Source organism: Nycticebus coucang, chromosome 3 (assembly GCF_027406575.1).
Source record: "Nycticebus coucang isolate mNycCou1 chromosome 3, mNycCou1.pri, whole genome shotgun sequence".
NCBI classification, from domain to species: domain Eukaryota; kingdom Metazoa; phylum Chordata; class Mammalia; order Primates; family Lorisidae; genus Nycticebus; species Nycticebus coucang.
In genome coordinates this window covers 71,518,077-71,658,866 of record NC_069782.1, presented here as the reverse complement: position 1 = coordinate 71,658,866, position 140,790 = coordinate 71,518,077, and the positions used below count along the sequence as shown (strand labels likewise).

Genomic DNA, 140,790 nt, shown 5'->3' with positions numbered 1-140,790 from the left:
TTGTCCAGGGGTAAGTTTAAAGTTACACTGGGAATGACATGCAGCACATTGAGCAAAAAACAACCAAGGGGACACTGAATATGACAACAAACAAAAATGCCTGGGAGTAATACACTTCTTATCCTGACAGCTAAAGCTTTTAACCATTTTCTCCACACAGTTCTGCAGACCACTGGTCAGGCTCGAGGTCACTGTGATCCAGCCAACTTGACTGCTGTAGGGCTGATGAGCAGATATCCTAGGGGCCAGTCCACTTTCTTTTGAGTTATTGGTCAGGTCCTTCCCTCCAAGTCTTAAGGAGGACTGGTCACTGGCTGGAACATATGCAGGTCTCACAAAACAATTACTCAAACAGGGGCCTCTTTTTAAGTAATGGAGAGTGAGGCATAGTGTAGCTCAGGAGGTGGCCACGCATGTCATCACAGAGATCAAAGGTCATCTGCTGGAGGCTTCTATAAAACACAGGAGAACCATCTTGAGTGAAGGGTCCAAGGCAAGTTGAGGAAGTTCCTTGGTCTGTGTGGCTTTGTTACTGGGATGTAGGACTTGAAAGATATATCTCAAAAACTAGGCCAGGGAAAAGAAGCAAACAGAGACCCAATCTGGCTTCTTCAACCCTGTGTGGACAAAGTCCGGGTTGTCCCCAGGGTAAGAGAATGAGACCATTTAGCAGTCACCTGCAAATATCCACAAGTGCTGGGTTTTGAATCTAAAGTTTGCATGATAAGAATATTAGTATTCTTACTTACAACCTTTGTCAGTTCTTAAGTAAGCTTAAGATAGATGATACCTAGCTTTAAGAGCCTCTATAGATGGACTGGGTGTGGTGGCTCATGCCTGTAATTCTAGCACTCTGGGAGGCCAAAGCAGGTGGATTGCCTGAGCTCGGGAGTTCAAGACCAGCCTGAGCAAGAGTGAGACCCCGTCTCTACAAAATAGCTGTCCATTGTGGTGAGTGCCTGTAGTCCAAGCTTACTCGGGAGGCTGAGGCAAGAGGATCACTTGAACCCAAGAGTTTAAGGTTGCTACGAGCTATGACACTACAGCACTCAACCCCAAGGCACAGAGTGAGACTCTGTCTCAAAAAAAAAAATCTGGGCAATCCAAGTGAATATTCCTGAAAATCATTTGGGTGTGGGGCCACTTGTGGGGCCCTGTTGCAGCCACACAGCTTATTGGGAAAAATTTCTATCCAGGTTTCAATTTCTCCTGAGGTATCTGTATAGACACAGCAACATTGTTGCAACATTGTTGTTTAATACTGCACAGTTCCTTCTAGTGTACCCAACAGGAAATCTAGCATGGCCTGATTAGGAGTATCTGGGCTAGTGAATTGAGTGATTTTTGATGAGCCTTGGAGCTTTTGCAATTTAGGGGCAGTGCCTGTGGCTCAAAGGAGTAGGGTGCCGGTCTCATATGCCAGAGGTGGCGGGTTCAAGCCCAGCCCTGGTCAAAAATTGCAAATAATAATAATAATATTTTAAAAAGCATAAAATTAAAAAAAGCTTTTGCAGTTTATTTGCCCTCAGTCTTACAGTCAGAGACAAATCTCTAATCATATTTCTTTTCTTTTCTTTATTTCTTTCTTTCTTTTTTTGAGACATAGTCTCATTTTGTTGCCCTGGTAGAGTGCTGTGACATCATAGCTCACAGCAACCTCAAACTCTTGGGCTCAAGTGATTACCTTGCCTCAGCCTCCCAAGCAGCTGGGAACAGGCGCCAGCCACAATGCTCAACTATTTTTTTGAGATAGTCTCACTTTGTCACCCTCAGTAGAGTCCTGTGGCATCATAGCTCATGCCATAACTCATGGCAACCTCAAACTCTTGGTCTCAAGTGATTCTCTTGCCTCAGCCTCCCAAGTAGCTGGGACTACAGGCCTCTGCCACAACCCCCGCCTATTTTTACTTTATTTTTTTTGAGACGGAGTCTCACAATGTCATCCTCAGTAGAGTGCCATGGCATCACAGTCACAGCAACCTCAAACTCTTGGGTGTAAGCAATTCTCTTGCCTCAGTCTCCCAAATAACTGGGACTGTAGGCACCCACCACAACACTTGGCTATTTTTTTTTGTTGTAGTTGTCATTGTTGTTTAGCTGGCCCAGGCCGGGTTTGAATCCACCAACCCTGGTGTATGTGGCCAGTTCCCTAGTCACTGAGCTAGGGGTGCTGAGCCTACCCAGCTATTTTTAGAGACAGGGTCTTGGTCTTGCTCAGGCTGGTCTTGAAACCATGAGCTCAAGAGATCCACTCACATCCAACTCCCAGAGTACTGGGATTACAGGCATGACCCACTGTGTGGGCCTTCCAATCACATTTCTTTTGGTATGTAGTCTGTAGATTGGGAATAGTATTACTAGCAAGCCTTTGCAATGTTACTTCTGGGTTAGTCATCCTAAAATATGTCAAAGAAATGTATTTTAGGGTAAATATTTTTAATACATTTTTTTCCAGTGCCCACTTTGACATTAAAAGATTGTATATATCAAAACCCAGTATTGGCTTGGCACCTGTAGCTCAGCCACTAGGGCACTGGCCACATACACCAGAGCTAGTGGGTTCCAACCCAGCCCCAGCCTGCCAAACAACGATAACAACTACAAAAACAAACAAACAAACAAAAAAAGCCAGACTTTGTGGCAGGCACCTGTAGTCCTAGCTACTTGGGAGGCTGAGGCAAGAGAATCACTTAAACCCAAGAGTTTGATGTTGCTATGAGCTGTGATGCCACAGCACTCTACTGAGAGGGACATAGACTGTCTCAAAAAAAAAAAGTATGTTATTTTAGGACGAAGTGATTCTCTTGCTGAGGCAAGAGACTGACCAAAGGATTCAGAATTATATACAGCAGTCAGATTTGCTCCAATATGCTTTTTTCTGCTTCTTAAAAAAGAAGTGATTCTCTTGCCTCAGCCTCCTAATAGCTGGGACTACAGTCCAGCTATTTTTTGTTGCATTTGTCGTTGTTTATTTGGTCTGGGCCAGGTTTGAACCCGCCAGCCTAGGTGTATGTGGCCACAGTAACCACTGTGCTACAGGCCCCAAGCTACTAATCTCCCATTTTATTAAAGACAGATCTCAGCTGGATCAATTTACTTACCAAAATAAACTGTATTCTCAGTATACTTGGGCTCATTATTTGCATAAAGTGCAGTAAGAATAATTATTAGCCATTGTCTCACTTTGTCACCCTCAGTAGAATGCCGTGGTGTCACAGCTCACAGCAACCTCAATCTCTTGGGCTCAAGCAATTCTCTTGCTTCAGAGCCACCCAAGTAGCTGGGACTACAGGCACCTGCCACAATGCCTGGCTATTTTTAGAGATAGGGTCTCACTCTTGCTCATGATGGTCTTCAACCTGTGAGCTCAGGCAATCCACCCATATTGGCCTTCCAGAGTGCTAGGATTACAGGGATGAGCCACTGTGCCTGGCCCAATCAGGAAATGTTATTGATGAGGTATCTGGCCAGTTTTTCCAATGGGCTTCCTATTGGCTTTTTAAAGTAAACCTTAATTCCTTACCTCAGTCTGGACACCTCTGAAACTATGTCATTCCAGTCAAAGCCTTGGTAAAATAACCAGTGTTTTTCATTGTGTCCTATTGAGAAAACAAATTATTATTGAACTTATGAAAAGAACTATATTGTCATAAATACTTACAAATAATTTTCAAATTCAAGAGATATCAAGGACAGAGAAAAATGATTCAAATTTTTCTTACAAATATATTGCTGTAAGCTACAAATAGCTCAAAAGATTTAAAGGGGTTTTCGTGACTTCTGGAAAACAGAACATAGAAACAATCAACAGCGTTTCAAATATAAATTAATTTCTATTCAGCTTGACGTTAAGTTAGCCGTACTCAACGGACATGTCAGCTTTTTAACTAAAGGCCTGGAAGTTTGCTTTTAGTCTGATGTTATATAATCTCCAAAGCTACCAGAAATTTGTATTCAAGAGAACCTGTCAGCCTTTTTGACAAATTAGGGCCTTGAAGGACAAACTTGGACTTAGCCAGTTAAGGAAACACTTTCTGAGACGAATCAAAATAAAATAATTGTCTATAAAAGACAAAGGTCCTAGAATAGCCATGGTTAAAGAGACAATTGGCAAACAAAGCCTGTCATTTTGGTGGCGTACAACAATTAAACATAATAACCATTACTCATAAAATACACTAAGATATATCAATATTCTGCAATATCAGAATACCTATTAACATGTATATACAAACATAATCCAAAGAAAATTAAACACTATTTCATATATGACAATGTTTTCAAAGTTTTAACACACCAAATAAACCTAATATGTCTCACTTTGACCTTCAGTGGTCCTAATATTTAAAAAGCTAATTTGAGGTCAAAAGACCAAATTTAGAATTTTGATTTTAGAAGGTTGTCAAATATCAAAGGCTTAAAACATTTGTTCAAGTAGGATCACAATCAAAAGATTCTAAAGGCAATATCAAAGGTTATATGGGTGTAAACCTTAACCCTTTTTTTTTCTAGTTAGCAAAACCCTAATAAAGGCAATGCCTTGATAAAGCATAAAATCTTTGCTTCTAAGGTTGTCTGCTAAACCTGCTCCTCCAAAGCCAGAGCCCAAGCCTAAAAAGGCCCCTGCAAAGAAGGGAGAGAGGTACCCAAAGGGAAAAAGGGCAAAGCTGACGCTGGCAAGGAGGGGAATAACCCTGCAGAAAACGGAGATGCCAACACAGACCAGGCACAGAAAGCTGAAGGTGCTGGAGATGCCAAGTGAAGTGTGTGCATTTTTGATAACTGTGTACTTCTGGTGACTGTACAGTTTGAAATACTATTTTTTATCAAGTTTTATAAAAATGCAGAATTTTGTTTTACTTTTTTCTTTTTTTAAGCTATGTTGTAAGCACACAGAACACTTCATTGTTTTTTGGGGAAGGGGTATATGTCACTAACAGAATGTCTCCAAAGCTAGATTGATATGAGAGAAAATGTTTTTTCCCTCTAGTTTTGAGAGACTTCCTCTTGGCTCCCAAGAGGAGGGATTCCCTGATGTTGACACACAGCTACCTTGGCACAAACGCCTTGTGCTATGGAAAAACTAATTTGTTTTTATGTCCTATTCTCCCTCTGTCTTCAGCATAGTCTTAACTCCCTTAAACCCAGTCACCTCTTGGGACCTGACCCCCAATAATTGGTTACCAGTATATCAAGAAATCTGGACTTTTTCTTTTCTTTTTTTTTTTTTGTAGAGACAGAGTCTCACTTTACCGCCCTTGGGTAGAGTGCCATGACTTCACAGCTCACAGCAACCTCTAACTCTTGGGCCTAAGCGATTCTCTTGCCTCAGCCTCCCGAGCAGCTGGGACTACAGGCGCCCGCCACAATGCCCGGCTATTTTTTTGTTGCAGTTTGGCCGGGGCTGGGTTTGAACCCGCCACCCTCGGCATATGGGGCCGGCGCCCTACTCACTGAGCCACAAGCGCCACCCGGAATCTGGACTTTTTCTTTCTTTCTTTTTTTTTTTTTATTGTTGGGGATTCATTGAGGGTACAATAAGCCAGGTTACACTGGAATCTGGACTTTTTCAATAATACCACTGAGATGGCATCCCTCAAAAGAGCAGATTTGTAGATTGTTGGATCTTCAGATAAATTCTGCCATTTTCATTTCATTTCCTGAAAGTCAGGGTCGGCTTGTGAGAAGTTGTTAAACAACATGCTAAATGTGAAATGTCAACCCTCACTCTAAACTTCCCTGTTCAGAGCATCAAATGAAGACTTCATTGGGTTTTATAGTGGCTTTCTGATTTTTGGTAGAACATTGAAGAAGGGAGTTTGAAAGTTGTTGTATACTGTCAATGATCCTCTGCCCATGTCCTGCCTGAAATACTATGATTGTTTATGAAAAGTATCTTTAATAAAGCTGGATACAGTTTGGCTTGGAAAAAAAAAAATCTTTGCTTCTTTCTTTTTTTTGAGACAGAGCCTCAAGCTGTCACCCTGGGTAGAGTGCCATGGCATCACAGCTCACAGCAACCTCCAACTCCTGGGCTCAAGCAATTCTCCTGCCTCTGCCTCCCAAGTAGCTGGGACTACAGGCATCTGCCACAATGCCTGGCTATTTTTTGGTTGCAGCCATCATTGTTGTTTGGCTGGCCAGGGCTGGATTCGAACCTGCCAGCTCAGGTGTATGTGGCTGTTGCCTTAGCCGCTTGAGCCATAGGCGCCGAGCCAATCTTTGCTTCTTTCAGGCCAGTTACTGAAAAGATTAAAAAAAAACAACCCGCAGTGAGATTTTTTTTTTCTTTTTTCTTTTTTTTGCAGTTTTTGGCTGGGGCTGGGTTTGAACCCACCACCTCTGGCATATGAGGCCAGCACCCTACCCCTTTGAGCCACAGGCGCTGCCCTGAGATTTTTTTTAATTAAAGAAAAATGGGGGCGGCGCCTGTGGCTTAGTTGGTAGGGCGCTGGCCCCATATACCGAGGGTGGCGGGTTCAAACCCGGCCCCGGCTGAACTGCAAACCAAAAAATAGCTGGGCATTGTGGTGGGCGCCTGTAGTCCCAGCTACTCGGGAGGCTGAGGCAAGAGAATTGCTTATGCCCAGGAGTTGGAGGTTGTTGTGAGCGGGTCATGAAATTTCATCAAAAGTGGATTAATATTTCAATAAAACAAAACAAATATTTCAAGAGCATTTTCTTTCTTTCTTTTTTCTTTTTGAGACAGAGTCTCAAGCTGTTTCCCTGGGCAGAGTGCCATGGCGTCATAGCTCACAGCAACCTCAAACTCTTGGGCTTAAGCGATTCTCTTGCCTCAGCTTCCCAAGTAGCTGGGACTACAGGTGCCCACTACAACACCCAGCTATTTTTTTGTTGTTGTTGTCGTTGCAGTTGTCATTGCTGTTTTAGCTAGCCTGGGCTGGGTTTGAGTCCACCAGCCTTGGTGTATGTGGCCGGAGCCCTACCCAGTGAGCTACAGGCACTGCCAAGAAACACTTTGTTGTTTTAACCAAATGTCATAAATTATAGCCAACTGGATCACATGTAAATTTCTTCATAAATTCCCTCTCATGGAGTTCTATGCAAATGGCACACACAACCTACAAACATGTTAGAAACTGCTTGTTTTGTCCTCACTTTCCCTTCTCTTAAATAACCATTTTGTTTCAGGTCAAAAGTTTACCATGCACAATCCTTCCTTATACAATTCTATTTTGCTTTCTGTTTAAGGAAAGGAAAACAGTTTCTTACCAAAAACACTTTTCAAAAACAGGATCATAAGCTTGGCACAGTGGTTACAGTGCCAGCCACATCCACCGAAAAAATAGGTGGGTGTTGTGGTGGGCAACTGTAGTCCCAGCTACTTGGGAGGCTGAGGCAAGACAATCCCTTAAGCCCAAGAGTTGGAGGTTGCTGTGAGCTGTAATGCCACGGCACTCTACCGAGGGTGACATAGTGAGACTCTGTCTCAAAAAACAAACAAAAAAAAAAACAGGATCACAGTTTACTATAAAGCTAGTCATTCACCTAGTCAAACTGATAATTACAAGTTTTTGTTGTTGTTCTTGACCAAACCACTTTAATTTGCAACTTTAATGTACAACATGAAGTCTGTAATATCTTGAAATTCTCACCTGGCTCTTGCAAAGAGTTGAATCTGCACTTTCAGTCTTCATCATCAGGAAGGATACCTAATTCTTCATCTGTCCACTGGATCTGGATATGGAAAGTAACCCAACACAGCATCTGAGTCATGCCAAAAATGCCAGAGAATCGAGAACCACATGGTTGTGTTGAAGATCTCACCCAGGATCACCTGGTCAGCTGAAGAAACTGTCTATACTCAGGCTTGATCTGCACACCACCCCCTGCATGGTGGACTCCACCGCCGTCTCTAGCCGAGGGCTCGTGGCAACCTCTGAAGAGGAGGTCTCCTCAAATGAATAGTGCCAGCAGAGCCATGCACCCTCTTGCCCGTGTCTTGATGGCCCTAATTAGAAGATTTTAAAACACAAAAATCTTTTTCTTTGACAGAGAAAAAAGTTGGTTTCCCAAACAATCATAGATGCCAAAGTATTACATCTTACAAATGACTCAGACATTTTATGATTATCTTTCTTACTTAACATGACTTTAAGATTTTAAGTTATTGGCTGGCTTGGTGGCTCATGCCTGTAATCCTAGCACTCTGGGAGGCCAAGGTGGTGGATTGGCTGAGCTCAGGAGTTCAAGACCAGCCTAAGCAAGAGAGGACTCATCTCTAAAAATAGCTGGGCATGGGCAGCGCCTGTAGTTCAAATGGCAGGGCACCAGCCACATACACTGAGGGTGGTGGGTTTGAACCCGGCCCAGGCCAGCTAAAACAACGACAACTATAACAACAACAACAAAAATAGGCGTTGAGCGGCGCCTGTGGCTCAAAGGGGTAGGGCGCCAGTCCCATATGCCAGAGGTGGTGGGTTCAAACCCAGCCCAGGCCAGAAACTGCAAAAAAAAAAAAAAAAAGTAGCCGGGCATTGTGGTGGGCACCTGTAGTCCCAGCTACTTGGGAGGCTGAGGCAAGATAATCCCTTAAGCCCAGGAGTTTGAGGTTACTGTGAGCTGTGGAGCTATAGCACTCTACCCAGGGGGACAGCTTGAGACTCTGTCTCAAAAAAAAAAAAAAAAAAACTGGGCATTTTGATGTGTGCCTGTAGTCCCAGCTTACTTGGGAGGCTGAGGCAAGAGAATTGCTTGAGCCCAAGAATTAGAGGTTGCTGTGAGCAATGATGCCACGGCACTCTACAAGGGTGACAAAAGTGAGACTCTGTCTCAAAAAAAAAAAAAAAAAGATTTTAAGTTACTGAAAAGCATTTTGAAACCTCAACATGGGCACCATCCCCTAGGTCTTCCCTGGTCCTCATAAGCCTTACATGGCCACCTGTCATCAAAAATGGCTGCAAATGATGGAAACTATCTGTGTCCTTAATTCATTCACCAAATGCAAAGACAGAAAACATGATGACTAGAGAACTCAATTTCTCCTGGAATAGCCAGGGACAAAGCTGGAGCAGAAAAGAATGAGCCATGTGGGCTAGACATTGCCTTGTAACTGTTGGCCTAGGCTTTGAGAACATGTTCCTAAGCCTCACCACAGCCAATATCTAGACCTCAGAATTCAGAGACTCAAAATTAAGAACATAAGCTCATAGTCAAATCCAACAATGTTAAGAACTATTGCAGCAGTGGCAGTTTTACCATCTTTAAATATTTGAACTTTAATAAGTTTTAAAACTAGTTTTATTTATGAGATAATACCAAAGTCATGTGAACAAAAAGGCATTTGAGTTCTCTCCTTTTTTTTCTTTTCTTTTTTTTTAAGACAGAGTCCCACTATGTCACCCTTGGTAGAGTGCTGTGGCATCACAGCTTACAGCAAACTCAAACTCTTGGGCTCAATAGATTCTCTTACCTCAGTCTCCCAAGTAGCTAAGACCATAGGCACCTGCCACAACACCCAGTTATTTTTTTGATGGTAGTTGTCATTGTTGTTTGGCAGTCCCAGGCTGGATTCAAACTGCCAGCTCCAGTGCATGTGGCTGGTGCCCTAGTCGCTGAGCTATAGGCACCCTAGCCTTCTTTTTCTTTTTCTTTTCCCTTCCTTTCCTTTTTCTTTTTTTTTTGTAGTTTTTGGCCAGGGCTGGGTTTGAACCCACCACCGCCGGCATATGGGGCTGGCGCCTACTCCTCTGAGCCACAGGCGCCACCCGTCCTTTCCTTTTTCCTTTCCTTTCCTTTCTTTCGAGACAGAGTCTCACCATGTAGCCCTTGGTAGAGTGCTGTGACATCATAGCTCACAGCAACCTCAAACTCTTGGGCTTATGAGATTCTCTTGTCCCAGCCTCTCAAGTAGCTGGGACTATAGGCACCTGCCACAATGCCTGGCTATTTTATTGTTGTAGTTGTCATTGTTGTTTGGCAGGCCCCAGGCCAGGTTTGAACCTGCTAGCCCTGGTGTATGCGACTGGTGCCCTAGGTGCTGAGCTACAGACACCAACCCCATTTTTTCTGTTAATCATTTTTACACCCTGTAAATTAGACATATAACACAAACCAAGGATTAAAATATAGTTTTAACTACTGCTTTTAATGTCATAAATCCCAACAAGAAAAAACAAACTTAACTTGTTATTTTAAACAATGTAACATTATAATAATGTTATGCCCAGGAGTCTCTCAAAGACCATACCACCAGACAAGTCAAATTTAAAGAGGAGTTCTTTTATTGAAGAGCCAGCTGGCGACTGCCTCTGTGTCCCAACATGGGGTTTCTGAGAGCAGCCCTGAGTGCTTATGGGCTCGGGTTTTTAAGGCTTGGTCTGCATCCTGGTTGGCACACAGGCTGCCCAGGTGCATTCAGGTAGGTTAGCAAGCATTGTACAGAAGCAGAAGTTTGTGGTTAGTTAGTCATATATCTTTGTTTCATTACTTTTCCCACCTGGTATTTCTCAAAGGTCAGTCTGGGAATGGTTGGTACTTCCTGGTCTGTTTCTCAGGGGAGTTAGTCAATAAGTCAGTGAGTAATTTCCCATCTATCTTGGGAGTGAACCAGACTTACTCCATTTTGTTGATGGCTTGCGGCCCAGCATTTGCCAGGAGTTAACTGGTATTTTTCCACCTTGGTCTAGGCCTAATCTTCCCCACTGGTTTTAAGGTCATAAATCAAATCATTGATTCTGCCTTGAATGTGGGTTGTCAGTGGTGATGTTTTGAATTACCTGTCTATCTTTGTGGTGTGGATACATAGATTCCTTTTTTTCTCCTTTTTTCCCAAAGTTTAATGTTTAATTAAGACAAGTCCCAGGAGTTTCCTCAGGCTTCAGCTGTGGGTTGACCAGCCAGCTCCCAGTATATGGCTGGGGCAGGGCATGTTGACCGTTTTAAAAGTTACCTTCGTTTTTCACAGGGCAGTGAAGTTCTCTTTAGTTAGTTGTGAGGAATCCAGGTGAGGATTCTTTCCACCTTCGCTGCCATGTGTGTGTGTGGTCAGGATGATGGTGTAAAGTTCTTTCTACCTTGGTTGGAGGGGGACTGGGTTCTGATTCTTTTTGTTTTTGTTGTTGCCCTCGGTAGAGTTCTATGACATCACAGCTCACCGCAACCTCCAGCTCTTAGGCTTAGGCGATTCTCTTGCATCAGCCTCCTGAGTAGCTGGGACTACAGGCACCTGCCACAACACCGGCTATTTTTTTGTTGCAGTTTGCCCGGGGCTGGGTTCGAACATGTCACTCTCGGTATATGGGGCCATCGCCCTACTCACTGAGCCACAGGTGCCACCCTATTTTTTTTTCTTAGTAACTTTATATAATGGTTTGGTCAGTTTGTATGTTTCATACAGTCTTTTACAGAAATTCTCAGGGTTTTCATTTGTATTCTGCATGATCTCAGCCACCTTGCATATGCTTGTGGTTTTCTGTTTCTTTTATATTGACAGAGATGAAGTCAAGGTTGGGTTTAGTGTAAGACAATGAAACCACTTAGCAGTTATTTAGAAATATTTACAGGCAGCGCCTGTGGTTCAGTGAGTAGGGTGCCAGCCCCAGCCAAACTGCAACAATAACAACAACAAAAATAATCCAGCGTTGTGGTGGGCGCCTGTAGTCCCGGCCACTCTGAAGGCTGAGGCAGGAGAATCGCCTAAGCCCAAAAGCTGGAGGTTGCTGTGAGCTGTGATGCCATGGCACTCTACCAGGGGCAACAGAGTGAGACTCTGTCTCAAAAAAAAAGAAAGAAAGAAAGAATTACAAGTTTTTGATTTCAAGGCTATGATTTACACAATGAGAACATTAGTATTTTTATTTATAAACTTGGTATATAGTTCTTTTTTTTATTTTTTTTATTTTTCAAGACCATCCATATATTGTAATGTTCCTTAGAAAATGTAAGAATTTCAGGGCGGCGCCTGTGGCTCAGTGAGTAGGGCGCTGGCCCCATATGCTGAGGGTGGCAGGTTCAGACCCAGCCCCGGCCAAACTGCAACAGAAAAATAGCCGGGCGTTGTGGCGGGCGCCTGTAGTCCCAGCTGCTTGGGAGGCTGAGGCAAGAGAATCGCGTAAACCCAAGAGTTAGAGGTTGCTGTGAGCCATGTGACGCCATGGCACTCTACCCAAGGGCGGTACAGTGAGACTCTGTCTCTACAAAAAAAATAAATAAATAAAAAAGAAAATGTAAGAATTTCAACCAAAGGTGGCAGAATCAGGGCCAAAGTGCTGCTGCTCACAGCTCCCACAAAGGAAATCACGATGTCTAAACGAGGAATAACAATCGCTCCGGCACAAGTAATACTGACCAAGAAGGACCTCACTCCAAATTCACCAATTTGCTTCCACTTAGCATGAAATTTAGATGTCATTACAGGGATAATAATCTCTGGGGGAACATAGAACTGAATCGAATAGGTCACAAAAATCCCAAAGGAATACAGAATTTTCACTGATTGATATAACCATACGTCTTGGGGAAGATTTAAAGTTATGCTCCCTTTGATTTCATCACGGAAACACATATACCCTAAAGTAGCTAATGTTATGTACAAAGTTGTGACAATTCCCATTCCAATATTCAGGGCTTGGGGGAAGCGTTTTGATTCTTTCATTTGGTTTTCCAGTGGAAGGACCACTCCTATGCCTTCAAAAGCAAATACAGCCGTACCAAAGAAGAGCGGGTACTTCTTCAACCAGCCACAACTGGGAGGTTGTGGGGATCTGGCATGTTCCTAACAACGTAATAGTATATTATCACAAGACTGACAGCCATGGAAATGTTGGCAAGGAATGAAAGTATAAATAGATTCTTTAAATCACGAATGAAGACCAAAAGAAGTATAAAAGGAAGAAAGCACAGCATGTACATCCTGAGGTCAATGCTTCTTCTCTCACATGGATTTGATGAACTGGTATTATTCGAAATAAACTCTTTACTCTCCAGGAATCCTTCATGAACTTGTTTAACATTTTCAGCTAAGAAGACAATATAAACACTGCAGAATCCCAGCTGTGTTATCACCAGAAAAAAGTCAACCACAGTCGGTCCCCAAGCTGCTTGCTTCTGAAGACAACTTCAAGGACTTACTTCCAGAGCAAAACTCACAGTGTCACTGTAACCTAAGGCTGACTTTTTATTTTTATTTATTTTTTTATTATTAAATCATAACTGTATACATTGATATGATCATGGGGCATCATACACTCGCTTCATAAACCATTTGACACATTTTTATCACAGTGGTTAACATAGCCTTTCCGGCGTTATCTAAGGTTGACTTTTTAAACCTCTGACACAGAAAGTGACTGCAACGTACCAATATGTGCATACAGTGAATAGAAAGTATTCCTATAAACACAAGGCTGATGGGTCCAAGCACTATGCCTGCATTTTTTATTGCCAACCGAAGTCCTAAAAGGCCTGTTCCAATGTTTCCTTTAAGAAGATGCATAAGAGTTTGTACAAACGAAATACCCTCTTGGCCATCAAGCTGGTAATGCTTCTGAAGGGGAGAAGCTCTTGCTCATGTTCTTCATCTGATGTCCCATCAAAATTCTGTTCATTTATCAAGGGCCTCATCACATCCATACCTAGCTCCTCGCGCCCGGCCGCCTCAGCCGCCGGCGCCCTGCTTCCATCTCTCAGGGGTCTCCAGGACGCCGCTGCACCGGTGCTCGCGCTCCCTCCTCGGCGTGGCTGGCGACGCGCCCAGGCCAAGGCCTCTGCGGGCCCCGGGCACCCGAGCCCAGCGCTCGCCTCCGGGCCCCGCCGCGACACGGAGCATGCGCCAGTATATAGTTCTTAAGATAATGCTTAGTTTTAAGAGTCTTTATAGAACTGATGTAAAGTTCTGGACAATTTAGTGAATATTTTTGAATATCAGTTGGGTGTGGGGTTATCTATGAGGCTGTGTTACAGTCACATTATTTACTAGGAAATTTTTATTTAAGTTCTAATTTTTTTCGGAGGTATCTATGTAGACATAGCAGATAATATTTAACATTGCACAAATTTTTTTTTTTTGGTGTAGCCAACAGGAAATTTTTATCGAGCCTTAAGGTTTTAGAGCAAATATAATTACTGTATATAATTTTATGTTTTTTGGCTAGTATCTTAATCCTATTTAATAGATTAGCAAAACAGTTATGTCTCATTTTATGAGTTGACATTGCAGACAAGGCTGGAATTTAATACAGGTGGGCCACAGCCTCTTTTTTCTTTGAATTATTTTTCTCTCTCCAATTTCTCTCTTTATTAAAGATAAATTATAGCAGAACTAATTTAGTTGTTAAAATAAACTGTACCTTTTGTGTATTGGGTGTGATTATTTGCATAAAGTGCAGCAAGAATAATTATTAGCCATGTAAGGTTTTCTTTTCTTTAAAATTGGCTTTGCTGGAACTTTTTATAAGGCATCTCAGGTTAGACGTGAAAGCCTTCCATGAGCCCAGGTTTTATCTGTACCATTAGATACCTGTATGCATTGGGTAAATTTCTTTTCTCTTGAGGTCCCCAAGCACATTTTGATTCCTGGACTCATTAGAAAGCGACCTTCGTTGCTTACCACAGATCAGGAAATGTTACTGATGGGTATTTGGCCAGTTTTGTTTTTTTCAGAGGGCTCTTTTATTGGCCTTATAAAGTTAACCTCAATTCCTTAATGCAGTCTGGACACTTTTGGAAATGTTATTCCAATTAAAGCTTTGGTAAAATAATCAGTATTTTCATTATGTTCTATAGAACAAAATAGATTCTCATTGAACTTATGCAAATAACTGTATTGTTAGAAATTAAGAATACTTGCCGGGCGCGGTGGCTCACGCCTGTAATCCCAGCACTGTGGGAGGCTGAGGAGGGAGAATCGCTTGAGCTCAGGAGTTCGAGACTCGCCTGAGCGACAGTGAGACCCCGACTCGTGAAAAAAATGGAAAAACCCAGCCGGGCGCCGCGGCGAGCGCCTGTAATCCCAGCGGCTTCCGGAGGCTGAGGCAGCGGGGTGCCCGCAGCCCGAGTCTGAGGTTGTGGTGAGCTACCACGCCCACTGCACTCTGCTCAGGGGCATAGGGTGGGACCCTGTCTCAACAAAAAAAAAAAAAAAAAAAAAAAAAAGAAATTAAGAATACTTGAGTGGTGCCTGTGGCTCAGTGAGTAGGCCGCCGGCCCCGTATACCAAGGGTGGCAGGTTCGAACTTGGCCCTGGCCAAACTGCAACAAAAAAATAGCCAGGCATTGTGGTGGATGCCTGTAGTCCCAGCTACTCGGGAGGCTGAAGTAGGAGAATCGCAGAAGCCCAAGAGCTAGAGGTAGCTGTGAGCTGTGACACAACAGCACTCTACCAAGGGTGACAAAGTGAAACTGTCTCCAAAAAGAAAAAAGAAAGAAAGAAAGAAAGAAAGAAAGAAAGAAAGAAAGAAAGAAAGAAAGAAAGAAAGAAAGAAAGAAAGAAAGAAATTAAGAATACTTACAAATGGTTTTTAAACTCCAGAGAAATCAAGGAGAGAGAAAAAAAATAAATGTTTCAAATTCTGTCTGTAACATTGCTGAAAGTTACAAATAGTTCAAGAGTCAGAAAATGGTTTTCTTGACTTCTGGAAAACAGAACACAAAGAATCAGCAATGTTTCAAACAAAAAGTCATTAACAAATTAATCCAGTTTCATATAATTGATTTCTGTTTTGTTTGAAGCTAGGTTAGCAATACTTATGGAGATGTTAGTTTTTTTTTTTTTTTGTAGTGGCAGGGTCTCACTTTATGGCCCTCGGTAGAGTGCTGTGGCCTCACACAGCTCACAGCAACCTTTAACTCCTGGGCTTAAGTGATTCTCTTGCCTCAGCCTCCCAAGTAGCTGGGACTACAGGCGCCCGCCACAATGCCCGGCTATTTTTTGGTTGTAGTTAGGCCAGGGCCGGGTTTGAACCCGCCACCCTCGGTATATGGGGCCGGCACCTTACCAACTGAGCCACAGGCGCTGCCCATAGTTTGTTTTTTTTTATAAATTCTTTTTTTTTTTTAATTTCAGTTTGCTTGTTCATTCTTCTTTGTTTGAAGTACTCCTTTTTTGTTCATTTTCTTCTTCCTCTGGTGGTGCTGGCTGTTTTTGATGTTGTTAGTAGAGACAGGGTCTTACTCTGGCTCACTGCTGCTCATACTGGTCTTGAACCTCTGAGCTCAGACAATCCACCCGCCTTAGCCTCCCACAGCGCTGGGACTACAGGCTTGAGCCACCACGCCCAGCCGGAGATGTTAGTTTTTAAATTAAAGTTCTAGAAGTTTGCTTTTAGTCTGAAAGCATTTAATTTTCAAAGACATTAGAAATTTGAATTCAATCAGGTGGCACCTGTGGCTCAGTCAGTAAGGTGCCGGCCCCATATACCGAGGGTGGCGGGTTCAAACCCGGCCCCGGCTGAACTGCAACCAAAAAATAGCTGGGCGTTGTGGCGGGCACCTGTAGTCCCAGCTACTCGGGAGGCTGAGGCAAGAGAATCGCTTATGCCCAGGAGTTGGAGGTTGCTGTGAGCTGTGTGATGCCATGGCACTCTACCCGAGGGGCATAAAGTGACACTCTGTCTCTACAAAAAAAAAAAAAGAAATTTGAATTCAAGAGAATTTATCAGTCTCTCTTAATATTTCTTTAAAGGACAAACATTGGACTCAGTCAGTTACAAAAACATTTTTTTGAGATGAATTAAAATTATTATTGATAATATACACTAAAATAGACCAATATTTTATAACATTGAAATGTACATATAAATATAATTTATATAAAATTAACTACCATTTCATATTTGACAATGTTTCCTATATATTTTTAGTATACCAAATAAGCCTAATATGTCTTTTCAAAAAGACCAAATTTAGAGTTTTGATTTTGGAAGGTTTGTCAAAAAGCTTAAAATATTTCTTTGAACAAGATTACAAGTCAAAAGATTTTAAAGGCAATACATAGTTAACTGGATTACATGTAAATTCCTTTACAAATTTTCTTTTATAAGCTTTCATTTTTCTTTCTGTTTAATTTCTCTCACTCTCAAAAACCTATTTTTTACAAAACAGGATCATAGTGTACTACAAAGTTAATTATTCACTTAGACTGATAATTAGAAGTTTAAAAGGTAAGAATCTTTTTCTTTGACAAAAATTCAGTTTTTCAAATAATTTAAACAACCAAATTATTATTTCTAGGCTCAGGTGAACTCAGAAATTTAACTCCCTGTTTCTTTTACAGAATTTATGTTTAGGCACAGGTGGGCTGTGTCCTACAGGCCACACTCTCTAGATAAGCTCACAGTTGAATCTAGTAATCTTTTTTTTTTTTTTTTTGTAGAGACAGAGTTTCACTTTATGGCCCTTGGTAGAGTGCCATGGTATCATACAGCTCACAGCAACCTCCAGCTCCTGGGCTTAAGTGATTCTCTTGCCTCAGCCTCCCGAGTAGCTGGGACTACAGGCACCTGCCACAACGCCCGGCTATTTTTTGGTTGCAGTTCAGTCGGGGCCGGGTTTGAACCCGCCACCCTCAGTATATGGGGCTGGCGCCTTACCGACTGAGCCACAGGCACTGCCCTGAATCTAGTAATCTTAGAAATATCACAGAGGTGGCAGTTTTATAATTTTAAACATTTGGATTTTAATAAAAGGCTTAAAATTAATCTTATTTTAAAAGAAACCATAGTTGCCTAAACAATAAGTCTCTTGAGTTATTCCTGTTCAAAGTTCTCCATCTTTCTGGAGACCTAGTTACAGCAGTCTCCCACAGGCTCTTTTTTTTTTTTTTTTTTTGAGACAGAGCCTCAAGCTGTTGCCCTGGGTAGAGTGCTGTGACATCACAGCTCACAGCAACCTTCAACTCCTGGGCTCAAGCGTCTTCTGCCTCCACCTCCCAAGTAGCTGGAATTACAGGCGCCCACCACAACGCCCAGCTATTTTTTGGTTGCAGCTGTCATTGTTGTTTGGTAGGCCTGGGCTGGATTAGAACCTGCCAGCTCAGGTGTATGTGGCTGGCACCTTAGCCACTTGAGCCACAGGTGCCGAGCCAGCTCCTACAAGCTCTTTTTAAAAAAAAAAAAGTGTCAGTACAGTTTCCAGCAGGGTGGGCTTCCCTATGTTTTGCAGTCTCTTCCCTCAGATAAATCACAAACACATCCCAGCTGGGATAAAAACTGAGATACAGACTAGGGTCACTCAAGCCATCATTTCACCCTGCGAAGGGGGGGTGCGTGAAAGCCCACCTAATCTTGTTATCTGTTTCAGTCAGTCTCCAAGCACTCACATGTACACAATTTTAACCTTCTTCCACCCTATTTTCCAACCTGGGCAGTCTGAGTTTTCCACTCAGCCATTTGAAACTTTCTCCATTACAGCTGTTCAGAGTCAGCACTCCCTGAGTCCTCAGTCACGCAAGGCCCACATTTGCCCTCTCTCATAAAGATCACTTGTGGTAAAGGGAACATAAACAAATCCTCCTCCCCCCTGGGGCTTCACACAGTGGAAAGAGACCAGGTGTAGGTGGGGATGTAGAGAAGTCAGGCGAAGAGGTCTCTGGGGGACCATAAGAGGATCCTGCCCGTGTATGTGGGGGAGAGACCATGGGACAGACTGAAGGGCTGGAAGGATGGTAAGGTGAAGGGTTAAGGATGGGATCCTCTGCCTCCTCAGGCACTGGGAGGATAGAGTGGCACTTTGAAGGGGGTTTTGTTCCTAAAACTGTAGTTCCTAGATGGAGAGAACAGGCACAGAGCCAAACAGGGAGGTTATTCACCAACTCCATGCATCAACTCCATACATCAATTTACATAAACTGATCACAGTGGCCGGCTTTCTGGTGACAGCTTTTTTTTTTTTTTTTTTTTTTTTGTAGAGACAGAGTCTCACTTTATGGCCCTTGGTAGAGTGCCGTGGCCTCACACAGCTCACAGCAACCTCCAACTCCTGGGCTTAAGCGATTCTCTTGCCTCAGCCTCCCAAGTAGCTGGGACTACAGGCGCCCGCCACAACGCCCGGCTATTTTTTGGTTGCAGTTTGGCCGGGGCCGGGCTTGAACCCGCCACCCTCGGTATATGGGGCCGGCGCCTTACCGACTGAGCCACAGGCGCCGCCCTGGTGACAGCTTTTTAAACCTGTCAGCATAAGAAAGGATCAAAGAAAGCTGTAGGGGGCCAGCCCACACCAAAGGCTGGCCACTGAAGTTCACAAAGGGTCCTGAGGTGCCCTTTGGAGAACTTTACTCTCCAAAGGGCGCCTTTGTATTCATCACTTTTGTCTGTGGAAAAAACATTTTTGAAATGTCTAAGGAGGGCCTGGTGCCCATAGCACAGTGGTTACAGTGCCAGCCACATACACTGAGGCTGGCAGGTTTGAACCCAGGCCGGGCCAGCTAAAACAACAATGACAACTGCAACAGAAAATAGCCAGGCATCCTGTAGTCTGTGATGCCTGGGAACTCTACCGAGGAGGGCGACATAGTGGGACTCTGTCTCAAAAAAGTAAAAAAGGAAATGTCTAAGGAGATATTTAAAGGGGAGTGTGGCTTGGAAGAAAAAGAACTCATGCTGAAAAGAGCAGAAGCACGAACTATAATATATTAACTAGACAAACAACACAGAACATAAATGAACAAAACATATATAAATCTAAATTGCACATCTGGGGCTGAAGCTCTCTACCAGGTTCCTGGTGTTTCTAGTGACAGGTGTTGACACACATCTCTGGGAGCCCCCAACAGGCTGATAGCTCTGCCATCTGGGGTTCCGATTTCTGACAGGCCTATAGCCTAGTACTCCTAGGTTCCTGTCTTACAGGTTTATGGGACCAACCTCAGGTGTAACCCTTGAGGTTAGAAATCAAAGTCCCTTGTCACCTGCCTGCGCTTCTGAGTGGAGGCCCAAGCACCAATGTCTCAGTGGAAATAGGGTCCTACTGTCTCTGACAGGGCTAAGGGTCCCCACCAGTGTCCTGGTGTTTCTAGCTATGGGTCACTCTACCAACACATGCCTCTGAGAGCCTCTGACAGGCTGATAGCCCAGCAACCTGGGGTTCCTGTCCCTTTGGCCTTGCCTCAGAGGTCCCAAAGGTCCCTACACAATTCACAACAAACATATAAAACAAAGTTATATATTTCCACAACAGTTCACAACAATAAGCATAACACAAAATGAACACAATAAATAGTTACACTAAATGTCTGCAGACACTAGCCAAAAATAGATGTTTAAATGGCTTACCTCCAGAGACAGACTCACAGGTGAATTTAGGGGTGATTGTCAGCTGGTCTCCTGAGGGCTCTGGGTTCTTCAGGGGCCCTGGAATATTTTCAGGGGGTGCCTCCCCTTAGAGGGGTCACAGACCATTTCTCTCTTGGAGGCCGCCCCAGAATTGGCAGTGCCAGGGGCTGGAGGATCTCACTGGGGCCTCCAAAATGTTATGCGCAGTAATCTCTCAAAGACCATACTGCCAGACAAGTCAAATTTAAAGAGGAGTCCTTTTATTGAAGAGCCAGCTGGCAACTGCCTCTGTGTCCCAACATGGGATTTCTGAGAGCAGCCCCGCATGCTTAAGGGCTTAGGTTTTTAAGGCTTGGTCTGCATCCTGGTTGGCATGCAGGCTGCCCAGGTGCATTCAGGTAGGTTAGCAAGCATTGTACAGAAGCAGAGTTTTTTTTTTTTAGTGGAGACAGAGTCTCACTTTATTGCACTGGGTAGAGTACAGCTCACAGCAACCTCCAACTCTTGCGCTTAGGCGATTCTCCTGCCTTAGCCTTCTGAGTAGCTGGGACTACAGGCGTCTCTGCCAGAATGCCCGGCTATTGCAGTTTGGCTGGGGCAGGGTTTGAACCTGCCACCTTTGGTATATGGGGCTGGCGCCCTACTCGCTGAGCCACAGGCACCACCCAGAGAAGCCGAATTTTGTGGTTAGTCATATATCTTTGTTTCAGTACTTTTTCCACCTGGTATTTCCCAAAGGTCAGTCCAGGGATGGTTGGTACTTCCTGGTCTGTTTCTCAGGGGAGTTAGTCAAGCAAGAAAACAATGAGTACTTTCCCATCTATCTTGGGCGTGAACCAGACTTACTCCATTTGTTGAGGGCATGGAGCAGAAATTTGCCAGGAGTTAACTGGTATTTTTCCATCTTAGTCTAGGCCTAATAATAAATCAAGGATCCATTTATCAGCCATTTCTCTCCCGAATCTAGATGGTACATAGGCCAGGCTGTGTTAGAATAAAATTCCATAGCCTTTTTAGTCAGTGGTGGGTACCCATAACAATTAGACAGAATATGCTCTAAAGAGTTGTCATTTGGGATTGAGGCCTGAGTTCTCATGTTCTTTTTTTTTGAAACAGAGTCTCACTTTGTCACCCTCAGTAGAGTGCCATGGCATCATAGCTCACAGCAACCTCAAATTATTGGGCTTAAGCAATTCTCTTGCCTCAGCCTCACAAGTAGCTGGGACTACAAGTGCCTGCCACAATGCCTGGCTATTTTTAGAGATGGGGTCTTGCTCTGGCTCAGGCTGGTCTGGAACCTATGAGCTCAGGCAATCCACCCAGCCTGCCCTCCAAGAGCTGGGATCCCAGACATGAGCCACCTCACCCAGCTGAGCTCCTGTGTTTTAAATAACCACAGACAGAAATAAGGAAGTCAGAAATCTAGGGGAGAGTGAAATCTCTCAGCATGCTACCAGAATAAAGCAGGTTATTGGTTAGTGATGGTGAAGGCAGCTTCCTGACAGCAGAGCCGGAAGACTCCTAGGAGATGTATCCTCTGCAGTAAGGCTGCTAAGAGTAATCAAGCACTGTGTCCCAGGGGCCCCCTCCTTGCAATCGGTGGGCTTCCCAGAGCAGTCTAGGGGTTCCTTCGTGGTCACCAGAAATGTTACTGGATGAAGAGAGTCAAGCTGCCTGTTACTGTGAGCCAAATGCAGAGATGGGGTTTAGGTCCAACAAACTTTACTGTTAGAAGGCCAGCAGTTCTGGAGAACAGCAAGAATAGTCTCCCAAATCTGTTCTGCCCTTCCATTTCCAAACCCTCAGTTTTATTCATAAAAGTTCAAAGCAAAAAAACATTTTAATCTTTTTTTTTTTTTGCACTTTCTTTGGCTGGGGCCAAGTTTGAACCCACCACCTCTGGTTTATGGGGCCAGTGCCTTACTCCTTGAGCCACAGGCACCACCCTAATTAACTCTTATCTTAAACAACAATAATCAGCATAGCCCATGATCCATAGGAAGCAATAATCAGCATAACCCATGATCCAAAACAGCATTTCTTTTCTTTCTTTCTTTCTTTTTTTTCTTTTTGAGACAAAGCCTCAAGCTGTCGCCCTGGGTAGAGTTCTGTGGCATCACAGCTCACAGCAACCTCCAATTCCTGGGCTTAGGCGATTCTCCTGCCTCAGCCTCCCGAATAGCTGGGACTACAGGCGCCCGCCACAACGCCTGGCTATTTTTTTGGTTGCAGCCGTCATTGTTGTTTGGCAGGCCCAGGCTGGATTCCAACCCACCAGCTCAGGTGTATGTGACTGGTGCCTTAGCCGCTTGAGCCACAGGCACCGAGCCCCAAAACAGCATTTCTAATTCAAAATTTATTCTCCTAAACAATTGCCCTAAACTACTCAAGATACACACTTTTAGATGAACGCTGAATTTACAAAACAAAAATGGAAGACATGAGGTGAAGGTCACATAGGATCTAAACCGGCCAGATCAGCTATGTCATGTCAGCCCTAACCTGACCAACTCCATCAAATTTTCACTTCATGTGTTCTCAACAAAAAATGCAACTGGTCACTGGCAGCTGGGAGTTGGCCTGGGGCTCACAGCTAAGCCTTGGAGTTCTCTGGTTGAACAGAAACAATTTCCAAGATGGGCACTCAGATCAGGATGGAGCAAGACAAAAACAAGACCCTTCTGTAATCATGTCTTACCACAGATGATAACAAGAGTATTGTCCAAACCACAAAAATGGCCAAACCTCTCCCACTTCTGGCAAATGGGAGTGACTCCTTGTCCTCACTTACCACAGTGTAGCTGTGGTTAGTTTCCCTGCCTCCTAGGTAAAAAATAAATGAAAATTAATACTTAGAGAAGTATCTCCACTTGCTATTTGCATGCAATCCAAAACAAAACCCCACTTTCTTTCTTTTTTTTTTTTTCCGGGGATAGGAGGAACAGAGTCCTTGCTCTGTTGCCCCAGCTAGACTGCAGCGGCATCATAGCTCACAGCAACCTCAAACTCCTGGGCTTAAGCATTCCTTCTGCCTCAGGTGCCCACCATCAGTAGCTTGGCTAGTGTTTCTATTTTTAGTAGAGCGGAGGTCTCATTCTTGCTTAGGATGGTCTGACACTCGGAATTACAGGCGTGAGCCACTGCACCCAGCCCTGAAAATATCTTTAATTCAAAAGTTAATCTCGGCTTGGCGTCTATAGGTCAGAGGCTAGGGCGCCAACCACATATACCAGAGCTGGTGGGTTCGAATCCAGCCTGGGCCTGCCAAACAACGACAACTACACCCCCCACCCCCCAAAATAGCTGGTATTGTGGGCACCTGTAGTCCCAGCTAGTTGGCAGATTGAGGCAAACTCTTAAGTCCAAGAGTTTGAGGTTGCTGTGACCTATGATGCCATGGCACTCTACCAAGGGCAACATAATGAGACTCAGTCTCAAAAAAAAAAAAGTTAATTTTCTTGTTGGGCTCTTTTTTTTGAGACAGAGTCTTATTTTGTTGCCTTGGGAAGAGTGCCTTGGTGTCACAACTCACAGCAACCTCCAACTCTTGGGCTCAAGCGATCCTCTTGCCTTAGCCTCCCAAGTAGCTGGGACTACAGGTGGCCGCCACAATGCCTGGTATTTTTAGAGATAGGGTTTCCCTCTTGTTCACAGTGGTCTCGAATTCCTGAGCTCAAGTGAACCATCCACCTCAGCTTCCCTGTAATTCTAACACTCTGGGAGGTTGAGATGGGTGGATAGCCTGAGCTCGCAGGTAAGAGACAAGCCTGAGCCAGAGTGAGACCTCGTATCTAAAAGTAGCTGGGCATCGTGGTGGGTGCCTATAGACCCAGCTACTTGGGAGGCTGAGACAAGAGAATTGCTTGAGCCCAAGAGTTTGAGGTTGCTGTGAGCTGTGATGCCACGGCACTCTTCCAAGGGTGACAAAGTGAGACTCTGTCTCAAAAAAAAATGCTGTTTTGGGTCATGGGTTATGCTGATTGTTTATTATGGATCATGGGTTATGCCAATTATTATTGTTTAAGATAAGGGTTAATTGGCTCAGTGTCCATAGCACAGTGGTTACAGCGCCAGCCCCATATACTGAGAGTGGTGGGTTCAAACCCAGCCCCGGCCAGTCTGCAACAAAACAAATAGCTGGGTGTTGTGGCGGGCTCCTGTAGTCCCAGCTATTCGGGAGGCTGAGGCAAGGGCATCACCTAAGCCCAGGTGTTTGAGGTTGCTGTGAGCTGTGCGATTGCCATAGCATTCTTCCGTGGGTGATAAAGTGAAAACTCTGTCTCTACCAAAAAAAAAAATATATATATATATATATAACCCTTATATATATATAAGGGTTAATTATTATTTAAGATAAAGGTTAATTTTTTTTTTTTAAGAGACAGTTTCACTTTGCCGCCCTTGGTAGAGTGTCGTGGCATCACAGCTCACAGCAACCTCCAGCTCTTGGGCTTAGGTGATTCTCCTGCCTCAGCCTCCCAAGTAGCTGGGACTACAGGCACCTGCCACAGCGTCCAGCTATTTTTTTTTTTGCAGTTTGGCCAGGGCTGTGTTTGAGCCCACCACCCTCGGTATATGGGGCCGGTGCCCCACTCACCAAGCCACAGGCGCTGCCCGTTAATATGGTTTTTGCTTTGAACTTTTATGTATAAAACTGTGGTTTTGGAAATGGACAAACATAAGCTACTTTCACTGTTCTCCAAAATTGCTGGCTTACTAATAATAAAGCTTGTTGGACCTAATCCTGGTCTCGGCATTTGGCTGACAGTGACAGGTGGCCAGACCTTCTTCATACAGTATCAGTTGCTGTGAGCTAGGCTAATGTCATAGCACTCTAGCCTGAGTGACAGAGAAAGACTATGTCTCAAAAATAAATAAATAAACAAACAAACAAACCCAGCTACCTTCCTTCCCTCCCCAAAGAGAGAGACCCTGCCCTTGCCTCCCTCTGTTAGGGAATTATCTAGAGTCTACAAAGAACTTCAGAACTGCACTGTCCAATAGCTCCACATGCAATATAAAATTTCCTAGCAGCCACATTTGAAACTTTTTTTTTTGAGACAGTTTCTTACTATGTCATCATTGGTAGAATGTTATGGTGTCACAGCTCACAGCAACCTCCAACTCTTGGGTTTAAGTGATTCTCTTGCCTCAGCTCCCAAGTAGCTGGGACTACAGGTGCCCGCCGCACACACCCGGCTATTTTGTGTGTGTGTGTGTGTGTGTGCAGTTGTCATTGTTGTTTAGCTGGCCTGGGCCGGTTTTTTTTTTTTTTTTTTTTGATGCAAACAGCAAGAGGATTTTATTCCAGCATGCTGGGGCTTGACTAGCAACTCTTTTAGGAGCTGAGGAGTCAAGCCCCTGGGCCGGTTTTGAACCTGCCAGCCTCGGTGCATGTGGCTGGAGCCGTAACCACTGTGCTATGGGTGCTAAGCCTAAAATGCTTTCTTTAAAAAAAAAAAAAAAAAAGCTTGAGCAAGAGCAAGAACTCATTTATAAAAAAAATTAGTAAAAAAGTTAGCAGGGCATAGTAGGGCTTGTGGTTCTGGCTACTTGGGAGGCTGAGGCAGAAAGATCACTTGGGTCCAGGAGTTTGAGGTATAGTGAGCTATGATTGTACCACTGCACTTGAGCATTCTCCTGTGCATTTTTCACATGCCACAGCTGTTGTTCTGGACATAGCTGGTGGCTGGATCCCTTCCTTCCCCATCTGACCCTGCTGGCAAAAGTTTAATGGCTATTCCTTTAAACCAGTGTTTTCCAACATTTTGTCTCACAGCACACTTGAACCTATAGTTAAATTATGTTGATACAAAAAAGAGTAAAAAAAAAAAATACTGTACTTTGAACTTCTTTTGAAAATATTTAATTAATGATCTTTAAAATTTTTCACAGCATACTTAAGATCTTCACACAGCACACCAGTTGAAAATCACTGCTTTAAACAATCCAGAAGGTAGATGTTGAGGATTGCACATTGTCCTCCAGAAAGAGATATGGTGTCCTCCAAAAAGAGATGTGGAAGTCCTAACCCCTGGTACCTGTGACTGTGACCTTATTTGGAAATAGGCTTTTTGCAGATGAGGTCACACTCAGTTAGGATGGGCTCTAATCCAGTGACTGACTTCCTTATAAGAAGAGGGAATTTTGGACATAGGGTCATATGTCGAAGAAGACAGAGATTTGAGTGATAGAGCTGGAAGCCAGCCTGGGACAGACTCTCTATCTGAGCCTCCAGATGTAACCAGCTCTGCCAACACCTTGATTTTGAACTTCAGGCCTCCAGAACCGTGAAACAATATATTTCTGCTGTTCTTTTTCTTTTCCTTTTAATTTCTGCGGTTTTAAACTACCCAGTTTGTGGAATTATGTTACAACATCCTCAGGAATATTATATACATAGATTTTCTTCTATAGGTCTCTTAAAAAATGTACATTTTGGCCAGGTACGGTGGCTTATGCCTGTAATCCTAGCACTCTGGGAGGCTGAAGTGGATGGATTGCTTGAGCCCAAGAGTTGGAGGTTGCTATGAGCTATGATGCCACAGCACTCTATAAGGAGACAAAATGAGGCTCTGTCTCAAAAGAAAAAAAAAAAGGAATGTACATTTTCTTCATATACTTTTTTTTTTGAGACAGGGTCTCACTTTGTCACCATTGGTAGAGTTCTGTGACATCATAGCTCACAGCAACCTCAAACTCCTGGACTTAAGTGATTCTCTTGCCTTAGCCTCCCAAGTAGCTGGGACTACAGGTGCCCCCCACAACACCCAGCTATTTTTAGAAACAGGGTCTTGCCCTGCCTCAGGCTGGTCTTGAACCTGTGAGCTCAAGCAATCCACCCACCTCGGCCTCCCAAGTGCTGGGACTACGGGCATGAGCCACCGCGCCCGGCCCGTTCTTCATCTACTTAATCACAAACTCCATCTTGTAAAAATTGAATCTTAATCTTGTGTCCATAAAATGTGTCTGCTAAGGTCATTCCATCTATCAGCAAGCCCAGCCTATCAACAGTGGAAGCAAATATTGGAGTTACCTTTGCTATAATAGTCAATGTGTTCCCAGAGACACTCCAGCCTTCGCAAGAACTGTTTAACTCCACTGGAAAAACCTCTGCCCTTAAAGGAACACTGGCTCAGCTCTGTTGGGGTAAACAATACTTTTGTTTCCATTAGTGTCTATGCCTTCTACATCAATGCTTCTTATGAGGACTCAAGTTCTGCTCTGGAAATCCAACACACCAGTTAAAATTCATTGGCCATTGTTGATGTCCTCATAGCCAGTCAAGGTGGAGTTTGGCTATAAACACTTGTTGGCTCACGTCAGTATCCCAGCTCTTTGGGAGGCTGAGGCAGGAAGATCGCTTGAGCCCAGGAGTCCAAGACCATCCTGGGCAATATACTGAGACCTCATCTCTGCACGAAATAAAACAATTAGGCAGTGGTGGCACATTTCTGTAGTCCCAGCTACTTAAGAAGCTGAGGTAGGTGTCGGAAGCCATATAAGGTACAGCTTGGCCTTACTTCCTTTTTAAGTAAAAAACAGTTTTACCTTTTCCCGGTAACTTTACCTGGCAACTAGCCAACCAATCACCTTATGCCCCATCTTACTTATTCTAGCCAATCCCCAGTTAACAACTCCTCTGAACCTCCCAACAAGACCCACCCACCTTCCCCGTAATGCTTATAAGGCACAAGTTTTTTCAATAAAGTTGGAGACTTGATCAGAAAACTGTCTTGTCTCCCTTTCTCGCACCCCTTGTTTGTTTTTCTCCTTTAGGTGGTTCCTGGGGCCCCCCGTTGCTGTCCCGCGGGTCGGGAGTAGGAAGATTGCTTGAGCTCAGGAGTTCAAGGTTACAGTGAGCTATATGATTGGGCCACTGCACTCTAGTCTGTGTGATAGAGCAAAACCTACTTCTTGCTACATTACATAATACTACAGATCAAGTAGAACAGTCTCTGACGAGGTCAAAAGAAAAAGCCATCTTGGCTCGGCACCTGTGGCTCAAGCGGCTAAGGCGCCAGCCACATGCACTTGAGCTGGCAGGTTCGCATCCAGCCCAGGGACTGCCAAACAACAATGATGGCTGCAACCAAAAACTAGCCAGGTGTTGTGGCGGGCGCCTGTAGTCCCAGCTACTTGGGAGGCAGAGGCAGGAGACTTGCTTAAGCCCAGGAGTTGGAGGTTGCTGTGAGTTGTGATACTGCAGCACTCTACCCAGAGTGACAGCTTGAGGCTCTGTCTCAAAAAAAAAAAAAAAATTAATTAATTAATTAAAAAAAAAAAGAAAAAGCCATCTGGATTTCTAGAACAAACTCCCAGATGGATGTGGGGCATGTTTTTAATTGCCTGACTTTAATCATCGAGGCTCCTGAATTCAGGTCCTGTAGGGAGAAGCCTTTGAGATGATTTTTTTTTTTTTTTTTTTTTTTGAGACAGAGCCTCAAGCTGCCACCCTGGGTAGAGTGCTGTGACATCGCAGCTCACAGCAACCTCCAACTCTTGGACTTAAGCCATTCTCTTGCCTCAGCCTCCCAAGTAGCTGGGACTACAGGTGCCCACCACAACACCTGGCTATTTTTTGGTTGTAGTTGTCATTGTTGTTTGCCAGGCCCAGGCTGGATTTGAACCCGCCAGCTCTGGTGTATATGGCTGTTGCCTTAGCTGCTTGAGCTACAGGCAATGAGCCAGATTTTTTTTTTTTTTTTTTGAGACAGAGACTCACTATGCTGCGCTTGGTAAAGTGCCATGGGGTCACAGTTCACAGCAACCTCAAACTCTTGGGCTTAAGCAATTCTATTGCCTCAGCCTCCCAAGTATCTGGGACTACAGGTGCCTGCCACAATACCTGGCTATTTTTGGTTGCAGTTGTCATTGTTGTTTAGCAGGCCAGGTTTGAACCCTCCAGCCTCGGTCTGTGAATGTGGCTGGTGCTGTAACCACTGTGTACATGTGCCAAGCCTAAGATGATTCTTAATAATCCCCACCTCCTGGCATTCACACTGGTGTAATCCCTTCTCTCTGAATGTGGGCTGAACTTACTGACTCTGTTCTAATGAATATCATGGAACAAAACCATGAGACATCGCTTCTGAGATTAGCTGGAAAAAACAGTGATTTCCTATTCCCTAGCTTCCTAGCCACCTCTGCAGGTAAGGGGGAGTCGTAACAGGAAGTATGCTTTAGGGATTTCTACAAATAATTTTTCTATCCTGATAGAAGGGAAATGCAGCTGGCTTCCCCCCTTCCCCTTTTCTTTCTGCCTTGAATGTGATGTTTGGTGCTGCATCAGCCATTTTGCAACCAGAAGGCAACAAGTATGAAGAGAAAGGGAACACAGTAGAGATGGTGGAGCCAAAAAAAAAAAGTCTTTGGCATTGTAAGGCAAGTGAAGAGGGGACACTAGCAGACGCCTAGTTCTGAATTTCTTGTTCATGTTAAATAAGTAAGCAAGAAGTCATTACCCCTGGGACTGTCTCTGATGAGTTCCTACCTAAGAAACTGTGACCCAACTTAGTAAACAAATGGAACCCTAACTGAGGGTTCCAGACACCCAAGTTTCACCCAATCACAAACGACTGGGTGTCAGCCAATCTTAAACGGCTCAACGGCAGCCACCGGCAGGCAGCCAACTGACCAGACCACATCCACCAACTATAGCCCATCAGATGTTCTCTTGGCTTTGCTTCTGTGTTTAGTCTATAAAAGCTTGCTGTTGGCCTAGCCTGGCAGCTCCCACCTGTAATCCTAGCACTCCTGGAGGCCAAGGCAGGAGGACTGCTTGAGCTCAGGAGTTCAGACCAGCCTGAGCAAAAGCAAGACCCTGTCTCTACTAAAAACAGAAAAATTAGCAGGGCAGGTGTGGTGGTGGACGGCTGTGGTCCCAGCTACTCGGGAGGTGGGAGGATCCCTTGAATCCCGGAGTTGCAGTGAGCTTTGACAGAGTTAAGAGTTGAGATTCTGTCTCAAGAAAAAAAAATAATTCTTTGTGCAAATAAACTATGTTAAATTTGATTTGTCTGAAGTTTTTCTTTTAACATTATGTAAAAAAGAAAAACCGTCCATGTGTTTAAAGCAAAAAGAAAAAAAAAGGCTGTAGCCTCTCTCTTAGATCACTCACACTGGTGGAAGCCCAGTGGAGAAGCCCCTGTGAATAAGCATGGAAGTGTGCCGGGTCCTCCGGCAGTGGCAGTTGAGGGGAGATCGGGGCCAGCCCGATCTCGTCCCAGGAGCTGAGCAGGACGGTGAGTGTCGGTGGCTTGAACAGGAACACACGGAGCCGGAGTCTGTCGAAGCAGGATCTCAACTTTATTGCGTCAAGGAGCCGCTTATATAGGGCGTGGGGAAGGGGCGGGGAAAGGAGGTGGGGGATGAGGTACGTGAAATGGTGTGATGGGTGGTAAAACAGGGTTGGGCCAATGGCTTGGTACTACTTAGCTGTATCTAGGTAGAGGCAGTTTCAGGCTGGTCCTTGCTGAGTCATTGCTACGCGGAAGTAGCTCGATGGATCTACTTCTAGTCAAGCTCGGGAAGTTGCACTAGGCCTCAGGCACATGGCAGGGCCCAACAGAGGTGGATCTGGACCCCAGTGTAGCCTTGAGATAACCACAGCCCCGGCCAAAGCCTTCCTGGTAGGTAGACTCATGAGGTTCCTTGAACTAAAAGTACCCAGCTAAGCAACTCCCATATTCCTGACTCACAGAAACCTGCAAGATTTAAATGTCTGTTGTTTTAAGCGGCTCAATTTCAGAGTCATTTGTTTTTTTTTTTTTTGTAGAGACAGAGTCTCACTGTACCACCCTCAGGTAGAGTGCCGTGGCATCACACGGCTCACAGCAACCTCTAACTCTTGGGCTTACGCGATTCTCTTGCCTCAGCCTCCAGAGCAGCTGGGACTACAGGCGCCCGCCACAGCGCCCGGCTATTTTTTTTGTTGTTGCAGTTTGGCCGGGGCTGGGTTTGAACCCGCCGGCGCCCTACTCACTGAGCCACAGGTGCTGCCCTCAGAGTCATTTGTTACACAGCAGTAGATAACTTGATGCAGGTCTTACCAGAAAGACTCACAGAGGGTTTGCTTCTGGGAGTTGCCTGTGTTGCATTTGGCCAATGTATCCTTCCCCAGAGTCTTAAATTCCACTGAAGAGCCAGTTTTCTCATCAGAGGATCCAACAACTACGTATAAATAGCTGGAGCAAACAACTTCTTTGTTCAACTACGACAGTGTTCTTTGGAACGCCCTCCTAATTGATATTATCTTAGCAATAGGAAGGAACTTGAAGGTATGGACTAAACCTTCACAGCCTGACTTCATTTGTCCTTGGCAAAAGAAGGTGGCTGAAAAAAAACAAAAACAAATTTTTGGGCTAGGATTACAGGCATGAGCCACTGTGCCTGGTCGATATGTTCTGAGAAATGCATCATTAGGCAACTTCATCATTGTATGCACATGATACAGCGCGCTTACACAGACCTGGACGGGACAGCCTGCTACATGGTATAGCCTATTGCTCTGAGGATACCATCCTGCAGAGCATGCTACTCTACTGAATAGTGGAGACAGTTCTAACACAGTGGAGGGTTGGTCTGATCTAGCAGCACAATTATTAACTAATTTCACCAAACTTCTAACAAGGCCACTCAGACTGTGATGGAGCAAGACAGAAACAAGAACCCTGAAATCTCAGTAAGGTCCGTAGTCTAGTGAATTGCATCGTGCCAGTACTGAAGTTATATAAGATGTTGCTATTGGAAGAAGCTGGGTGAAGAGTACGTGGACCTCTCTGTACTAATTTTGCAACTTCTTTTGAGTCTGTAATTGTTATGAAAAATGAAAAGCTCAACCCCTCCATAATTGTGTTTGAGCGCACAATGTAAAAATGGCTGAATATCCCCTCCCCAGGCTACCAGGAGTGATTGTAGTTTCTCACAATTGCAGGCTTATCCTCTCTTCATTCTTCCTGTCTCTTAGATAAAAATTAAGATGCCCAAACAGAGAAAGACCCATTCAAAATCTCATTTCCTGGATCTGTTGATACCTTGCTAAAAAAAAATAAAAAATAATTCTTTATTTTTTGAGACAGAGTCTCACTATGTCACCCTCAGTAGAATGTCATGGCATCACAGCTCACAGCAACCTCCAACTCTTGGGCTTAAGGGATTCTCTTGCCTCAGCCTCTCAGGTAGCTGGGACCTGCCACAATGCCCGGCTATTTTTTGGTTGCAGTTGTTTAGCTGGCCCAGGCCGGGTTCAAACCCACAACCCTCGCTGTTTGTGACTGGTACCATAACCACTGTGCTACGAGTGCTGAGCCAAAAAAAAATAATTTTTAAAACTCCTCGTTTCCTTGAACCCCAGAATCCTTTTTTTGAGACAGAGTTTCACTTTGTTGCCCTGCGTAGAGTGCCATAACGTCATAACTCACCACAACCTCAAAGTCCTGGGCTCAAGCGATTCACATGCCTCAGCCTCCGAGTAGCTGGGACTACAGGCACCTGCCACAACGCTCAGCTATTTTTTAGAGATGGTGTCTCACTCTTGCTCAGGCTGGTATTGAACTCGTGAGCTCAAGCAATCCACCTGCCTTGGCCTCCCAGAGGGCTAGGATTACAGGCATGAGCCACTGTGCCTGGTCGATATGTTCTGAGAAATGCATCATTAGACAACTTCATCATTGTATGCACATGATACAGCGCACTTACACAGACCTGGATGGGACAGCCTGCTACGTGGTATAGCCTATTGCTCTGAGGATACCATCCTGCAGAGCATGCTACTCTACTGAATAGTGGAGACAGTTCTAACACAGTGGAAGTATTTGTGTATCTAAATACATTTAAACATAGAAAAGGTACAGTAAAAATACAGCATGAAAGATAAAAAATGACACACCTGCATGGGGCACTTAGTATGGATAGAATTTACAAGACTGGAGGTATGGGTGAGTCAGTGAGAGTGATCTGTGAAAGCTTAGAACATTACTGCACTACTGTAGGCCTTATAAACACGGCACACTTACGCTACACTAAAATTCTTCCCTCAATAACAAATACTGTACAATGGGCGGAGTGACTCATGTCTGTAATCCTAGCACGCCAGGAGCCTGAGGTAGGTGAATTGCTTGAGCTCACAAGTTCAAGACCAGCCTGAGCAAGAGCAAGACTCTATCTCTACCAAAAATAGAAAACCTAGCTGGATGTTGAGGCAGGCACCTGTAATACCAGCTACTTGGGAGGCCAAGAAGAGAGGATCACTTGAGCCCTACAGTTTGAAATTGCTATGAGCTATGACGCCACAGTACTCAACCCCAGGGCAACTCTGTCTCAAAAAACAAAACAAAACAAAACAAACTGTAACTTTTTTTTTTTTTGAGACAGAGTCTCACTATGTCATCCTTGGTGGAGTGCCATGGCGTCACAGCTCACAGCAACCTCAAACTCTTGGGCTTATGCGATTCTCTGCCTCAGCCTCCTGAGTAGCTGGGACTACAGGTGCCCACCACAACTCCCGGCTAAATTTTTTTCTTATTGTAGTTGTCATTGTCATTTAGCAGGCCAAACCTGCCAGCCCCAGGGTATGTGGCTGGCGCCATAATCACTGAGCTATAGACGCCAAGCCAACACTGTAACATTTTTACTTTAAAACTTAAAAAAAATTTTAAACTTTTTGACTCTTGTAACAAGATTTAGCTTAAAATACTAACACATTATACAGATGTACAAAATATTTTCTTTCTTTACATCCTTATTCTATAAGTTTTTTTTTTTTTTTTTGGCTGGGGCTAGGTTTGAACCCACCACCTCCGGCATATGGGACCGGCGCCCTACTCCTTGAGCCACAGGCGCCACCCAAGTTTTTTATATTTAAAAAGGTTTCTTTACTTTGAAAATGTTTTTTGTTAAAAATTAAGACACACACACACATATTAGCCTAGGCCTACACGGGGTTGGGATCATCAATAACACTGTCTTCCACCGCCACGTCTCATCCCGGTGGAAGGGCTTCAGGGGCAATAACATACACGGAGCTGTCATCTCCTATAACAATGCCTTCTTCTGGAAATATTTCTTGCAGGACTAAGACTATTCTAGTATTAATTTTTTCCTTATAAGTAGGAGAAATGTACTCTAAATAACAATAAAGGCCAGGAAGGTTGGCTCACGCCTGTAATCCTAACACTCCGGGAGGCCGAGGCACGTGGATTGCTTGAGCAAAAGCTGGTCTCTACTAAAAATAGAAAAAAAATAAGAAAAATGAGGCAAGAGGATCTCTTGAGCCCAAGAGTTGAAGGTTGCCGTGAGCTATGATGCCATGAAACTCTACCCAGGGGGACAACATGAGACTCTGTCTCAAATAAATACATAAATAAATAAATAAAATAACAATAACAATAAAAAGTATAATACAGTAAATACAAAAACCAGTAACTATGTTATTTGTTATCATTATCAAGAATTGTTTGGGCGGCGCCCGTGGCTCAGTCAGTAGGGCGCCGGCCCCATATACCGAGGGTGGCAGGTTCAAACCCGGCCCTGGCCAAACTGCAACCAAAAAATAGCCGGGCATTGTGGCGGGCGCCTGTAGTCCCAGCTACTCGGGAGGCTGAGGCAAGAGAATCGCTTAAGCCCAGGAGTTGGAGGTTGCTGTGAGCTGTGTGAGGCCATGGCACTCTACCGAGGGCCGTAAAGTGAGACTCTGTCTCTACAAAAAAAAAAAAAGAATTGTTCAGGCTTGGCGCCTGTGGCTCAAGCGGCTAGGGCGCCAGCCACATACACCTGAGCTGGCGGGTTCAAATCCAGCCCGGGCCCGCTGAACAACAATGACGGCTACAACCAAAAAATAGCTGGACATTGTGGCAGGTGCCTGTAGTCCCAGCTACTTTGGAGGTGGAGGCAAGAGAATCACTTGAGCCCAGGAGTTGGAGGTTGCTGTGATCTGTGATGCCACAGCACTCTACCCAGGCGACAGCTTGAGGCTCTGTGTCAAAAAAAAAAAAAAAAAAAAGAATTGTGCAGCCAGGCAGAGTGACTCATGCCTGTAATCCTAGCACCCTGGGAGGCTCAATTGGTTGGATTGATTAAGCTCAGGAGTTTGAGACCAGCCTGAGCAAGAGCAAGACCCCCACTCTCCTAAAAATAGAAAAAACTGGCTGGGCATTGTAGTGGGCACCTGTAGTCCCAGCTATTCAGAAGGCTCAGGCAAGAGGTTTGCTTGAACCCAAGAGTTAGAGGTTGCTGTGAGCTATGATGCCAAGGCACTCTAGCCAGGGTGACAGTGAGACTGTCTCAAAAATAAAAAATTGTGAACTGTATATAATTGTGTATCCAATACTTTTAATATTTTGAGGACTCTCCATACATATTGTTTTCCATATAAATCTTTTCTCTCCTTTTTTTGTTTTGAGACAGAGTTTTGCTTTGTCCTCCAGGCTAGAGTGCGATGGCATCATCATAGCTCACTGAAGGCTCAAATTCCTGAGCTCAAGCGATTCTCCTGCCTCAGCCTCCTGAGTAGCTGGGACTACAGTCATGCACCAGCACACTTGGTACCCAGCTATTTTTAGAGACAAGGTCTCGCCCTGGCTCAGGCTGGTCTCAAACCCGTGAGCTCAGGCAATTCACCCACCCTGGACTTCCAGAGTGCTAAGATTATAGGTGTGAGCCTATGTGCCTGGCCTCTGTTTTTTTTTTTTTTCTTTTTGAGACAGAGTCTTACTCTGTCATCCTGGGTAGAGTGTGGCATCATAGCTCACAGCAAGTTCAAACTCTTGGGTTTACACGATTCTCTTGCCTCAGCCTCCCAAGTAGCTGTGGCTACAGGCACCTGCCATGGTGCCCAGCTATTTTTTTTTTTTTTTGGTAGAAACAGAGTCTCACTGTACCGCCCTCGGGTAGAGTGCCGTGGAGTCACACAGCTCACAGCAACCTCTAACTCTTGGGCTTACGCAATTCTCTTGCCTCAGCCTCCCGAGCAGCTGGGACTACAGGCGCCCGCCAAAATGCCCGGCTATTTTTTTGTTGCAGTTTGGCCGGGGCTGGGTTTGAACCCACCACCCTCGGCATATGGGGCCAGCGCCCTACTCACTGAGCCACAGGCGCCGCCCAGCCCAGCTATTTTTTGGTTGTAGTTGGCCCAGGCTGGATTTGAACCCACCAGCTCCAGTGTATGTGGCTGGTGCCCTAGCTGCTGAGCTACAGGCACCAAGCCTTTACCAGAGATTCTTGTTTTGGGTTTTTTGTTTGTTTGTTTGTTTTGTTTTGGTGACAGAGTCTCACTTTGTCACCCTCAATAGAGTGCTGTGCCATCACAGCTTACAGCAACTTCAAACTGTTGGCCTCAAGTGATTCTCTTGTCTCAGCCTCCCAAGTAGTTGGGACTACAGGTGCCCACCCCAACGCCCAGCTATTTTTAGAGACAAGGTCTTTCTCTGGCTCAGGCTGGTCTCAAACTCATGAGCTCAGGCAGTCTACCCACCTCACCTTCACAGAATGCTGGAATGACAGACGTGAGCCACCATGCCCCATCTAGGATGGAGATTCTTACTTTGTGACTACATATTGTGAGCTGTCCACCTACTCTGGCTACAGGACACCCCCAATCCACTTCCCAACCCCACACCCCTGCCAGGAGTCTCAGATTTGGAGACAAGCCCACTGGTCCAGCCTTCCAGAGCCTGGGGCATGCCCTCTCTCCTTCTCCACCCCTTCCGTGAGCTACAACCTCACTGAAGGGCATGGAGCACCTGTAGGCATCTTGTCTCAAAAACAAATGTTTGATGAAGGATTTAATCCAACAAACACTCTGTGCTTTCGTGCAAAATGACAGGGCCACGGTGGGCTGGGGCAGGAACTGGGCGTTAAGGTGTGACCAAACCTCTCAAGGACACAAAGCCTCTGTTTGCTTTCTGGAACTGACCCTTCTCCCCAATAGACTCCCTGCAGCAATCTGTGGACTCCCTGTAGCCCTTATTCACTTTGGGTGTGTTTTCACTTCACTCTGATAGCCACTGACCTGGTACCTCTTTCCTTATATCAAATATGAGCCTCCACCAACAACAGGGGCTGGGGTCCCCTGGAACCTGAAGTTACTCTGGCAGTGCCTCTGTCTCAGAGCTGGGTATTTTACTGGGCCCAGAACCATCCACTTCCTCCAACCATGCAGCCAATTTTTTTTTTTTTTTTTTTTTTTTTTTGAGACAGAGTCTCAAGCTGTTGCCCTGGGTAGAGTGCCTTGGCGTGGGATCACAGCTCACAGTAACCTCAAACTCTTGGGCTTAAACAATTCTCTTGCCTCAGCCTCCCAAGTATCTGGGACTACAGACACCTACCACAATGCCCGGCTATTTTTTTGTTGTTGTTGCAGTTGTCATTGTTGTTTAGCTGGCCTGGGCCGAGTTTGAAGCTGCCAGCCTCAGTGTATGTGGCCAGCACCCTACCTATTGAGCTATGGGTGCCAGCCATACAACCATTTTTATAGATCAAAAAAGTATAGTGGTTTTTTTTTTGTTTTTTTTTTTGGAGACAGAGTCTCTGTCACTCTCAGTAGAGTGCCATGGTGTCATAGGCTGAGACAGATGGATTGCCTGAGCTCATGGGTTTGAGATCAGCCTGAGCCAGAGCAAGACCTCATCTCTAAAAATAGCTGGGCATTGTGGTGGCACCTATAGTCCCAGCTACTTGGGAGGCTGAGGTAAGAGGATCACTTGATCCAAAGAGTTTGAGGTTACTGTGAGTTATGATGCCATGGCGCTCTACCAAAGGTGACAAAGTGAGACTCTGTCTCAAAAAAAAAAAAAAAAAAGTGGTGACTGAACTGCCCAGCTGATAAGCAGCAAAGTCAAGATTAGAACCCTGGCTGGGCATGGTGGTTCACGCCTGTAATCCTAACATTTTGAGAGGTCAAGGCGGGGGATTGTTTGAGGCAAGGAGTTTGAGATTAGCCTGGATACCACAGTAAGATCCTGTCTCAAAAAGGAAAAAGATTGAATCCCTGTTCCACCTGCCTCTAATCTACCTCTTTGGAGGTTGGGATTAGGAGATGTAGGGAATCAGAGTTGGGTTTCATGTCACCAGGTGAACTTTGTTCTGAGGGCAATAGAAAGCCATGGAGAGTATCTGAGTTGGGACAGGGGGTAGTGTTAGATCCCTCAGGAGTAGGGCTGAGGTGTCAGGGAAGAGACTAGAGCACTGGGAGGAAAGACTGAACAATTGATTCAGAGTCTGGATGAGTAGGATCTAAGAACCGGTGGGTGCTGGTGCTGGGAATGGGTGAGAGGGAGGCTTGTCTAGATGTTTAGTCCAAGGCAAACATCTTCATTCTCTAAGGCCTTTGTGTGCACACCAATCCCTCAGCACATCTGTGTATTATGATTTATTATAAAATTTGGTCTTTTATCCAGTTCCTGATGCAAAGGACTTACAGCCTTTATAATTTCCTGAGTGATAGGAGCATCTAACACAGAGCTCCTAAATTCCTTGGAATTTTCCAGATGATAAAGCATCTTGTTCTAATGAGGTGACACTTGGTGGACTCCAGATGGGGGCTGGTCATCAAGAAGATCAAGCCATGATTAGAAGCTTGGAGCTTTCATCTCCACTCCCCAATCTCTGGGAAGGGGAGAGAGGGGCTGCAGATTAAGTTAATAAACAATCATGGCTGTCTAAGGGAGCCTCCACAAAAATCCCTGGGGTTCAAAGAGCTTCTGGATTAGTAAGCACATTTGTATGCCAGGAAGGTGGCGCACCCTATTCCATGAAAAAAGAAAGCTTCTATGCTTAGGACCCTTTCAGACCTCGTCTTATGGACCCTTTCATCTTGCTGTCATCTGTATCCTTCATTAAATACTTGCTAATAAACCGGAAAACATAAGCAAAGTGTTTTCCTGAGTTTTTGAACTACTCCAAGAGATTAATTAAACCCAGGGCAGGGGTCATGGGAACTCCAATTCATAGCCAGTTGGTCAAAAGTATGGGTACAAGTGACTACTTGCAATTGGTGTCTGAAGTTGAGATGGGGGCAGTTGTGTGGGCCTGAGCCCTCAGCATGTGGGATCTGACACTGTCTTTGGATGGATAGTGTCAGAATTGAATTGAATTAGAGGACACCCCAACTGGTGTCCACTGGAGAATTGCTTGGTGTGGAGGAAAATCCCCACGTATCTTGTATCAGAAACGTGTGATGTGTGAGTACAAGAGAAAGTTTGTGTTTTCCTCTTATATTTGGTGTCAGAAGTGGGATTTGTACTAGGTGTGGGTCTCAGTGTAATGATACACCATACTGATCATGTTATGATACTATCAGAAACTAAACAGCAGGCTAGGACTGAGTTGAATGTAGTGGTGATCCACGTGACCAACCAAGGCTGGTTAATAAAACCCAGCAATGATCCAAGGGTCTCCTTAGATGGTGAAATTCTTAGGTATAACCTGGGCAAGAGCCACCCCAGGATAGCCCACAAGTTAACTAAAAATAAACTTCTGTCACTACCTACCTCTAGGACAAAACAGGAAGCCCAGCATTTTGTTGGTTTACTTATTTTGTTTTGAGACAGAATTGCATTCTGTTGCCAAGGCTAGAGTGCCATATCATCAGCCTAACTCACAGTAACCTCAAACTCCTGTACTTCAAAGATCCTCCTGCCTCAGCCTCCTGACTAGCTGAGACTAAAGATGCCCACTAGAACACCTGACTAATTTTTCTATTTTTAGAAGAGACAGGGTCTCACTCTTACTCAGACTGGTCTCAAACTCCTGAGCTCAAGTGATCCTCTGGCTTAGTCTCCCAGAGTGCTAGGATGACAGGCATGAGTTACCACACCCAGCCTGGTTGGTTTATTTGAATTTGGAGAAGGCACACTTAACATCTGGCAATATCCCTAAGAAAGGATACCCAAGAAGAGTGAGGTCTAGGAGAACAGGTCTTCTCAAGGAGACCACAGGATACACCTGCAGGGTCCTCTCTGTGGTGGCTCAGCTCTTGGGAATTTGTAGACTTAACTTCCTGGAACTTGGAAATTTCTAAGTTCTGTGAAATCCTGTAGTTCTGTAGGGGCTGGAATAGCATCTCCCGCTTGATTCAAACTGGCCAATGAGAAGGGTACCTGTGGGGTGCAACTTTTTGACTGTTGGTAAAAAGGGAAAGCCCAAGCAAGTCCGGGAGTGCAGTGTTTTGGAATTCTTCTATGCCGTAAGCTCCCGGCTGGTGAATAAAGCCCTTTCTCTTATAAACGTGGTGTTTGGGTGCTCTTTCTCTCTGTTGGGCCTCATCTTCCTGCAACATTGCTAGCTCTTACCAGTAAAATTACCAAAAGCCTTGTTTGAGTGGGAAAGTGAAAAAAAGCGGGCAGTGTCTAAATTACAAAGGGCGATTCTCTCAACACCTTTGGGCCACATGATCCCCACTCAGATATGATTTTGGAAGTGTCTTGCTAATTGTAGTTTTGTAGTCTGGAGCTGTGATGAAAGCCTGTGAGCAGCCGGGCTCAGTATCTCATGTCTATAATTTCAGCACTTTGGGAGGCCCAGGGAGGAGGATTGCTTGAGGCCAGGAGTTCAAGACCAGCCTGAACAACATATTGAGACCTTTATCTCTACAAATAACATAAAAATAAATGTAAAAAACTAGCCTGGCATAGTGGTGTGTGTTAGTATTCCTGGTTACTTACGAGATTAAAGCAGGAGAATAATTTCAGTCCAGGAGTTTAAGGTTGCAGTGAACTGTGATCACACTAGTCTGGGCTGTGGAGAGCAGGCTGTGGGGCAGCAGGGCACCCCACAGCCTGGGGAACATTCAGGGAATGAACCCCCAACTGCTTCTCCTTTCCCCAGAATAACCATATTCCTTTCTTCATGCTCCCTCTGCCAGAAGTCACATAGCTCTTTCTTTGTTTAGTTAATTTTTAAGAACTATGCAGAGATCCTTGTGATCTTTCTCTTCTCACTCCTTGTCATACGTTAACGAAGTTGAGTAGAAACCACTAAGTCACATAGTTCTTCTTTTGTTTTTGTTAACTATGCAGAGATCCTTGTGACCTCTCCTTTCTTACTTCTTGTCATATGTTAACGAAGTTGAGTAGAAACCATTAACAAGATGATTTGTCCTTATTCAAGTCATTTGCAGTTTCCAATCATTTTGCAAGACCAAAAATATGTCTTTTGTTTATGCTACTTCCCTGTAGATAACAGATAACAGAGTTATCTGTTAATTACTATAAAATAAAGCTGATTCTGTGCTTTGGTGCTGGCTGCAGCCATCAGCTCAGTCAGTTCTCCAGATCCCATCTTTTGTCCCTATGTCTTCTCTTGTGCTTGTATTTTCCTCATTCCCCACCAATTCCACTCTGGTTCCCTCCCCTTCACAATGCTGGTACCTGACGCTGGGCAACAGAGTGAGACCTTGTAAAACAAAAATCCTGTGAGCTCCTCCAGTCACAACTCTTGGTATTTTGTTTTATTTTTTCTTCCTTCCTTCCTTCCTTCCTTTGCTCCCTCCCTTCATCTTCCCTCCTCTCTCTCTCATTCTTTCCTTTTTTTTTTTTTAGATGCAGTGTCTCAAGCTGTTACCCTGGGTGGAGTGCTCTGGAGTCATAGCTCACAGCAACCTCCAACTCAGGCTCAAGAGATCCTCTTGTTGCAGGAAGACAATCCCCAACGGAGAGAAAGAGCACCCAAACACCACGTTTATAAGAGGAAGGGCTTTATTCACCAGCCGGAGCTTACGGCGTAGAATTCCAAATGGCCACACTCCCCGACTGCCTTGGTCTTTCCCTTTTTATTGACAGTCAAAAAGTTCCATCCCACAGGTACCCTTCTCATTGGCTAGTTTGAATCAAGCGGGAGATGCTATTCCCGCCCCTACAGAACTATAGGATTTCACAGAACTTGGAAATTTCCAAGTTTCAGGAAGTTAAGTTTACAAATTCCCAAGAGCTAAGTCACCATGGAGAGGACCCTGCAGGTGTATCCTTGTGGTCTCCTTGAGAAGACCTGTTCTTCTAGATCTCACCCTTCTTGGGTATCCTCTCTCACTCTTGCCTCCGTTTTTCTATTTTTAGTACAGATGAGGTCTAAATTTTGCTTAGGCTGGTCTCAAACTCCTGAGCTCAAGCAATCCACCACCTCAGCCTCCCAGAGGATTACAGGTGTGAGCCACTATGCCCCGTCTTTCTTTCTTTCTTTCTTCCTTTCTTTCTTTCTTTCTTTCTTCCTTCCTTCCTTCCTTCCTTCCTTCCTTCCTTCCTTCCTTCCTTCCTTCCTTCCTTCCTTTCTCCCTCCCTCCCTCCCTTCTTCCCTCCTTCCTTCCTTTCTCTCTTTCTCCTCCTTCCTTCCTTCTTTCTCTCTTTCTTTCTTTTCTCTCTCTCTCTCTCTCTCTTTCTCTCCTCCCCCTCCCTCCCCTGTCTACCCATCCACCCTCCCTCCTTCCCTCCTCCTTCCTTCCTTCAGACTGAGTCTCACTCTGTTGCCCCAGGCTGGAGTGCTGTGGTGTCCATATCTTACAGCAACCTCAAACTCCTGGGCTCAAGTGATCCTCTTGCCTCAGCCTCCTGAGTAGCTGGGACTGCAAGTGCCCACCACAACGCCCAGCTATTTTTTTTTTTTGTAGAGACAGGGTTTTACTTTATTGCCCTCGGTAGAGTGCCGTGGCGTCACACAGCTCACAGCAACCTCCAACTCCTTGGCTTAGGTGATTCTCCTGCCTCAGCCTCCCGAGTAGCTGGGACTACAGGTGCCTGCCACAATGCCCGGCTATTTTTTTGTTGCAGTTTGGCTGGGGCTGGGTTTGAACCCGCCACCCTCGGTATATGGGGCCGGCACCCTGCTCACTGAGCCACAGGCGCTGCCCAATGCCCAGCTATTTTTAAAGATGGAGTCTCACTTTGCTCAGGTTGGTCTTAAATGCCTGAACTCAGGTGATCCACCCGCCTTGGCCTCCCAGAGTGCTGTGATTACAGGCTTGAGCCACCAGTCCTGGCCTAATTTTTCTATTTTTAGTAGAGATGGGAGTCTCATTCTTGCTCAGGCTGTCTCAAACTCATGAGCTCAGGTGATCCAACCTCCTTGGCCTCCCAGAGTGCTGTGATTACAGGCTTGAGCCACCAGTCCTGGCCTAATTTTTCTATTTTTAGTAGAGATGGGGGTCTCATTCTTGCTCAGGCTGTCTCAAACTCATGAGCTCAGGTGATCCAACCTCCTTGGCCTCCCAGAGTGCTGTGATTACAGGCTTGAGCCACCAGTCCTGGCCTAATTTTTCTATTTTTAGTAGAGATGGGGGGTCTCATTCTTGCTCAGGCTGTCTCAAACTCATGAGCTCAGGTGATCCAACCTCCTTGGCCTCCCAGAATGCTAGGATTACAGGCATGAGCCACTGTGCCTGGCCACAACTGTTGGTGTTTTGGAAAATTTCCAGAAGCTGCCACCTAGTATACACCATTTGAGAGAGAATTACTGCTCTGCTATTGGGCATTGAACCTGCTTCAGTGACTAAAGGACATAAAATAATCACAAAAGCTGACACCCCCCCACCCCCACAATATCTTGGGTGATGTCAGAAAGATACTCTAATAAAAAAAAAAAAGGGCGGCGCCTGTGGCTCAAGGAGTAGGGCGCCCGTCCCATATGCCAGAGGTGGCAGGCTCAAACCCAGCCCCGGCCAAAAACCAAAAAAAAAAAAAAAAAGTAGTGGCCAGAAGAGTCCCATGATAAAGTGGAAATGGCAGCACCTGTGGCTCAAGGAGGAGGGCGCCAGCCCATATACCAGAGGTGGCAGGTTCAAACCTGGCCCCGGCCAAAACCTGCAACAACAACAACAAAATAAAATAAAGGGTGGTGCCTGTGGCTCAATGGAGTAGGGCACCAGCCCCATATGCCAGAGGTGGTGGGTTCAAACCCAGCCCTGGCCAAAAACTGTAAAAGAAATAAAAAGTAAAAAATAAAATAAAAATGGAAATGGTTTATACTTGAACATGCTGCTCAGGAAATGCAAAGAGACATCCTCCGTATCTACGATCAGGCAGCCACTTGTCCTGTAGGACCGACTTTGGAACTCTCTAAGGAGCTGCTGAAACCTATCATCGCATGCACAGTGCTCTAAGAACAGCTCTCAATTGACCAACAAAGAGCTGCTTGGTTAACCAACGGCAGTTCCAAGATGAATGGACAACATTCTGTTTGGAAAACTGCCATGTTAAACCTCTGGATGAAAGGCTGTCATTGAAACAGATAAGAATAAACCAGTTCAATGGTTTGAATTGCATGCTGTTTCCCTAGCAATGATGGAAGCACTGAACAATGGTAAAAGCTCTTATGTTTGGGTTTTACCAACTCATAGGCATTAGCCAATGGCCTGGCCATATGGGCAGGAAGATGGGCAGTGAAGAATTGGACCTTTAAAGGGAAGCCTGTGTGGGGCACAGCCTGTGGAAGTCACTCTGGGAATTTAAGGGGCTCATTAAAGTAGGACACATTAGGGCCGGATGCAGTGTGGCTTATGCCTATAATTTCAGCACTCTGGGAGGCTGAGGCAGGAGGATCACTTGAGACCAGGAATTTGAGACTATCCTGAGCAAGAGTGAGACCCCATCTCTGTCTAAAAATAGGAAAATTAGCCAGATGTGGTTGAAGGGACCTGTAGTCCCAGCTACTTGGGAGGCTGGGGCAGGAGGATCATTTGAACCCAGGAGCTACAGTGAGCTATGCTGATGCCACTGCACTCTAGCCAGGGTCACACACACTCACAAAAAATAATAATGATAATGATAAGAAAATAGGTTATGTCAATGCCTGTGAGAAGAACACCTTTCTAGGTTGGAAGGTGATTGGAAGAAACACCACGTGGACTTTATTTTTTTGAGACAGGAGTCTCACTATGTCACCCTTGGTAGAGTGCCATGGCATCACAGCTCACAGAAACCTCAAATTCTTGGGTTTAAGCGATTTTCTCACCTCAGCCTCCCAAGTAGCTGGGACTACAGGTGCCCACCACAACGCCCGGCTATTTTTTGGTGGCAGTTGCCCTTAAGTCACCTTACCCTATCTAAATGGGTGTGGACCAGACAGGAGGCACTTGTTACACTGTTATTGCTGCCTGAGATCTACACCAGCACAGTGGCCAAACCCAGTGAGCCTCCCAAAGGTGGAAATATTTGAGTATAAATATATATAGTAGAAAAGGAGGACGAGTAGCTGAGGGTAGAAGAATAAGAAAGGGGGTTACTTACTGAGGGAAATCCCAATATTACATTAACACCTGGAAAGCAGCTCAGAGCAAGAGATTACATTGTTTCTTAGCTTAATTATACCAGACATCTTAAGCTATCTGTGTTTGCTGAAACCACTCCTGCTTTACCTAACAAGGTTGAATGGAAGCCTGCAAATCTGAGAGGTCTCACCCTAGGAGACTATAAGTGCTGGACTGGTTATTAATGGCTGAACGGGATGGAATTCTAACAACTCACCAGTACCTTTTGACTTACATAATCATTTCATTCTATGAAGATGCTATGTCTGGGTAGATAATGTCAGAACTGAATTGAATTAGGGGACATTCCAGCTGGTGTCCACTGGAAATTGCTTAGTATGTGGAGACTCCCCATACACACACATCTGGTGGCAGAAGGGTTGTGTTGAGTGGTGTGGGACTTTTGTTTTTTCTTCTTACAAGATGTTTTGAAACAAAACTAACACTCAACTGCGATGCAACACCACTGTTGGTATTTCTCCCACGATTGTGTTGATGTTTTTCTTGATTTCATCAAACACAAGAGCCTGTAGGGGACTGCAGATTTTCATAACAAGCCTTCCAGAACAAATTAGCTCTTTAAGTTATTTTATTATTAAAAAAAAGAAAGAAAATCCAATTAAAAATAAATTAAAAGATGAATCAGATTTCTATTCATCAGGAAACATTTCTATGATTTACTATTGAAGACAAAAAGCAATTTCAGAGTAATGTGAATTATGTGATCCAATATTCACATTTTTAAAGGAAAAGGAAAATCCCTCTCAAGACTTCTTTTTTTCATATTTGAGGGCTCTGAATTGCTGGGGCAACTGTGGATTTGACCAGCTCCATAAACAATGCATTGCCAGATCAGGACATGGAGAAAGTGGTGTGGATGACCCAGAGAAGGCAGCAACCGGCTGCAGGCCACACAGCAATTTCATCAAGATTCCACACTGAGGGGGAAAGGCATGAGGTGTGCTATCTTCTAAGGAACCATTAGTCTTGGGGTAATGACCAATGCTAGCCCCAGTCTGTGACCTGGCTCTTAGAAGGACAGAATGTAGAGTGGATCCTCTGTCCTTGCACTGCTGTGCCCAGACCGTGCCAGGCGCCACCTGAACCCGAAGCTAACACAGCCTCAGGACTTTGGAAGAGGCAGGTGGAACTGTACCAGTGGAAACTTATCTGCTTCCCTCCTGTCCTTTCATCTGTCCAGCCTGGCTTCTTGACAACTTTCTTACACCAGAACGAACAGGAATTTAGCGTCTGGATCTTGGCCTAAAGTGCAGATACCAAGATCAGCAGGGGAGACAGAGACAAGCCTGTGGTCCTAGGGGGGAGGGCCCCCTCCTGGCCCTTTAGGAGAACAGTCTACAGGACTACAGATGGGGCCTAGAGGGTGAGGAGATGCAGGAGCAAAGGGCACCACTCAGGGTGTTGAGGTGGCCAGCAGGGTCGCTCAGAGTGGGAGAAGGAGGAGTTCCAGGAGGGAGACTGGGGAGGTGCGGGATTGAAGTTACCCAGTTGTGCTTATGCAAAGATTCCAGAATTCCTGGGGGAAATCGGCTCGGCTGCAGGGTACTGAAATTCCAAGAAGAGGTCAAGAGCCTTGGTGCATGCAAAAATGCTAAACAAATATTAGCAAGTTGAGTACAGCTGTGCTTTAAAAGATACCATAACAGGCGGGTTTTATTCCAAAACAGGTAAGGAAAATTCAGCCTCAGAAAGTTTCATTTATTGAATGGAAAGATGAAAAGAGAAAAATACCACACCATCATTTTACCATGCTGGAAAAACACTGGATAAGATTCAGCAACCACTTCCTATTATTTATTTATTTTTGATACTCTGTATCCCTGGGTAGAATACCATGGCATTTCATAGCTCAAAGCAACCTCATACTCTAGGACTCAAGAAATCTTCTTTAAAAAAAAGAGAGAGGCTCCATACCCATACCACTGTGGTTATGCCATCAGCCACATACACTGCAGCTGGTAGGTTCGAACCTAGTCCAGCTAAACAACAATGACAACTGCAACATAAAAATAGCTGTGTGTTGTGGCAGACGCCTGTAGTCCCAGCTACTTGGGAACCTGAGGCAAGAGAATCGCCTAAGCCCAAGTTTGAGGTTGCTGTGAGCTGTGACACTACAGCACTCTATCGAGGGTGACACGGTGAGACTGTCTCTCAAAAAAAAAAAAAAAGAAGAAGAAGAAGATATTTTCTTGCCTCAGTTTTTCTTTTTTGTTGGCCGGGGCTGGGTTTGAACCCATCACCTCTGGCATATGGGGCCGGCTCCCTACTCCTTTGAGCCACAGGCGCTGCCCCAGTTTTTCTATTTTTTTTTTTTTGTAGAGATGGAGTTTCACTTTATTGCCCTCAGTAGAGTGCCGTGGCGTCACACAGCTCACAGCAACCTCCAACTCCTGGGCTTAAGCGATTCTCCTGCCTCAGCCTCCCTAGTAGCTGGGACTACAGGCGCCCACCACAACGCCCGGCTATTTTTTTGTTGCAGTTTGGCCAGGGCTGGGTTTGAACCCGCCACCCTCAGTATATGGGGCTGGCGCCCTGCTCACTGAGCCACAGGCGCCGCCCCAGTTTTTCTATTTTTAACAGAGACAGTAGAGATGGGGTCTCACTCTTGCTCAGGCTGGTCTCGAACTCCTGAGCTCAAGTAATCCACCCACCTCAGCCTCCCAGAGTGGTAGAATTGCAGGTGTGAACCACCACACCTGGCCACTTCTTATTTTTTTAAAAAAAGTTTTTTGTAAATGTGGAATAGGAAGGAATGAGCTAGTTCGATGATAGTGACTAAAAAGGAACTACTATTGCTTCTTGGCCTTTTGGCTAAGATCAAGTGTAGAAAGGAACTGCCTGCATCATGTGGGATGGTAAAACAAGAGAGGCAAACATATTTCAGGAGAAGGAAGGGGTGGCCCAAATCTAATACTTAATGCGGTTGTGGAGACACTGGCCATTACAATAAGAAAAGGAAAAGAATTAAGACCAGATGATGTGATCATCCATAAGAAAAAAAAAAGAGGGGGTTGCTCAGCGCCTGTAGCACAGTGTTTATGGTGCCAGTCACATACACCGAGGGTGGCGGGTTCGAACCCAGCCCAGGCCCTACCAAACAACAATGACAACTACAACAAAAAAATAGCTAGGTGTTCTGGCAGGTGCCTGTAGTCCCAGGTACTTGGGAGGCTGAGGCAAGAGAATCGCTTAAGCTGAAGAGTTTGAGGTTGCTGTGAGCTGTGATGCCACAGCACTCTACCAAGGGTGACATAGTGAGACTCTGTCTCAAAAATAATAATAATAATAAATTAATGAATAAAAGAAAATAAACAAATGAATAAAATGACTAGAACTGAGGAAATGGCTAAAAGCAAGACCAATATATTAATAGATGGACTCAAGGTGTTTTTGTTTGTTTGTTTGTTTTTTTGTGGCTGGAACTGGGTATGAACCTGCCACTCCTGCATGTGGGGCTGGCGCCCTACTCTGTTGAGCCACAGGCACCACCCGGACTCAAGGTTTTTAAGGTAGTGAAACTGGTGGCGCCTGTAGCCTCAAGCAGCTAAGGCACCAGCCACATATACCAGAGGTGATGGATTCGAATCCAGCCAGGGCAAACAATGACAACTACAACCAAAAAATAGCTGGGTGTTGTGGTGGGTGCATGTAGCCTATAGCTACTTGGGAGGCTGAGGCAAGAGAATTGCTTAAACCCAGGAGTTTGAGGTTGCTGTGAGCTGTGACACCATAGCACTCTACCCAGGGTGATAGCTTAAGGCTCTGTGTCAAAAAAGAAAAAAATAATAAGGCAGTGAAACTATTCTGTATGATATTGTGATGGTAGATACATGTCATTGTGCATTTGTCAAATTCCATAGAAGGTTCAACACAAAGAGTGAACTCTAATGTAAACTGTAGGCTTTGCCTAATAACAATGTATCAATATTTATTCCTCAATTGTAGCAAATATACCACTCCAGTGAAAGATATTAATAACAGGGGAAACTGTTGCAGTGGGAGAGAATAGAGGAGTATAGGGGAGGCCTTCTGACCTTTCTGCTTAATTATACTGTACACCTAAAACTGCTCTAAAAAGTCTATTAATTGAAATATAATTAATTGCCAGGAAAGGTGGTTCATGTCTTGAATCCTCGAACTCTGGGAGGATGAGGCAGGTGGATTGCTTGAGCTCAGGAGTTCAAGACCAGCCTGAGTAAGAGCAAGGCCCCATCTCTACTAAAAAAAAGAAGAAAAAAAAAAAAAGCCAGGAATTGTGGCAGGTGCCTGTTGTCCCAGTTACTTGGGAGGTGGAGGTAAGAAGATCTCTTGAGCCCAAAAGTTTGAGGTTGCTGTGAGCTACGATGATGCCACAGCACTCAACCCAGAGTGACGGAGTAAGACTCTGTCCTAAAAAAATTAAGAAAAGAAAAGCCCATAGCTCACATCATATACAATAGTGAAAGAATGAAAACATTTCTTCTAGCATCAGGAACATGACAAGGAATCTTACTTTTGCCACTTCTATTCACCATAATATTGGAAGTTCTATCCAAAGTAGTTAAACATGAAAAAGAAATAAATACATCCAAATTGGTGGAAAGGAAGGAATAAAATTACCTGTTTGCTTGGGCGGCGCCTGTGGCTCAGTCATTAAGGTGCCGGCCCCATATACCGAGGGTAGCGGGTTCAAGCCCAGCCCCGGCCAAACTGCAACCAAAAAATAGCCGGGCGTTGTGGCGGGCGTCTGTAGTCCCAGCTACTCGGGAGGCTGAGGCAAGAGAATTGCTTAAGCCCAGGAGTTGGAGGTTGCTTGAGCTGTGTGAGGCCATGGCACTCTACCGAGGGCCATAAAGTGAGACTCTGTCTCTACACAAAAAAAAAAAAAAAAAAAATTACCTGTTTGCAGATGACATGCTCTTATATACATATGTAAAAAAAAAAAAAACCAAAATTACAAACACACAGACACACACATATATAATGAAGTAAGCAAATTAAGGACATCAGCAGGATACGAAATTAATGCACAAAAATTAATTATGGGGCCTCAGCAGCTAGGGCTCCAGCCACATACACACCAGAGCTGGTGGGTTCAAATCCAGCCCAGGCCTGCCAAACAACAATGACAGCTACAACCAAAAAATAGCCAGGCATTGTGGCGGGCACCTGTAGTCTCAGCAACTTGGGAGGCTGAGGCAAGAGAATCGCTTAAGTCAGGAGTTGGAGGTTGCTGTGAGTTGTGATGTCATAGCACTTTACCCAGGGCAACAGCTTGAGGCTCTGTCTCAAAAAAAAAAAAAAAAAATTAATTATGTTTCTATACATGAAAAGTGAATAATCTAAAAAAGGAAATTAAGAAAACAATTATATTTAGAAGTAGTGTCAAAAAGAATACAATAGTTAGGGGTAAGCTTAGCCAAGGTAGTTTAGGTTGTACAATGAAAACTACAAAACATTGCTGAAAGAAATTACGGACATCCCGGGCGGCGCCTGTGGCTCAGTCGGTAAGGCGCCGGCCCCATATACCGAGGGCGGCGGGTTCAAACCCGGCCCCGGCCAAACTGCAAAAAAAACAAAAAATAGCCGGGCGTTGTGGCGGGCGCCTGTAGTCCCAGCTACTTGGGAGGCTGAGGCAAGAGAATCGCTTAAGCCCAGGAGTTGGAGGTTGCTGTGAGCTGTGTGAGGCCACGGCACTCTACCGAGGGCCATAAAGTGAGACTCTGTCTCTACAAAAAAAAAAAAAAAAAAAAAAGAAATTACGGACATCCCATGTTCATGGATTGGAAGACAACATTGTTAAAATGAGTAGATTATCCAGAGAGATTTGCAGATTCAATTAATCCCTATCTAAATCTCAATGATTTTTTTTTCTGAAACAGCAACATCCATCCTTAAATTCACATAGAATCTCAAATAACCATAAGCCAAAACAATGTAGGGAGATCTATATATCAACAGAATGGAGTAGAAAGCCCATAAATAAACCCTCTCTATATGTTGATATGATTTTTGACAAGGATACTAAGACCATTCAATAAGAAAGGACAATCTTTTCAGCAAATTGTGCTAGGAAAATTGGATATCCACAAGTAAAAGAATGAAGTTGGAAACTTACACTAAACACAAAAATTATCCAAAATGAAACCATAAAATTCTTAGAAGAGAAACTTCATGTCCTCGGATTTGGTAATGATTTCCTAGATATAACATCCCAAACACAGGAAACAGTAGAAAAATATAGGCTGGACACAGAGGCTCACATCTGTAATCCTAGCACTTTGGGAGGCTGAGGCAGGAGGATTGCTTAAGGAGTTCTAGACTAGCTCAAGCAAGAGTGAGACCCCATCCTTACAAAAAATTAAAAAATGACCTGGATATGGTGGAGCATGCCTTAGTCCCAGCTACTCGGGAGGCTGAGGCAGGAGGATTGTTGAGCCCAGGAGTTTGAGGCTGCAGTGAGCTATGATGATGTCACTGCACTCTAGCTGGGATGACAGTGTGAGAGTCTTTCTAAAAAACAAAAATAGAAAGAAAAAAGAAAAGAAAAACTAGATAAATAATACTTTATGAAAATTAAAGAATTTTTGTGGCTTGAAAGACACTACTTAGTGACTAAAAAAAGGAGAAAATACCTGTAATTCCTATGTCTGATAAGGGATTAATATACAGAATATATTATTATTATATATATTTTTTTTTAAGATTCGTTCTCACTGCCTGACGCAGTGGCTCACACCTGTAATCCTAACAGTCTGGAGGCCGAGGCTGGTGGATTGCTTGAACTCATGAGTTTAAGACCAGCTTGAGCAAAAGCTAAAAATAGAAAAACGGGGGCAAGAGGATTGCTTGAGCCCAAGTTTGAGGTTGCTGTGAGCTATGACACTAAGGCACTATACCCAGGGCGACAGCTTGAGACTCTGTCTCAAAAAAAAAAAGATACAATTTCACCCTCTACTACAAGCTGGAATGCAGTGGCCCTATCATAGCTCACAACAATCTCAATCTCCTGGGCTCAAGTGATCCTCCTACCTCAGCTTCCTGAGTAGCTGGGACTACAGGCACCCTCTGCCATACCTGGCTAATTTTTTGTATTTTTAGTAGAGATGGAGTCTCACTCTTGCTCAGGCTGGTCTTGAACTCCTGGCCTCAAGTGATCCTCCCACCTCAATCTCCCAGAGTGCTAAGATTATAAGTCTGAGCCACTGCCCTGGGCAAACTTTTTTCTTTTCTGACAGTCTTATTCTGTTACTCCCGGTAAAATGCAGTAGCATCATCATGGCTCACAGCAACAACAAACTCCTTGGCCAAGCATGGTGGCTCAGGTACCCAGGAGCTTGAGGTTGCAGTGAGCCATGATGATGTGAGTGCGCTTCTGTTGAAAAACAAAAACAAAAAGAAAAACTCATGGGCTCAGGTGATTCTCCTGCCTCAGCCACCCGAGTAGCTGGGAGTACAGCTTCCCATTACCACTGGGACCAATTTAGTAGAGATGGGGTCTCACTGTTACTGGTGTTGGTCTCAAACTCCTGACCTCAAGTCATCCTCCCACCCTCCTGCCCTGACCTCAAAGAGTGATAGAATTACAGGTATAAGGCAATGGGCCTGGCCTATTATTTTTTAAATTACTGAACAAGAAGTACTGGCAAAGATGTTGAGAAATTGGAATCCTGAGCTCTACTGGTAGGAATGTAAAATGGTGTAATTGCTGTGGCAAGAGTATGGTAGTTCATAAAAAAAATTATCACATGATTTAGCAATTCCACTTCTGAGTATTTACTCAAAAGGTATTTGTACCCCCATGTTCATAGCAGCAATAGTCAAAAAGGGTGGAAATACCCCAACGTCCATCGATGGGAGAATGGATAAACAGAATGTGATCCATCCGTGCTATGACATATTACTCAGCTGTGAAGAGGAATAAAATACTCATACACGCTACAAAGTGGTTGATCACTTGCAAATGAATATGTTGACTGAACTAAGCCAGTTACGAAAGGATAAATACTGTATGATTCCACTCACGAAAGATCCCTAGATTAAATTCATAGAGACAGAAAATAGAATGGTGGGTGCCAAGAACTGGGGATAGGGAGATGAGGGGTTGGGAGTTAGTTTTTCATGGGGACAGAATTTCAGTTTGGAGAGATGAGATGGTTCTGGAGAAGAATTGTGATAATGGCTGCATGACGATGTGAATCTACCTCCAAGTAGCTGGGACTACAGGCACTCAACATAACACCCGGCTATTTTTGTTGTCGTTATAGTTGTCATTGTTGTTTAGCAAGCCCAGGCCTGGTTTGAACCTGCCAGGCCTGGTGTATGTGGCTGGCACCCTAACCACTGAACTACGGGTGCCAAGCCACAATAATAATAATTTTTGATAAATCAAAGCTATAAATTTTGCTCTTCCAAAGAAATCTTAGGAGCCAGGTGTGGTAGCTGGTGTCTGTCACATCAGTAACCGGGGATGCTAAGGCAGGTGGATCCTGGATGACAGAGCAAGACCCTATGTCTAAAAATTAAAATGAGGTGTGGTGGCTCACACCTGTAATCCTAGCACTCTGGGAGGCCGAGGCGGGTGGATTGCTCTGAGCTCACAGGTTCGAGACCAGCCTGAACAAGAGTGAGACTCCATCTCTAAAAACACCTAGGTGTTGTGCTAGAAAATTTAGCTGGGCACTGTGGCAGGTGCCTATAGTTCCAGCTACTCAAGGGGCTGAGGCAGGAGGATGGCTTGAACCCAGGAGTTTGAGGTTGTTGTGGGTTGGGCTGACACCACTGCATTCTAGCCTGGGTGACAGAATAAGATTTTGTCTCAAAAGCAAAAAACAATCACAAAACAAAATGTAAAAAGAATTCTTACAATAGTAAGAGGGTAAATAGCCCAAGTTAAAAATGAAGAAAAGTTTTGAACAGACACTTCACAAAAGAAGAGATATGAATGGGTGGAAAACATGCAAAACATCATTAGTCACTAGAGAAATGCAGATCCAGACCACATGCAAGAGCACCTCACACCCATCACAATGGCCAAAATTACAAAAAAAACAAAACTGATCCTATGAAGTTCTGAAGAGAATATGGAGCAGTTGAAATCCTCATAAGGTGCTGATGACAACTTCAAGTGGTACAACCAATTTGGAAAAGCTTGACAGTTTCTTTTTTTTGTTTGTTTGTTTTTTGGCTGGGGCTGGGTTTGAACCCACCACCTCCGGCATATGGGACCGGCGCCCTACCCCTTGAGCCACAGGCGCCACCGAATAGTTTCTTAAAGTTAACCATACACCTGCTATTACATCCTGACATTTCACTGCTAGCTATTTGCTCCAAGATAAATGAAAGTCCAGGGCGGCGCCTGTGGCTCAAAGGAGTAGGGCGCCTGCTCTATACACGAGAGGTGGTGGCAGCTCTGGCCCAAAACTGCAAAAAAAAAAAAAAAGAAAAAAAGAAATGAAATGAAAGTACAAACAGTCCCTGATTTAACTATGGTTCAACTTAACTAGTTTATGACCTTACAATGGTGAGAAAGCAGTACGCATTGAATAGAAACCGTATTACGGCACCAGCCACATGCACCAAGCTGGTGGGTTCGAACCTGGCTTAGGCCAGCTAAACAGTGACAACTGCAACAAAAAATAGCCGAGCATTGTCATGGGCACCTGTAGTCCCAACTACTTGGAAGGCTGAGGCAAGAGACTCGCTTAAGCCCAAGAGTTTGAGGTTGCTGTGAGTTGTGATTCTACGGCACTCTACCCAGGGGACAAAGTGAGACTCTGTCTCAAAAAAAAAAAAAAAAAAGAAAGAAAGAAACCATACTTCAGTATGGTATCCAATAAATATCATACTGAGGTCAGGAGTTTGGTATGGTATTATAGCAGTGACCTCATGACCAATACTTTATTTTAAAGTAAGCTTTGTTTTAGATTATTTTGCCCATCCCAAATGCTAATGTTCTGAGCACATTTTTTTTGTTTTGTTTTGTTTTTGAGACAGCATCTCAGTCTGTCCACCAAGCTGGAGTACAAAGGCAAAATCATAGTTCACTATAGCCTTGGCTGTAGCTATCCTCCAACCTCAGCTTCTCAGGTAGCTGGGACTACCGGTGCAGACCAGCACATCCAGCTAGTTTTTGCTATATTATTGGTAGAGACAGGGTCTGAGTGTTCCCCAGGATGGTCTTAAACTCCTGGACTTACATGTTCCTCCCAAAAGTACTGGGATTATAGGTGTGAGCCACTGCGCCCAGCCCTCTGAGCATGTTTAAAATAGGCTAGGCTGGGCGTTGCCTGTGGCTCAAGGAGTAGGGCGCCGGTCCCTTATGCCAGAGGTGGTGGGTTCAAACCCAGCCCCGGCCAAAAAAGAAAAAAAAAAAAAAAATAGGCTAGGCTAAGCTATGATGTTTGATAGGTTGGCTGTGTTAAATGCATTTGTGATTTATGGTATTTTCAATTTACAATGGGTTTATTCAGGGGTAACCTCATTGTTAAGTCGAAGAGCACCTGCATACATTAGCTCAAAGTCTTGTACATGGACGTTCATAATAACTTTATTTGTAATAGTCAAAAGCTGGAAACAACCCAAATGTCCATCAACCAGTGTGATGTAGGACAACTGTGGGTCCACCCCACAGTTCTACTGGAATTCTACTCAGGTGGATAAAAAGGAATGAACTATTGGTACAAGGAACAGCCTGAATGAACCTCTGAAAGGCAGTGAGACCAGCTTGTTCTGCCCACTCATGGGAACCATAGCCTGTCCCTATGCCCCATTCCTCTTTTCACCCCAGATTTGAGCTCTATTCTGAGTGAAGACAACTAACAGATGGGAAATCTTGTTACTCAGTCATTGATTTGAAAGTTGTAATGGTCAATTTCAAGTCCAAATCTAAAGGTGTCCAGTCCAAACAGCTTGCATAGAGGGCTAGGTCTCTGAGGGGCGGAAAGAGGTAGGGTCATGAGGTCACTGCTATAACAAATTTCCACAGGCTGGCTGGCATAAAACAAGAAATTTTTATTCTCTGTCAGTTTTGGAGGCTGGAAGTCTGGAATCAATATGTCTGTAGGGCCACGCTCCCACTGAAGGATCTAAGAAAGAATTGGTCCCATGCCTATCTCCTGGCTTCTGGTGGCCACTGGCAATCCTTGGTGTTCTCGTGGCTTGTAGGCGCCCATCACTCTAGCCTCTTCCTCTGTCTTTATATGGCCTTCTACCCATGTATGTGTCTATTTCTCTTTTCCACTTCTTATAAGGACCCAGTCCTTAGATTCAGGGCCCATCCCACTCCAGTATGATCTCATCTTAATTTAACTAATTACATTTGCAAAGACCCTATTTCCAAGTAAACTCACATTCTGTGGTTCCAGGTGGACATGAATTTGGGGTTCAAACCAGTATAGGAGCTTCCACTGTCAGGTGAGCAGGCCAAAAGTCCCACAGGGTCTGACAGGGAGAAAAATGGAGGAGTGAAGGGCAGAGAGCTAGTGTTGGAATTGCTGTGTGATCTTGACTAAGTTGCTGCCGCTCTCTAGGCCTCAGTTTCTCTGCCTGTGAAATGGGGCATAGGAGATTGGTCCTGAAAACCTCCAAAATCCTTGCTAAAGTTAAACATGTTTCAGGGAAGAGCTGGAATCTTTCTGAGTCCCTGAGGCCAGATCTGGAGTTTCCTGCGTTGTCCTGAGGAGATGCTAACATCTTTCATTGTAGATAGAGAAAAATCCAACTTTGTTTGAGGGGGAGGTAGGACTGCAGATCTAAGGCTAGAAGCAGGTGGCTGGATAAAATGGTCTGCAGGCAAATGAGCAGTCCCTAGCTCATCTGCATACAAGGTAGTCCATTCAATCAGAGCCCAAAGCCATTGGCCCATGGCCTGCCTGGGAGTAGCCCATTTGGGAGGTTCCATCCCAGAGGGTCAGTCATGGGCTGACACTGCCCTCAGAGGTTTGTCTCCTGTGTGTCGTTACCATCACATCCACTGTGGGGGGTCCAAGAACTGACCCCCGCCAGCTCCTTTTGCCCCAGGAAGACCACATGGTCCTCATCAGTGGACAGAAATCCAGGGGGCTTCTTAGTTCCAGGGGGGAGTTCTTCAGGACCCTGGGGTGAAGAGAAAAGACAGACCCCATCAGAGACCCTCTCCTCATCTGCCAGCTCATGTCCCAGACAGGAACACCGAGGACCTGGCAAGACAGTCTGCACAGTCACATAACACCCCCTGGTCCAGTGCATCAGCCAGTTCTGTCCCCTCTGCCTTGAAACCTCCATCCATACATTGCCTACAGTCCAAGCCACCAACACTTGCTTGGATGTCTGCTCTAGCTGCCTCCTTCCTTTCTTTGACTGATCCCCTTCAAAAAATAAATACTTCCCCCATGGCAGCTGGAGGGAGCTTTAAAATCATTCGGCCAAACTCCTTCCCTCCCAACCTCCCAGTCAAGCCTGTTCCTGCCCCAGGGTTTTCCCACCTGCTCTGCAATCCCTCCCAGATCTCTATATGTGCCCCCCCCCCCGCCCCAGATCTCCCTATGGCTGGCTCCTTCTTGCTCAGAGTCTATGGAGGCACCTCTTCCAAGAGACAGCGCCCAACTTTCCTCATAACATTGCTCCCCATCAAACATCCCATTTTATTATGTACTTCACCCTCTTCACCTTATGAGATTCTACTTGTTTCTCTTTTCAGCTTTCATCTGCCCCTGTTAGGCAGTGGGCTTGGACCTCAGCCCAGAGCAAAACTGGGTACATGGCAGGAATCCAAAGCAGGGGTAGGCCTGGGATCAGTCCCCCAGGGACATCATTTTCCAAACTCTAGGAATTCACACAAGCAACCAAAACTTGGAGTTTTGGCTGAAGTGAGTCTACCTTCTGCTATGTTTCTTATGTAAGATTTTCTCTAAGTTGAGTCACTTTTAAATTAAGTAATTTTATTTTCAGAAGAGACTTGACATCAATATTCTAATGGCAAACCAGTTTCACCTGCCACAGATTGGCAGTAACTAAAAACAGAGATACCACAAATGTGAATAGCTCTGTCTTTGTGAAAGAGGATAATAAAAACTGATTGAAGATGAATCAGCTCCCCAGGAGCCTTTCCACTGAAGGTTATGAGAGGCTGGAGAAAAATGATACATCATGTCCTTCCTGAGTTATGGCCATGCCCCCAAAGCCACCTTGCTGCCTCTTGGCCTGAGACTGACCTTTACTAAGCTGTCATCCAGGACTGCCACTTCCTCCTTAGGGGCCACTGATGCCCTCTGCCATGCAAGGTCCCACCACAACAACCCAGGGCCCAAGTCACTGCGCTTGGTGGGGTCTGAAAAGCGGGAAAAAAGGGGGACATTTAGTGAAAGGGTCATATGGGTTAGACACTTGGCCCTGGGAGGAGAAAGGAGAGCCCTGGGCTGGGAGTTTGATGGTTCCAATCCCACCTCCAATAGCAACCCACTGGGGACAGTGAGGAATTGTAGTAAAACATCAGTGATGGCCCTAGCCGGTGTGTGGTTTCATTCACTACTACCCTGTTTCCCCGAAAATAAGACAGTGTCTTATTTTAAGGTGTGCTCCCAAAGATGCACTAGGTCTTATTTTCAGGGGACGTCTTATCTTTCCTGTAAGTAGGTCTTATTTTCGGAGGATGTCTTATTTTCGGGAAAACAGGGTATGTACCCTAATAGCACCTGGCCTGGAGGAGGTCTCAATAAAGATTTGTTGAGCCCCAAATCTGAGACTCAAGAAGGTCTCGTTATAATGAATTATCTTTGTCTCTTTCCACCTTTCCATAGGATTCAGAATTCCTGGAGGACCATGGAGTTGCCATATACCTGAGAAGATATTTCAGCACCAGGGATATTGCCTCACTGCTACACCCCACATCCTCTAGTGAGGACTCAATTTTCTAGGGAAGAGGAGTGGAGGGGCTGTGCTCAGTTTCTGCTTCAGCAAAATAGGGCAAGCTCTGTGAGGTGAAGGGTTGTTGCAAAGGGGACAATGCTTAAAGGGTGCAAATGTGTTAATTCAAGTTGTTAATATGTTGTTTAGGATATTGCATCCTTATTTATAATTTATAATTATATTTATAATTATAATTTATAATTCCTCACTGTCCCCAGTGGGTTTCTATTGGAGGTGGGATTGGAACCATCAAACTCCCCAGCCCACGGCTCTCCTTTCTCCTCCCAGGGCCAAGTGTCCAACCCATATGTTTTTTTATAAGTGACATATGTTTGTAATTTCCCCTTTGTAATAATATATTTTCTCCAATTTTAATATTAGGTGTACCCAGATCAAGTAGAATGATTTTGAAGTATTTCTTCTTTTCTATTCTATATTCAAATATTCTATATTCTATTCTATATTCTTCTCTATTCTATTCAAATCTATAAGATTTGGCATGATCTGTTTTTCGAAATTATCTTTACTTTTATTTATAAATATTAGTTGTCTGTTTTTTGAGACTTAAAAAAATAAGAAGAAGTTAACTGATGATACCATACTGAATGTCAGAGTCAAAGCAGTCTATAATAGACATACTCTTATTTGACAATGTGAATGTTAACTTTCTTTGCATCATTATTATTATTATTGCTTAATATTTCAATGTAGCAATTGTCTGATTCCTTTTCTGGATGTATTTATGTTTGTTCGTTCTCTACGAGGTTTTTGTTTCTAGTCCTTATTTTAAACATTGTTATTGGTATTAAAATTTAAGCCTTTTTAATTTTGTGAGGGCAAAAAAATGGAAACCTAATAAACACATGTATATGTAAAAATAAAAATTGAAAAACGGGTGCAAATGTGTCTGACATACAGTTGCCACTTGGCTGATGGGAGTGTCCTTCCTCCCCTCTGCGTGGCGGCTCCTTGAGGCAGAGGTGGATTGGGTAGCCTCTGAAGAAGCCATGCGCTCTGCTTACCTGTCAGGCAGCTGACAAGGGCACCACACAGCATGGTAGTCAGAGTGCCTAGGGCACCATAATAGAGATAGGATATCGCATAGAAGCTCTCAGCTAAGGCAGGTTGGCTGAGATCCATTCTTGAGCTGGGGATGAGGGAGGGGTCATGAGATAGACTTTCTCCTTAACCCCCTGTCTATGTTCAAAAGCCACTCTCATCATGGCCTAGCCCAGCCCCCAATTATTGCATACCCCAACATAGGCAGTAGCCAGTTCTCCTTTCCTCCTCCTATTTTACCTACTAGCCCCAGGCATTCTCCAAACACAGCCAGAGAAGGTATTATTAAAATGTAACTCAGATCACTTCTGGCCACTGCCTATCACCTTCTGTGACTCCCTATTGCCCTCAGAATCAAACCAAATTAAACTCCCAGAAGAAAACATAAGTGTAAAATAAATTGTCACCTAGGGTGGTGCCTGTGGCTCAGTGGGTAGGGCACCGGCCCCATATACCAAGGGTGGCGAGTTCAAACCCAGCCCTGGCCAAAATGCAACAAAAAATAGCCAGGCATTCTGGCGGGGGCCTGTAGTCCCAGCTACTCGGGAGGCTGAGGCAAGAGAATCGCCTAAGTCCAAGAGCTGGAGGTTGCTGTGAGCTGTGATGCCACAGCACTCTACCAAGTGTGATAAAGTGAGACTCTGTCTCTAAAATAAATAAATAAATAAATTATCACTTAATTCATTACCATGGATTAGGGAATAGTTTCTTAGATATGACACCAAATGCGCAAGTACCAAAAAAAAAAAAAAGCATACAAATTGGACTTCAAAACTAAAAACTTTTGTGCATCAAAGGACATTATCTAGAGAATGAAAAGACAACCCATGAAATGGGAAAAAATATCTGTAAGTCATACAGTTGAAAGGGGTCTGATCTCCAGAATATAGAGAAATATAAAAATATGTAAATGAGTACTCAACAATAAAAAGATAAATGACCCATTCCTTTTTTTTTTTTTTTTTGTAGAGACAGAGTCTCACTTTATGGCCCTCGGTAGAGTGCCATGGCCTCACACAGCTCACAGCAACCTCCAACTCCTGGGCTTAAGTGATTCTCTTGCCTCAGCCTCCCAAGTAGCTGGGACTACAGGCGCCCGCCACAACGCCCAGCTATTTTTTGGTTGCAGTTCAGCCGGGGCCGGGTTTGAACCTGCCACCCTTGGTATATGGGGCCGGCGCCTTACCGACTGAGCCACAGGCGCCGCCCCGACCCATTCCTATCTATACCTATATTGGTGAAAGAAAAAAAGTAAAAATCAAATAAAAAAAAAAAACCCTCAAATGACCCAATTAAAAAATGGGCAAAAGGGTTGGAATAGACATTTCTTAAAAAAAGACATGAAAATGGCAAATAATCACATGATATTTTTGATGACATTAGTCATCAGGGAAACGAAAATCAGTACAATGAGATACCGCTTCACACCCACTAGCATGGAGGTATGGAGAAGTTGGAACCCTTATACATGGTGGAAATGTGAAACGATGCAGCCACTGTGGAAAACAGGCTGGTGGTTTCTCAAAACATTAAACATAGAATTATCACATGACTTAGCCATTCCACTTCCCTAGGTATATACCAAATGAAATTAAACATGTCCACACCAAAACCTGTACTCAAAATGTTTACAACAGCACTATTCACAACAGCCCCAAACTGAAAATAACTCAAATGTGTATCAGCTGATGAATGGACACACAAAATGCATTCCATCCATACAAGGGAACAAAATTCAGCCGTAAGAAGGAATGAAGCACTCATATTTGCTACAACATGGATCATAATCCTTGAAGGCATTATGCCGAGACAAAAAAAAAAAAAAGCTGCATATTACATGATTCCATTTAAAAGAAATGCCCAGAGGCAAATCCATAGGGACAGAAAGCGGATTTAGTAGTTACCAGGAGCTGGGGAGAGGGAGGAAATGAGGAATGAGTGCCAGTGGGATGGGGCTTTTCAGATTGATAAAAAGGTTTAGTAATAGTGGTTGGTGATGGTTGTATAAATCTTGTGATTATGCTAAAAGCCACTTTTATATATTTTATTTTCTTTTTTGAGACAGTTTCACTCTGGGGCCCAGGCTGGAGTGCAGTGGTATCATCATAGCTCACGGCAGCCTCCAACTCCCTGGCTCAAGTGATCCTCATGTTCGAGTAGCTTGAGACTACAGGTGCCTGCCACCATGCCCAGCTAATTTTTTTTTGTTTTTTGTAGAGACAAGGTCTTGCTATTTGTCCAGGCTGGTCCTGAATCCCGGCCTCAAGCATCCTCCCTCCTTGGCTTCCCAAAGTGCTGGGATTACAGGCATGAGCCATTGAGTCCAGCCTAAAAGTCTTCTTTAAATGGTTAATTCTGGTATGCAAATTCTCTTTTAAAAAATCTAAATACTTCTCGTTTCTTCATGTCTCCTTCCCCTCTCAGCCCCAACCTCAGAGTAGCTGGACCATTCTAAACTGACCTTTGCAATGACCTATCCTTTCCTCAGCAGAGAATGTTCCTTACTACATAGCTAGGCTCCTACTGATTCAGAGCTCAGGGTAAGGTTCCCGCCCTGACCACACCCTTTCAGGGCACGCCTCTCCCCCACCAGCCTGCTCACCTATCGGAGGCGTTGGCAGCAAGGAGGAGCGGGTCCAGGAGGCCAGAGGCATTGGCAGAGGGGGCCATGCAGCGGGCAGCCGATGACGGCAAGACCCCCATAGTCTGTGCGCTGGGCGGGTACAGCGTGGCGCCCAAGGCCACCCACAGTGAGAGCGCCACACCCGCGCCCAGCCCAGAGAGGACACCCTGAGGACCGCACCTAGGTCAGGGGAGGGGGCCGATTAGGGCCGCCCACCCCGCTCCCCACCCTGCCCGCCCAGCTCACCGGTGTGTTGCAGGCAGGCATGAACATTCCCAGGACGAAGGCGCCGAGGAGGGGGCCGCTGATGACTCCCATGACCGTGAAGGAGCCCTGGGAGAGTGGTGGGAGTGGGGCTGAGGGCAGTTTACCCGCTGGGAAAGCAAGAACTGAAGAATTGCACTACAGGCCTTGAATACGCCGGAAGGAAGGGGAGAGAACTCCCTGTTCCTGCCTCTGTCCCCTGGATGGGAGGTAAAGACGCTGATTCTCTCTCCTGACAGTTGTGGTCCCACCCCTAAGCCCAGAGGCACTTTCTGCCCCTAGGCGGCCGCCTACACCTCCCCGTCTGCTGTCCCAGGCCTGCTGGCTGCAGGAAATACCCAGCCTCAGGAATCAGAGAGAAGCCAGTTCCGCCATTGACATGCGTGATCCTCTCTGAGGCTTAGTTCAGTGAAAATCCGCCTCCTGGGGACACACAGGCAGAGGGGGGCTGGAGGCTCACCTGGAGGACACCACCTCCCAGCAAAGAAGACAAAGCCGCCACCGTGAGACAGGCCGATCCATAGATGATTGCTGCAGCAGATGGAGGTGGCAAGGTCAACAGGGACAGGTTGCCCTGGGCCCCCACCCGGGTCTCCCCTCAACTCACAAAGCCCCTTGGAGATAATCACAAGTTTCCTAGGCGCCAGATTTGGCAGCCGTGGCTTGATGAGGTCTTCTACAGTGACCGCAGCCATGGCGTTGATGCTAGTGGATGCTGTGCTGGGGGGGGGGAGAACCAGGGGGAGGGTCTTCAGGGTCACTGCTACATCCCTTCTAGGGCCCACCTGCTGGGCAGGCCCCCAGCTGCCCACATCATTGGGCCTGCAGGGATCCCACCCCAGGGCAGAAGTAGTGGTCATCAAATCCCCAAGGAGTGGAGAAGATGTCCACCCCCTCCCTGCCCGGCAGACCTGAGACACCCCACTAGACTAAGGACACCTGTGATCAAGGACAGCCAAGACAGGCAAGTTCTGGATAAAGACGGACGAGCTGCATGGGACCTCAGTCATAGCAAGAGACTTGCACAGGGGAGAGGACATGTGGCCAGAAGTCCCAGAAGACTTGAAACCCCCGCAGAGCAGTAGTGGACCACTTGGTCAGGGCTGTGCCCCAGGATTTAGGACACTTTGTGCCCCATGTAAGGACAGCCTTACCTGCCACATGGTAGATGCTCAATAAACATTTGTTTTAGGGAAGAAGAGAAGAGAGTCGGGTGTAGTTGTGCCAGGTAAAAACTCCATAGCTGGTGTCCCTATGCCCAGGGTGTGCTTTCTGCTAGAGCCCACACAAAGTGCCTGCTAGGAACTGAGCAGGGACTGTGAATGAGGGACATTCCAGTACTCGAGGGGATGGCCAGTAGGGACTGAGAAAGCCCTGAGGAGTTCTGACAAGGCTAGGTGAGTGAGTAAGATGCTTACCTGAGAGTACCACTGTAGGCACAGGCCAGGAAAAGCCCAGGGACTCCAGGCAGGTCATCAAAAATGTCCAGCACCAGCAGGGGCATGTACTGGGGGAAGGTGGAGGTCAGCTTCCAAGACAGTAGCTCCCTGAAGGCAGGGGCTTCTGCTTGTGCTACTCCTGAATGTCCCCAGGGCCCAGCACAGACAGGGCTCACACTGGACACTGAATGTGCATTTGTTGAGCCACTGCATGGACCTGAGGATTGTCACAGAGCCTCAGGATCCAGTGAAGGAGGACTCCATATCATCCCTACCTTTCAAATGAGAACTGTGAGGTGGGGAGGTAATAGTCAAGCAGTTCCAGATCTGACCCCAGTGAAAGACAGCAGGTGGGATGGCCTCGAAACCTTTGCTGACTCTGAACCCCGTGGTCAGAACACCAGCTGGGACTCACTCGACCTGAGTGAGCACTCAGTGAAAGTCAGCACTGCCCATGACTTTCCTGCTGATCTCAGGCAGCTGCTTCTCCCTTAAGCTTCAGTTTCCTCATTTGTAAAGTGGGAACCATGACAGTGTTGGCTTAAGTGCACTTGGAGGATTCAATGGGAGAACTCACTGCTTGTGAAGGGAACAGCATGAGGCACAGAGAAGGCTCTTGTGACATGGATCTATTTTTTTTTTTGTAGAGACAGAGTCTCACTTTACTGCCCTCGGTAGAGTGCCATGATGTCACAGGACTCACAGCAACCTCCAGCTCTTGGGCTTCCGCAATTCTCCTGCTTCAGCCTTCCGAGCAGCTGGAACTACAGGCCCGCCACAACGCCCGGCTATTTTTTGGTTGCATTTCAGCAGGGGCTGGGTTTGAACCTGCCACCCTTGGTATATGGGGCCGGCGCCCTACTCACTGAGCCACAGGCACCACCCCATTGTGACATGGATCTTTACCATAATTATCAACAGCATCATTTCTTATTGGACCATGGTTCCATTTCCTCTCTGATATCCCCCAGGGGATCTCCATGACTCTAGTTCTGAACATGCCCTTCTGCTCACACTCACCTATGGCTCCCTATTGCCTCCAGACTCATCTTCCCCCACTCCTCCCAGATCCTCCTCTGGACTCTTTCCTGCCTCTGGACCTTTGCACAGACTGATCCCTCTTCTAGGAATGCTCTGCTCCCATCCTCTGAGGTTAGGGTGTGGGTACAGAACCCACCAAAAGCCTAGGTGGGACTCACCTCATCTGGGGCGGAGATGCGCCCTGTGAGGAGAGGGTCACAGTCACTGTAGAACACGAACATGACAATGCCGCAAACAGCAGCGCTGGACACGATCAGGAACAGGCCCATCTGATTGATGAGAAGGGCCCTGGGGGGAGGGGTGGCCTCAGGCTTGGGGGACAGCTTCAGAATGGGGTGGGGCAACATGTCCCAGAAGCCCATACCTTGCCTCCAAAACACTCACAGCTTGGCCTGCCCCTCTGTGCGGCAGGCCACATAGCGCTGCACCTGTGCTTGGTTCACACCATACATTGAGAGCCACACCAAAGTTCCGCCTACCACAAATGTCCAGAATGTATAGCGTCTCCGTGGGTCAGGGTCAAAGCTGGGTGGAAATAGGGCAAGTCAGCCATTTGGAGATGTTACTTTGACTGCATTCTCCCCAGGGCCCCAGATAGCCATTCTATACCATATGGGCCTTAAGGGGACATTTGGAGTGGGTTTTGAAGTATGTATAGGAGTTTACCACATTGAAAATTCACTTATGTTTTCATTGAGTCATTTATGTTTGAATTCAAAAGTTATTCTTTCTTTTTCCCAGCTAGGACCTCAGAGAGACTTCAGTCCCCAGTCTGTGATGAGGGTCAGACTTGGGCCAGATGGAGGGATGGTGACTAGGGAGTCTAAGGGAAGTGCAGAGAAAGGAAGCCAGGAGAAGTTGGGAAGAGGAGCAGGAGGCATTGACTGGCTTCTCCAGGGCACAAAGGGAGGCCTGCTCCATTCTTTTGCAGTATCTCCTCTACACTTTTACTCACTCCATCAGGTTGATCCGGGAGTGGTTCTGGGCAAACTGGAGCACATGCTGGGGCCCACCCACGAGCGTGGCACCACGGCCCAGGATAACCCAGAAGCCAGACAGCATCACTATGACCTGGAACACATCAGTCCAAACCACGGCCTTCATGCCACCCTGAAAGATGGGATAGAGGTTAAGTGGGGGAGTCGAATGGAGGACCTGGCTGTGACTAACCCAGCCTGGCCTCAGGCTGTGGCTGAGACCAACACCCTTCTCTGCCTTGGTTTCCTCTTCTGTAAAATGGGGTTAATAATCATACCTTCTTGTGGTGGTGGTGTGAGAATTAAATAATTTAATAAGTGAAAAAGATTTGGAACAGCACCTGGCACATACAGATGCTCAGTGAGTGATTACTACCATCACTACCTATATTATTATCACTACGACTACTATCATCAGTTGTTGTTAGCCACCCGGCCTCCTCGTCTTTGCCTTCCCATGACAGCCCCTAGATATTTCTTTGGAAAAATCCCTTATTCTCTCTCACACCATTCAGGCGAGACTGACTACACTGGTAGTCACTCCAGAAATATCCAAACAAAGCATCTCAGCCCTTAAGATGCTGTGAACCTTAGCCAGCAAAATGGACACTCCCTCCCCACAGAACTTCAGTGAGGCTAATATGGAAAGGGAAGCCCTGAAACAGGGGCCGGGAGCCAGAAGAGGTGGAAGCCTATAAAGATGAGGAAACTGAGTCTCACCTGGGACAGGGGCTTACTCAGGGGAAAGTAGAGAGTGAAGTGGCTGGCCCAGAATTCCTTCACAAGAGACCCAGTGGGCATGCAGCCCCTACGTGAAGTGGGTCCTGAGCCCACTCACCACAGCCGTGTAGAAGGTGCAAATAATTCCAGTGGATAGGAGCGACGCCCAGATATCCAGTCCCGTCACTGTGCAAAATGACGCCCCCATTAGAACTCTGGGATGGACGCAAACTTAGTCTCCATTGTCTTTTAGACCCTCCTCCCTCTCCCCTTCTCCTCCAGTTCAGTTTCTGCCTCCTCCCGGCCACCTCCCCTGGTTTCCTAGGGTCAAACCTTGGTTCAGGATAAGTGCGGGGGCATAGATCACGATGCCAGTGTACAGCGTCTGCAGGCAGAGGGCGGGGGACGGGTGAGGCAGGACCGGGTGGGGATCGCCGAAGGGCTAGAGAAGGGTGGTCCCGGCAGGTGGGTGGGGCATATAGGCTCAGTCTTGCATTGGGGGACGGGGTCAGGTCGGGAAGGTGTGGGAGGGAGGAGACGGAGCCAGAACACTCGCGGGAGCTGGACCTGGGCAGGTTCGCCTTGGATGGAGGGAGGGGGGCTGAAGGATGGAGGCGGGCACGTGGGCGAGGCCAAAGAAGGCTAGGCATGTGACCGCAGGGCAGAGGCCACTCACTGTGGCCACTAGGTACTGCACCGTCCCGCACAGCCTCACAGCGCGGCTGAAGCGCAGCTCGAGGTACTGCAACAAGGAGCCGAGGGCTTGTGGTCACCGAGACAGGCCCTACCCTGGGACCGAGGCCTCTGGGGTCCCTTGCTCGCTCCCTTAGCTGCTGTTCTCCAGCCTGCACTCGCTGCACTCTTGCATTTGGGGACCCTGCCAAGCGCACACACCTGTGCACAGTAAGATCCCGTCTGGTGACCACACATGGGTGCGCAAGCCTGGGCATGTGGGGAAGCAGGGGTGGGACTGTCCTCTCGTGAGTACCCACCCCACACGCTTCCACCGGAGAACCAGGACACTGGCGTCTCTCTTCCTCCTTCCTGCCCCACTGCCTGGGGCCTCTTCCCAGAACCTTCCCCACCTGTTTGCCTGGGAGCTCCCCGATTAAGGCACTAAGGAGCTGTCTGTTCCCCCTTGTGGCAGCCGTTCAAAGCCCCAGGGCCTCCCACATCAGGTCACACAGCAGGTCAGACAGGCCCTGCCCCCCGTACCTCGTAGGTGCTGGTGAGGCCCAGGCGGTAGAAGACTGGCAGGAAGATCGTGGCAGTTAGCAAGGAATTGAGCGCCTGGCCCAGGCACATCCAGAGGAACTTAAGGCCATAACGGTAGGCCTCGGCCGGCACGCCCAGCACCTGCACCGCCGACATGAAGCTGGCGGCCAGCGAGAGGCCCACTGGCAGGGCCGTCAGGCGCCGGCCCCCGGTGAAGAAGTCCTCGGCGCTGCGCTGCCCTCCGCGAGCCAACCCGACCCACAGCCCGATGCCAGTGGACACTAGCAGCATGAGCGCAAAGACCGCGTAGTCCCAGGCTCCGAATGTGGCCCGTGCACCTGCCTCCACGGCCTCCATCAACACAGGTGCTGTGGCCCAGCGCGTCCTTGCGTCCTGGCGCCCCATGTGCCCAGGCGAGAGGACCTGACAGAGACAGAGGAGGCGGGACAGCGAGGGCAGTGGGAGGGTGCTTGGCCACTACAGGGAGGATACCGCCTCTCCCCCTTGGTCTGGGATGGGAGGTAGTGAGAGTGGCCAGGACTCCCTGAACAAGGGATCTGTGAGTCCTTACTGTCACTGTCTCCCGGTCCCTCCTCTGTCTCTGCGTCCTCTGCCTATCTGTAGGTTCACCTCCCCTCTCACTTAGGGTCCAATGCCTGTGGTACCCCGGTAGTCTGTCCCTAGCCCTGGGAGCTGTAGCTAAGCACTGACAACTGGAGGTGGCAGTGGGGCTTAAAGGTGCAGCTTGTGGGTGTGGGCTGCAGATTTATTGGGCTAGGGGTCACAGTGGCTCCGCCCCTAGATGGGGGGGGCGGGCAGGAGCAGCACCCTTTCTTTTCTGGACTGGGATGGGCAGTGCAGGCCACAAGGTGGCTGCAGAGGGGTGGGAGGCCTCCCAAATGCTCTCCACCACACACCTGTGTGCTTCCTGTGGCACTTTCCCTTGAGCAAGGCTGTCACTATCAGCTACTGACAGATGGGAAAACTGAAGCTCAGAGAAGAGCATGCATGCCACTCCTCCAAGGCCACACAGCCTGCTTCAGCATTCAAAGCTCTACTGTGCTTGAATACCCTGAGTTTTGGGGAGCTCACGCCACCACAGGACTGGAGTTTGCTTTGGGGGTTTTGAGGGTCCCATAGGAAAACTTGCCCAGCTTTAGCCCCTCTCACAAGGGCATCTGGACCTACTTCATTTCTCTCCCTTAGGGGGTGGGCATCACCAAACACTGCCCTTGTGCTAAGCTCAGTGGGAGACATCTAGGGTTCAAGTCCTGAGCAAATATTTACTTAAGGAAGGCTTTGCTTCTATATAGGCCTGAGTTTCCCTCAGTTTTAAATGGGGATAAAATAGCCCCTGCCGGCAGTGCCTGTGGCTCAGCGGGTAGGGCCCCGGCCCCATATGCCGAGGGTGGCAGGTTCAAACCCAGCCCCGGCCAAACTGCAACAACAACAACAAAAAAATAGCCGGGTATTGTGGCGGGCACCTGTAGTCCCAGCTACTTGGGAGGCTGAGGCAGGAGAATCGCCTAAGCCCAGGAATTGGAGGTTGCTGTGAGCTGTGTGACGCCACGGCACTCTACCGAGGGCCATAAAGTGAAACTCTGTCTCTACAAAAAAAAAAAAAAAAAAAATAGCCCCTGCCTTGGCTTAGCACTGCAGCTCAGTGGCTACGGTGCCAGCCACATACACCAGAGGTGGCAGGTTCAAATCCAGCCTGGGCCTGCCAAACAACGACAACTGCTACCCCAAAATAGCCAGGCACTGTGGTGGGTGCCTGTAGTCCCAGTTACTTGGGAGGCTGAGGCAAGAGAATCACTTAACCCCAAGAGTTTGAGGTTGCTGTGAGCTGTGACACTATGGCACTCTACCAAGGGTGACACAGTGGGACTCTTGTCTCAAAAAAAAAAAAAAAGCCCCTGCCTCAGAGGAATAAATTGAACCCGGTAATGCAAGTTTGGCAGCTCATTCATCCTTTCCTTTATTCCTTTTTCTCTTCATTTATTCATTCATTGGTTCCCTAGGAAAAAATATGCATTGAGACTTGGCTCTGAGGCTGGACACTGTAGGTCATGCCTGTAATCCTAGCACTGTGGGAGGTCAAGGTGGGTGGATCACCTGAGCTCAGGAGTTCGAGACCAGCCTGAGAAAGAATGAGGCCTCATCTCTACTAAAAATAGAAAAACTAGCTGGGCATTGTGGTGGGCAACTGTAGTTCCAGCTACTCAGGAGGCTGAGGCAAGAGGATTGCTTGAGCCCAAGAGTTTGAGATAGCTGTGAGCTCTAACTACACAGCACTCTATCCAGGGTGACAAAGTGAGACTCTGTCTCAAAAAATAAAAAATAAATTAATTAATTTTAATTAAAAAAACAGAGTTGGCTCTGTGTCAGACATAAATAGATAATAGATTATGGGGGGGGGGTCTGTTATCAGTGGCTATGAACCTGAATACATGTAGACCATTACTAGCCAGGGAGCTAGGGTACAGCGTATCCCTATTGCACAGATGTGGACACCAAGGTCAGGTACAGGGGAAGTCTGTTGCCTTTGATAATGTAACCAAGGGACCAGGAGCTGTCATCTTGGGACACTGCTCTGTTAGCCTCAGGGAGCCTTTGGCCTCTGGTCATTCTGGCCTCTGACTCTGAGTCCCAAGTAGGCCTCTAACTTGCTGGGGGATCACATATTTCCAAGCATGGTTTGCTCCTCCACAAGCCAGTGGAATCTAAGAATCTTCCAGGTTGAATGAAAAAGTTACCGTAAGAGTCCTTCTGTCCAGTTTCTGCTGCTCCCTGGTGGCCTCCTCTGTAGATATATGCAAATTGACACAAATACTTGAAAAAGGACCTGTCTTTCCAGGGAGTTTCTGAGAGGATACCCCCACCATGGAGGGTCCAGGCTGTGTGAGAGGCCTGAGAGAGGCCCATTCATTGAGCACCTACTGTGTGCAAGGATCTCTGCTAGGTGCTGGGGACACAGCGACACAGCAAGATCCAAAAGGATCTTGACTGATCCAGGAGACAAATACTCCATTCAGAAGGAATAGTAGGCTGAGGGGAGAGGGTCACTTGAGGCCAGGAGATCGTGATCAGCGTAGGCAACATAGGAAGACCACATCCCTACAAAAGAAAAAATTAGCAGGCATGGTAGTGGGCACCTACAGTCACAGTTACTCAGGAGGCTGAGGCAGGAGGATGGTAAGACATAGAGATAACTTGGGGGTAACTTTCTGTGGGGCCTCAACCTTCCTGAGTTGAGCAGAGACCTGCAGGCAGAGAATGAGCCAGGCATGGAGAGAGCTGGTAGAAGGGTGCTCTAGGCAGGGGAAACCACCAGTGCAAAGGCAGGAGTGAGTTAGAGGACCAGGCAAGAAGCCTGCGTGGCCAAAGCAGAGTGCTTGAGGGATAAGCAGAGACAAGAAAGGGTATAGGGTCTCAGTGAGGGGTGTGGATTTTATTCTGAGAGCCCTGGGAAGCCACAATAGAATCTGGAGCAAGTGAGCAGCCTGATAAAGATTTCTAGGTTCTGAAAAGCTGGCTGGGTAGAAGAAGTAAGTCCTTTTGGAGGAGGCCCAGAGTGGGGAGCCGGGGGCAGGGGGTTTCTTCTTCCCTGGGGAAGGGAAAAAGTGGGGAGACATAGGTCACACTCTCCAAGATTCTGTGATTCCTGTCATCCAAGGCAGGCAGACAGGAGCCCAGGATGTGAGTTGAGAAGGGCCCAACAGGAGCAAGGACACTGCAGCAGTGTCAGGGTGCTGCCCCACTCCACTGTGCCCTTGGCTCCCTGGAGACATGGGGTCAGGGGTGAGAGGCTTCAAGATGCTCTGACTCCAGCATGACAGCTGGGTGACCCTGTCTGGCTCTGGACACCAAATCTGCTTCTGTGAACTAGAAGTGACAATCTCCACAGCGGGATTTGGACCCAGGCCATTAGGCCTCTTCAACAAGGACATCCAGAATCTGTCTGCCAACTTGCACTCCACATTCAATAAATGCAAACCATTCTTACTTGCAGTCATTGCCTGTTAAGATTCTATAATGCTATAACTGTGGTGGGCGCCTGTAGTCCCAGCTACTTGGGAGGCTGAGGCAAGAGAATTGCTTAAGCCCAAGAGTTAGAGGTTGCTGCGAGCTGTGACACCACAGCACTCTACCTGAGGGTGACACAGTAAGACTTTTGTCTCAACAACAAAGATTCCTTAATTCTAAGGACTGAGGGTCCCAACTATGAGTCTCAGATTCCATGATTCTCGGAGTCTCCTGGTTTCAGGATGAGTCTGGCATCTCTTAGGTCCCCCACTTATCTTGTCCTACCAGCCCTGGCACCAGTAGTGGTCCTGACTCAGGACCTGAGGTGGAGGGTGGGTCAGGGAAGGAAGGAGCCGTGTCTCTCCCCCAGAGCTCTTAGCCTTGCCCAGGAACAAGACGTGGCAGGAGCTCCTGGATTCCTGCCCTCACTCATCTTTGGGCTAATTTGGTAAGCCTAGGTGGGACTGTCCCTCTCTCCGGATCTCAGCTGGTGACCCAGGACCTCCCTGGCCAGCCCCTGCCTCACCAGCACTACCCAGGACATATTTTAGAGCCCATTTGCTCTCAGCTCCAGACCTTTGCTCTGGTTGGTCCCGTGCTTCAATTACCTCTTGACAGTCAATGGCTCAGTTGAGTGGGCCTCCCTTCCAAAAGCACATCCCATTACTAGCTCTGCATGAGGCTTGTGGCTGTGTCCTCCCCAATAAGGACCAGGATCTGTTTGTCCTGTCGGACTCCTCTGCTGGAATTAACACAGGCCCTACACAAGAGAGGGAGTAGAGGATGACTGAAGCTGGAACAAAGGGATGTTAGCTGGATAGATGGATGGTTGGATGCAGTTTAAATCAATAGATGGAAGATTAGAGCATGATAAATGGGTAGACAGCTGTGATTGATGGTCGAGTAATTAGCAAGGATGGGATCAATGGATGGTACACATTCACCTAGAAGGATGGATGGGGAATTGGTGGTAGGCTGGTTAGGTGGTATTATGAAAGGTTCACAAGCGAGGTGGATGAATAGATACAGGTTAGAGAAGATACAGGTTTACTCGTCCTCCATTCAAGGGCCTCTCAGTAAAGGTATCAATCTCTATCCCTCAGCTTGTCAGGGAACAGCTCTCCCAACTGGCTCCCAGGCACAGAGAGAGGCCTGAGGTAGAAATAGGCCTTGACCTGCCCCCACCCTCCTAGTCTCCTGGCTTCTCTTGCTCTCTTACCTCATCTGATGCCACCTCACTTCATACAGAACAAAACTATGACTAAGTGGGCAGGGATTTCCCCTAGTCACAACTATGGCCTAAGTGTCTACAGCATCACACTTTCCTTCAGGCCTAGCTCAAGGTGTTACAACACCCCACAGGTGAGGTTTGACATAGCCTGGATTTCTGGAAACTACCCATGGTCTGCCACAAGCAGAAGGCAGGCCCTGGAAATCTGTGATGTCATGTGCCTCAGTTTCCCTATCTATGGCTCTCTAGAACACAAAGGCAGGTCCTGTTGCTGCCCCCAGTTATCTACATGGCAGTCCTTTCCTAAGTATTGCTGCTTGAGTAAACATGGTAGTCTGATCTTCACACAAGACACCAAAGTGCCAAAGGTCATACACTAGGGAGAAGAGGCCCCCAAAGCCTTAACTCTTGGCTGTTTCAACTCCATCAACTCTAGTTCTAGGGCAGCCACCCCAGGGTTAGATTAGTTGCCTGCCTGGAATTTTCCAGGCCCAAAGCAGTTTCCTGGAGACAGGAACCCATGCCAATAAGCTGACGTCCTCAGGCAAGATTAGGGTAGCATCAAAGAGGCCCAAAACCACAAAAAGGCAACAGAACCCCACTGTAGGCAGCCTCTTGGGTGCCCCCCTTTTGTCTGCTCTGAGAATCTCAGGCATCACAGTCCCAGGTTCCAAGTCAAAAGGGTCAAGGCCCAGTAGGAAAGAGACAGGGAGGTAATCTCAACCCCACCATCTTGGGAGAATCTCTCCAAAGAACCACCTGAGGTTAGTGACTAACAAGATGGCCAGGAAAGACTTAGGGGCCCTCAGGCCAACAGTGCAGCCTGCAGCTGTGGTTGCCTGATAGCCCTCCACTAGACCTGGAGCCTCAACCTCTTTTTAAGGATCTCGAGGATTTGTTTACACTGAAGACTCTCCAGGACACAAGAGAACCAACTAGGTGAGTGACCCGGGCTGGCCTTTCACACAGCCTTGGAGCTCTGTAAAGTGAGCGAACAAGCAAAACAAGCATTGAGCACCTGGGCATGAATTTATTTGGGAAGAGATGGGTGAGAGGGCCCTGCACCTAGAAGAAGGTGTTGGGCCTCTTGGTGGTGAAGCGTGGCTTGTGCTGCCGACGTAGGACCCGATGGGGCAGTGGGAACTTAATCTTGGAGTCCTGTGAAGAGAGATGAGGGGGTTGGAGGACTCTTAACCTTATCCTTCCAGGGTCACTGAGGCATAGCTCCCTCCCCTCTCCCGGGTTCCTGCGTCAGAATAGGAGCCTCCTCCGTGGGAGCCCTCTTGGGCCCAGACCACCCAATGGAACCACAGGACACTCACGTGGAACTGCTTGACTGCTGGCCGCCGGCACTTGCTGGCTGCAATCTCCTCCACCTTCATGATCTGGATTGAATGGGCCCGGGCACGGTGCCGGGCACCCATGTCCCGATCTGCAGAAAGGGGGAGGGGACAGGGTGACAGAGTATGCTGGCAAACCTACAGAGTACCTGCCCAATGACCCAGCATATCCTGTCAGACACAGCAATTGCTTGGGGACCCCAACTTGAGGCTGGCTGGGGGCTAGGTGGCTGCAGCTTCTGGTCCCACCAGATGCTGGCTACAGGAGATGTAGAACCTCCACATTCACTTTGAAGGGCACAGTGACAGCCCTCCAAAGGCGACGAGATCCACTTGCTATCTGCACCTCTGTTTAAATCACTGCTATATTAACAGTGATTCTTGGGTTTAGGTGCAAAGGCCTCAGGGCCCTAGTATGCGAACTACCTGGGGATACTTGGTGCCAGCTTCCAGTATTAGATAATGGTTAAAGTGGGTTCTATGTAGGTCCCTGAAAACAGAGCTGTGACAGGAGTCCAGTATACACAAAGAGCAGACCCAAAAGGAAGGAAGTGAACAACAGCTGAGCCTGGTTGGGTTCCCCAGAGTCCAAAAAAGCACACCTGGGACCCAGGGCGCTCTCTGTTCTTTCTGCCATCTAAGCAAAAGCCTCCCCTGTCCTGGAAGCCTCTTGCATTTGCCCTACCTCAATCTGAGGGAGTTAGGGTAAGTCTAAAGGCGGGGCGGGGGGCAGGGAGGGGGGAGGGCAAGCAGCTTACAGCACTGGGTGACAGCGCCTGCGGTTGTCAGGTCTCGGTATTCCCGGTACATGTTATGGGTTCCGCTGCGGGAGTCATAGCGAAGCCAGATGCCAAAGTTCTTCACCCGCAGGGGGGATTTCTCAAACACCTGCCAGGGAGAGAACACAGAATGTGATGAGAAAGCCAGTAGGTATTACCCTAGCTTACCTTTGCTGAACCCACACCTCTGCCTCCTCTGAGGCCAGACTCTCGTGCCTCAGTCCTCCCAGACTCCCTACCTTCAGGAAGCTGCAATTCCCTTCAGTTTCTCCCATGCAGACCAAAAAAGCTCGAGACTCCTCCCCAAACATGAGTCTCCTGGGACTTGCCTGGGCCAACTTAGTTGCCACCCGTGTCTCCCCGCTCCTTACAGATGCATCCCAGGGATGACCTTAATCAAGGTACAAATCCAGTCTTGTGGCCTAAACATTAACATGGCCTAGGGCTATGATGTCTGGTACTTCTGTAGGGAGGCACGAATCCACTCTAAACTCTACCTTGTTTTGGGCATCTCATACCTGCCCACAGTAGACAATTTCCCCTGAAGACTTCTTCATCTTCTTTAGCTGAGATACAAAGTACCAAAAGCGGGACTTGGCCACAACATGGTTAGGTGCAAAGATCCGCATACGGTAGAGAGGCGGCGTGTGGCACTTAGGGGTAGGCAGGCAACGCCCCACCACCTTGTACTCTCGAAGCTGAAAGGAAATAGGGGTGAGGTAGGGCCAGCACACAGAACCACCAGTGACAACTGGGGAGATTACCCACTCCCTTTCACAAGCCTGATGATGACAAGATTCAAGAAACTGAGGAAGCAGTGAAGTCCCAGAGCCTCCAAATGGAATCGTGGTGACTGTGGGTCATAAGGACCTGAGCTTTATCCAAAAACACGAAGTGAGGACAGAGGTAGAGTCCCTGAAGTATTAACTGAGATGCCTACCTGTCCTTTTCCCTGGCTAACAGCTTCAGACCAGGTAAGCTAAGGCCTAAACCCACTACTGCAATCTTAAATTACTTTGCAGTCCCTGTTAAACAGCCACTCTGCAGCTCATAACATCCAACCACTATTCTATTTCACTGAGGGCTCAGAGAGTGAGCAGGCTGGGTTCTTACAGCCCACTCCAGGCAGAACCAGGACAAAACTCCAGATCTTTCCCCAGCCTTGGGCTGCCTGCACTGTTGCCATGCAATCTCCATCTGCCTGTATGCCCAGCTGCAGGCTAAGGTTTGGACCAGAGAAAGTTCCCTGTAAAAGGTTAAGAATGTTCTGCCAAATCTCAGCCCCATAACACGGCAAAAGCAACCACTTCCGTAAACGAAGCTTCTTACTAATATCAATGAAAAATAGCCCAAACAAAACACAGACTTGGCTCCTAATTTCTGCTCTCAATCTGACCCCCCAGTCTTGAGACTGTACATTCAGGAAGGGGACAATGGGCCCTGCATCTTTTTCAGCGAGGAAACTGAGGCTGGAAATCTGTATACAGACTTATTCGCCTACTTTTCCTTACTGCGCCGCAGCATTGTCTAATTTTTCCTAATGTATATCATAGCGATAGCCCCACGCTCCTCGCTTCAGCTCACAGTTCATAATATTCATCTGCTTTTCACAGCCATGACAGGGGGAAAAGAAATACACTGTTTCCCCCCCAAGTCCACTTTGCAGATGAGGAAACTAAGGGTTGGTGATTCAACGTATTGCTGTGGGCATGGGCCTCCACGCTACGCTACTTATCCACCCACTGGAAAGAAGACCCCACATCTTCAGGCCTCTGCGATCTGAGATTGCTCTAGGCCATACACCGGCCTCCCCACGCGGCGCCTGCAATGGCCGCCATATTGGCTGCAAAGGGGGCGGCAGTGCATGGCCAAAAGAGACTCAGTCTGGAGCGCGCAGCACCGACTCGGCCCACGCCACCTCCCCACGTCCCCGATGCGGTCCGCGCCGCGTTCTCCAACCCCTAGTCCCATTGCTTCTGCCGTACCGTGCCAGAGGCCTTCATAGCGATCCCTCCACACTCGCCACTACCGGCAAAAGGAAGTGCTTTTCTTGGCGAAGCCGCTCACCATTACTTCGTTGCAGGAAGTCCCTCCTCCTCCCTCTCTAATCCACGTACTCATTGGCTTCTTGTCCCCGCACTCAAGAAGATCAGCTTCTTCATTGGCTCTGGATCCTACCGCTCACAGACCTGCCTCTTTTCACGTGAGACTACATGTCCCAGAAGGCAGCGAGGCCAGCCCTACGTTTCCACGTGGACGTAATGGAGCGTCGGCGCGCGCTGCACGACGGGAGTTGTAGGCACATCCTGATCTAGTTGGCAGGTTCAAGCGTTGCTCTTCCTCAGGATGCCGAACTGGGGTGGCTCCGGTGTTTATGGTGACATATCAGCGCTTTGTTTCTCTTGGGGTCTCTTCTCCCCGGGAGCTTTGTTACGAGGATTTTGAGCCATGCACCTGAGAATTCTCATCTGTAAAATGGGAATAAAAATAATATTTTCTCTTAGAGATGTTATAGCAAGAATATTGATGAGCCCCTAGTCCCATTGCTCCTGCCGTACCGTGCCAGAGGTATAGCGATCCCTCCCACCCCCAGGGTGTTTCGTAGTGCCTTGGGATTCAAACTCCATCTGCTTGGCTCCAGTTCATACAGATCCTGGGGAAACGGGGTGGGAGGGAGAGCGGGCGGGATGGAGTTGATGGAGTTGATCAGGATCCAGCCGCCACCTTTGAAGGGCTGCAGGCTTAGCAGTTTGCTCAGGCAGAAAAGAGGCTCTCCAGGGAATGCGGGAGAGATGTGGGTGAGGGGGTGAGACTAAAGATGGAAGAGGAAACAACTGCAAACGACTCACTTATAACAGGCTGTAAAGTTAAACAGAAAAGAAATAGAATACACAGAGGAATTTATTTTGAAGGGAGGAATGCTTGGGGTTGGTGAGAGCTGAGCCTGATTGGCATTTTTCTTTCTTTCTTTTTTTTTTTTATTAAAATTGATAACAGGCCCTCCGCGGTGGCTAACGCCTATAATCCTAGCATTCTGGGAGGCTGAGGCGAGTGGATTGCTTTACTTCAGTCGTTTAAGACCAGCCTGAGCAAGAGTGAGATTAAAAAAAAAAAAAGCCAGGCGTTGTGGCGGGCGCCTGTTGTCCCAGCTACTCAGGAGGCTGAGGCAAGAGGATCACTTGAGCCCAAGAGTTTGAGGTTGCTGTGAGCTATGACGCCATAGCACTCTCCCCAGGGTGACAAAGTGAGTCTCTGTAAAAAAAAGACACAGGGTCTAACTCTGTTGCTTCTCACGGAGTGTGGTGGCATGATCAGAGTTCCCTAAAGCCTCAAATGGCTGGGCTCACGTGATCCTCCTTTTTTCTTTTTACTATTGAGTTATAAGAATTCTTTATATATTTTATAGATACCAGCTCCTTATCAGATACATGATTTGTAAAGTTTTCCTATTTTGTGTGTTTTTTGCTTCCTTGCTGAAGCCCTCTGAAGAACAAAGTTTTTTAATTTTGATGGAGTCCAATATATCTTCTATTGTGTTGCTTGTGCATTTGGTGTCTTAAGAAACAATCGCCTAGTCCAAAGTTAAGATGTTAATGTGTATGTTTTCATCTGAGAAGTTTGTAGTTTTAGGTCTTACATTGGGATGGTGGCTTAGAGGGCCAAGGGCTCAGCTCCCTATTCCCCTTCCCCAGACAACAGGGATGGGAGGGGAGGCTGAGTAAGGGACACACAAGATAAGGCCCTGCTGACTTCATGGAACACACATAGGCAGGATAAGGTCATTCTGACCCCATTGATGTTAAAAATGTTTTTGTGTCTAACCATCATTTTGCTTAACCAAGTAACCACAAGTGCCATGCTGGATGTGCTGGCTGTAAAGTCCAGTGGCTTGCTTGCTGTGTCATCCAACCTATAAAAGCTGTGCATTGGGCGGCACCTGTGGCTCAGTCGGTAAGGCGCCGGCCCCATATACCGAGGGTGGCAGGTTCAAACCCTGCCCCGGAAGAACTGCAACCAAAAAAAAAAATAGCCGGGTGTTGTGGCGGGCGCCTGTAGTCCCATCTACTCGGGAGGCTGAGGCAAGAGAATCGCTTAAGCCCAGGAGTTGGAGGTTGCTGTGAGCTGTGTGAGGCCACAGCACTCTACCGAGGGCCATAAAGTGAGACCCTGTCTCTACAAAAAAAAAAAAAAAATAGTTGTGCATCAACCCTGGTCGCCTCACTTAAGAGGGCAGCAGGCCTCGGTCTAAATAAAGGCTCCTTATTGGCATTTTGAAGATTATTTGTCTGGTGGTCTTTTCTCACACCATAACATTTAGCTCTATGATTAATTTGGAGTTTCTTTGTGTATACGGCATGAGGTAAGGGTTCAGCTTCATTGTTTTGCATGTGGAGATCCGGTTGTCCCAGCATCATTCGTTGGAAAGACTATTATTTCCCTTCTTAAATCGTTTTATCAAAAAGAAATGTTCAACTTGTCGCTCGTAGCACAGTGGTTATGGTGCCAGCCACATTCACCGGGACTGGTGGGTTCCAACCCAGCCCAGGCCAGCTAAACAACAACGACAGCTGCAATTTAAAAAAATATCTGGGTATTATGGCTGGTGCCAGTAGTCCCAGCTACTTGGGAGGCTGAGGCAATAGAATCGCTTAAGCCCAAGAGTTTGAGGTTGCTGTGAGTTGTGATGCCACAGCACTCTACTGAGGGTGACATAGTGAGACGCTGTCTCAAAAAAAAAACAAGAAAGAAAGAAAAGAAACTCACCAAGTAGGTCAGAATCATTGGCAAAAATAGTACCTTCTATGGTGCCTCCTTAGGGAAAATGATGAAGAAAACTGAAATCAGCCAGTACTCCAAGTACGCTTGTTCCCTCTGTGGCACAACCAAAATGAAGAGACAAGCTGTGGGGATCTGGCATTGTGAATCTTACACTAAAACAGTAGCTAGTGGTGGCTAGACCTACAACTCTACTTCTGAATTCAGTCCAGGTAAAAGTCAGCCATCTGAAGATTGAAGGAATTGAAAGACCGGAGAAACATCACCTTTTTAGACATCACTAGCCTATCAGTTAATTTATGTAGCAACAAAAAAATGACATGTTGGAATAGCTGGGCGTTGTGGTGGGCGCCTGTAGTCCCAGCTACTCGGGAGGCTGAGGCAAGAGAATCGCTGAAGCCCAGGAGTTGGAGGTTGCTGTGAGCTGTGTGATGCCATGGCACTCTACCAAGGGCGATAAAGTAAGACTCTGTCTCTACAAAAAAAAAAAAAGACATGTTGGATTGTGGATTCCTAATCATAGCTTTTTATGTCTTTGTTTTTGTTTGAGAGAGGGTCTCGCTCTGTCACCCAGGCTGGAGTGCACTGGTATAATCATAAACTCACTGTAAACTGCAACTCCTGGGCTTAAGTGATCCTCTGGCTTCAATCTCCCAAGTAGCTGGGACTACAGTGTGATACACCATGCTTGGCTAATTTTTAAAAATTTTTTGGGCTCAGCGCCTATAGCTCAAGTATCTAGGGCGCCAGCCACATTCACCAGAACTGGTGGGTCTGAATCCAGCCTGGGCCTGCCAGACAACAATGATTATAACCACACACACCCCCTACCAAAAAAAAAAAAACAGCTGGGTGTTGTGGTGGGCACCTGTAGTCCCAGCTACTTGGGAGGATGAAGCAAGAGAATCACTTAAGCCCAAGAGTTGGAAGTTGCTGTGAGCTGTAACACCATGGCACTCTACCCAGGGCAACAGCTTGAGACTTTGTCTCAAAAAAAAAAAAATTTTTTTTTTGTAGAGATAGGGTCTCACTATGTTCCCAGGCTGTTCTCAAATGATCATCCATTATATTATATTAATTTATTTTATTATAAAATAATTTTATTATTTAATAAATTATTAATTAATGATACTCTAATTATATTAATTTTAATATATTAATTGTATTAATATTAATTTTATTATTTTGCATTTGTGGTTCTCTTAATTGCATTTTCTGAATTAAAGTTATCAGCTGGTGCCCAGTGCATTGGCTCATGCCTGTAATCCTAGTAATTTCCTAAAAATAGAAAAACTAGCCAGGCCTTGTGGCGGGCACCTATAGCCCCAACTACTTGGAAGGCTGGGGCAAGAGGATGGCTTGAGCCCAAGATTTCATTTCATTTCATTTCATTCCATTCCCTTCCCTTCCCTTTCCTTTCCTTCTTATTGAGGCAGAGTCTCACTTTGTTGTCCTCTGTAGAGTGCTGTAGTGTCATACCTCACAGCAACCTCAAACTCTTGGGCTCAAGTGATTCTCTTGCCTGAGCCTCCCCAGTAGCTGGGACTACAAGTGCCTGCCACAATGCCTGGCCATTTGTTGTTGTTGTTTAGTTGCCCCAGGCTAGGTTTGAACCCACCGTTTCTGGTGCATGTGGCCCACGCCCTAACCACTGAGCTACAGGCCCCCAGCCAAGCCCAAGATTTTGAGGTTGCTGTGAGGTATGATGCCATGGCACTCTATCCAGGCCACAGAGCGAGACTTTGTTTCAAAAACAAATAAATAAATAAATAAATAAATAAATAAATAAAGTTACCAGCTGTATTATTTCCTTATTCAAATTCAGCTTGGCTGCTCCCACTATTGTGCTGCTGTTATTGTCAAATATATTACAGTTCTATATGTTACAGGGTCCCAAATATCGTTAATATATGCTTTTATACAATTGTCTTTTAGATCTGTTGAGGACAAAAGGAGAAAGAATATGCCTTTATGCTATCTTTTATAATTACATTAATTACCTTTTTATGTGGTCTTTGGGTTTTTGTGTGGATTCTAATAAACATCTGGGCCACTTATTTTCAGACTAAAGAATTTCCTTTAGTATTTTTTCTTTAGTATTTCAATTAACTTTTTGCACGAAAATAGTGCCTTGCTTGATATTTTATGATATAGGAAACAAACAAAAATAAATTAAAAAAATTAAGTCTTTACCCCAACACAACACTCGTGGGAGGGGGTTAGTTAGACAGTGCCTTCCTGGTGTACACTTAGGTTGTGAATATTCGGAAAATTTGCAGGAGAGGAGCATGATGGGTAGGGGTGAGTTCAGGGGACCAGGTCAGTCATTCTCTGTCTGGGATCCCCTCCTCTAGCAGGACGTCAAGTGAGAGGCGACTCTATCTGAATGGCGCTGCCGCAAGATTCCACCAGGTGGCAGCAGAACCCTTGTCTGACTGGCGGGATCCCGAAGTGATTTGCAACAGAGTTCACAGTTTACGCGTTGTTCCCTGGTGCCACCATGGGATTCAGTTTCCTCATCTGCAAGATGGGGAAGGTAATGATCCCCAACCTATAGAGTTGATATGAGATTGAAATGACATATGACTGTTTGGACCGGGGAGATCAAATCCCCTGTGCTTGAACTCACCACTTTGGATCTCAGTTTACCCTAGCTGCAGAGAGGGGACTAGCGGGTAGAAAGAGATCCTAAAAGAGGAGCCCAGCATCTGTAGGGCAAATTGGATCTTGGCAGGACAGGGGAGGATGAAGAAGGGGAGAGAAAGGGCTGAGACTGGTACCAATCCGTAGGGCCTGACTCTTGTTTCCAAAGCCTGGATTGGGGAGCCTCCTGCATCTGAGCAGAAAGGAGGGGCTGTGAAGGGCCAGGAAGGGTGTGTAGTGATGTTCTGCATAACATTTGTTTCAACGCTTTGCTGATTGATTGATTGACAGAGTCAGTCTCTGTCCTGTGGGCTACAGTGCAGTGGTATCATCATAGTTCACTGCAGCCTCAAACTCTTTGGCTGAACCTCCTGCCTCAGCCACCTGAGTAGCTGGGACTACAGGCCTGTGCTACCATGCCCAACAAATTTTTCTACTTTTGGTAGAGACAGGTCTCGCTCTTGCTCAGGCTGGTCTCAAACTCCTGAGCTCAAGATCCTCTTGTTTTGGCCTCCCATAGTGAGTCACTGCTTATTTATTTTATATTTTGGCTGCATCTGAGTGATTCCAAGACCTCCTCCCCTGCCCAGTGACACACTCCTGCCTGGGTGACAGAGTCTCCAATTAAAAAAAATTAAAACACAGGCTCAGTGCTTGTAGCTCAGCAGCTAGGGTGCTAGCCACATACACTGAGGCTGACAGGTTCAAACCTGGCCTGGGCCTGCCAAACAACAATAACAACTACAATAAAAAAAATAGCAGGGTGTTGTGGTGGGCCCTTGTAGTCCCGGCTACTTGGGAGGCTAAGGCAAGAGAATCTCTTATGCCTAAGAGTTTGAGGTTGCTGTGAGCTGTGATGCCATAGCACTCTACCGAGGAAAATAAAATGAGACTCTGTCTCTAAACACACACACATACACACACACACACACAAAGAGGGCTACAAAAATTAAACAACATTGTATTCAGCATCATTTTAGGGGACTCAATTTCTTTTTTTTTGTGTTTTTTAGCCTGGGCTGGGTTTGAACCCACCACCTCCAGTATATGGGGCCAGCGTCCTACCCCTTTGAGCCATAGGAGCAGAGCTGAGTCCCAGAGCCTCTTGCTCCTGGGCTAACAATTCATGCAGCATGTTAGTGTACTAAATACTTTAGGCAACTATAACACAATGGTATTTGTGTATCTAAACATACCCAAACATGGAAAAGAAAGATACAGCAAACATACAGTATAAAGGATAAGAAATGGTACACCTGTACAGGACTCTAAGCGTGAATGGGGTTTGTAGACCTGGAAGTTGCTCTGGGTGAGTCAGTGAGGGAGTGGTGAGTGGATGTGAAGCCCTAGGACTTTCCTGTGCACTACTGTAGACTTTATAAACACCATACACTTAGGCTGCACTGAAATTATCTCTAAAAATTAAGTAATTGATCTATGACAGCTACCATGTGGCTAGGCAAGAGAAATCTTTCAACGTTACTATATTTATTTATTTATGTATATATTTGAGACAGAGTTTTACTATGTTGCTCTCAGTACAATGCTGTGGCATCACAGCTCACAGCAACCTCAAACTCTTGGGCTCAAGCGATTCTCTTGTCTCAGCTTCCAAAGTAGCTGGGACTACAGGCGCCTACCACAACGCCCAGCTATTTTTTTGTTGTTGTTGCAGTTGTCATTGTTGGTTAGCTGGCCTGAGCCAGGTTCGAACCCACCAACTTTGGTGTATGTGGCTGGCGCTGTAACCACTGTGCTATGGGCGCCGAGCCTTAACGTCACTATAATCTTAAAGGACCATTGTCACATATGTGATCTGTCCTTGATCAGAACGTCTTTAAGCGGCACATGATTGTAGTAAATGCACATATTTAAAATGCACAACTTACACTGTTTTTTAACAAATGTGTAAACCTATGAAATCATGAGTGTATCCATTACCCCCAAGAGCTTAATGCAACCTTTGTGGAACCTTTCTTTCACCTTCATTCTCAGGCAACTCTGGTTTCTTTTCTGTCATTACAGATTAGTCTGCATGTTCCAGAATTTTCTTCATAAGTTTTGTCTTTGGCTTCTTTCACTTAGCATAATGATTCTGTTATTCCATGCAAAGCATGTACCTACAGTTCATTCCCTTTTTTGCTGAAGAGTATTCCATGTCATGGCTGGACCACAATTTGTTCATCTATCCACCTGTGGATGAATAGTTGGTTCATTTTCAGTTTAGGACTATTATGAATAAAGATGTTACGAACATTTTCATTTATGAATCCCTGTATAGATGTATGTTTTATTTTTTATTATTGTTATTTTTATCCTTTTATAGAGATGGGGGCTTGCTCTGTCACCCAGCCTGAAGTGCAGTCACATGATCATAATAGCTCTTGGACTTAAGCAATCCTCCTGCCTCAGCATCCTGAGTAACTGGGGCAACAGGCATAAACCACCACATCTGGATAATTATACTTTTCATTTTTTTCCTTTTTAGAGACATAGGTGCCGTGGGGAGTGTCTCAATATGTTTCCTAGACTGGTCTTGAACTTCTGGCCTCAAGTGATCCTCCCACCTCAGCCTCCTGAGTCTCTCAGATTACAGAAATGAACCACTACACTCAGCCTGGATATATGTTTTAATTTTTCTAAATGCCTGGGAGTGGGCTTGGTGCCTGTAGCTCAGTGGTTAGGGTGCTGGCCACATGCACTGGGACTGGTGGGTTTGAACCTGGCCTGGGGCCAGCTAAACAATGACAACAACAACAACAACAAAATAGCTGGAAATTGTGGTGGGTGGAGGCCTGTAGTCCCAGCTACTTGGGAGGCTGAGGCAAGAGAATCACTTAAGCCCAAGAGTTTGAGGTTGCTGTGAGCTGTGATGCCACAGCACTCTACCAAGGGTGATGACATAGTGAGACTCTGTCTCATACATAAATAAATAAACAAACACCTGGGAATGAACTGACTGAGTCATATAATAATTCAATGTTTATTTTATTTTATTTTTTGAGACAGAGTCTCACTATGTCACCCTCAGTAGAGTGCCATGGCATCACAGCTCACAGAAACCTCCAACTCCTGGGCTTAGGTGACTCTCTTGCCTCAGCCTCCAAAGTAGCTAGGACTACAGGCACCTGCCACAATGCCTGGCTATTTTTTGTTTGCAGTTTGGCCAGGGCCGGGTTTGAACCCACCACCCTCGGTATGCGGGGCCGGCGCCCTACTCATTGAGCCAGAGGCACCACCCTCTATGTTTAATTTAATTTAATTTCTTTATTTATTGAGACAGAGTCCACTCTGGCCTGAGTTAGAGTGTAGTTGTGTCATCATAGCTCCCTGAAACCTCAAACAACTGGGCTCAAGCAATCTTCCTGCTTCAGTCTCCTGAGAGGCTGGGACTATAGGTGTCAGATACTGTGCCTAGCTAGTTTTTGTTTTTGTTGTTGTTGCTTTGGTTTTTGGTTGTTGTTTTTTGTTTTGTTTTGTTTGTAGAGACAAGGTCTCACTGTCACTCAGGCTAGTCTCAAATTCCTGGTCTAAAGGTTTGTCTACAAGGGCACTAATCCTGCTGATGAGGGCCTCACCCTCATGATCTAACCACCTTCCAAAATGTCCCATTTCATCTTTCACATTAGGATTTCAACATATGAATTTTTGAGGGACACAAAAATACAGACCATAGCAGTATTTTATCTTTTTGGATGCTGCTACAAGTGAAATTAAACATTTTTTTATTTTCCAATTGTTTGCTGCTATTATATAAAAATTCAATTGAATTTTGTATTGAATTCAATTGACTTTTAAACCTGTGATCATGGCTTGGCGCCTGTGGCTCAAGCGGCTAAGGTGCCAGCTGAGCTGATGGGTTCAAATCCAGCCTGGGCTTGCCAAACAAAAAATAGCCAGGCATTATGGTGGGTGCCTAGAGGCAGAAGAATGGCTTGAGCCTAGGAGTTGGAGGTTGCTGTGAACTGTGATGCCACAGCACTCTACCCAGGGTGACAGCTTGAGGCTCTGTCTCACAATAATAATAATAATAATAATAATAAACCTGTGACCGTGCTATTTACTTAATTAGTTCTGGTAATTGTCTTATAAATTCCCTTAGGTGTTTGACATAAATAACCATGTCATCTGCATATAGTGACAGTTTTACTTATTGTTTTGTTTAATTTAAGACAAGGTCTCACTATGTCACCTAGGCTGGGCTTGAACTGCTGAACTCAACTAATCCTCTCTCTCAGCCTACTAAATAACTGGGACTACAGGTGCATGCCACTAAAACTGGCAGCACCAGGCCAGGCAAGGTGGCTCACACTTGTAATCCTAGTACTCTAGGAGCTTATGAGTTTGAGACCAGACTGAGCAAGAGGAAGACCCCAGCTCTAAAAATAGCTGGGCATTGTGTCAGGCACCTATAGTCCCAGCTACTGGGGAGGCTGATCCAAGAGAATTGCTTGGAGTTTGAAGTTGCTGTGAGCTATGACACCAGAACACTCTACCGAGGGTGATAAAGTGAGACTCTGTCTCAAAAAAACAAAACAAACAAACAAACAAAAAAACTGGCAGCACCCACCTTATTTATTTTTCTTGTCATATTATAATAGCTAGGATCTCCAGAACGATGTTGAATAGAAGTGGTGAAAAGGGACACCCTTGTCTTGTTCCCAGTCTCAAAAGGAAACAATTCAGTTTTTCACTATCAAGTATAATATTACCTGTAATTTTTTTTTTTTTTTTTTTGTAAATGGTCTTTACCAGTTTGAGGACATTCCCATTTACACTTAGGTTGCTCAGGGTTTTTTTATTTTTATTTTTTACTTTATTTTTTGCAGTTTTTGGCCGGGGCTGGGTCTGAACCCACCACCTCCGGCATATAGGGCCAGTACCCTACCCCTTTGAGCTACAGGCGCCACGCTGCTCAGTGTTTTTTTTTTTAAATCATGAATTTTTTTTAAAGTGAAAGGTGAGGTATAAATGCAGAACACGCAAATGGGTTTTGAATTTTCTCAAATCTTTCGTCATTGAAACAATCGTAGGCTTTCACTCTACTTTAAATGTTCATTTCATGAGTAAGGCCAATTACTTTTTTTCTGGATTTAAAAGCCATTTGCACTTTATGTTCTGTGATTTCTGGATTCATGTCCTAGTAATTTGTTGGCATTTGCTTACTTCTTTCTAGATGTTGTTTATATAGGAGGATTTTTTTTTATTCATGAATTCAACTTTATTTCTAGTTTCACTGATTCATTCTTTGTGTTTATTGGCTTTTTGCCAGCAGAACAAATGGAATATTTGTCTCTGGTACCACCCTTGTCCTCACCACATTCTTGTCTTGCTCATTCTCAAAGTATTGTAGAAGCCAGCAGACTGGAGTTGTTAGAAACTCACCCCACTTCTAAGAGGGCAGAAGCCTTAATCTCAGCGCCAGGAGCAGGAACATACATTTGTATTCCTCTCTGCAGAAGCCACCCAGGAAGTGAAAGAAAAATACTACAGCTAAGTTCCAACCTGGCACTTCCTGCCACAAGTCTGCTGTAGCTCTACTGAGCAGAGGACAATCTATACATTTTTCTCTCAACCTCTGAAGCCTTACCCATGCCTCCAAATCAGTCTTAGCCCACTGGGTCCCTGCCATCTCACCCTTCTTGGGAACATGGTGAGGTCATCCAGTCTTTGCCTGAGCTGTTCCCTCTGCCAGAACTCCTCACACCCTCACCTTCTTAGGATGCTTTCTGGCTATTCTCACTCGTCCTTGATTTTCATTCACCTCCTCCAGGAAACCTTCCCAGATCCAATCATCTCTCTGAGCAACCTGGCCCCAGGAGCAACTGAAATAACTATTGGGTAATTGCCTCTCTTCTATTGCACTGTCAGCACCTCTGGGCAGGGACTAAGTCTGTCCTGTCCCCACTGCCCTGCACACAGTTGGTGCCCAGTAAGAATCTGTGTGTGACTGAACCATTACAGTCAACAAAATAACAAAAGCCACTTTTGTGTCAGGGCTTGTGATGGGATTATAGAGATGAAGATTTTTTTTTTTTTTTTGAGATGGGGTCTCACTTTGTCACCCAGGGAGTACAGTATTGAGGTAACATCTCACTGTACCCTCGAAATCCTGGGCTCAAGCAATCCTCCCACCTCAGCCTCCCAAGTAGGTGGGACCGTACCTGGATAATTTTTCTTATTTTTTGTAGATATGGGGTCTCACAGTGTTCCCCAGGCTGCTGTTGAACTCCTGGATTCAAGAGGTCCCTTTGCCTTGGCCTCCCAAAGTGCTGGGATTATAGGCATTAGCCACCATGCCCAGCTGGAGAAGGCCTCTTTAATCTATGACTGAAACTCTTCTTCCTGGGTTTGGATCCTACTAAGAATGCTGTCCCAGGTCTCATCTCACTTACGTGTTGCCCAACATTTTGTCTGTTCTGTTCATGACAGCCTCTCTGCCCCATTATGTCTTCAATGTTAAATCATATCCTAGCAGCCCCCCTCTTCAAAACTTTCTATGGCTTCAGGTTACTCTTTTTTTTTTTTTTTTTTTTTTTTGTAGAGACAGAGTCTCACTTTATGGCCCTCGGTAGAGTGCCGTGGCCTCACACAGCTCACAGCAACCTCCAACTCCTGGGCTTAAGCGATTCTCTTGCCTCAGCCTCCCGAGTAGCTGGGACTACAGGCGCCCGCCACAACGCCCGGCTTTTTTTTTTTTTTTTTGGTTGCAATTTGGCCGGGGCCGGGTTTGAACCCGCCACCCTCGGTATATGGGGCTGGCGCCCTATGGACTGAGCCACAGGCGCCGCCCGGCTTCAGGTTACTCTTAAGACAAAACCCACCCTCCTCCCAAGGACTCTGAGGTACCTCCATGGTCTGGCCCCCTGCTGACTGTCTTCCCATTCCCTTCCTGCTCATCTGATCCTTGCACATGACCTCCTAACTGCTCTTCATACTACTGAGCTCACTCCGGCCATCAGTTCCTGCACTTGGCTCTGAGCCAGCTCTTTGTCCTGCTCCAGGTCTGACCTTCCTTTGTGCCTGTTCCATCACCCTGGTTTTCTTTGTTACCCTTGATGATTTGGATTGTTCTTTTGTTAATTGTCTCCTGACCTGGGTCACTTGGTTTACTAGGGCTGGGCTTAGGGCATCACACAGAAAAAGTGGGTCATTATCTCTTCCCATGTTTTACAGGAGAAATAACCTCAACTTTGTCTAGTTTCCCTGCCTCCTTCTGTGGCAAATCTAGGCCTGCTCCCTCCTCTGCATATGAAATTAGTTCCACTGGGTGCCCAACTCATCATACATGCTACAGATGAGTAAAGTGAGGCAACAGGGGCTGGGCCCTGATGAGACCTCCGCGTGACCCGGGTCCTCCTCCGTGCTATCTTTTCCTTGGTCCCTACATTCGGCACTATCACTTGGGTCTTGGGTCTTCAGAAGCCTGTCAGAGCAGGGCCGCTGCTGCAGGGGCTTCCGGAACTTCCTGCCCCTCCCTGGCGGAGCCCTTACGTCTCCCCGCCCCCGTCTCCCACGGGGCCCTGACTTTCGGTAAATGACAGTGGTTCAGGAAACCAAGGGGCCCACACAGGAAGGAGCAGAGTGGGACTTTCCTCTTGCTGCCTCCCTGCTTTACCCTCCTGTCGTCGGCCCAGGGTCCCCACCTGCCAGGTAAGAGCTGGCGGTGCCACACAGGGCTCTGGCCAGGCACTGGGGGTGGACACCAGTGGCCAGGGATGGCAGAGCTGGTGGCGGGTACTACAATGGCAAAGGCAAGTTCGCCTTGCATTCCAACGAGGAGAGCTGCAAGGCAGATGAGAGCTGGGACTCGTGTCTCGTGAATGCTACCCTATTGGGGTCTCAGCTTCCGGATGCATAAAGCGAGACCCGAAATTCCCAGACCCTGCCACCGAATGGGTCATTGCGCATGCGCAAGGAAAGCGGCTGCGGGAGACCCGGGTGAGAAAGTTCGCAGGCCCAACCTTCCTAGTCCCTGGGGCTGAAAGACAGAATGCTCAAAGCACCCGGGATAGGGGACTTAAGATGTTAAATGCCTGCGCCTTTCGACAACTAAGGCCTAGAGAAAAAAAAAATTTTTAAGGGGGCGTTTTCTGGGCCCAAACACCACCTCTGACTTTTGCCTTTTTTACTTTCAATATTTAAAGAATCGTGTTTCTTTAAGATTTATTTTAGGGCCAGACACAGTAGCTCCTGCCTGGAATCCCAACACTTTGGGAGGCCAATGTGGGAGGATAACTTGACATCAGGAGTTCGAAACCAGCTTGGGCAACATAGTGAGACACCTCCATCTCTATAAGAGGGCGGCGCCTGTGGCTCAAGGAGTAGGGCGCCGGTCCCATATGCCGGAGGTGGCAGGTTCAAACCCAGCCCCAGCCAAAAAAACACACACAAAAAAAAGAAATTAAGAAATTAGCTGAGCATTGTGGTCCCAACCTGTAGTCTCAGCTACTTGGGAGGCGGAGGTGGGAGGATCACTTGATCCCAGGAGTTGGAGGCTTCAGTGAGCTACGATGCCCCTGGGAAAAATAAAAGAGGACAGAATGTGTGATTTCATTTATAGAAAGGACAAAACCAGGCAACCTCAGCTCAGTGTTAGAATCACAACAGGGGTCACCTCTGTGTTGGGTGATTGGGGTCCCCCAGTGTTCCTGGAGGCTGGAAATATTCCAATTCTTGGTCTGGGCACTGGAGACACTTGGTGTCCCTTTGGAAACATTATCTCCTGCATGACTCCCTTCTCATGGTAATCACTACATCACTGTGCCAGGCGACCTTCCTGTCTCATTTAACAGTCATTTGTGGAGCACTCACTGGGCATGTGACAAAGATTATACCATCTAATGCAGATTAAACATGTTGAGTCTGAGCTGGGCTAGGCTCAGCAAACCACCTCACTGAAATTACTGAGGAATCAGCCCATTTCAACAGCTGGGAAAGCTGAGTCACAGGTATCCTTGTCACTGAAACCAAATGGTCCAACTATGATGAGGCTGAGATTTAAACCCAGAGTTTGGGCTCTACACCCAACCCCCTGCAGGAGGATTATATTCTAGGTGTGTTAAAGCCTCATTAATGCTATCCTCCACCCCACACTGGGGGTATTAATTTGGAACATATTTTCTCTTTTGTTGTTTTTACTTTTTCTCTTCTCTTCTCTTCTTTCTCTTCCCTCCCCTCTCCTTTTCTCCCCTCCCTCCCTCCCTCCCTCCCTCCTTCCTTCCTTCTCCTTTCTTTTTTCTTTTTTTGGCCGGGGGCTGGGTTTGAACCCGCCACCTCCGGTACATGGGCCAGGCACCCCACTACTTGAGCCACAGGCACTGCCCCCTTCTTTCTTTTTTTAAGAGACAGGGTTTCCTGGGCTGGAGTGCAGTGTTGCAATCATAGCTCATTGAAGCCTCCAATTCCTGGGCTCAAACAATCCCTCCAACTCAGCCTTCCAAGTAGCTGTGACTACAGGCATGCACCACTATGCCTAGCTAATTTTTTGTTGAGATGGCATTTTTCTCTGACTCACACCCTTCTGGATGCTCCCACATTCGCCTTCCAAAGTGCTGGGATTGCGGGATTGCAGGCCAGGAACAGTTTTTCTACCCAACATTCTCTTTGTTTGTTTTTTTTTTAGAGACAGAGTCTCACTTTGTTGCCCTTGGTAGAGTGCAGTGGTGTCACAGCTCACAGCAACCTCCGGCTCTTGGGCTTAGGCAATTCTTTTGCCTCAGCCTCCCGAGTAGCTGGGACTACAGGCGCCCACCACAATGCCCAGCTATTATTTTGCAGTTTGGTCAGGGCTGGGTTCGAACACCCCACCCTCGGTATATGGGGTTTGTGTTCTACTCACTGAACCACAGGCGCTGCCACAACATTCTCTTTGGATCTTCATTTAGAAGATCCATTGACATCTTTTTTTCCACTGAGCTTGAAGTCCCACCCCTTGCCTCACCCAGCAACGGCTCCCGAGCCCTAAGGGGCCCCATGGTGAAAGAGCTTCAGGTTGGGAGGCACAGTTGTGGGTTGGGAAGCAGGGGAGTGGTTTCCTCTTGGGCCCATCCCACGGGTAAGTTTCCTGCTGTGAGGGCCCTAGAGGGGCCTAAGGAAGATGCTGTATGGGGCAGGGCTGAATAGAGCAGTAAAGGAGGGAACAGAGAGAAAGAGATTCTTGTTAGCTCAGTCTTCAGAGTGGACCCAACCACAGGGCATGCATCACATTAGGTGCAGAACTTCCATCCCCAGTTTCAGATGGGCTTGAGGCCCCCAGGACCACAGAGTATGACAACCATTGCTATCCTAAATCCCCATGGGTACAGTCAGCACCCATTCTGCCTCCTGGTCAGGCAATCTGTGTATCTGTGATCAATTGCTCATGCCTGCCTGGGGCACCCACTAGGCTAGTCCTATAGTTAACTTTCCACAGCACACTTAAATTATGTTGATCACTGGGTGGCACCTGTGGCTCAAAGGGGTAGGGCGCCAGCCCCATATGTCGGAGGTGGTGGGTTCAAACCCAGCCCTGGCCAGAAACTGCACACAAAAAAAAGAGGGAAGAAAATAATATACTTACTGTGCTTTGAACTTCTTTTGAAAATAATTTAATTGATGATCTTTAAAAATTTTGCAGCACACCTAAGATCCTCTCACAGCACACCAGTATGCCATGGCACACCAGTTGAAAATCACTGATGTAGAGACTGCAAGTTGACTGAAGATATCTGCGTTGGGCACAACAAAGATAGTGGGTGTTAGTTCACATAAATTCAGGTGCGGAATATTCTCCAGCCCCCAACACAGCCCTTGCCTGGGGGTAGTAGCTCCCCACTCACATTGCACTACTCAGCTCCCTCTCCTGATTCTGTTTTTGTCCATCTTGGAAAGTGTTTCTGTTCTTGCCTCCCTCTTTCTCCAGCACTCTCCTCCCCCACCCCAGATGTTCTGTCCCCTCTGGCTGGGACTGAGGGAGTGCCTCTCTCTGTGCCCCAAGGCAGGTTGCACTCATGGCACCTCCAAGTGAGGAGACACCCCTGATTCCTCAGCGCTCCTGTAGCCTCTCATCCTCAGAGGCTGGTGCCCTGCATGTGCTGCTGCCTGCACGGGGCCCTGGACTGCCCCAGTGCCTATCTTTCTCCTTTGGAGACCATTTGGCTGAGGAGCTGTGCGTGCAGGCTGCGAAGGCCAGTGGTGAGTGTGTCTTTGCAGGAGTGGGCCAGAGAGAAGTATAGGGCTGTGGAGGGCCCATATTGAGAGCTGAAACAGTTGCCTACAGGAATCAACTTTGGAGCTGGGACTTTGGCAGATGAGTAGGAGTTTGGGAATAGAGAAGGGTGCATAGGGTGGGCATTTGAGGCAGAGGGAATGGCCTGTGCAAAGATTCAGAAGTGTGATGGCACATGAGCGGAACAGCTAGTCATCTCTTGAGATAAAGTGTATGGTGGCTTCTCTCCTGAGGGCAATGCAGAGCCCCAGAGTGTGTGTGAACAGGGGTAGGACACTGTCAGGGTGACCCTGGCAGCCACGTGGGGGATACTCAGGAGGTGGGGAAATTCAGGAGGGATCTGATGGAACTGTCCCTGTAGGTATCCTGCCTGTGTACCACTCCCTCTTTGCCCTGGCCACAGAGGACCTGTCTTGCTGGTTCCCTCCAAGCCACATCTTCTCCGTGGAGGATGCAGGCACCCAAGTCCTGGTCTACAGGCTTCGGTAGGAAGTGCCCCTAACCCCCCAGGGATTGTACGATGTTATCATCTCCTTGCATCTTGAGGTGCCCCCCTCCCAGAGAGGGTATAATCACTGCTCATTGGCAAATGAAGAGACCGAGAGCAGACAGGATGGGTCTCTGGCCATAAGTCACACAACAAATAAACAGCACAACCTGGGCTAAGTCTTCGGCAGAGTCTGCTGCTCAGCACTACTCTCATTCCTGCTGGGGCTGGGTTACCCCTTCACTCCAGGGTTCTCTCCTTTCTCATAGCTTTTACTTCCCCAACTGGTTTGGACTGGAGAAATGCCATCGCTTTGGACTACGCAAGGATTTGGCCAGTGCCATCCTTGACTTGCCAGTCCTGGAGCACCTCTTCGCCCAGGTGGGAGTCTCAGTGGGCCTCCACTGAGGGGGAAGGATGGGTAGTACAGCATCAGGGCTGATGGTTGGCTGGCCTTGGCTAATGCTTCCTGTGCCTGACCCCCCAGCACCGCAGTGACTTGGTGAGCGGGCATCTCCCCGTGGGCCTAAGCCTCAAGGAGCAGGGCGAATGTCTCAGCCTGGCGGTACTGGACCTGGCCCGGATGGTCCATGAACAGGCCAAGCGCCCTGCAGAGCTGCTGAAGACCATCAGGTGAGGACCTCTGTGCTGTGAGGTACGACTTCTGCCTGGGAATGAGCAAATATGGGCTCCATTGGGCTTTGACAGGGTCCAGCCATTCCCCCCAGCCGTGGGACTCCCTACAAGCAAGCCTGCAGTGAGTGCGGGTGACCCAGGGCCTCCCATGTAGCCAGCCCCCACGGAAGCTCCAGCAGGAAAGAGGTCCCACCTCTTGCCCCTGAAAATTCTGTGGTGTCCCTGTTCGACCTTTGGGTGCCAACCGCCTTCCCTCACACTGAGGTCCTGTTCCCACGCGTGCCCCTGAATGAGAGTCTGTGTGTTCCTCGTGGCCCTACTGAGACCTCATTCCAGCCCCTCGGCTAAAACCTGGCTTTGAGCTGAAAGCCAGCTCCTCCTTTCCTCAACCCTGCAGCTACAAGGCCTGCCTGCCCCCAGCCCTGCGCGAAATGATCCAGGGCCTGAGCTTCGTGACACGGAGGCGTATTCGGAGGACTGTGCGCAGGGCCCTGCGCCGCGTGGCGGCCTGCCAGGCTGACCGGCACTCACTCATGGCCAAGTACATCATGGACTTGGAGCGGCTGGATCCAGCCGGGGCCGCCGAGACCTTCCACGTGGGTCTCCCCGGGGCCTCTGGTGGCCAAGACGGTCTGGGGCTGCTCCGCGTGGCTGGTGACAGTGGCATCGCCTGGAGCCAGGGAGAAGACCAGGTACCGGCGGGCGCTGGGGTGGGGGGTGTCCAATATAGGGGGTAGGGTCTAAGGAAGGGGTCTGGAAGGGGTGGGAACAATTGAGGGGTGGGAAATGGGCGGGGCTTAAGGAGGGCGGAGCATGGGGGAATTGGAGGTGTTCCGGAGAGGCCAGCTGAGCTAGAGGATAGACTTAAATGGGCGGGGCTTAGAAGGAGGGCGTGGGCGGGAAGGCGGGGATCATGGAGGGGCGGGGTTTGGCAGAGGAGAGGAGTAGGGATGTGGTTGAGTGTGAACGAGAGGAGTGGTGCTTATAGGCGTGTATTGGTGGGATGGCTCTTTTTTGTTGTTGTTGTTGTCACACTTTATCGCCCTCGGTAGAGTGCCGTGGCGTCACACAGCTCACAGCAACCTCCAACTCTTGGGCTTAGGCAGTTCTCTTGCCTCAGCCCCCCAAGTAGCTGGGACTACAGGCACCCGCCACAACGCCCGGCTATTTGGTGGGATGGCTCTTGACCCTCTGCCTCAACTGTTCTCTTTCCTAGGTCTTCCAGCCTTTCTGCGACTTTCCAGAAATCATAGACATTAGCATCAAGCAAGCTCCGCGTGTTGGTCCAGCTGGGGAGCATCGCCTAGTCACTGTCACTAGGACAGACAATCAGATTTTGGTGGGTGCAGGTCCCCTCCCCTCCCGCCTGCCCCTGAGGTCGGGGACTCTGGACAGGCGCCCTCCGGTTGAATTGGTTGCTGAGATTGGTCCTTGCCTTACAGGAGGCCGAGTTTCCGGGGCTACCCGAGGCGCTGTCCTTCGTGGCGCTCGTGGACGGCTACTTTCGGTTGACCACCGACTCCCGGCACTTTTTCTGCAAGGAGGTTGCACCGCCACGACTCTTGGAGGAGGTGGCTGAGCAGTGCCACGGCCCCATCACGTAAGAACATTCCCCCAACCCCATGCCTGTCCTTCGCGACCACGCAGGGGTCACTCTCCTTCTGGAAGTCTCAGTGTCCTCACTTTTCAGGACACCTGGACAGGGGTCAAGTGCTTAACCGGCGCCTGGGGCATAGTCAGTGCTCAGTGAGGCTGGAGTCTCCTCCTAATGCCGAGGGCAGCCACTCTCCTCCCTCTGGCCCCTGGGGTCCCAGGGCTATTCCCTGGAGATGGAGGAGTCACCCAGCATCACCTATCGCCTGTTATTTAATCTCCCAGAGAAAGGCCAAAACTTTTGGCTGATTTTATAAATAGTGGGGAGAGGGGTGTTACCTGATAAGGACCCTAAGGCTCTAGAGGGAACAGAATTTAAACCAGCACTCTCTTTCTCTCTCTCTTCCCTTCTTTCACTCCTCTCTGTTCCCTCCCACCTTTTTCCATAGTCTGGATTTTGCCATCCACAAGCTTAAGACTGCAGGTGCACGTCCTGGCTCCTACCTTCTCCGTCGCAGCCCACAAGAATTCAACAGTTTCCTCCTTACTGTCTGTGTCCAGGTCGGTGCATTGCTAGGGTAGAAGAGAGCTTTCTGGAGGAGGTGACGTTTGAGTTGAAACCTGAATAATGTGTCAGCATTTGGTCCCTGAAGAAGGTGAGGGAAAAGATTATTCCCATGAAAGGGAACAGCATATGGAAAGGCCTGGAGATTGGAATGATCTTGTGGTGCTTTAGTAAGAAGGAGAAGCACTCCCACTCAGGGATCACTCCACTTTGCAGACCCCTCTTGGCCCTGACTACAAGGGCTGCCTCATCCGGCGAGACCCCTCGGGAACCTTCTCCCTGGTTGACCTTGGCCGACCCTACAGTAGTCTTCGAGAGCTCCTGGCAGCCTGCTGGGATGGTGGGCTGCATGTAGATGGGATTGCACTGACCCTCACCTCCTGCTGCACCCCCAGACCTAAAGGTGAGCCCACCCTCTCTCCTGAGCTGAGCAATTGACTTTTTATGTCTGTGACAATTCCTGTGTCAAGTGGCAGAAACTGCAGATCAATGTGGTTTCAGAAAGAAAAGGTGATATATTGGCTTGGGTTAGAGTGCAAACTTAAGGTACGATTAGATCCAGAAACAGCTGGCTCTGAGTCATGTCACTAGCATTTAATTTCTCTCCATCACTCACTTCTTCTGGGTGAATTTCATTCTCAGACAAACCCCATCAACAGGACAATTCTGCAGGTGAGTTCTGCAGAATCTCCCAGAATTCCCAGTAGGACTGAGCTCCTGGTTGTCCACAGTGTCATCTGCTTATTGGAGCCCCCTGCCGGGATCCTTCCCTCCCTGTTTCATGTCCTCAACACCTATATTGGGGCTTCTTGGTGTCTCCTTTCAAATTAACTACATGCCTTGGAGTCCTCACTTCAGGGTCTGCTTCCGGGGGCACACCAAACTAAGTCAAGGAGTGAACTAACCCTTGGGGACTTTTCACCTCTGACTCTGGTTTCTCTTCCTGCTCCTCTCCCCATAGAAAAGTCCAACCTGATTGTGGTCCGGAGGGGTTGCAGCTCACCCACATCATCCCTTGTTTATCCCCAATCCCAATGCCAGCTGAGTCAGATGACATTTCACAAGATCCCTGCCGACAGCTTGGAGTGGGTAAGAGGCCCCAGGAAATGGGAGTACCTCAGACTGGGGTCCAGAGACTTAGATCTATATCCACCTCTGGTGTTAGCCTCAGGCATATGCTACAATCCTCCTTGGCCTCTGTCTTCCCATCTGAAAAAAGGAGCCAGCACCTTTGTCTTCCTGGGCTGGGATCTTACAGGAACTTCCTCACTGGCATCTCTTAATGTCCTCTCACACCCACCAGCATGAGAATTTGGGCCATGGGTCCTTCACCAAGATTTACCGGGGTTGCCGCCATGAGGCTGTGGATGGAGAGGCCCGAGAAACCGAGGTGCTGCTGAAGGTTATGGATGTCAAGCACAAGAACTGCATGGAGGTGAGTGGGTTGGAGACAAGACATTTCGGGTCAGGGCTGGCTGGAGACGGCCTTGTGGATTCAGAGAAATTTAAAACACACAGAGTTTTGAAACAACAGAGGTGTAGCCACAGCCTCACTGAACCATAAACTACGAAAGGATCAAGGAATTCAGATGCAAACAGGAAATACAACAGATAGAGGGAATAGCCAATACAAAGGTCTTGAGGTAGGACCGAGCCTGACAGGCTTAAGGAGTAGTTAGAAAACCAATTGGCTGAAGAGGAGGAAGCAAAGAAGAGGGGAGAGGCTGGACCACATAGAGGAAGGCTTGAGCCCTTCTCAATTTCCAAATCTCCCACCTATATCTGAGAGACTTGAAGTAGACTATTGTGGGACTTCTATTCCGCATCAGAAAATTGTAATGTTTAGCCTCTTGTGCACTCATGATGGACGGTGCCTCCTGAGGCAGGTTTGTGGGCTCCAAGTTTAGGATCCTTTGCCTGATCCTGGATTGGGAGGAATCTATGCATCTTCTTTCCCTTCCCACCTTCCCTAGTCATTCCTGGAAGCAGCAAGCTTGATGAGCCAAGTGTCGTACCAGCATCTAGTGTTGCTCCATGGCGTGTGCATGGCTGGAGACAGTGAGACCCCCTGCCCCCGCACCCCACCCTTCCTTGCCGAAGTCCAGGCTGCTCTTCCTATACATGGCAGCACCAACAACACACCAAGCCCAGCCTGGATGGGGCCCAATGTCCCTCAGAGTCCATCATCCTGTACTCATATCTCTCACTTACCACCCCTTGGGCAGTAGCTACGGGTTCCCACCAGTAGCTGGCCCCAGCATTATCTCAAGTCAGACAAACTTGGATTTCCAGTCTCACTCTGCAGCTTTGTACAGGGCATATAACCTTTCTAAGCTTAATTTCATCATTTCAGGTCACCAGTTATTTATCAGAAATCCAGTATGTCCCAAGTGCTGGGCACGGAATGTAGAATGTGACAAGCAGGCCATGATGAGGTGTGAACAGGGCGCTATGGGTGATCAGCAAGGCAGCTGGCCCAGTCTGGGGCTCAGGCAGTGCTTTTAGGTAGGCAAGGATGCGTTCTGAGCTGGAAGGGCAAGGGTGAGTATGAATTAGGGAAGAGAAGGAAGAGGGGTGTTTTAGGCAGAGGACACAGAACATGCAAAGGTTTGGAAGTGAGATACAGAGAGAGCTCAGCACCTTTCAGGCATTTCAAGCAAATTTCAGAGGTGTGAGATAGGGAGAGGAGGTGAGGATAGGAGTAACTGAGGGGTAGGGAAAGGAGCAGCCAGACTACAGAATTTGAGAGACTCCCAAGGGCGGAGTGGGCAGAGCCTATTGAGCACAAGTGCAGTTCCATCTCCCAATGCTGCCACTCCCTCAAACCACCAGGCACCATGGTGCAGGAATTTATATGCCTAGGAGCGATAGACACATATCTGCGCAAGCGTGGCCACCTGGTGCCAGCCAGCTGGAAGCTGCAGGTGATCAAACAGCTGGCCTATGCCCTCAACTATCTGGTGAGTGCGTCTCTGTCTACTCCACCCTCCATTCACTGGGACAGAAGGCTTCCTCAGGGTGGAAGGGGAATTTGGAAAGGGTTCTGTAGCATGGTTAGGAGTTTGGTAAGAATGCAAGTGGAGGGCAGGTATGAGAGGTATAAGAATACCAGAAGGGAACAACTGGTCATCCATGCATGTCAGGAGGAGTAGTGAATGATAGAGTTGGGCAGGTGGAAAGGCTTCCTAGACAAGGGAACATTGGAGTTTGGGCCTTGACAGTTGAGTAGGAGTTCATCAAAAAGAGAAAGAAGGGGGCGGCACCTGTGGCTCAAGGAGTAGGGTGCCAGCCCCATATACTGGGAGTGACAGGTTTGAACCCACCCCCAGCCAAAAACTGCGAGAGAGAGAGAGAGAGAGAGAGAGGAAAGAAGGCATGTTAGGGAACAGCTTGGGCAAAGGCTTGCAGGCTAGATAGTTGTACATCTGGGCATTCATCAAGTAGTTCAACTGGCAGAAGACCAAGGTGGGGAGGTGTAGAAGAGAAGCCTATGGGAAGACTGAACAAGGGCCATGACACTATATTGAGGAGATTTGCCTTTGTCTCAAAGGCAATGGGGATCCAAGGGGTGGGGGTCAATGTTTGAGAAGGGAAGGGATACAGATCAGCATAAGGTAAGAAAGGATGCTAGGAATCTAGGGAAGATGCTGGAGTTTATTTGAGCAGTACCAGGTGGGCTTCAATGGATGTATAGTTTTCTGAACAAATATTTATTCATCAAACCCTCCCTGGTATTCCTCTATGTCTGGCCCACTTAGGAGGACAAAGGCCTTCCCCATGGCAATGTCTCAGCCCGGAAGGTGCTCCTGGCTCGGGAAGGGGCTGATGGGAGCCCTCCCTTCATCAAGCTGAGTGACCCTGGGGTCAGCCCCACTGTATTAAGCCTGGAAAGTAAGTGACTAGAAGTAAGGAGGGAGGGGCCTAGGAAGACCCAGAAGTAGATTCCTGACCCCATCCCTGTCCCCTCAGTGCTCACTGACAGGATTCCCTGGGTGGCCCCTGAATGTCTCCAGGAGGCCCGGACACTTGGCTTGGAAGCTGACAAGTGGGGTTTCGGTGCCACAGTCTGGGAAGTATTCAGTGGGGTCACAATGCCCATTAGCACCCTGGATCCTGCCAAGGTTAGAGCACTCCACCTAACATTGGTCTTGAGAACCTCTGTTTTAACAAGGTTGATGAAGCCCAGTTTGGGGGAGGTTGGGGGGGGGTCTTATGAAGCCTCCTGAGGGAGGATTGGGGGTGATCAGCCCCTCCTCCTGCTCTCAGAAACTTCAGTTTTATGAGCAACGGCAGCAGCTGCCAGCCCCCAAGTGGACAGAGCTGGCCTTGCTGATCCAGCAGTGCATGGCCTATGAGCCAGACCAGAGGCCCTCATTCCGAGCTGTCATCCGTGACCTCAACAGCCTCATCACTTCAGGTGCCCACTGGGCCAGGCCGGGTGGGCAGGGCTGCCATGTCACATTTGGGCCAGTGGAAGGAGTATGTTTTGCACACAGAACTCTCCCTGTGTGTCTGGCAAGATTGGGGTGGTTGGTGATTATAAAAGTCAGTGTGAGCTCTGACAGTTGCTATAACAAACAAGTCCTTTGGCTTAAAGGTTCAACATGGTGGTATTTAGTTTTGCTTTTTTGTTTGTTTGTTTGTTCGTTTTTGTGAGATAAGATCTTGTTTTGTTGCCAAGACTGGAGTGCAGCGGCATCATCACAGCTCACTATAGTCTCAAACTCCAGAGCTCAAGTGATCCTCCTGCCTCAGCCGCCTGTGGCCCATGTAGCTGGGACTATAGGCATGTGCCACCATGCCCAGCTCATTTATAAATTTTTTGTGGAGACAAGGTCTTGATATGTTGCCCAGTCTGGCCTTGTACTCCTGACATCAAGTGATCCTTCTGCCGCAGCTTCCCAAAGTGCTGGGATTACAGGTGTGAGCCACTACACCCAGCCTGATATTTAGTTCTTATTTGATGAAGGTGTCTATGTCCACCAGAACCTCTCACTTTGTGGTTCCAACCCACTCCATGGTGTTGGGTCCCTATTAGATCCTCTGCAGACAGAGAGAGTATGGAGGGCTCCATGCTAGGTTTCCATAGGTCAGAATCAGGGGGGCACCCACATGCCTCACCCATCAACCTGTGATGGGACCACTCCTCATAGCAGTAGAACACAGGAGATGCAATCTCACCATGTCCCTCCATCTCCATAGCCATGTGGAGTTGCACAGGGTGTGTACTACACAAGGAGGGTGCCTTTTTTCAATCCCCATAAGGTACCCTTTGGCTTGCAGTGGTCCCGCCATAATGCACAGAGAGGGTAAGTGTGCAGATTGAGGTTACACAGCAAGTCAGCTCAGGAGCAGGGTCCAGGAGATGGACGGCTCACCACTTCCCTTGTATACCCCCAGATTATGAGCTCCTCTCAGACCCCACACCTGGTGCCCTAGCACCCCGTGATGGGCTGTGGAATGGTGCCCAACTCTATGCCTGCCAGGACCCCACAATCTTTGAGGAGAGACACCTCAAGTACATCTCACAGCTGGGCAAGGTGAGGTGAGGTGAGGTGGGCTGGGCTGGGTGGGCAGGGCAGCACCTAGACATGTGGACACCAGCCCTGCCATCCCTCAGGGCAACTTTGGCAGTGTGGAGTTATGTCGTTATGACCCACTGGGTGACAACACAGGCGCCCTGGTGGCTGTGAAGCAGCTGCAGCACAGTGGGCCAGATCAGCAGAGGGACTTCCAGCGGGAGATTCAGATCCTCAAAGCGTTGCACAGTGACTTTATTGTCAAGTACCGTGGTGTCAGCTATGGCCCTGGTAAGCCACCTGGCAGAGGATAAACCAAGGCCTATGGGTGCTTTGTGAATTACATTTCCTCATCCTCCCGCATTGTCATTTTGGGTGGGGTGGAAACATCAGGGGTGTTGTTAACATACTTGTTTATCCACATTCAGAGTGAACATGGGTTCAAATCCTGACTCCACTCCTTAGCAGGTGGACAATTTAACCTAAGCCTCAGTTTCCCCAGCTGAAAAGTGGGTCCACATGATATTAAAATGACTATGTTGTGGAAGATGCTTAAGAGTTATCACAATATATGTCTTTGTCCCCGTTCCCATGTTACAGACAGCAACAATGAGGTCTGTAGGGCCCCAAGGTGCCGCTGTGAATGGGGTGGGGGGAAATGAAGGGCGTAGTCAGGACTGGGACACACTGCACCTCCTCCAGGTCGTCAGAGCTTGCGGCTGGTCATGGAGTACCTGCCCAGCGGCTGCCTGCGCGACTTCCTGCAGCGGCACCGCGCGCGCCTCGATGCCAGCCGGCTGCTTCTGTACGCCTCTCAGATCTGCAAGGTGTGAGACGGGCGTGAGAGAGTGGAGGATGAGTCTGCTGTCCCCAGAGGATAAACCAAGGCCTATGGGTGCTTTGTGAATTACATGTCCTCATCCTCCCGCATTGGCAGGAGGGGTTAGGCCTGGGGTCTGGGCTGGGGTTGAGGCTTGGAGTTAGATGACAAGTCCGACTTGGGGTACCTGTCGGATCATCTTGGGGTCCCTCTGCATGTTCACTCCTCCCGGGAAGCAGGGCATGGAGTACCTGGGTTCCCGCCGCTGTGTGCACCGCGACCTGGCTGCCCGGAACATCCTAGTGGAGAGCGAGGCTCACGTCAAGATCGCCGACTTCGGCCTGGCCAAACTGCTGCCGCTGGACAAAGACTATTACGTGGTCCGCGAGCCGGGCCAGAGCCCCATCTTCTGGTGGGTACCAACGCTGGGGACCCGCTCCTTCTCGCGTCTCGGCTCCACTCCAGCTCTTTCTTCGCCCCCACACAACACAAGCCCCGCCCCTTTCCGCAGCCTTGGACCGGTCCCAGCCCCGCCCTTTCCCAGCTCTGCGCGCCTTTAACCTTTCTAGTTCCACCCAGCGTTCTGGTCAAGCCCCCTCCCTCTGTCCTGGCTCCATCCTGTCCCAGCCTCCAAATCTTGCCCCACCCCCCACAGCCCTGGCTCTTCCAGGCACGTCACAGTATTGGGATAAATCCCACAGCCCGGGAAACTGAGACTCTGGGGCCCGGACCCACCTTCTCACAGCGTCCATACACCCTGACTAGTTAGGTTACTTCCTTCCTGTTCCACCCTTGCATCTGAAGAACTTCCTATCCTCGCCAGGTACGCCCCTGAGTCCCTCTCAGACAACATCTTCTCCCGCCAGTCAGACGTCTGGAGCTTCGGTGTCGTCCTATACGAGCTCTTCACCTACAGCGACAAAAGCTGCAGCCCTTCGGCTGTGAGTCCAGGGACCCCTAGTGTCCAAATTCCATCTTGTGCTGGACTGCGTCCTCATTAATAGCTTGGGGTCACCTAGTCCCGGTATCATAGGCCTCAGCGGGGACGACCCTCTTTTCACCATGCTGACCCCCACTGCAGGCAACCCCCCCTCTCTCCATCACAGAGGACCCCTCCCCCAAGGGTTTCTTTCTGTTGGCCCCAGGAGTTCTTGCGGATGATGGGATGTGAACGAGATGCCCCTGCCCTCTGTCGCCTCCTGGAACTACTGGAGGAAGGTCAGAGGCTGCCAGCGCCTCCTGCCTGTCCTGTTGAGGTGAGTGCTGCAGGCCAGCCTTAGTTTCCCAACCTATAGATTTGGCTGGGTCTCAGGCAAGCCAGCTGAGAGTAAAGGCTAGAGTGTGAAGCTGAACATGATACTGGTCTTAACTTGGCTGCTCTTTCCTTGTGTGGCATGTCATGAATGCTGTCGGAGCCTCAGTTTGCCCATTTCCACAATGAGAATCACAGTACCTTATAGGGTGGGGGAAAGATCATGTTAATTAATGCCTGTGATTGCTCAGCTCAAAACAAGGCACATAGTGCTCCATAAATAGTAGTGACTCTCAGGATTTATAATCATCACTTTTGTGAAAGTGTCTGTCATGTGCCCGGTCATTCATAAATTAATTCATTCCATTCACAAACAAGTATGGAATGCCAATTTTGTGTACTGGGGACCTAGCCTGGAGAGAACAGATTCAACCCTGTCCTCCTAGTAACCAGCAGAAAGGTAATAACATTCTGATAGGGGGAAAGGGTGGGATGGGGTGATTGAGGAGGGCCTCTCAGAGGGAGTGATGCCTGAAGGAGAGGGAGGAGGAGCCCACCTATGAGTAATGCTGAGAAGTCATTCTCAGATGAGGACACAGTAGGTGGAAAGACCCTGAGGCGGGAATCAACTTGGTGCCTTTAAATAATAGTGAGATGAAAGCAGGTATTACTGCATGTGACCAATGACAGGGGAGGTTGGAGGGAGAAAATGGAGGGAGGGGTTGAGATTTTGCTGATTTTGTTCTAAGATCCATAGGGAGCTATGGGAGGTTGTGGAGCAGAGATGGAGTGGAATCTAGTTTGTGTTTTTAAACTGTGAATGAGAGTCATGTCTTTCTGACAGCTCAGGCATGACCCTATTTTCTTCCCTTCCCCTTCAGGTTCACGAGCTCATGAAGCTGTGCTGGGCTCCTAGCCCACAGGATCGTCCATCATTCAGTGCCTTGGGGCCCCAGCTAGATGTACTGTGGAGTGGAAGCCAGGGATAGCACCTGGAGGTGAGAGCCACCTGCCTTCCCTGATCATCTAGAGGGCAACTCTTACTCCTTGTGATGTTTATAGCTCCTGCACACAAACTTTTTAATTTGGTCTTTATTAACTGGCTGTGTGTGTGAGACCTTAGGCAGGGAGGTGCCCCTCTCTGGCCTGAGAGCCTCATGAGAGTCCCTTACTTCAGGGACACCCCCATGTGACAAATGATAGTACAACTAGGGGCTCCTCTAACCTGTGGAGCAGCCCAGTGGCCTTTGGAATATGAAAAGATTCAAGACAGATGGGTGAGTGGGGCTTCCTGAGCACTGGCCAGAAGAACCAAAGGACCAAATTTAAGCCCTTCCTATTGTCCCACCCTCCAAGTGTTCTTTTTCTTTTCTTTTTTTAAGAGACAGGGTGTTGCTATGTTGCCCAGTCTGGCCTCCAACTCCTGAGCTCAAGTGATCCTCCCACTTCAGTCTCCAGAATAGCTGGGACTATAGAAGCACACCACTGAGCCAAGCTAATTTTTCTTTTCTTTTCTTTTCTTTTTTTTTTTTAAGAGAGACAGCATCTCACTTTATTGCCCTCGGTAGAGTGCCGTGGTGTCACAGCTTATAGCAACCTCCAACTCTCTGGGCTTAGGCGATTCTCTTGCCTCAGCCTCCCGAGTAGCTGGGATTACATGCGCCCGTCACAATACCCGGCTATTTTTTGTAGCAGTTTGGCCAGAGTTGGGTTTGAACCCTCCATCCTCGGCATATGGGGCTGGCGCCCTACCCACTGAGCCACAGGTGCTGCCCAATTTTTCTATTTTTTTTTTTTTTTTTTTTGAGACAGTCTCATTATGTCACCCTTGGCAGAGTGCTATGGTGTCACAGCTCACAGCAACCTCAACTCTTGGGCTTCAGCAATTCTCTTGCCTCAGCCTCCCAGGTAGCTGGGACTACAGGCACCCATCACAATGCCCAGCTATTTTTTGTTGCAGTTGTCATTGGGCTGGGTTCAAACCTGCCACCCTTGGTGCATGTGGCCGGCACTGTAACCACTGTGCTACAGACGCTGAACCAATTTTTCTATTTTTTGTGGAGACAGGGTCTCACTATGTTGCTCAGGCTGGTCTCAAACCTGTGGACTCAAGTGATCATCCCACCTGAGACTCCTGAGTTGCTGGGACTACAGGCTTGAGCCACAGCACTTGGCTTTGAATTTCCTGTCTTATTTCCAATAGGAACATTAATGTAGCTTTAAATATATGATCTCAGGCTTCTTCCCTATCTCTTTTTCTCGGGAGGAAGTCTAAGACAAGAGCATTTGCTGCAGTTGGAACTTTGCTTTTTATGGGAGCCCATGTGTCTGTTTGGGATCCTATAAGGGGGCAGGGGAACAAGAGCCTGGGATCCCAGTCCACCCTAACTGTACTTAAGTGTCCCTGGGCTTCAGTTCTTTACCTGACCTATTTAATGGGAAGCTTTTTTTTTTTTTTTTTTTGTGGAGACAAAGTCTCACTTTACCGCCTTCAGTAGAATGCCATGATGTCACAGGACTCACAGCAACCTCTAGCTCTTGGGCTTCAGTGATTCTCCTGCCTCAGCCTCCCGAGCAGCTACAGGCGCCCGCCACAACGCCCGGCTATTTTTTGGTTGCAGTTCAGCTGGGGCTGGGTTTGAACCCGCGACCCTCAGTATATGGGGCCAGCGCCCTACTCACTGAGCCACAGACGCCACCCTTTTTTTTTTTGAGGCAGAGTCTCACTGTCTCGCCCTTGGTAGAGTGCTGTGGCATTGCAGCTCACAGCAAACTCAAACTCCTAGGCCCACGTGATTCTCCTGCCTCAGCCTCCCAAGTAGCTGGGACTACAGGCGCCGGCCACAATGCCTAGCCATTTTTTGGTTGTACTTGTCATTGTTGTTTGGCAGGCCTGCGCTGGGTTCGAACCCGCCAGCTCCGGTGTATGTGGCTGGCGCCCTAGCCACTGAGCTACCAGTGCTGAGCCCAATGGGGTCCTTTTTGTCCTGACCCTCTGAGAGGCACAAAGGGATGGGACAGAGCCTGATGGGAGCTCTCTGGAATTCAAGGGAATCAAAGACATTCCTTGGCTAGGCTTGGTGGCTCATGCCTATAATCCTGGCACTCTGGGAGGCCAAAATGGTGGATCATCTGAGCTTAGGAGTTTCAAGACCACCCTGAGCAAAATAAGACACCCCCCCACCTCATTTATTCTAAAAATAGAAAAACTAGCTGGGTGTCGTGGCAGGCACCTGTAGTCGCAGCTGCTTGGTTGGCTGAGACAAGAGGTTGCTATGAGCTGTGACACCACAGCACTCAATCCCCAGGGCCAGTGAGTGAGGCTGTGTAAGAAAAGAAAGAAAGAAGGGAGGGAGGGGGGGAAGGAAGAGAGGGAGGAATAGAAGGTGGGAGGAGTCCCAGCTACACGGGAGGCTGAGGCAAGAGAATCGCTGAAGCCCAGGAGTTGGAGGTTGCTGTGAGCTGTGTGAGGCCACGGCACTCTACTGAGGGCCATAAAGTGAGACTCTGTCTCCACAAAAAAAAAAAAAAAAAAAAGAAAGTGGGACGAAAGGAAGGAAGGAAAGAAGGAACAAAGGAAGGAGGGAAGGAAAGAAGGAAAAAAAGAGAAAGAAAGAAAGATTCTTGGAGGGTGGGCATGGAGGCTCACTCTGGGAGGCTGAGGTGGGTGGATTGCCTAAGCTCACAGTTCAAGAAGAGCCTGAGCCAGAGCGAAACCTCGTCTCTAAAAATAGCTGGGCATTGTGGCAGGTGCCTGTAGTCCCAGCCATTTGGGAGGCTGAGGCAAGAGAACTGATTAAGCCCAAGAGTTTGAAATTGCTGTGAGCTATGATGGAACAGCACTCTACCAAGGGTGACATAGTAAGACTCTGTCTCAAAAAAAAAAAAAAAGGACATTCCTGGCAGAGCAGATAGCATGTTCAGGGTAAAGAAGCTCAAAGTAAGGAGGTTGGGAGCCCAGGTGTTGGAGTCCACCATTTTGTCCCTTACATGCTGTGATGGGGGACACACTGATTTCTCTTTCTGGGGTCTCAGATCTCTCCCCTGTAAAATGGGTAGAGCTTGCTTCTTAGCTGTGCAGAGTCAATTTCCTGTGGCTGGTTTGAAGGCATCTTGTGAGGTTAAGCTCCCACTTCTCCTTCTCACCTGCCTGCAAAGCTCGTCTGCCACTTTTGCCTTCCTAGAAAACTCTTATTCATCTCTCAAAACCCTAGCTATCAGATCCTTGTAGCCTCCCCTGGTACACCCTGATCACTATCACAGCCCTGTCCTTTCCTCCACTCCAACTCTGACTCTGGGACTGGGGGAGTGTCTGTGTGTAGCTCTGTCTCCCTTGATGGGGAGGCTCCTTGGGGGCTGGGCTGAGGCCTCAGCTCAGGGTGAGCACAAAGGAGGCTCTGGGAGTATTTGTTGGGTAAATAAAGGAACTCAGTGGAAAGATGAACTTGGGGTGATGGGGAGCCTCATAGGGTATGTGAGCTGGATGGGATGTGGTTAGGGCTAGGGTTAGAGACCTCTTAGGGGTCATTGTGGGGGCCTTGGGGCAGGCTGGGGAGGAAGGACAGCTGTGTGGAGCCTTGGCTGGGTCCCTGAGGACAGACTGCCTCCCTCCCAGCTCCAGCTGCTGGCCTTGGCTCCATCCTGGGGGAGCTGATATGGGATGTTGGTGGGTGGAATGAACGGGCTGTTCTGAGAAATCGGAGGACAAGGCCAAGCTCCAGGAGGGGACCCACATTACTGGGACCCAGGCCAGCTCCCACGCCACACCCATGTGTACCTCAGAACTGCTGGAAAGATATGAAGAGAGAGACAAACAGACAGAGGGAAGCTGAGAGAGATGAAGGCTGAGGGAAACTCAGACATAGAGACAGAGAGCTCTGTTCCTATTTCCTTAGCCCCAGAAAGGTCTCTGATTTGGCGGAAAGTGGGAAGGGGCTGCTCTGGGGTCCATGCCAGGTTTCTCCTGCTTTGGGTGAGGTATCCTCCCCTCTCACAGCCTCAGTTTCCCTCCTTGGTAAAATGGAGTAGTAAGGTCCCCTAGGACAACTGAGCTGGCACTAGGCAAGTGCTAAGCAAACAAGTCCTGCTCTGTTCTGTGCCCTCTAGCCTCTGCCCAGCATGGGGTACCCTGGTGTTAGGGAGGCAGATACATGAGGTGCCTCCAGCCCTAGGTGTCAGGCACCTTTGCTCTGCTCAGCTCCCTGTGACTTTGGGCATCTGGGGTTCCCTCTCTGAGCCTGTTCCCTTGTTTTATTTATCTATTATTTTGGAGACAGAGTCTCACTGTGTTGCTCAGGCTAGAGTGCTGTGGTGTCACCATAACTCACAGCAACCTCAAACTCCTGGGCCTCAGACTCCCAAGTAGCTGAGACTACAGGAGCCCACCATAACACCTGGCTAATTTTTATATTTTTAGTAGAGATGGGGTCTTGCTCTTGCTCAGGCTAGTCTCAAACTCCTGAGTTCAAGCAATTCACCTATCTCAGCCTTCCAGAGAGCTGGGAGTACAGGCGTCACCAACTGCACCCAGCCATTTCCTTATTTGTGCAGCAATAGGGACCAGTTTTGAAGATGTCCACTCCCTTCCACAGATGCAAGATCATTATTTTTTCAATTTATCTATTTCACCACCCTTCTTTTCTTTCCCTTCCCTTCCGTCCTCTCTCTTCCCCCCCTCCTGTTTTTTTTCTGAGATAGAGTCTTACTCTGGCACCTTGGGTAGAGTGCCCTGGTGTCTACCTCAAACTCTTGGGCTCAAGTAACCCTCAGGCCCCAGCTTCCTGAGTAGCTGAGACTTCAGGTGCCTGCCACAATGCCCGGCTAATAGTAGAGATGGTGTCTCACTCTTGCTCAGGCTGGTCTCTAACTCCTGAGCTCAAGCAATCCACCTGCCTCGGCCTCCCAGAGTGCTAGAGTTACAGGTGTGAATTACACTCTGTTCCTATTTCACCTTTTTAAAACTGTGAACAATAAATGAACAAAACCAAATAAAGACTCCTCGCCAGCCCAGTTCAGCCAAGGCCCTGGCCCTGGGAAAGGAGCCCTTTCACTGACCCCACCCTTGACTGTTCCCCTTCCCCCCTACCCAATGCGGTCCTGAGGAATGCTCTGTCCCCATTCCAAGGCCCCCAGCTGGGGCAGCCTAGGCGCCTATAAGAGGGGTCCCCGCCCTGGCTAGGCGCTTCCTACCACCATGGACCCCCGTCTGTCCGTCTGGGCGCTGGTGCTGCTGGGTCCTGCCCTAGTTTTCGCGCTGCACCCTACTCTTTCTCTGGAGCCTCGGGAGAAGTTGTGTGGCCACCACTTCGTGCGTGCACTGGTGCGCCTGTGTGGTGGCCCGCGCTGGTCCCCCGAGGTGGGGAGATCCTCAGCTGGTGGTGACCGTGAGTAGGGGCGGGCGGGGACTGCACTCTAGGAAGCCTAGGTGGGGCAGGTGCACACGGGTGAAGGTGGGTGTCCAGGGCAGGGGGCTGGCTGGCACCCATGTACCTGGTCTCACCAGTCAGCTGCGTGAACAGTGTGGGTACACACTCGTGTGTACGTGTGAAAGCCCACGTAGCATGAGTCCCCTGTCCTGCCAAAAAAGGGTGAGGCAAGGTAAGCAGAGCATTGCGAGTGAACAGAGGGATCTTGTCTTTATTTATAATGTTAGTATTGGACCGAGCGTGGTGGCTCATGCCTATAATCCTACCTAGCACTCTGGGAAGCTGAGGCAGGTGGATTGTCTGAGCTCACAGATTCTAGGCCACCCTGAGCCAGAGCAAGACCCTGTCTCTAAAAATAGCTGGGCATTGTGGCAGGTGCTTGTAGTCCCAGCTACTTGGGAGGCTGAGGCAAGAGAATCATTTGAGCCCAAGAGTTAGAGGTTGCTGTGAGCTATGACGCCACCACACTCTACCAAGGACGACAAAGTAAGACTCTGTCTAAAAAAAAAAAAAAAAGTCAGAATTTTGGCGGGTGGCAGCGTGTCTGTAATCCCAGCACTCTTGGAGGACAAGGCAGGAGGATCGCTTAAAGTCTAAAGTTGGAGACCAGCCTGAGCAAGAGCTAGACCCCATGTCAACTAAAATAGAAAAATTAGCCAGGAGCTGTTGCTGGCACCTGTAGTCTCAGCTACTGGGGAGGCTGAGGCAGGAGGATCACTTGAACCCAGGAGTCTGAGTTGCTATGAATTAGGCTGACATCAGGACACTAGCCTGGGCAAGAGAGTGAGACTGTGTCTCAAAAAAAAGGAAAAAGCAATATTTCGATCTTTAAGAATTTTTGCCTTGGCTTGGTGCCTGCGGCTCAAGCAGCTAAGGCGCCAGCCACATACACTTGAGCTGGTGGGTTCAAATCCAGCCCGGCCCACCAAACAAGGACGGCTGCAACCAATAAATAGCCTGGCATTGTGGCGGACGCTTGTAGTCCCAGCTATCTGGGAGGCGGAGGCAGGAGAATTGCTTGAGCCCAGGAGTTGGAGGTTGCTGTGAGCTGTGATGTCACAGGTGTCACCTCTACCCAGGGTGACAGCTTTAGGCTCTGTCTCAAAAAAAAAAAAAAAAAGAATTTATGGGCGGCACCTGTGGCTCAGTCGGTAAGGCGCCTGCCCCATATACCGAGGGTGGTGGGTTCAAACCCGGCCCTGGCCAAACTGCAACCAAAAAATAGCCGGGCGTTGTGGCGGGCGCCTGTAGTCCCAGCTACTTGGGAGGCTGAGGCAAGAGAATCGCTTAAGCCCAGGAGTTGGAGGTTGCTGTGAGCTGTGTGAGGCCACGGCACTCTACTGAGGGCCATAAAGTGAGACTCTGTCTCTACAAAAAAAAAAAAAAAAAGAATTTTTGCCTTAATTTTGAGGTTTTTTTTTTTTTTGTAGAGACAGAGTCTCACTGTACTGCCCTTGGGTAGAGTGCCGTGGCGTCACATGGCTCACAGCAACCTCTAACTCTTGGGCTTAGGCGATTCTCTTGCCTCAGCCTCCCGAGCAGCTGGGACTACAGGCACCCGCCACAATACCCGGCTATTTTTTTGTTTTTGTTGCAGTTTGGCCGGGGCTGGGTTTGAACCCGCCACCCTCGGCATATGGGGCCGGCACCCTACTCACTGAGCCACAGGCGCCACCCTAATTTTGAGTTTTTAAGGATTGTGTTAAAATACATGCCTTATTACATTAAAATATATGGCTGTGTGGGCAGCGCCTGTGGCTCAAGGAGTAGGGCGCCGGTCCCATATGCCGGAGGTGGCCGGTTCAAACTCAGCCCCGGAAAAAAAAAAAAAAAGAAAAAAACCCCCCCCACACACACAAAAAGAATATATATGGCTGTGGGTTGTTTTTTTTAAGAGTCTCACTTTGTCACCCTCAGTACAGTGTCATGGCATCACAGCTCACAGCAACCTCTAACTCTTGGGCTTAAGTGATTCTCTTGCCTGAGCCTCCCAAGTAGCTTGGACTATAGGTGCCTGCCAACACCTGTCTTTTTTTTTTTTTGTAGGGACAGAGTCTCACTTTATAGCCCTCGGTAGAGTGCTGTGGCCTCACACAGCTCACAGCAACCTCCAACTCCTGGGCTTAAGCGATTTTCTTGCCTCAGCCTCCCGAGTAGCTGGGACTACAGGCGCCCGCCACAACACCCGGCTATTTTTTTTGTTGTTGTTGTTGCAGTTCGCCGGGGCTGGGTTTGAACCCGCCACCCTCGGTATTTGGGGCCGGCGCCTTACGGACTGAGCCACAGGCGTCGCCTGCACCTGTCTTATTTTTTTAGAGACGAGGTCTCACTCTGGCTCAGGCTGGTCTCAAACTCCTGAGTGCAGGCAATCCACCTGCCTCCGCGTCCCAGTGTGCTAGGATTACAGGCATGAGCCACTGCACCTGGCCTTCACTGTGGTTTCTTTTTTTTTTTTTTTGCAGTTTTGGCCAGGGCTGGGTTTGAACCCGCCACCTCTGGCATATGGGGTCAGCGCCCTCTCCTTGAGCCACAGGAGCCGTCCCCACTGTGGGTTTTTAAATTTTCATTTCTCTCTCTCTCCTTTCTTTCAATGGGGACTTGCTGTGTTGTCCAGGCTGGAGTGCAGTCACGTCACCAGAGCTTAGTGCAGCCTTGAACTCCTGTAATCAAGGGATCTTTCCGCCTCATCCTTTCTGAGGTGCTAGGGCTACATATGGACTATACCCACTAATTAAAAAAAAAAAAAAATACTTTTTTGTTGAGATGGGGTCTCACTGTGTTGCTCAGGCTGGTCTCAAACTCCTGACCTCAAGCGATCCTTCCACCTTGGCCTCCCAAAGTACTGACAAGTGTGCAGCACCACGCCTAACTAGTCGCTGCCTTACCCTCATCCTGGCCATGGTGCAGAGTGTAGAAGACAAGTTTGTGTGCACATGTGTTACACACATGGGTGTCTTCATGTCTCTGTGTGGCACTCTACTGGTGGAGTGGGCTCCAGGAGAGAGGAGACTGCAAGGGTGTGTCCTTATGTGTATCTACTTCCTGCACACACATGAACATATGTGTCACGTGCCACCTCTGCACCTTGAGGAGTCCGTGGGTCTGTTTCTGGTTAGATCTCAGCTCCTCACTGGCCTTCAGACCCACTAGGGAAACTGACACTGTCAGCAGCTTCAGGAACCCTGACCTTCCCTAGGCAGGGTGTGGGGCACACAGTGTGCACAGCTGGGACATGGGTGTGGACATAACCTGAGAATAGATGAGGGGATTAAATAGGTGCCTAGCATACAGTAGGAGCTTAATAAGTGCTCCTCCTTTTTTAAAATTTGCATCCACGATGAGTATTTGGTGGGGCACTCAGTGGGATGTCAATGTGCAAATGTATGCATGCAGTGTGTTGGGGGTGTCCTCTGGGGTCTCTGTTCCCACTGAATTCTGCTCTGTCTCCAGGTGAACTGCTACAGTGGTTGGAGAGACCACATCTGCTCCATGGGTTGGTGGCTGAGCACAACCCTGCATTGGTACCTGGTCTGCAACCCCTCCCCCAGGCCTCTCACCATCATCGCCACCACCGGGCAGCTCCCACCAACCCTGCACGCCGCTGCTGTCTCAGTGGTTGCACCCGACAAGACCTGATGACTCTCTGTCCCCACTGATTCCCCTCTTTCAGTGCAGTTTCAGGGGAGCCTAAGGGCCAGTGGGGTCTGGTCTGAGTCCACATGGCACCATAAAGTCTACACCTGGGAGGACATTGTTGATTACCTCCTGGGATGCTGTGCTAATCACTTACCCCAAGCCAATATCACCTGCTTTCTGTGGAGTCAACTGGGGAATAAAACACACCCCAACCAGGGCTTGGAGGCTTCTCACTCTTACAGAGCATGAGGAAAAAACTGTCCTCACCCTAGAGGGGCTCCAGACGCTCCCTGCATCTGTAACACCCCTTCTTGCTGTCACCCTGATAGTAAATAAATAACCTGAAGCAACTTTTTGCATTTTCTCTAGAAAAAGGGACAAGCCTTGGTCAGCGCCTGTGTGGGCCTGTTCCCCAGCAGCCATGAACATGCCATCACTTCTAGGAGCTTGAGGACAACTTGAGAGTCATTGTAATACAAAGTGGGGAAAGTGAGGCCCAGGGAAAGGGTGGCTTGCCAAAGTCAGAGAGGGAATGGCTAATTGCAGGACTTGAACCCAGGTCTCTATCAAGGCCCCAGAATGTTGGGCATGCCACACAAATGTCTCAATGACAATCACAGCAGGCATTTATTGATCCAATCCCAAATATTCCTCATTGCATTCTTCCTTCACCTTGAGATGGGGATTGTATGATATGACTCTTTTGTAAGACTAATCAAGCAAGCATTTCACTATGTGACCTATTCACAGTTTTTAGGGCTACTGTAACCAATGACTGCAAATTGGATGACTTCAAACAAGAATTGATTCTCTCGAGGTTCTAGAGGCCAGAGGTCCCAAAGCAAGGTGTCATTAGGGTTGGTTCCTTCTGGAGTCCTTGAGGGAGAATGTTCCAGGCTCTTCTCCTAGCTCCCTGCAATCTTTAGGATTACTAGGCTTGTGGTTGTGTCACTCCAATTTGTCTCCAGTATCACACGGCCTTTTCTGTATTTGTGTTTCCTTTCCTGTCTCTTATAAGGACATTAATCTTTGTTTTAAGATAAGTCTCATTCTGCTGCCCTGGGTAGAATGCCATGGTGTCAGCCTAGTTCACAGCAACCTCAAACTCTTGGGCTCAAGCAATCCTCTTCCCTGAGCCTCTCCAGTAGCTGGGACTACAGGTGCTCACAACCATGCCTGGCTAATTTCTTTTATTTAATAGAGATGGGGTCTCGCTCTTACTCATGCTGGTCTCAAACTCCTGAGCTCAAGCATTCCACCCGCTTTGGCCTCCCACAGTGCTTATAGTCGTGAGCCACCATGCCCAGCCAGGACACTGATCTTTGGATTTAGGTTTCACCCCAATCCAGGATGAACTCATTTTGGTCTTTACCTTAATTTCATCTGTAAAGACTATGTCCAGTTGAAGTTCCAGGTAGACATGAATTCTGGTGGGACACTACTTAGTCCAGTGGGGCAGGGGAGCTGGGACTCTCCCCTGAGGGCGGTAGGAAGCCATAGAGAGGGTGTGTGAATAGGGACAGACTGAGATCACATATGCCCTTAGCACGGTGGTTGTGGCACCAGCCACGTGCATCAAGGCTGGCAGGTTTGAACGTGGCCTGGGCCAGCTGAACAACAACAGCAACAACAACAAAATAGCCAGACATTGTGGTTGGCGCCTGTAGTCCCAGCTACTTGGGAGGCTGAGGCAAGAGAATCACTTAAGCCCAAGAGTTGGAGATGCCACAACACTCTACTGAGGGTGACATAGTGAGACTCTGTCTCAAAAAAAATGAAAAAAGGAAAAGAAACCCTTGCCTCATCTGGGCTGAATTTCTCTTGCCTGGATGCTGCCCCAGCCTCCCCACTGGCCTGTCCCCACAGGAGCCATTTTTAAGTTTCTTAAAACGTAATCAGTCATGTCATCTCTTTGCTCTAATGGTACCATGACCCTCAAAATAACACCCTTTCCTTGCTCGGTGCCTGTGGCTCAAGCAGCTAAGGTGCCAGCCACATACACCTGAGCTGGCGGGTTCGAATCCAGCCCAGGGGCCCGCCAAACAATGATGGCTGCAACCAAAAAAATAGCCGGGCACTGTGGCGGGTGCCTATAGTCCCAGCTACTTGGGAGGCGGAGGCAGGAGAATCGCTTGAGCCCAGGAGCTGGAGGTTTCTGTGAGCTGTGATGCCCATGACACTCTACCTAGGGTGACAGCTTGAGGCTCTCTCTCAAAAAAAAATAACACCCTTTCCTCACCTAGCCCATAAGACTCTACATGGTCAGGCCCCATATGTAACCCCCAATCCTGTTTGATCTTTTCTCTGTCACTCCAGCGTCAAAGACTCCCTGCTTATCCAACCTCATGGCCCTTGCACACGCTGTGCTCGCCACCTCTCAGTTCTCCCCCAAGGCCATCTTCTCCTTTTTCTGGCTTCAGCTCAAACACCACCTCCACAGTCCTGGCTCCCTGACCTCCTAGGCTTGTCCCCATCACCGTGTCCTATTGTCTTATTGTAATTCTCTTCAAAGTTCTTACTTCCAATCTGATCATTTATAAGTTTGTTTCTCACTATAATGTGGATCAACTGCTGCCTCTTCCCATGGGAGGCAGAAGTACAGGGCAAGGTGTGTAGAACACAACAGGTGCACAATAAATACTTGTGGAAGAGAGGAAAAAGAAGAGGGAAAGTGGCAGAGCCATAGACCCAGTGGGAGATGGCAAGCCTCATGAGGACAGGGGAGGCTGCGTGGAAGCTGGGATGGGATTCAGAAGGGGTCTTGCTGGAAGCAGGTGACGGAGGTGAGCCCCACGTCCCACCCAGCTAAGAGCAGTCTCATCCTATGCCTCTCACTCCTGAGGAAATATGAGCTGAGGGAAATAGGGACTCATGGAATGTGTGTAAGCTGAGGGATGAGATGAGGTCACAGCTACTTGATAGAAATCCCTGCAGCCTTCTGCCTTATCCACGCCCTATTTTGACTTGTATACAGGGTGGACAAAAAATTCACGTGCAATTTAAAATAGTTGCAACTTTGAATTGCACACGAACTTTATGCCCACCCTGTATACTTTCTACTGGAAGGCTTTTGGGAATCAATGAGACTAATCTGTTAAAACTCTTAATTTGCTTTATTATTTTTTTTTAGAGGCAGAGTCTCACTTTGTCACCCTTGGTAGAGTGTCGTGGCGTCACAGCTCACAGCAACCTCCAGCTCTTGGGCTTAGGCGAGTCTCTTGCCTCAGCCTCCTCAGTAGCTGGGACTATAGGCGCCCACCACAACGCCTGGCTATTTTTTTGTTGCAGTTTGGCTGGGGCCTTGTTTGAACCCCCCACCCCTGGTATATGGGGACACCGCCTGTAATTTACTTCTTTAAAAAAATCTCCAGGTCTTCACAGAACTTTTTATTCCCTGAGGACCCTCTCCCTAATAACAATGCCTACAAAGCCTGAGTCCCAGACATCACAGTGGGTCACTGGCTCACTTGCATCTCTCCAATCTGTGAAATGCACTGGGCCACCTGAGGACCTGAGTCTCTCTCTGGGTACATGGTTGTGTGCATACTGGCCTTGGGTCCATTGAAAACCTGAGCCCACCGCTGCTCCTGGAATTCTGGGGTAGCACAGATGTGGGGGCTGAGTCCTGCTGGAGACTTCTGAAATGCTTCAATTCCCACAATCTTAAGTGGTCAGCTGCCTCCCTCGTCTAACACTCCAGCCACCTAAGCTTTTGAAACAAAGAAGGTGGTCCTATTCCATGGCCTCTGTCCCCTCTGTTGAGGGGTCCAAACCCATGGAGGAATTGAGATTAGGACCCCCCTTTCCTGGGATGAAAAGTATTTCTCACTTCAGCTGTATGTGGGCACAGAAGTTTCTGGTTAGCCTCAAAGCATGGCCAGAACTTATCCACCATTAAGCCACTGCAGGCTCACCACCAACAGAAGCTAATCACTGCTTGGGGTTCAATCTGTGAACTGTGTGGGGTGGGAAGTGAGACCTTGACCCAAATAGAATGGATGAAGTCGTCCACAGCTGGAACCCTAACAGAGGTGCTTCTGCTGTTAGCTGTCATGGAAAAGAGATGACATTTTCAGGGTTCCTCCAGCCATCCAAGGAGGATGCTGGAGCATGGACCAGGTGGGTCTGAGGGATATGAAGGAGTTAGCTAACCATTCAATGAATAGTCACTCATCAAACCTTCCTTGGCATTCCCCTATGCCTGGCCCACTTAGGATGGCAAACGTCTCAGCTTCCTAGAAGGAAGGTGATGCTTCTTTCTAGGGAAGGGGAGACAGCAGTCCTGAGGCTCGTGACCCTGATACCGCCTCAGTAGATGCGTTTCTGTTTGGTACAGTTGAGGTCAGGCTGCTTCAGCGCATCCCACATGAGCAGCATCTCATATGGTAGGAAGCGGTGCACCAGCAACAGCTCCCGATAGAAGCAGGGGTCAAAAGAGGACAGGCGCTGAGAGGGGGCCTGTATGCCGGCTGTGCGGATACCACTGTGTGAGGCAGGCTTCAGTCCCTCGAGCTTTAGACACATACCCAGGAAGACGTCATCAATGGGGAAAAGGTCTAGGACACGGGCAGCCCGGCGCAGGGCGGCAGCTGTGAATTGGGACAGCAGGAAGCCACCACCCCCACAGTAGGGTGGGTATTGCTCCTCCGTCGTCACCAACTTTGGTACATAGTACTTGCTCCATTGAGCCCGGATGGGGCCCACATTTTGGATCAGGTGGCCCACAAAGAGGTGGCGGCCTGGGTTATGGCCCTGCAGGTAAGAGACCATATTGTCTGTGTTCGCAAAGACATCATCGTCCCCATTGAGTACGAAGCTGGCATTGGTGCACCTCGTCTCCTGCCACTGTAGAAACAGCACCTGTGGGTAGGGTGAGTGGGGCACGCTGGCTTGAGGGCTGGAGAAATCTGCCTTGGGCCCCTGTTGGCCACCCCAGCCCAGTGAGCCCGGGAAAAGATGTGTCCCCAGTCAGGCCTGGGTTTGAAGCCCTGTCCTGGGGGGTAACTTGGGAAACCCTCTCTGTGCCTCAGTTTCCCACTTTCTATACAGGTCTTATCAGAGATCCTACCTTCAGGAGTGCTGGGGACTCATGGAGGTAATGTTCTGTAAAGCACTAAGAAATGCTTAAAAATTGGGCGGCGCCTGTGGCTCAGTCGGTAAGGCGCCGGCCCCATATACCGAGGGTGGCAGGTTCAAACCCGGCCCTGGCCAAACTGCAAAAAAAAACAAAAAATAGCCGGGCGTTGTGGCGGGCGCCTGTAGTCCCAGCTACTTGGGAGGCTGAGGCAAGAGAATCGCTTAAGCCCAGGAGTTGGAGGTTGCTGTGAGCTGTGTGACGCCACGGCACTCTACCGAGGGCCATAAAGTGAGACTCTGTCTCTACAAAAAAAAAAAAAAGAAATGCTTAAAAATTGTCATAATTACGTTATTGTTATGTTTCCCAACTCTACCCGACCAAGCCCTGTTGTTAAATAATCATTTGTATGATTGTTATTTAACATCTGCACACACCCACGACTGGACTCTGGGCTCCCCCAGGGTGGGGACTATATCTCCCCAGCACCCAGAGTGGGGATGGTGCTTCCTAGCACTAGACTCATATTTGTCGAATTGATGTAAACCACACACTTGTGTTTTAACAACCCTGTGTGTTGAGAGGTCCTGGCCTTGGCCTTAGCTTCCCCCATAATAACCTACATGGACTGGAAATTTGCTGCACGCCAGGCTCTACGCTTACCCAGCACTTGTCTCACCTTGAATCCTAAATGCAACCTTAGGAGGCAGTTGTGGTCCTTGTTCACAGATAAGGGAATGGAGGGTCTCCAGAGAAAAGCCCTCTCAGCAAAGTCACGCACAGAGAAGCACCACAAGAGCCCTTAAACCCAGGCCTGTCCGTGCCTGTCACTAGCAGGAACCAACACTGCAGGCCCCTCCAAAATGTCTCTACTTGGTTGGCTCTACTGAGGCCCAAGGGTGGGTCCCCAGAGCCTCCAATTCCTCATCTGCAGATAGGCAGGATTTTCTTACCTTTTGTGGGTTGCCCATCAAAAAAGTCTTCATAGAGCACCTACTGTGTGCCAGGGTCTATTCTAGGCACTAGGGATACAGACGTGAAACAGATACAGACAGAACCAGAACGAATAAATGAGATGTCTCTCCTGTCACTGCCAAGGTTAGCTGAGTGCCAGGCACTGGTCCAGGTGCCTTATAAATGCTATCTTTTGTAATCCTCACAGCAGCCCTCAGAGGTGGATGAATCTAATTCCTATCTCATTTTCCAGGTGAGGAAACTGAGGTACAGAGAATAAATTCCTCCAAGGTCAAACAGCAAGAAAAGAGGCTGAGCCTGGATTCAAACCTGTGTCATCAGGATTGAGATCTGTGCTGGTAACCTCATGCCTCTCAACCCTTTCTCCCAGCCTCCCCTGGAGGTCACCACAAGGCCAGGAAGGCCAGTAGAGAGATTAGATGGGGCCATGGGACCCTCAGAGGAAGTGGTGGTGATTTGGGCAGGAAGGACAGGTGGCCCTAATCAGGTGACCTCAGTCCTGCCCACCTGCTTGAGTGTGAGGTTAAAGAAGGAATCATGGAAGTCCCACTGCAGGATGTCACCGTGCGTCTGTGCCTCCATCTCCAGCAGCCGGTTGACCTTGTGGGCCTGGTGGGGGCGGGGGGCCGTGCCCACTAGGAAGAGGCGGCGCAGCCGCACACCTTGCACCTGGCGCTCCTGACCCCATGTCCGCCGCACCAGCTCCCGGCGCTCGTAGTTGCTGGGAGAGGACTTGATCGCTAACAGCAGGAAGACTGGCTCCTTGCACTTTTCCAGCGGCACGTCCTGCAGCAGAGGGAATTCGCGGCAGTGTTTGTGCAGCAGGAAATTGCGAATGTGCAGTGGCTCCTTGGCGAAGTCTGGGTGGGCGGCCACAGAGGTGTTGGCCTGGCACCTGGCCAGATAAGGGCGGGTGGGTGGAGTGGGCCAGGCCAGAGCTTTGGGGGTGGCTGGCGGCTTCTCAGAAATCTCGCAGTTGGATGGTGATTCACGCAGACTGGACAGGAGGAGGAAAGTGAAGGTGCCCACGGCCAAAACAAGACACAAGTCAGGTCGCAGGTGCCGGGGACACTTCATCCTGGCCAGGCCCGGTCCAGAGAAGGTCTGAGGAGCCCCCTCAGCGGCTCCTGTGGGGAGAACAATGCTTATTGGATGTTCTCATGGGCAAAGGCTTTCCTTGAACTACCAGTTAGGCAGGTTGTCAAAAATAGTGAAATTCACCCCCCACTTATTCTCTCCAGCCCCTTCAGCATCCCAACCCATACTGGCTCTGACTGTTGGCCAGGCCCTGCTGGAGATTAAATATTTTTACCATCACCTCATTTTACAGTAAAAACCGAGGACCACCCGTACCAAGGTGGAACCTTCAGACTCAACATGCCCAGAATCTCCCCCATCCACCCAACCTCGTCTTCACATCCTGCCTCAGAGGTGACCCAGGAACCTCCCCTAGGGAGCCAGAGAACTCTTATCAGATGAGAGCTGCCAGGGTCCTTCCTGCTTCCCTTTTCACTAGGAAGCTCTGAGCTTCTGGTACAACCACTATCCATCTTTCCTGTTTTTTTTTCTTAAATTTTTATTATTTAATTTTTTTTGAAACAGAGTCTTACTCTGTTGCTCCAGGTAGAGTGTTGTGGTGTCATAGCTCACAGCAACCTCAAACTCCTGGGCTCAAGAGATCTTCTTGCCTCAGCCTCCTCAGTAACTGGGATCACAGGCACCCACCATAATGGCCAGCTAATTTTTCTATTTTTAGTAGAGATGGGGTCATGCTCTTGCTCAGGCTCCTAATCTCTGCTATGCTCATCCCTCTCCCTGTGTACTGTCTAGCCAAGGTCTTTTGGGCCAGATAAATATGTGCAGCCTCAAAACACAGCTCAGATCCTGCCCCAAAGGTTCTTCTGTGTGATCTTAGGAAGGGAGCTTAACCTCTCTGAGTCTTGAACTCCCAAGCTCAAGCAATCCACCCACCTCAGCCTCCCAGAGTGCTAGGATTACAGGTGTGAGCCACCAGGCCCAGCCTCTGTTTTAATTTTCCTCTTTCTTTCATATCTTTTTCTGGAATTCAGGGCAAGAAGACAAATCTTTCCTGTTTTTAATAGTACTGTGTCCTGGCTTGACATCTGTAGCTTAGCAGCTAGGGCACCAGCCACATACATCGGAGCTGTTGGGTTCGAACCCAGCCTGGGCCTGCAAAACAACAATGACAACTACAACCAAAAAAAAAAATAGCCGGGCATTGTGGCAGGTGCCTGTAGTCTCAGCTACTTGGGAGGCTGAGGCAAGAGAATAGCTGAAGCCCAAGAGTTTGAGGTTGCTGTGAGCTGTGATGCCATGGCACTCTACTAAGGGCAACATAGTGAGACTCTGTCTCAAAAAAAAAAAAAAAAAAAAAGTACTGTGTCCTGAGCATGGGCCCTGGCACTTCACAGGCCCCTCAGGCCCAGCACATCTCAAATGAAGCTGTCTTCCTTAGCAATTCCTGTTATTCCCTTAAAGTTCATCTCAAATGATCTATCCTCCAGGAACTCCACAGGAAGAGTCTTAGTTTCCTGTCTGGTTCTTATAATTTCTTTCCCCCACCTGATCCCATGGTGGTATCTGTGTCTGGCTTTGTGTTCTCCTGACTAGGGGGCAGGAATTTGGGGGTTCTGGTATCACCCAACATCAGGCAGATACATGGGGGAGGCAGGGAGTACATGATGAATTTATGAGTAAAAGTGAATTCATTCAGTTTCTCTCTGGCAAACTCTTACAAATCCTTCAAAACCCTAGCTCTAATGACTCCTCCTCCTCCTGGAAACTTTCCCTTCTCACATCCACAGCCTTCAACCTCCCTTCCAAATCCCTTCCCTAGGCTTCCCTGAACTCCTCCATTACCTTTTTGTCTGGAAAGATGATGTCTGTTTTGTCCTCCAGCTCTGAATTAGAGGATCTACATTCCACTGCAGCATGAAATTGGTAGACTAGACTCCAGGCAGGACTTACCTATTCAGCAAACACTTATTGGCAGCCACTGTACCCAGAGTGGTACAGAATAGTACTCAAGAGCACACATTCATGAGTCCAATTCCTAGATTTTGAATCTTAACCCCTTCACCTCCTGGCTGTGTTTTTTCTCTGGTTTCCTCAGCTGTAAAGGGGACCTCCAAGCAGTCCCCACCTCATAGGGTTGTGCAGATATGAAGAGCTCCCAGTGCCTGGCACCTACTAGGCATCCAATGAGTGTTGAGTGAATATGTAAACCTCAGCACTTACCTCAGGATGCCTTGGGGTGTTTGTGCTAATTGGGGTCTCATCTGTCTCCCAATGGCACCGGAAACAGTGTGGTAGGCTCTATTGGACTTCTTTATCCCTGGGTGGAGTTACCTACTTGCTGGGAGCAAGGAAGAGGCAACTTTCTGTTTCTATCTGGAGCTACAAATTGGTGTTGGAGCTGGGGACTGGGATTCACTTCCTAATCTCTGCTATGCTCATCCCTCTTCCTGTGTACTGTCTAGCCGAGGTCTTTTGGGCTAGATAAGTATGTGCAGCCTCAGAACACAGCTCAGATCCTGCCCCAAAGGTTCTGCTGTGTAAGCTTAAGAAGGGAACTTAACCTCTCTGAGTCTCAATGTAAAACAGGAATAATCAACTCTGTGTAAAAGCACTGTTATGGGGATTTTATCCTCTGACACTTTGGACATGGCCCTGCCTCAGAACTTTTGCACAGGCTGTTCCCTCTGCTTGGAATGCTCTTCCTAGATCTCTGCAGAAACCCCTCCAATATCATTCCCATCTTTGCTCAAATGTCCCCTTCTCAGGAAGATCTCTGCAGGACATATTATCTCATTGGCATTCCTGATCCTTCACCCTATTCTACTTTTTTCTTTTTTCTGAGATAAGGTCTTGCTCTGTTGCCCAGGCTGGAGTGTAGTTGTGTAATCATGGCTCACTGCAACCCTAAATTCCTGGGCTCAAACAATCCTCCTGCCTTGGCCTCCTGAGTAGCTAGGATTACAGACACACACAACCATTAACTGCTAATATTTTTTTTTCAAGTTTTTTTTTTAATTTTTTTTTATTGTTGCAGTTTGGCCAGGGTTGGGTTTGAACTCACCACCCTCAGTATATGGGGCCAGCACCCTACTCACTGAGCCACAGGCACTACCCAAGCTGGCTAATTTTTAACATGTATTTTATTTAATTTTATTTTAGAGACAGACTCTCACTTTATTGCCCTCAGTAGAGTGCCGTGGAGTTACAGCTCACAGCAACCTCCAGCTGTTGGGCTTAGGCGATTCTCTTGTGTCAGGCTCCTGAGTAGCTGGAACTACAGGTGCCCGCCACAATGCCCGGCTATTTTTTTGTTGCAGTTTGGCCAGGACTGGGTTCAAATCTGCTACCCTCGGTATATAGGACCAGCACCTTACCCACTGAGCCACAGGTGCCACCCAAACATGTTTTTTAGAGCTGAGGTCTTGCTATGTTATCTAGGCTAGTCTTAAACTCCTGGCCTCAAGTAATCCTCCTACCTCAGCCATCCAAAATACTGGGATTATAGGTGTGAGCTTCTGCCTGGCCAGTTTTTTTTTCCATAGCATTTCTCATTGCCTACAACACATAATAAAACTTTTAAAATGTATTGTTTCTACTAGGCCACAAGCTCCATGTGACCTATCTTATTCCCCATTTTATCCCCAGCCCCTAAGATGGTGCTTGGTACATCATAGTACTCAACAAACATGTGTTGAATGAATGAATGAATGCTGGGTTCCCACAGCATCTTAAAAAATATTGGCTCTCAGAATGAATTTATTTATACAGTCATTCATTCAAGCCAATATTGATAGGCTCCTTCTGTACACAGGCACCTCCTGAGAGCTGAGGACACAACTGTGTGCAGAGGCTAGCAGTCCTTGCTACTGTGGAGGCCACACTCTCAAGAGGAAGCAACATTAAACGAGTAACTCAGTGAAGGACACAAGAGATAAGAACCAGTGGAGGACATGGGGTCTGCTGGCTGGTTTTGAATTTGAGATCTGGGTGACATTTGAGCTGAGATGTGAATGGCAAGAAGCTAGCATGGCTGAGGTCTGTAGGAAAGGTGTCCTGCAGAGGAGCTAGCAGGTGTAAAGGGCCTGCGGCAGTAAGTAGCTGTTTGAGCCTGAGCAGCTAAGGGACCTTCCATGGAGGTGGCTTGTGGCTGTCACATCCCCCAGTGGAGTTGGCTGTCAGCTCCAGGAGTTTGATTTCTGGAGGACAGGTCTGGGAGACCCAAAACGGTAAAGAAGCGGAAGCCTAAGATAAAACCACGAATGAGACACCAGAATAAACTGGACTGTAGAAGGAGATTTTCCTGAGCTAAAGAGACACTTGAGTCCAGCCAAAGCCTGAGCTCCAAGGACAGGAAAAATCTCATGGTTTTTCTACCTCCAGTAGAAAGACCAAGTCACCAAATGGGTCTTGGAATGTAGCCTCCTTGGATAAGAGAGAATTATTGTACTCTCTGTTGGTTACTTCTTTTTCTCCCAATCTATTGTTTCTCTATTTTCTTTTTTTTTTTTTTTTTGAGACAGGATCTTGCTCTCTTACCCAGGCCAGATTGTAGTGGCATCAGTATAACTCTCTGCACCCTCAATCTACTGGGCTCAAGTAATCCTCCTGCCTCAGTTTCCCTCCCCCCCACTTTTTTTTTTTTGAGACCAGGTCTTACTATGTTGCCCAAGCTAGTCTTGAACTTCTGGCCTGAAGCAATCTTCCCACCTTGGTCTCCCAAAGTGCCAGGATTACAGGTATAAGCCACTGTCCCAGCCCAATGGTTTTCTAAATGGAGGTGTTCTCCCTCACTCCAATAGGTTCTTGGTGGGGCATGAGCAGCTCAACGGAGGGTAGTGAGGAAAGAGGCTTGCTTCCCTCCTTGTTCACTAGATCTTATTAATGCAATCACAATCCTCTTCCCTTTTCCATGCACTAAAGATTCTACTCATTTGGTCCCTTAAAACCTCAAGCAAGAGGGTGGTGCCTGTGGCTCAGTGAGTAGGGCATAGGCCCCACATACCGAGGGTGGCAGATTCAAACCCGGCCCCAGCAAAACTGCAACAAAAAATAGCCAGGTGTTGTGGCAGGCGCCTGTAGTCCCAGGTACTCTGGAGGCTGAGGCAAGAGAATTGCCTAAGCCCAAGCAGGAGGTTGCTGTGAGCTGTGACGCAACGGCACTCTACCAAGGGCAATAAAGTGAGACTCTGTCTCCAAAGAAAAAAAAAAGAAGAAGATGTTGCTCTTTTTAGTGTCAGCCACATCTGTGTACTGGTGTGAGAAAGAACCTCCAGGCTTCCCTTTCAGCAAGACTGAGATTGCTGAGGATTCAATAGTTCGTTCAATAAACTTTACTGGATGCCTCTTTGGGCGGAGCTACAGGCAGGGATCAACCTATCCTCTTGGGTCTTACTGGCAGAAGGGGCTGGAACCTCATTCCTACAATGGGAGGTGCCGGGGTTTGGGACTCAGCACCAGGCCAGAGATGGCTTTTCCAAGGATGAGTTACTGCTTGGCATTACCTACTTCAGGACATTCAGCACCAACTCTGGGGCCTTTTCTGGGTGGGCCTGGAGGGCTGATAGGAAGTCCCTCCCAGGCCTTGGTTCAAGTCTCTGACCTCCCCAAGATTCTGCTTCTCTAGGTCTTATTGTAAAATGGGATGATTGGACTTGTTGAAACCCAAATTGCTTCTTCCTCTGAAGTCTGAGTAACTTGGAAGGAATCAACATTCCCATTTTATAGATGGGAAATTGAGGCTCAGAGAGTAGTCCCAAGGTGGCCCAGTGAGCACCTCACATTGCCACGTAAACAACTCAGTTGCATCCAACTTCCTGAACCCCAAGAAAGTCTTAACAGCTCTTAACACATATGAAAGTTCATCATTCTTCCAATAAGTATGTGCTTGGTGCTTCTGAGGAACCTGAAAAGCCTCAACCCTGGATCTGCTCCTCCTAGGAGCTACTGGTCTAGGGGAGACAGGGCCAGATACCTGTTGGGGGTCACGATTGGACTAGAACAAGCGTCCTCAAACTTTTTAAACAAGGGGCCAATTCACTGTCCCTCAGACCGTTGGAGGGCCAGACTATAGTTAAAAAAAAAAAAAAACTATGAACAAATTCCTATGCACACTGCACATATATCTTATTTTGAAGTAAAAAACAAAATGGGAACAAATACAATTCACACTGCTTCATGTGGCCCATGGGCCACAGTTTGAGGATGCCTGGGCTAGAAGATTGGGATATTGAAGCTGAATCTTTCAAAGATGTGTAGGAGTTCACTAAGGAGAGTGCAAGTGGAAGAAAGAGCAAATGGAAAAGTGTGGAGGGAAAAGAAAACAAGTCCTATTCGAGGAACCTTATGTAGTTTATTTCACTGAAAACCATACGTACTTTATTTGGGGGAGTAGGGACTGGACCTATAAAAACCTAGAATGCCAGGATGAGAAGTCTCATCCTGTGCTATCTCTTGGGGGTGAAGGGAAGCTATAGAGGTGTGTGAACAAGGAGAGGTAAGGGCATATTCATTGTTAAATGGTCCCTCTGGGGCTGGCACAGTGCCAGGCTGGGCTATGGGAGCCCAGGGAGTAGGCGAGGCTTAAAGTTGAGACTCAGGAAGGCAGGCAGGAGGAATTCCCTCTCCCATCACAGGCCAGGTAAGAACACTGAGTCCCATTTTTAGGGGATGAAGTGAGGCTCTGATTGGTGTTCACTACACCCTGTGTTGAAGTATTGAGCCTTCGAGAAAGTCCCATCCCTGGGGAGATCCCAACGACCCTTCTGGACTCTGCATCCAGACCCTGAGAGAAGACACTGGCTTCACACAGTGTCAGATTTTAACCCCATTCCAGATACATCTAGAATCCATGTGGGGGGAGGGGGTCAGGGTTCAAGTCCCACTTTGCACTGAGTTGAGATCTGTGACTTCTTTCTAATTCTTTGTTTCCTCATTAGGACATGAGAGTGCTGAGACAACTCCCCTGCACACACACACACAAAATGGGGCCACAGCTCCTTGTGACAAAGGGCCAAGCATATCCTAACTCTGTGGTTACCGCCTCAGTGACAATCACTTCATTGTCCCGATTCCTTTGATTCACCCCCAGTATCACCCACTTACAGACAGGGACACTGAGGCTCAGTGCAGTGCAGGATCCGAACCCAGGACCTGAACAGGTAGGGTCCTCCCACCCTATATCCCCCACAACATGGAGTTATCAGGAGATTCTCTGACCAGACCTTAGTACTTCTCAGAATCTTTCATGAGGAACCATGTCACTGGTAGCACCAAATATCTCTCAACAGATAGAGGACTTGGGTATGGGGCACAGGTCAGCCAATGCTTGGCCATCCTAGGCACAGCCAGGTGATTGAATCCGTTGTAAACACACATGAGACATTTTGAACTGACCCACTGGTTATGAAGTATTTGCTAGGGACCTATTGAATGCTGTGATCAAGCTAGCCTTCCTTTCACTATATGAATACATTAATGATATTGACAATTAGTAGCCATGCCATGATAAAATGCTACAGAGGAAGGAAAAGTCCACAGGGGAACATAGCAACCTGGGCATCAGGAAGCTCCTGAAGGATGATGGGGGAAGATTCCCTTCCTGGGCGAAGGGCATTCCAGGAAGAGGGCAGAGAAATTGCAAAGGCCCTGGGGTAGGCATGAATTTAAAGTGTTGGTGGCAGAATCAGGAGACTGGTTTGGTTGGAGAAGGGTGGGAGGGGGGAAATGATGGTGGGTTTACCAGAGCATGTTGGGGTGGGAGAGTAGAATGGGGCAGACTATGAATAATCTACATTTTATGTGAGGAGCAATGGGGAGCCATGGAAGGTGTAGGAGCTCGGGGGGGGGGGGAACCACATTTATTTATGCCTTTAAGGAGTCCTTCATAACTGAGGCCAAGGGGGTAAGGACAATCTGGGCAGAGGAAGAGGCCAGGGCAGTGTCCAGGTAGAAAAGTCTGTTGGCCTTAAAAAAGGCCAGCCAATGAGCAGAGACTAAGAAGTGGGCACGTTCAGGAAGTATAAGGAGAGTCATCAATGTTTGGAGCCTGGATGTAGGGGGTGGAAAAGGAAGGACCAAGGGGAACAGAATGTGAGAAGCCTCTGAGCCTTTCAATGAAGACATTGAGGGGATTAGGAGACTCAGTCTGGTTGGTACATGATAGAATATAAACTAGGACAGCCCAAAAAGTCTTTCTTTTCTTTCTTTTTTTTTTTTTTTAAGAGTTGGGGTATTGCTATGTAGCACAGGCTGGCCTTGAATCCTGTATGCAGGTGATCCTCTCTCCTCAGCCTCTGGAGTAGCTGAGACCACAGCCTTTTCATAGTGGAGGAGCCCATCTGTATTTTGCTTGCACATGGCAGGGCCTCTTCTGAGCTTCTGCTCAAGGTGGGTGGAAGAGCTCCACTCCTAGTGGGACATGGAGCCAGTGTACAGGGTCACAGCAGCGACATCTGGGCTGACTCTCTGAAACCCTTGCCTGTTACCGACTACCAGCCCCATCAGTTCTGCCTGGGGCTATTTGATGACTTTGCCAAGCCCCAGAAGCCACTTCCTTGAATGCACACAGAAAATCCAGTGTTTTCCTTTGTCAGGACCCAGGAGCCTCCATGTGGGGTGTGGCTGCCAGCTACTGATTTATAACTGTGAGATCTAGTAGGCCTCAGAAAAAGCACGTGATTCAGTTAAGACAAGTCAAGTAGAGCCAGGCTGGCTCACACTTGTCATCCCAGTGGGATGAGGTGGGAAAATTGCTTGAGGCCAGGAGTTTGAGAGACCAGCCTGGGCAACATAGTGAGACCTCATCTCTACATAGGCATGGTGGCACCTGTGTAGTCCCAGCCACTTGAGAGGCTGGAGTGGGAAGATCACTTGAGCCCAGTAATTGGAGGCTGCAGAGAGCTATGATGACACTACTGTGCTCCAGCCTGGGTGACAGAGCAAGATCCTGTCTCAAAAATATCAAAACCAAACAAACAGAAAAGCTTGTATGGAGGTGAGGGGCAAGGACAAAGAGGCACTGACTCCAAGTCTTCCTAATGCACTTAAGAGCTGAATGGTCATACAACGAAATGTTCAAGATATATTTAATAAACAAGAAAGGTTGCATATTAGTGAAGTACTGAATATTAATGAACCACTAAAATATATAAAAGGTACCCAGTATTGGGTGGCCCCTGTGGCTCAGTGAGCAGGGTGCCGGCCCCATATACCGAGGGTGGCGGGTTCAAACCCGGCCCCGGCCAAACTGCAACAACAACAAAAAAAAGCCGGGCGTTGTGGCGGGCGCCTGTAGTCCCAGCTACTCGGGAGGCTGAGGCAGGAGAATCGCCTAGGTCCAGGAGTTGGAGGTTGCTGTGAGCTGTGTGACGCCACGGCACTCTACCGAGGGCGATAAAGTGAAACTCTGTCTCTACAAAAAAAAAAAAAAAAAAAAAAGGTACCCAGTATTTATAATATATAAAACTGTTGCAACAGGGCGGTGCCTGTGGCTCAGTCGGTAGGGCGCCGGCCCCATATACCGAGGGTGGAGGGTTCAAACCTGGCCCCGGCCAAACTGCAACCAAAAAATAGCCGGGCGTTGTGGTGGGCGCCTGTAGTCCCAGCTACTCGGGAGGCTGAGGCAAGAGAATCACTTAAGCCCAGGAGTTGGAGGTTGCTGTGAGCTGTGTGAGGCCACGGCACTCTACCGAGGGCCATAAAGTGAGACTCTGTCTCTACAAAAAAAAAAAAAAAAAACTGTTGCAACAATAAAAGGCTGCAATTCATATTCATGATACACTAGTAAATATTAACATATTGTGGTTAACATTAACACGCTACGGGGGCAGTGCCTGTGGCTCAGTGAGTAGGGCACTGGCCCCGTATACCGAGGGTGGGGAGTTCAAACCCATTCCCACCTGAACTGCAACAAAAAATCGCTGAGTGTTGTGGCGTGTGCCTGCAGTCCCAGCTACTCGAGAGGCTGAGGCAAGAGAATCGCCTAAGCCCATGAATTGGAGGTTGCTGTGAGCTATGACGCCATGCACTCTACCGAGGGCAATAAAGGGAGACTCTATCTCTAAAAAAAAAAAAAAGAAAAAACATTAAGATGCTACTAACACTCCCAAGGCACCAAACATTCATGCTCACTGAATATTCATGACTCATTGCCTATACACAGTAGTAAATTTGAAGGCCTCATTGAATATTAATGAGCTTCTAGAGGTACAGAAAAAGTTTCCAGCTCAGCAAAGCTGGCAAAACTCTGATCCCCTGTCCTCTGCCATCACTTCCAGGTGACTCCCAGGGCCAGACTGTCAGGTGGCAGCTTGCGGCTCCAGGAACCTTTGTCTTTCAAGCCAGTTCTTATCGCTGTTTCCCAGGAGGCCTTCCAGGCTGAGAGATAACAGAGGTTATCTCTCTTGTGAATGTCAGGCCCCACCTGCTAGCTCACTCTGTCCCTGGACTGTTCTGAGACCATGAGGAGACCTGCCCACACTGACTCAGAGACAAAGGTCTTCTTAGAGTCAAGGTGATTCCCCATGTGATGCTCCCATTTTCCAGATGAGGAAACTGAGGTTTTTTTTTTTTAATAATGCTTTTATTTCTATTTTTATTTTTTTTAAGACAGAGCCTCAAGCTGTCCCCTTGGGTAGAGTGCTGTGGCATCATAGCTCATAGCAACCTCCAACTCCTGGGCTCAAGAGATTCTCTTGCCTCCGCCTCCCAGGTAGCTGGGACTACAGGCGCCCACCACAATGCCCGGCTATTTTTTGGTTGCAGCCGTCGTTGTTTGGCAGGCCCCAGGCTGGATTCGAACCTGCCAGCTCAGGTGTATGTGGCTGGCCCCTTAGCCGCTTAAGCCACAGGCGCCGAGCCTATTTTTAACTTTTATTTATTTATTTTGAGATAGTCTCACTCTGTGGCCCTGGGTTGAGTGCCATGGTGTCATCATAGCTCACAGCAACCTCAAACTCGGGCTTGGGAAATCCTCATCTCAGTGTTCCAAGTAGCTAGGACTACAGGTGCCTGCCATGATGCTGGATAATTTTTCTATTTTTAGTAAAGATGGCGTCTTGCTCTTGCTTAGGCTGGTCTCGAACGCCTGAGCTCAAGCAATCCACCAGCCTCAGCCTCCCACAGTGCTACGTGACCACTGGAAACTGAGGTTCTGATAGGACTACTTCTGGATCCCTTTCCTGGCCTGTCAGACACCCCACCCCATCCTCAGCTCCAGAGACTCCAGGCCTGGGTAACCCTGACTGGCCCAGCCACTGGCTCTGTCTGGGTCTCAGGAAAGCAAGGCTTTACCTTGCTCAGCAGCTGTGAGGACTAGCCACTGAGCTGATGACCTTAAAGCAGCCTCGGTGGCCCCCAAAGAAGGATATTCTAACTTAACTACAGACCATCCGTAGAATATGAAACAGGTAGCTGGGACTCCTGACTTTAGCATCGTCATCTACAAAGCTGCTTTGGTTGCAGCTGCCAACTATCAGCATTGCTGAGGCCATCATCATTCTGGCAATTCCCACCAAACCTAAATTAGAATTTGGAATATTCTGAGGCTGTCAAAAGGTGAAGCAAGGGGTAGAAGGTGACAGAAGCATCTGAAAAACCCTATTTGTATGCATAAGGGCTTGAATCCTGGGAAAAGTTGGAGGATCAAGGGACAGCTCCAAAATACAGCCTTTTCTTCTTCAAGCAACATTGAGACATTAAGAGCACCACCAGCTACCTTTATCACCTGCACACTTGAGGCTGCTCTGCGAAAGTGCTGAGCACCTAGTGTGTGCCCGGGTTTAGGATCTGGGGACACAGCCAAAATGATGGAAACCCTTGTTGTCAAGGAGCTGATGTGCCAACAGGGGGCAGAGAGGCAGGGAATGAAAGAATTTTCTGGAGAAGAGCAAGCTTTAGGGGTGAGGAAACTCAGGGTAGGAGTTGGGGATACTTATAGGAGCCTCTGGCCCATGAGTGAACCCTCATGACTCTCACTGAGCCTCCCAGAGGAGAAGCCTAGTGTTCAGGGTGGACCCTGGGCATGGAGAGAGTGTCCACCTGCCAGAGTCACACAGCCGACTGAGGCTGGGGAGGGTGGTAGAATTTGAATCCTGATCTACCCGGCCCTGAGGGTGGTTCCTAATCAATCCATGCCAGTTTGATCTTCCAGTAATGCTGGGCTGTTCCCTTTTTATAAGGAGCAAGAGTTGCTTTTGTAAACAGAAGAAAAAGCCCAGTAAAGATAATTCCTTAGAAAGGCTCATATGGCCAGATCCTCCTTTAGTAAAAGCATGTGTGCAGTGGGTTTTATGTCAATATATAACCAGTATTCATGCTAAATACCTGGGTGTGGAGAAAGGGGCCGGGTGGGGACAGGGAAACACATACACTTCAGACTTTGGTGACCAGAGGCTCTGTAACAGATGACTCATTAGACAAGCTGCTTTCTCCTTTGCAGGAACTGCCTGGGGCATCAGGGATGGGTCTAGGAAGGGATTTGAGGCTGGACAGGGGCCCTTGAATAAATGCCAGTCCTGGCCCAGCAGAGCCTCAAAGGGCATCTCTGGGCTTACTTTCTAGATGTGGTCCTTCTTCTTGGTGGGATTCTGGCTTGGCTTGATTGTTCCCTGTGATGGGGAACTCACTACCAACATAGCAAACTAAAGGAAATCCCCTCAAATGGAAGTTAAGGGGAGAAACTGGGCTCCCACCCAACCTCCCTTCTTGACTGACCTCTGTGTGCTGGGGGAGGCAGGCTGTGCATACTAGTTTAACCTTGGACCCTTTCCACAGTCCTGGGCTGATGGGAGAACTGAAATCTCATGGACCCCTCCTCTGGTGACTTCCTGAGCCCCCATACCGTCAGGCTGGTCAGTGCCCTCCTCTGGGCTCTGCGATATTCACAAAATCATTTCTGTCATGCAAAGATAAATGTTATGAATCAGAACATAATGTGCTACATGATCAAAATTAGTGTTAACATGCCAGCCTTGTCACCATTTTCTCTCTAAACTCCACACCTGTACTAGGAGGTGGGTTGTGTTGGCCCCATTTTTATAGAGAAACTGAGGCACACAGAGGTCAAGGAACTTGCCTATGGGAGGTTGGGTGAGAGCCTAGTTCTTGCTGTTAACTTTCATTTGATGAGACTTCCTTTAGTTTGCTATGCTGGTAATGAGTTCACCATCGCTGGGGATAATCAAGCCAAGCCAGAATTCCACCATGAAGAGGGACCACATAGGCATGTTCTGTTGTTCATGGGAGGCCTGGGCAAGTTCCTGTGCTGGGCAGGAGGAGAAGTCACCTAGTGAGACCTTGCTGGCTCTTCCTAGGCTGGCCCAACCCTGCACAGGGGTCCCTGGGTTGAGCTGGCTTATCTGTTTTTCACCTGGAGCAGAGAAGCTCCAATGGTTCCCCCATATCCAGAGCACCTGGCAGGAACTGCCACGCCCTGTAGTCAAGGGAGGGAGGAAAAGAAGCTGTCCAGGCTGGGCTGAGCAAACACCTTGCTGCTCACCCAGGTTAGGTGGGGGCCCAGCTGTCTGATTTGGGGGTCATACCTCTTCCTCCTAACTCTAAGGATATTTGCCTTGCCTAGTGTGGTGGCCACCCTGAGGGCAGGACAGTGGGAGGAAGTGGTGGCCCTGGGAGTTGTTCCTGAATCAACTTCTCCTGGACCCTGAATCCCAGATCTGAACTATAGGAGGTCCTGGTCTGAGTTGGGAAGCCTGTTTCCGCATTTGAAAAGTGGCCATAAAACAAAAATCTGACTCAGAGGGAAAGTTGGTCAGGAATCTGGAAAAAGGATCAGAATGATGGCTAGAGACTAATTATTCTTAATATAATTATGGTGAAATCCACCTGTCCCTGGGCACTCACAGCTTTTTTTGATTCAATTCATCTCTGCAATCCTGTGCCATGAGCTCACTTGACATATAGGGAAAGGCTCAGAGACCTAAAGGTACTCACCTGAGGATTCATCCCACTGACCAGAAATGCACATCATAAAAACTTGTTTTATAAGTTATCTCTCTGATTTACAATGAAAAAAAAAAAAAAGAAAGAACGAAAAAAGAAAAACTTTTTTTGACTGGGTGCTTCAGGCAGCCTCATCACAGCCAGATCACTGCCCCAGCTCAGCATCACTGCCCCAGATCACTGCCCCAGCTCACTTCACTCAAACTGAAGTGCATTTGAAGCTCAGGAATAATCTGTTCATACCACACAGCCAGAAGCCAGAGACTGGACTCGCGTGCCCAGGATGTGTCCCAGCACCTGGCAGGGCCGGGAGCATCAGGGAGAGTCAGATGCAGTCCCCTCAAGAAACAATAGTAAACTCAATCAAGGGACCCCCGTTCAGTCCTTGACCAGACCCTCCCAATCAGCCCTTTAACAATCTCAACAATAACGACATCAGTAATAGTAAGGGCCAATGCGTACTGACCGTCACCCACATCTCTAGTCTGATCCAACCCAATCTTGGAAAGGAGGGCGGGCGTCCCGTGTCGCCAGGCTTGCGGGAGGCTTCCTCATAACCAAGATCCGAGCTGGCCTTGGAAAGGAAGGCGACTATGACCGACGAGGGAGTTATTAACCAATAACTAGGTTATTGATACTCGGAGCTCCAGAATGTCCCCGCATCTGCGGAGTAAACGCACTGGATACTTGTGGGGGCTTCTCTGGAGCCCCAAACCCACTCACCCCGCCAATACCCACCATGGGGGTTAGCCAGGTCCTCAGAGGCCCCCCAACCGGACTCACCCCCAGACAATGGTCCAGCCTCAGGTGCCTTATACTTGTCTCTCTCAGTTCCCGGAGCAAAAGAAGAGTCTTCCCTTGAACTCGAGCATCCGCTAGGAGCCTGGCTCCTTCCTGCCTCCTCACCGCTCTCTTCCTGCCTGGCCCCCTCTTTCAGCTGTGCCCAGTTTCCCAATGGCCTGGGAGAAGTCTCCCTCCCCCAACCGCCTGCTCCTCCCTCCCAGGCCCCGCCCCTTTCCCCGGCCAGGCCGTGGCTCCTGCAGTCTTCTTGCTTCCCTTGCTCCTCTGGAGGCTCACCTGGAGCAGAGAAGCTCCAATGGGTCCCTCTTACAGGCAGGGAGTGAGCTCCCCGCGGCTATTAAGTGTACAAGCAGGCCCTTGCGTGCCCATGGCGTAGGACCCTGCGCAGCGTTGGCGCACGTGTATTCCATGAAGAAATGATTGGATCAGGGGGAAGGGGAGAAAGTTGAATCCAGCGGCCTTTCTGGACTCTGCTGGATGTTCAAAGATTCCAGAACCAAGAAACCTGTCCTGTGTCTCTAAAACATCCGAATGCCGTGAGTTGCCGTTCGGAAAGATTCTGGAAGTCGAAGATCAGATTTGTAGATCTGGGGAGTTGGGGTTGTCGAGGATTCGAATCCTGTTCCGAATATCTGAGTCTCTAGAAGTTTCCAGCCTTGACATGTGGGGGTCGGAAGCTCTGGGGTGAGGGAGTCCTGGGTGTGAAAGCCGGCAACGGTTGGACTCAACCCCTGCTTCCTTGTTCATCCCTATTTATTCCTGAGGAGGAAAGGGATGGGGACTGTCCTGTTTGTGCCTCAGTTTCCTTGCCTGTAAAATGAAGGAACTAGCTTCTGGGTCCTCTAGTTGGGAGAGGTCTGGGGAGTGAATTCTGCTCAGAGCTAATGCTTGACCAAAACTGACTTTATTAAAGGAGATTACATCAAACGGCTCTGGCGCATACCCTCCCCATCCCCCGCTTTTTTTTTTTTTTTTTTTTACAGCGATAAATTCTCAGACTCGCCCGACTGGGCCCCTGGGTTCTCTGAGGTCGTTGGCACTAGCAAGGAAGTTGTTGCCCCATGCAGGAGCCTGCAATCCTGTTGGGTAGAATCTCTGCCCATCCCCCACCGCCAGCAGGTACCTACCCCTTTCTGCCTGGCCCGGACTTGCGTGGGCCCCAACTTCAAGTTCAGGGTTCTGGGAGCCCACTGGACGGTTGAGTAAGTGAACTGGGGGCATGCTTGCTCGCCCAGGGGTTTGGGAAACTGAGCCCTCCCACCCTCATTCAATGTGTGAGGCTGGAGACTCCTTGAACTCCCAGTGCTTCCGGGACCGCTGGGCGCAATAATCAGAATGGATTCAGGTTCCCCAAGGGCCTGGGTTCAAATTCAGCTAGAACTATCACGTGATTCAGCAATTCTTCTCCTAGGTATCTACTTAAATGAACCGAAAACAGGTGTTGAAAGAAATATTTGTGTAGGAATGTCCAAGTATTGTTCACAACAGCCCAAAGGTGGAAAAACCCACCCAAATGTCCACCGATGGATGAATGGACGAGAAAAACGTGGTACGCCCACGCAATGGATGATACTATTCAGGCATAGAAAGGCGTGAAACGCTGACACCTGCTACAATGTAGGTGAACCTCAAACAATGCAATATTGTGTGATTTGGTTTATAGAAATGTCCAAAACAGGCAAATCCATAAGGACTACAGATTACTGGCTGCCAGGGGCTGAGGGAGGAAGAATAGGGAGTGACTGTTAATGGAGACAGTGGTCTCCTTTTGGAGAAAGGAAAAGTCTGTTTCTGGGGCTACATAGAGGTGATGGTGTTACAATATTGTGCATTTACTGAATCCGTACAATTGTTCACTTTAAATTTAATATTCTGATATGTGAATTTCACCTCAATTTTTAAAAAACCAAGTAGGCTACTCACCAGCTGGGGGGGTGACCCCTGGCAAATGACCCAATCTATTGTTGTATGCCAATCAATCACTCTGTGGTCAAGCTGACATTTTTTGGACCCACCCAGGTGAAGGAGACCAGGGTGTGTAACTTCCTAATTAGACTCCACCCACCTACCTGGGGTTGGCCAGTTAAACGGGTTGGGTCCTACCCTCTACTCCCTCTCACCTTGTGCCTCACCTTCCTGAGATAGAACATGTCACACCTGCTCTGAAAGGCTAGGCATTTAGGAGGCCACACCTGGGGGGGGAAATGCCTTTTGTGTTACAAAAGGTGCCCGTCACTTGTGACCCAAGGAAAGCAAATTAAAGCCACCAGGAGGTGCCATATCTCCGTCATTTATCAGATGGGCAAGAACCCAAATCCCAATTTTTTTTTTTTTTTTTTTTTTGAGACAAGGTCTTACTGTGTTGTCTGGGCTAGAACGCAGTGACATCGTCATAACTCACTGCAACCTCAAACTCCTGTTTCAGCTTCCCCAGTAGCTGGGACTACAGGCACATGCTACCATGCCCAGCTAATTTTTTAATATTTTTAGATATGGGGTCTTGCTATGTTACCCAGGCCGCAGTGTAATGGTATAATCATAGCTCACTGCATCACTGAACTCCTGGGCTAAAGGGACCCTTTTGCCTCACCCTCCCAAATAGCTGGGACTACAGATGTGTGCCAGATTGCCCGATTTTTTAATTTTGTTAGCAATGGGGTCTGGCTATTTTTTTCTTCCAGGAAAGGATATATACACTTTTTAATTCAAGTAACTGCAATTAGGAAGCCAGAGGGGGATCCCCAGGCTGGGACAAATAATGGTGACCCTTTTCCCAACACAACAGGGAGAGAAGGTGGCCCTTAGACCCTTTTGGGTCAATTTGGGCTCCCCTCTTCACTCTGCTGCAGCATCCTTGGGCCAAGGCCCCACCTTCTCTGGGACTAGAGGGGGGTCAGTAATTCAGCCTGCTGTGCTCCAGCCCCTGGGGCGGCTTGCTGTGTTGCCAGGCTGGTCTCAAACTCCTGCCCTCAATCCTCCCATCTTGGCCTCCCAAAGTTCTGGGATTATAGGCATGAGCACTGAGCCTGGTCTAGAACTGGATGGACTTTGGTTTATGGAGCTATAGCTCCCTCTCTGATGCCGAGTCTAGCAGGGTAGGTGTGGACTCTGAATTCATAGCCTATGAACTGAGGCCTGTGAAGGTAGATGAGGAGCCTCAAAGGGCTGCAAAATTCCAGCGCATTTTGGTGGAGAGGGCATGTATTGGAGCTGCCTCTCCTGTCATCACACACACACACCTGCATAACCAGTGTCAATTGTGCACTTGCACTGAGCTGAGGACATTCCCCAGACCTCTACTAACTAGAGGATTTTCTCTCATTGT

At 47.8% G+C, this 140,790-nt stretch overlaps 4 protein-coding genes, 1 non-coding gene and 1 pseudogene across 11 annotated transcripts; 1 reads left to right on the top strand and 5 right to left on the bottom strand.

Moving 5' to 3' along the window:
• Positions 1-12,187: 12,187 nt before the first annotated feature.
• LOC128581018 (neutral amino acid uniporter 4-like) lies at positions 12,188-13,789 on the bottom strand (annotated as a pseudogene).
• Positions 13,790-56,038: 42,249 nt separating this feature from the next.
• SLC5A5 (solute carrier family 5 member 5) lies at positions 56,039-71,036 on the bottom strand. Of its 2 annotated transcripts, XM_053583916.1 has the most exons (17): positions 68,685-71,036; positions 68,146-68,211; positions 67,803-67,854; positions 67,588-67,655; positions 66,728-66,882; positions 66,157-66,297; positions 65,931-66,060; positions 64,711-64,799; positions 63,900-64,012; positions 63,753-63,823; positions 63,275-63,361; positions 63,008-63,195; positions 60,369-60,493; positions 58,653-58,768; positions 57,423-57,555; positions 56,811-56,901; positions 56,039-56,390 (listed from the first exon to the last, which is right to left on the bottom strand). In XM_053583916.1, exons 1-17 carry the CDS (start codon positions 69,087-69,089, stop codon positions 56,297-56,299), a joined length of 2,124 nt encoding a protein of 707 aa, XP_053439891.1. In that variant the 5' UTR covers positions 69,090-71,036; the 3' UTR covers positions 56,039-56,296. The 2 variants fall into 2 exon arrangements, with proteins under 2 accessions (XP_053439891.1, XP_053439892.1); XM_053583917.1 differs by having other exon boundaries at positions 56,039-57,555; positions 60,369-60,523.
• Positions 71,037-74,956: 3,920 nt separating this feature from the next.
• RPL18A (ribosomal protein L18a) lies at positions 74,957-78,173 on the bottom strand. The gene is made up of 5 exons (XM_053583915.1): positions 78,046-78,173; positions 76,579-76,758; positions 76,040-76,169; positions 75,264-75,373; positions 74,957-75,099 (listed from the first exon to the last, which is right to left on the bottom strand). Exons 1-5 carry the CDS (start codon positions 78,061-78,063, stop codon positions 75,007-75,009), a joined length of 531 nt encoding a protein of 176 aa, XP_053439890.1. The 5' UTR covers positions 78,064-78,173; the 3' UTR covers positions 74,957-75,006.
• On the bottom strand, positions 75,548-75,679 carry LOC128582850 (small nucleolar RNA SNORA68). Its single transcript, XR_008379275.1, has one exon. It is a non-coding gene; the product is annotated as a small nucleolar RNA SNORA68 (small nucleolar RNA).
• Positions 78,174-90,994: 12,821 nt separating the features above from the next.
• JAK3 (Janus kinase 3) lies at positions 90,995-116,107 on the top strand. 6 transcript variants are annotated; one of them, XM_053583908.1, is made up of 26 exons: positions 90,995-91,132; positions 94,098-94,237; positions 94,462-94,654; positions 95,050-95,173; positions 95,445-95,556; positions 95,663-95,808; positions 96,209-96,503; positions 97,028-97,150; positions 97,254-97,411; positions 97,854-97,965; positions 98,186-98,372; positions 98,931-99,058; positions 99,273-99,404; positions 99,943-100,027; positions 100,802-100,929; positions 101,728-101,860; positions 101,939-102,090; positions 102,236-102,386; positions 103,370-103,509; positions 103,590-103,779; positions 104,191-104,315; positions 104,548-104,720; positions 105,132-105,249; positions 105,454-105,564; positions 106,442-106,558; positions 115,436-115,574. In XM_053583908.1, the coding sequence occupies exons 3-25, from the start codon at positions 94,471-94,473 to the stop codon at positions 106,547-106,549; spliced, it is 3,315 nt and encodes a 1,104-aa protein (XP_053439883.1). In that variant the 5' UTR covers positions 90,995-91,132; positions 94,098-94,237; positions 94,462-94,470; the 3' UTR covers positions 106,550-106,558; positions 115,436-115,574. The 6 variants fall into 6 exon arrangements, with proteins under 6 accessions (XP_053439883.1, XP_053439885.1, XP_053439882.1 ...); XM_053583907.1 differs by lacking the exon at positions 90,995-91,132 and adding an exon at positions 91,150-91,420; XM_053583909.1 differs by lacking the exon at positions 90,995-91,132 and adding an exon at positions 91,150-91,420 and having other exon boundaries at positions 94,458-94,654.
• Positions 116,108-118,443: 2,336 nt separating this feature from the next.
• B3GNT3 (UDP-GlcNAc:betaGal beta-1,3-N-acetylglucosaminyltransferase 3) lies at positions 118,444-137,593 on the bottom strand. The gene is made up of 3 exons (XM_053583913.1): positions 137,448-137,593; positions 122,178-122,797; positions 118,444-120,481 (listed from the first exon to the last, which is right to left on the bottom strand). Exons 2-3 carry the CDS (start codon positions 122,745-122,747, stop codon positions 119,930-119,932), a joined length of 1,122 nt encoding a protein of 373 aa, XP_053439888.1. The 5' UTR covers positions 122,748-122,797; positions 137,448-137,593; the 3' UTR covers positions 118,444-119,929.
• Between the last annotated feature and the right edge of the window lie 3,197 nt (positions 137,594-140,790).

Excerpts from the sequence above, each read along its gene's own strand:
- SLC5A5 (XM_053583916.1), bottom strand. The coding sequence starts at position 69,089 with ATGGGGCGCCAGGACGCAAGGACGCGCTGGGCCACAGCACCTGTGTTG. Across the intron at positions 67,855-68,145 it reads TGCAGTACCTAGTGGCCACA|ACGCTGTACACTGGCATCGT; the intron begins GTGAGTGGCCTC and ends CTCTGCCTGCAG. Across the intron at positions 63,362-63,752 it reads TGGGAGGTGGTGTCCTCCAG|GGCTCCTTCACGGTCATGGG; the intron begins GTGAGCCTCCAG and ends CCACTCTCCCAG.
- RPL18A (XM_053583915.1), bottom strand. Across the intron at positions 76,170-76,578 it reads AAATTGTCTACTGTGGGCAG|GTGTTTGAGAAATCCCCCCT; the intron begins GTATGAGATGCC and ends TCTCCCTGGCAG. Across the intron at positions 75,100-75,263 it reads CAGCAGTCAAGCAGTTCCAC|GACTCCAAGATTAAGTTCCC; the intron begins GTGAGTGTCCTG and ends CTCTCTTCACAG.
- JAK3 (XM_053583908.1), top strand. The coding sequence starts at position 94,471 with ATGGCACCTCCAAGTGAGGAGACACCCCTGATTCCTCAGCGCTCCTGT. Across the intron at positions 104,721-105,131 it reads GGCCAGAGCCCCATCTTCTG|GTACGCCCCTGAGTCCCTCT; the intron begins GTGGGTACCAAC and ends TATCCTCGCCAG. Across the intron at positions 105,565-106,441 it reads CTCCTGCCTGTCCTGTTGAG|GTTCACGAGCTCATGAAGCT; the intron begins GTGAGTGCTGCA and ends CTTCCCCTTCAG.
- B3GNT3 (XM_053583913.1), bottom strand. The coding sequence starts at position 122,747 with ATGAAGTGTCCCCGGCACCTGCGACCTGACTTGTGTCTTGTTTTGGCC. Across the intron at positions 120,482-122,177 it reads TTAACCTCACACTCAAGCAG|GTGCTGTTTCTACAGTGGCA; the intron begins GTGGGCAGGACT and ends CCCTACCCACAG.